General features: G+C 40.9%; 1 protein-coding gene across 1 annotated transcript; it reads right to left on the bottom strand.

The window, feature by feature from the left end:
- Positions 1 to 57281: 57281 nt before the first annotated feature.
- Positions 57282 to 142493, bottom strand: LOC118244864 (bifunctional heparan sulfate N-deacetylase/N-sulfotransferase 4). The gene is made up of 13 exons (XM_035540247.1): positions 141513 to 142493; positions 112586 to 112673; positions 107323 to 107477; positions 97605 to 97790; positions 95715 to 95843; positions 70818 to 71000; positions 68942 to 69038; positions 67417 to 67540; positions 65627 to 65801; positions 64281 to 64451; positions 62008 to 62117; positions 57661 to 57763; positions 57282 to 57401 (listed from the first exon to the last, which is right to left on the bottom strand). The coding sequence occupies exons 1-13, from the start codon at positions 142491 to 142493 to the stop codon at positions 57282 to 57284; spliced, it is 2622 nt and encodes an 873-aa protein (XP_035396140.1).
- Positions 142494 to 144179: the final 1686 nt, after the last annotated feature.

Here is a 144179-nt window from a genome sequence, read left to right as displayed (position 1 = left end):
TGCACAGTTTTGGCAGTCAGTTGTCCTGTGCAATCTCACTGGTATCTTTAAACTTGATGATTTTCACACAGATGCCCAGGTGCTGAGAGCCATCTCTTCCGTAACAGTTTGATGTCATTGTTAACTCATTATAACGAGCATTCATGTAGTGTCTTCAACTCCCTGTAAGATTTGTCTGATTCTGTCCTGCCATCTATTAGGTCTGTGAATTAACTTCCACTTTCACTTTTGCGATGTACCTCAAATTTGGTTCCTAGCCTTTTGCTCTTGCCTTGGGTCCCTCTTATTTTTACAGGACATACGGCCAACATTCAGCAGTCCAAAGGTCTTGTCCAAAAGTCCAAAAGTAAGTCCTTGTTTCCAGTACTACCCCATCTCACCATATGCCAGAAACAGCTAAAAAAAATCTTTCAAAGCTCTGCCTTCTATGGGGCATGGCTCTAGGGTAGATTTGGAGACCTTTCCTTGATAACACTGCTTGATAGGGAAAAAGAAATAATTTTGGATGTTGGTTTATAGGAGTGGTTTTTTTTTTAGTTTGATTTCTTTTTTTTTAGTTTGAACTTAGTTTGAACTGTAGAGCATCTGGCTTGATTATGTCGCTCCTTATAGTTTTACTAGAATGTTACTGGAACAATTTTAAATGTCAAGTCATCTACTAGAGAAGCAAACCATTCCAAAGGGAATGTCCCAACTACACAGTAGTCGCAGTACTGCCAGTTTTCTGGAGATGCATACTTCCTGCCACCTTTCTTCTTCCTTTTTCTTTCATGCATGGGAGAGAAAATGTAATCAAAATTCAGTATAAATTAAGACGGTCTTAACAAAAAAATCGCCATACAGACCTTTTTATTCCAGCCAGATTTGACTCTCCAGTTCAACTTGATGCAAATGGGGAGAAAAGATCCTCTGACATAGGAGTGCTTTCCTTTGCTTCTGTCTTCATAGCTAGAGGAACACCACACATACTTTAGTTGTATATTTTGCTGTGTTTTGCGATCCCGCACAGAAAATCCCTGGTTGATATGGTTGTCTATTTCAGAGTGCTCAGTTTAGTACAACTCCAAGCCATAAATCCATCCTCTAGCAAGCAGAGACAGAGCTGGAGGAAAGGAGAAGGCCTCTAGTTAACAAATCCAAATGATTTGTTGTTGCTCATTTTTAAACTTGCCTGGAAGTTCAAGGGCTTCTGTCAGTTGAAGATATAAATACATATTTTCATTATGATCAAACTCAGTTCTTTTTTGGAGGTCCATCTTTCCCAAAGGCTGTTGGTATTTTGCTGAGCAGGTTCACAGCCTCAATTCCAGTGAGGAGGGGGTGGGCTGGTGGGGGAAGTAGGCTCGTTGGGGTTAAAATGGCGACGGCCAGAAAGTGCGGCCTGGTTCGGAAAGGGCAATTTCAACACTGACAGAACTGACTTGTGGAAGTCCTGAGGGCAAGTTGATGTGGAGAGCCCAAGTGGCAAAGTCATTCCTCCCAGGCCGTGTCTGACACAGCTCTGCTGGGCCTGACCTTGCATCCCCGCCTCCCAGAGGACTGATGTTCCTCACGGGAGGAGCTGGACTGCAGCCCTCAGATGAGGGAGGCGGTCGGGCTGGAGCTGGGAAGCTCTGAGCTACTCGGCGTCCTGCTGCTTTCCTAGCAGCTGTCGAAGGGCTGCGCTCCTCAGCCTTGGGTGAGCTCTCCCTACCAACAGCGATGACACGGGGATGGAGAGGGAGTTACTCTAGTGTGCTTCTTCTCGGAGGCAGTGAAAACAATTTGTCTCATTTTGCTTGTGACAGGTAATTGCATACTGAGTCACAAAACCAGATTTTATCAAAAGTTTAGATAATTCATTGTCTGGGTTCCATGGAAATAAATACTTTACTACGTTCCTGCATGTTTAAAAATCATCTAGGACAAGCTAATGCTCAAAATCTTAATATCTATGTTTCTATTGTGTTCCAAATTATTATTATTATTATTATCATCATCATCATCATCATCATCTTACTACCTCTCATAAAACTGGGAAATTGCTTGGGCAGACTGTGAGATAATGTAGCTAAATAGATAGGTACAGCTATTTTCCTCCTTTTTGAGAAATATTTCACCATGGAAAGCAGAGGGGTGAAGCTGAGATTAGGAAAGCAGGTGTGTGAGTATGAACTGTCAGTTCTTTAGAAACCAGGGAGGATTCCTTATCTCACTTTTTCTTGTGCAGTGTTGCTCTGATTGGGCTGTGTAATAATTAACCTGGGAGAGATATAAGCAGTGTTTTATGCCTTTATCTGTACTGGTGTTACAAGAAAATGCACAATTGCATCAATTGTTCAAAACTAGAAATGGCAAAGGTCATATAGGAACTGCTGATCCAGCTTAGTAATTTGGGCACAAAGGTGAAGTATGAGAAAGGAAACTTTGAACCAGGGGCTAGTTCGAAATAAGCCGCAAGCAGCGAATAAAAGAAGCTTCAGCACTCATACATCTTAATGTATGTATCAGCCCTGTGCTCAGGGGTAAACAAGCACAAGTAAACTGATGATAAGTTTCTCTGAGCCCTTGGTTTTGGGCCACTTTAAACAGATAAAATGGACAAAAGACAGTTCAGGGAATGAACAAATAAAGAGAGGGATGGAAATCATTCAGCCTGAGGAAAAATAAAAGGTAGAAAAAAAAAGCTTAGTACCTGATCTGTATTGCACCAGCATGAAGCTGCAGTAACCACTGCGTCAACAAAACTGTAACGTTATAAACCTGAGGTATTAAAATAATGGTACAGGAAGGCAAAATTGAACTCACCCGTGTACCTTTCCCAATGACAAAGAACCCAGTAAAATTTAAGAGCCGCACATTTAAAAATGATTCAAGAAATTAAAATGCTGCATTGCATAATATGCAATTAATTTAAGCTACTGCCGTGTTGCCTTTTAACACAGCTTTAGCAAGAGCCATCGATGTTGTAGGCAACATGTCCGGTAATAACACTTAGAATCTTGCTTAGGTTAAAAGGTGGCAGACATCCCTCTCTGTTCAAGACATAAGAAAAGCAATAGCTAGGTAAAATTGGGAAGCAACTTTCCCTTTTGTTCCTACAAAGCTTTGTCCTTTTTCCTGGTGGCTCAGATATCGCTTACTTAGAAGACAAATCACTAGCTTTGGTCTTCAAAGTCTCAGTGACAGGCTGGATCTGCAGTGGTGGTGCATCAGGCTTTAAAGATCATTAATCAGACTTGTTTTGGCAAGTTTGGGCTAAATATTAAGCCATTATAAAGTGAGGAAAGAGGTGATAGATCTCCACTTTAGATGATCAGATGCTTTTATAGAGCTCCCCTCCCCCGCCCCCCCCTTTTTTTTTCCCTCTGTTATCTGTACTTCTCATAGGACCACTAAACTTCTATGGACATTTTCAAAATTCATTGTGCAAAGATTTACTGAATTCCTCTGAGAGCTTCATAGGAAGAAAATGTTTTCCTCATTCAAAACACAAACAAGTTGTTTACTTCTTGAAGCTAAATATCAGATATGTGATAATCTCAGATACAGGCTTTGAATAAATTCTCTTCTTTGACTCCTGTGAGATTTAGAGCAAGAAGATTTTGAACTCCAGCAGATGCCCACCAAGAAAACTCTTTATAAAGAAAACAAATGCATAGAAAACATGGAGCTCTACAGGGAATTAAAACATTTGCCTATATTTATGAGGTTCTTCTCTGATGTGTCCTGTTTTTCTAGTCTCAATGTTGTCTTTATGCCCGTCTTTCTACATGCTTCTGTATCTTCCCTTTATGCTGCAACAATTTTTCTAACTAGATTTTTTGTGTGTATAATTTTTGTGTATATTAAGCATTGATCTACCACTTTACCAAGGCCTCTTGGCATTTCACAGTCCTCCTGGCACTGTTTTCCTGGGTAACACTCCTGGTGGCGAAGTAACTATGCCAGAAGCTGTCCCAGCAGCCCCACCCTAACTCTGTGTGTACAGAAAGCTTATCTAGATCCTACGTACTGCTTGCATCGTTTCTGGGCTTGGTTGGCTTTCCAGTCAAGGGGGGCTGTTGCTCTGGGGACAAGCTCAGATCTAAGACTGTAAGTTTGGTTGTTTGGTTTCACCGCAGATAACGCCTTTCAATGCTATGAGCCTAGCCTGTAAGTGTCCTGGTGGAAGAAAAGTTTATTCTGCCCTTACTTTCTGCTGCTTTTAGCTCTGTAGCTTCTGTCTGATGATACAGAAGAAGGCATGATGTTGGGTCTTTTGGTGACACTGAAGATAACAAGTCTGTCTATTATCAGAGAAGACATGCATTAAAATTCTGCATTACTTTACTGGAAAAAAGCTAATGTATTGATTTTTTTTAAAAAGACAAAATCATACAGAATTTGTAATGTGATTGATCACAGGCAACAGCAAAGACAGCAACTTTTTGTTTCTTGGAGCACATCACTCAGGTGCAAGAGCTTTTTATGTTCTTTTTAAAGGAATCCTTGCCACCAGCCATGAACTACAGAGCATGCTGTCTCTCTTTTTTTTTTTTTTTTGGTGGAGCTGCACCATAAGTAAAACCAGTGAAAAGATTCAGGTTAAAAATAACCCTGCAGAAACAAAACCTAGGTCATTTCCCTGTTTGTTTCCTTTTTCAGAACAGTCTTACAAAATGTGTATTAGTATAACAGATGGAGCAGTGAAGAATGCAATGTGTAAGGTATGGCATGTAATGAAGGACCATATGATGATGCTTTTGCCAAAAAGGCAAATGAATCCACACCTGTGCATGGCACTTAGGTTCCTGAAAGACTCATCAGCTTCCTTATTTTTTTTCTTTGATTTCTATAAGAAAAGAACGTAGTTAGTGGGTATTAAGGGAAGAGCACCTCAAGCCAACAACAGGAAACATTTTAGCCTATTCATGGGATTGCTGTAAGATGTTTTTAAGTTCATGAATAAAAAAAGCTTTTAGTTAAGAAGGCTAAAGTAATATTATAAGACAACTCTTTAAGTCATAAACAAGTTGTCCTCAATGATCAGTGAGGATCTTTTAAAGAGGTGAGGCTTGCCTTTACCTGGAGAAGTTCTAGGAACAATTCTGGCAAAAGAATTAAAAGGTTTCAGGAGTCAAAAATGTTGCCCCTCCTGCCTTATATCTAGCTTCGTTAGGCATATGGATACCTGCTCTCTGTATTTCTGCAGCTTTCTTTAGGACAGGTTATTCCCAGTCCTGTGACCAACTTCTTTGCCACCAGCTTCATTCATAATTACCCAATCCTCAGATTCTTGGCTTTCAGGGTCCTGACAAAATTTGGAGAGTCTCTGTTAAACAGTTTATGTACCTGGAGACACAGAGCCAGGCCAGACAGGAGTTTCACAGGAGAGGCAAAGCACCATGCCCAGCTGGTTTGAGAAGAGGAGGTTCTCCAGGACCTTCAGCTGAGGCTTATTGTAACCATTCACTTGCAACAGCTGGGGAGGCAAGAGGGAACCTGCTAAAGATGGGGGTCTGCCAGGCTTGCTAAGTGCTGGGAAGGATGCTTAACTATTAGTAACATGATCAACATGACAGTGATACTCAACAGAATGAGAGGTGACATTAAATAAATATAGTCTTATTACAAAACAAAAAAAAAGTAAAAGGAGATAAAAGAATGGTTTTGCAGAGTCTCTTGAGATTTCACTTGCAAAGGAAAAGGTACTAAAGAAGGGAAAGTTGGGGTTGGGATCCATCTTTTTCTTCCTTGGGTGGTGGGATGGAGGCAGCTATTCTGCATTTTATTGCAGTTGATATGGAGCAGTTCATCTGTGATGGATGGGGACTTGATGCCAGAAGAGTTACATTTCTTGCTATGGGTGATGTCAGGTGCTGATGGGTAGCTCTGGGATGGTCTTGGGGCAGGTCCATGGGAGAGGCCAAGTCTCTTCTTCCTCTGATGTCTGCCAGGTTACTTTGGGTGGGGAAGGGTCCCACCAACAGTTGCTGGCCTCCAGCAAGTATCTTCTCAGATCACAGCAAAGGAGTCAGGGCAATGTTGTCTCCTCTTGTGGGCGTATTCTGGCAGAGCTGTCAGCCACCCCACTGGTGACCTCTGGGCAACTTCAGGGCAAGGAGCAGCTGCTTAGCTATGACTGGTGCTGCCTTCCTTTCATCATAGCGCCCAGACAGGTCACGGTGGCCAGACGTCAATGTCTTGTGAGTGAGTAGGTCAAGTATGCACTTGTTTTTCTCAAAATGTTGATCAACCTTCCCCATGTCCCCATGGCTTCTTGCTTTTTTTTTTTTTTTTTTTTTTTTTTTAATTAGCAAAAAAGGAAGAGCAGACAACCCAGGGCTGTGTTGGTAACATCAGCTGTAGCTGCTGGAAACCAGCTGCAGGGAAACACTCTAATTGCACAGCACTGGTCTTGGCCAGCAGCCCCTTTGTAGAAATACTGCACCCTGCACCTTCATCAGCCTGGAGACATGAGGGCTCATGTAGGAGATGGACCCAAGAGTGTTACTCGAGGAGAAAGCATGATCCACCTGGATTCTGGCTATAGTTCACCCTTTCCACCTTTGCCTATCAGGAAACTTACTTGGGTGAACATAGCCTATACAACCTGCTGTCCTGGAAAGTATTTTGAAGGGGCTTCATAGCTGGGACAGAGAAATGGTGTTGGGGGGCAGCTGAGGCTCCCTAGCAGGCATGTCCCCTCAGGGATGAAAGGAAAGACAAAGTTACTGCTGTATCTTCTGGAGAGAAACCTGTCTTCTTTGGGCATGTACCCAAACTTCTTCACCAGGTCTTTTCACAAGGACAGCTTCTGGGCAGTCCTGCTCTACTGGGTGTGGGAGGAAAGGGCTAAGCTGGTGGGTAATTTTGACACTTTCAGTTGTGTAATATAAGCCAACACATGTCCAGCTGTGGGCACACCTTGGTATAAGTGCAATGCTGCTGTTGCTGTAAGAGAACAGAAATAACTCTCAGGGGGAAGAGCAAGCATGTGACCTTTTCCTTCTCCTTTCTTTCCTTTCTTCTTTCCTCCCCCTCTTCCATCTTATGGTGTGAGGAGCATGTCTGTGATGGCTAACGGGAGTTCAGGTTTAGGGCTGTCCCACCATGGCAGTGAGTGCCTTTGTCTGCCTCATGCTTCTGTGATGTCCTTCCAGCCCTTCTTCAGATACCTGTCTTCCCAAAAAAGCACACATTGTGACCCTTCTCTGGCCAAGCTATCTCAGGATGCAATCTTCAGCAGCATGAAAAATTTTTCACATTCCACTCCAGGTCAGAAGGGGTTATTTCTACCATACACCAGTTGATCTTGGGTACTTTTATGTTCTGTGCAGGGGGTCCTCATGGATCCCCCTCTCTCAGCCATATCACTCACTTTTGCTTTTAGCTATGATCTAAATATTGCCAAGGGTGTTCCTGACTGCCATTTTTGAGCTATTTATTGAGTTTTAGACCTGCATTATTCTGTGCAACATCTTTGTTTTTGCATGTGCCTACAACATATCAGCTTGCTGTCCCACCCTTATTAAAACATGATCTTTCTATGCAATACCTTGCATGATGCACCATTTCTGGGAATTATCAACTCACTAATTTTGTTATGTTATTGTCCAATGTGCTAACAACACCCCTGCACTGCTCTGTTTTTTCCCCAGAGTTGTTAGCAGCCACCTAGTCAAGGGTGACGTTGGAGGAGGCAGATGCGCTGTGCCATGCAGCGGCCCTTGGGAACCAGGTGCATGGTGAGGACGGTCTGGGTGCTGAGACTGCAGTGCTGCATGTGCTTAGATGGAGAGGAGTTGGAGGGTTTGGTCTAGCTCTGCCAAAAACCCAGAGCTGCTGGGAGGAGACACCCCTTTTCTTCTGATTGTTGGGAGCATTGGAGAAATCGCTGTATGGGAGTGGGGAATAACAGAGCTGTAAGTGTGGACAGCATGTGAGTGTAACCGGAGGCTACCCTGCTGGTCAGGTCAAGTTAAAAGGAAAATATCATTGTTCAGGCTGACAGGCTTCAGGAGGGTAGTTTTTTATGTCAGCAATGTCATTTCCTAAGCTTTTAACCCTCTGACCATAAACTATCAATTTAAATAATATGCTAGACCAAGTTACATGAATCACCATGATTCTGATTAAATGAAGACAAAGTTGTAGGTCCATCTTCAGTTTACAGTGAAGATATGTATGTGAATATACAGGTCTTTTAAGCTTCCCATATCTGTGTGGTTTGCAGTACAATCCATTTTCAAGCTGGGATTGCTTGAACAAGATTGCTTGGATCTGCAAGAACATTTTGTCCAGTCCCTACCCAATGCAGGGCCACAAACAGGTATGTCACGTGTTGCGCTAGAGAGATCATTATCAAGTTAGAGATACCAGTCACGCAAAGTGAACTGGTGTACTGCTTATTTAATTTGTGTGTGTTTCCAGTTAAATGGAAAACCCCCACAAAACAAAACAGAAGTACTTTCCTTCTTCTCCGTAGTAATTCTCACAGGCGTAGTCTAAAACTTTGCTCCAGTGCCAAGTAGAGTCTGGGGTCCAATTCAGCCCTATTCAGTTTAGCTGAACACAGATATGACTACAAATACTGGAGCATTGCTGCCCTCTCCCTCTCCTTGCTGCCTTTATTTGTGTTTTCTTCCTCATACTTGGCTTCACTGTGGTCTCTATAAGAAATCTGGAGAAACAGCAGCCTCCCAGAAAAGTCCCTGCTAACTGGAAGTTCACCTCTACCTCCCCAGCACCAATGTTGTGAAATACGTATGTTGAAAAAAAAAACAAAACACACAGAGAGGTTACACGGGTGGGAAAAGGGGAAAAGGGTGCTGCCTTTTTGTTAGGTTGTGCAATGAGGTGTTGAATAATGAGTGCATCTTTTGTGCTGCTTGGGTTTTGTGGTTAGATTGCCACAGCTTGCACTTGGCTCTTTGCTTAACAAACTTCAGATGAGATCAGTAGCCAAGCAAGTACTCAGCAAATATCCAGCTCCGCAAGAAGGATATTAGCAGCAATGCACGAGATATAATCTTTGGCTTTGCTGGAATTACACGAGGAAGGAGCTGTCAGGAAATGAGCCCTGAAATCCCCAGCAACCAGCGGTGGACTGGGCCACGTGGTCCAGGGGCAGTTGCTGGGGAGTTATGGTATCTGAGGTATTTATGGCAGGTGAGGTTACTGAGGTCTCAAGAAAGCTTTTCTATAAAGATGAGATGGGCCGTAATATAGTCACTATTAAAGCTGAAGAGGCCTGACCTCCATCTGGGTCAAGGTTGCATTGCTTCATGCAGCCGTATATGTCACCTGCGTGCCGTTTGCTCTTTGCTCCATGTGTTGACAAAACCCTTGCTCCAGGGGCGGCCATGACCCTCTGTCCCTTTGCCCGCCCTCCTCCCACTGATGTCCTGCCCACACAGACTGCTTGGGAAAAACCAACCCCGAAAGGAGCGATATGAGGCTCCTCAGCACAATTTCTCTGTTACCCGTGTGGAGTGTAGGCATTTTTCAGACAGCCACATCCCAAAGGCAGTGATCATGGGGCCTGGTTGCAAGGCCTGTGCCCGGCCCTCTGCTCCCGGCCTCTCTCTCCGGAGCCTCAGCTCCTCTCTCCCGGCCTTGGCTCTCCGGAGCTGCCATGGCTGGGAACTTGCAAGAAACAGCAGAAGCGAATTTGTTGACACTGAAGTTGTTTATGAGGAAGTATCAATCTCAGGAAAGGAGAGGCTAGCTCCTGGGATGGAACAAAGCTGGCCCAGCCTAACCGCGGCACAAAGGCGAGGAGGAGCTGTGGTTCTGCAGCGGTGCAGCACAAAAGGGCTTGGGGAGGTGTTTTAGTCGAAGAATGATGTTGAGGCAAAAATAGAGGGATAGAAGTTAGCCAGGAGAATGCTTAAATTGCTAATTTTCTAATTTTAGTGTGCAGGTGCAGGACAGGATTCTAGTTGCGGTTAGGAGAGGGGAATGCTTCTTGGTTTCACCCTGGAGCAGGATGGCCATGGGGAGCCCTGGGGCCCCTCTCCTTCCCCTCTCTATTTCTGGGCATTTCTGGGGCTGGAAATAAATTAGAAACAAAGCTTTTGGTGTCGAAACAGTCCCCATATGTATTTCCTAGTGGAACTTTTGCTTCTCTCTGTTACTTCTTTCAAACGATTGCAATCTTTTTTTCTTGAATTGCCAGTTTATGGCTTTTTTTCTTCTTCTTTTCTTTCTCTCCCTTTTTTTTTTTTTGTTGTTGTTTTTTTCACTACCGTGTGCGGCCGTGGCCGGGGCTGCGCTGCCATCTGGCGTCGCCGCCGCGGGAGGGCGCAGGGAAGGAAGGGGCCGGCCCCTCTGCTGCCCCCCCGGCTGCACAAGGCTGGAAAACGCACCGGAACGAAATGCAATAGAAAAATAGCATAATCGATCAATAAATAATTTAAAAGTTAAATGCAAAAAATAAAAACAAAAATGCACACTTTAATTAAATAAAATGAATAAAAAATTAAAAAAATAATAATGATGTGGAGCAAAACTACATTGCTAGCATCTCCCCAAAGGCTGGAATTTCCTCATTTGCAGGAATTTTTTATTAGATGTAATTATATATCCTTTACTATATATTATTATTAGATAGTTCAGCTGGGATTTGAGCACTGCTGCAGTAAGCTATCCCTATCCCTATTGCTATCGCTATCCCTGTCCCTACAGTTTACATAGCCCTTTGCCAATGTTCTGCTCTCTTCTTGCTCACCCCCTGCCCCCCAAGCTGGAGCCCCCCACTGCAGAGCAGTGCACTGCAGGTTTTAGGGGTCCCAGTGTGGGATGTGTGTGTACGGACGGCCCTGCTTTGGTTTTGCTGCTGGCAGATGAGATGTCCTTGTGGTCAGCGTATGGGGAGTGCTTCGTTCTGCTTACTTGGGGCCAGTAATGTTTTCTGTAGAGCTGATATGCTTGTAAAATAAATATAAAATTCAGTATAGATCATACAAATGAACAACTGCAATTATTAAAGTGGAGCTCTCTGTGTTCATTGTGTCCGTGTATTATCACCTTTCTGCCAATGGACCGCTGTGGTACAGGGGATTAGTTTTCTCACTAATTTCACATAGTGAAATTAACTGGGTTTTACAAGTCTCAGAGTGCAGAATTAGGCCTTTGCTCTCAGATGCAAAAATCATCACAGCTAATATGCCTGACTTTGGAGTTGAAGGCTGGTGAAAGACAAGGATAATATTTATTTGTAGCAGAATATGCAATAATCCTCTTTTCCAAGAGATTGTAAACCTTGCAGGCTCCAGCTGTGGTTTTCAGGTCTTGCTGTTTTCTGGGATGGTGCCACGTCTCCAAAGAGCAAAGGAGCCTTTTCTCTTGTGAGAAATCCTCACCGAGACTTGCTCCTGAGTAATCACAGCTCAGGGTGAACTTCCAGGCCAGAGGGATGAATCACAACCATCCTTCTGAAGCATAAACTTACAGTATCACTCCCATTTCCAGTCTGCTTCATCCAAAATAATCGGCTGGCATCAGCGTGCAGCCCCTTGTGGCAGACACCATTGACCTGAGATGTACCTGATCTTGTTGTGGCTTCTGACGAGTGAAGCGGCTGCTGACGTGCAAGTTTGAGGTCTAAACAACTCTGACTCCAGTCCTGCAAAAATAAAAAGAAAACATTTCTCTCTCCTCCAGCCCCACCCAGGCTTTCCCTCCCAGTGCACTGGGGATACGCTCACAGATGCCGTTTTGCTAAAGGCCGGATAATACCGAGTGCTGTCTGAAACCGAATACAAGGCAGCAATTCAGGGGGTTGTTTCTGTTGATGCCATAAAGCACAAAAGCACAATTCAAGTGGAGCAGCCAAAGCTCAGGGATGAAATTGCAGCCCTTGTATTGTGCTGAGGATGGGGCCTTGTTTTGCTAATCTACTACAGCTCTGCAGGGCTTTCAATTTTAAATATGAAGAAAAGAAGATCTGGATATAAATGCAGTCACGAATGGGGTTACTCATGACAAAGAAATGTGCTACAGAAACTTAGCCAGGCAGAGATTTCTTTTGCACAGGGGAGTCACTCCATGCACACATGCACAAATGCAAGTTCTCAGTTTCTGTCAGCCTTAGGAAGAACACCTAGGTGTGGTGCTGCGTCCTTTGAGGGTCGGTGTTAAGGTACCAAAGGTTGCATCTTTCCCCTTAATTGTGCTGGATCCTCACTCTCAAAGGTGCATGTTTTTAAGCTGTATTGCCACCTTCATCTTTTTGTGTGTGTGTTGAGGAATTCCTCAGCTTCCTAGCTGAGAAATGAGCACATTTTCTCTAAGTATTTTCCCTTGCTGTCGGATGCAAAAATAAATTGTATCGAGTACATTGTAAAATCACGTGCTAAGCACCGAAGGACAGTTGCTGTTTCAAGACTTTAGTGTATTTCTTCCCTATGCCCTTACTCAGGAAAGATGCAAATGAGCTGTGGAGTGAAAGTCAATGTATATTGCAAATAATATTTTGCTCCTGATAAATTAATACACTGACCTCCTCAAGGTGCTTTTGAAGGTTGTTCAGAGCATCGGTGGCATTGTTGAATTGCTTTTCTGTGACATTCATCATCAACCCAAAAGGATTTTGCAATAGTTTAAAACAGGGAAAAAAAAGTGAGCAATACTTCAAAGGCTCAAGAGAAAATATGTTTGGCCGGATCTTGCTCATTATAAAGTACCTGGGAATGTTTTATTTCTGAGAGATGCCCTCCTCAAGCTCTGTTATTTTATACCAGGGGAAAACCTCTGCCATAGTCTAGTGAGTCTAGTGTAAAGCCAGATTAAGCTGGTGCTAATGGGGGGCAGAGTTTGTGCTGTCTCTGCGGGCTGCATTCTAGGCGAAGCAAGGTGGCTGCTGCTGCAGGCGGCTGGCTGGTGCTGCTGCTGCAGGATTTGGCTGAACCAGAGCTGGGGCTGCTACGTTTGGGGGCTTTGTCAGTTTTGGGCAGCAGTCTATGCTCCACGCCTGGATCTCAACAGCCAGGATTTAGAGAGATCCTCTTTCTGAGGCAAAATGCAGAGAAGCTGCCATGATTAATCATTCTTCTGAGATTTCAGATGCATTTAAATCCACAAAGTGGGGGGAAGATACTGCAGGTTTTATAGCTTAAACAGCACCTCAGGTCTTTTATCAGCAGAAATGAATCAGACCATCAGAGGAGCGAAGGGTTTTAATTCCAAGTTCTTATTTTGATTTAACCCATATACAAACCATCCTGCCATATCGGTGCAGTTTATTGTGAGACGATTCATGTGGCAGATGAGTTTCCCCCCAGGACATGTTTCCTCCTCATTTTATTTGCAGTCGCATGCCTTTGTTCTAGCAATGCTTTTTGTTTCAAACTTCATTAATACAGTGAGATGTTTACCCATATCAGACTGTGCTACGTGACTACTTACGAAGGGAAAATTATTGCAAAGAAGATTAAAACACATCCTAGGGACAGCCTGAAGTTCCAGGGGCTAGTTTCTAACTCAAAAAAAACCCACACAGCATATTGGAAAAGCAACAGTGCGATGCAAAGACACAAGTTGCAAACATGGAGGTCCATCGCTGTGTTTGGGAGAGGATGTAAAGCTTTGAAAAAATGCAGGGCCTAATTCTCCTGCCACGGCATTGTCCTGCTGACCTCGGCAGAGATGGTCCTGAATGACAAAAGTGAAATCCTGACCCTTCTGAAGCAAAGTCAATCTTCAGAAGGGCGTAGGTGTGTATCTGTGTGTATTAAGTCTTGGCTACTAAACTTTTGCTACCTGCAATGAATCTATGTGGGGCCAGGCAATTGGTGACTTTTTTTTTTTAAAACTTTTAATAAATCTTGTATTGTCAGTTGGCATTTTAATAGGCTTCAGGCTGAAAGCTTAGTCTGTAAAAGTGCGTGTCAAGTGCTTGATGGGTATAAATTGCAATACAAGAGAGGCCTGTGAGGCTGGAGGATGCAGGAGGGAGACATTTCTATCTTCCATACTGAGGAACTGGACTGTGAAATTAAGCATATGGTTTTGCAGCCTTGTTATTTTGCCTTTCATTTCTTGGAGTTCCATTGCTGTGTTTTATGAAGACACCCAAATAGATAAGAAATCCTCTGTGACAAAGACAAAAAGCCAACAAACAAACAAAAAAGCTATAGGAAGGAGGTTAAAGAGCACAGAAGTCTGGTATTGCTTTAGAAAAGCCCTCGAGAAATACAGATGTTATCCAAATGACATATAGAGTACTGCATCTTTTTCATCTGCAGGAAGGATAAATGTATGAAATATGCTGTTCTTAAATACAAGGCAGAAAATGTCCCTCAACACGTCAAATCTCATAGCTCAGTGTAATCCTACATGTGCGATGTTAGATTGAATTGTGCCCCATTTTCTCAAGTTGTTCTGATAGATTGGTTTTAAGATTTGCTCCTTGTCTTGCTGTGGAGCATTTTATCTCCTTTCTTGGCCTTAGTCTTTTGCTGTTGCATGATATAAGGTCTGACAAAACTTTCCACATGGGAAAAGAGGTGGGTTCACTGCTCTTTGTGAGTGGTGGAGAAGCTGGAAATGCAGCAGTGTATTGCTTTTTACCTGTACGTGGGGTACCCCCCGGGGTGAACCATGGGGATCAGACAAGGAATGATGGGCTGAACTTGCAGCAGGAAAGATTCCAGCTAGGAAAGGTGCATAACGTCAAGGAACTGCAGGGGCTTGCAGGGCTCTGGTGTCAGTAATAGACTATTCAAGGCACCTTTCTGCAATGCTGTAGGTGCAATTCACCTTGGTTTGGGGCAAAAAGATGGACTGGGAGACTTCTTGCAATCTTTTCAAGCTCTCTTTTTCTCCATTTCTGTGATGATGAGAGGAGGGACTCCACCCTCCTCAGTTTTCTGCTAGAGGCAGTTGCTTATCCCAGTCTCAAACATTACCGAGTCTTTTGCCTGTAATGTGCTGCATGTCTGTAGCTTGCCTCTGTACAGGTGAGTTTCAAGTCTTTTCATTATTATCTTACTATATTAATGAGAAAACAATCTATTTTTTTTTCTATTTATTCTACAAGCAAACAAAACAAAAACAATCCTGCTCCACGTTGCTCATGACCTATAGTTTGGTTAACAGATAAATCAATACCCAAAGTTTTCAATGAAGGAAGGCAAGGGGAGAGCCTTTACAGAATGAAAGTGGACAGAGATAAATAGGGTAGATCACAGTTTGGAGAAGTTAAGTCACATATATTAAAATAATGTAATTCTGCTGTTTTCTGGCTCTTGGTATACATAGAAAGCTAAACCTTGTCAAGCTAGGCCTGGCAACATTTCTGCCCAGCCCCGTCTAGTGATAGCAATCAGTAGCAGAAAACTGGGGAAAGCAAACAGGAAACAAGGCTGTTATGGTCAGTGCTTCTTCTGCCAGCTCCCAGCAGTCGGTGCTTTAACAGCTTCCTAGGCACGCAGTCGCACATGGACCAGGGCGATTACTGCCACCTGGTGGCCCCTGCTTACAAGGGCTTCCGGCACTTGTAGTCATTTTGTGTCCATTTTCTTGTTCTCTGCCCCGCCCCCCCCCCCTTTTTTTTTTTTAAGCTTTCTGCAAGGGCTCCCCGTCTGTTTGGGTGATGCTTGGAAAGAGCCACATGCATGGCAGTGGGGACACCCGTGTGGATGTGGGAGGACAGAAACCATCCCAGGGGGAACACCTCAAGCTTGTCCACGCACTATCTGTTCCTGCCAGGGTTGTATTGTACCTTCCCTGATGCTTCAGCCGAGCAAAATTTGCTTTCCCTGTGTAGGAAAATGTGACTTGCACAGGCTTTGAACTTTGGTCTAGTATTAACATTGCATCAAAGTAAATGAGGTGTATAATAAATAATGATGCATGGAGGGTTTTCCGGCCATTACTCTAAGCGAGGAAAATAGTCTGCCTTACACTGCCTGGCCAAAACCTTGATGGCTTAAATAATTTTACTGGCTGAAGGCTTTGAAAAAATATTTTGTCAAATTCCTGATTACAACAAAGAAGTAAATAGACTGCACTTCTCCATTACAGGAGTAATTTCAATCACTCTTCTCTTACAAAAGAAGAAGTCAGAAAGACAGTTGATGTATAATTAAATACAAATGTGAACCAGAGATTTCATGTTTCTCATGAAATGGGACCTTGTAGTGTTCACAGCAGAAGCTCAGGAGGGAATAAGAAAGCTTTGACACGGAAGATGTTTTTGGTAATATCCCCATGTACAAGGTGTTCTGCCACATCTTGGAGATGAACCAAATAGATTATAAAGAAAAGGTTCATTTACTCTGGATGGATGGCACTTTCTAAAATAAAATGTCATTGGATAGATTTTATCTGACACAGAAGCTACCTTGTAGCCAAGGTCTTCACGATGGATGAATCTGGAGCTCCGAGCCCCAGCAATTTGGCAGGTCTCCCAAGATGACCACAATTTTGCACATTGCAGCTATTTTCTTTGTGCTTTTGCATGTCCTGCAGCTGCTGGGTGAGCACCTCCAGGGGTCTGGTGATCTCATGGTCCATTTGGGGCAGTCTGCTGCAGGAGATGTGTTCTTGCAGACATAGTCTAGAAAGAGGTACTTCAGGCTCTGTGGGAGTTTGGGTGGTGTTTTGCTTGGAGCCTCTAACACGTGACTTGTGGCACCGCAGACCCACAGGTCACAGCCCTTTGCTGCACCTTGGCCAGGAGAAGATGTTTGTACAACCATGGCTGTGGGTCTAAACGTGCAGCCTGAGGGCTGGTAGCAGTGGCAGTGACATTTCTTCAGGCCCACTGCCACCTTTTATGTCCGTTCTTAGGAGAGCAGGGACATTGGGGCTCACTGGCTGCCGGCCACCCCTGCCCAGGTACCCAGCTCTGCCTGTCCAGCTGAAGGACATCAGCAAGGGCCCAAAGCTCAAAATTGTGTGTGCAGGTCAGTGGAGGACTCGGCCAATAAAGGGCTGGTGGGGATTGCCTTTATGAGCGAGGACAGATAAAAATGTGGGGAGGTGCATGTTCCTCTCCCTTGCCGTCTCCTCCTTCATGTCATACTCCTGGCACCACCATCTAAGGATGATAGAGCTCAAGGTCAGTTAGAAAACAGTCTATAAATGTGTACACCAATCTACCATAGGTGTCTGTGAGCTTAAAACCTTAAATGAAGTCACTCAGCCACCCAAAGCAGGGGATATTGACCCCCTGAATACTCCAGCACATGAGCAGTCCCCACAGCCTTACTGGGAATATCTACATGCCTTGTGCCTTGGCTCACATTTGTGTTTCTTCTTCTTAGAATAGGACCTCAATGCTGGTTCTTGTAGGATCGAGCCCCAATTCAAGGAAGCTCTGCCACTTCACCTAGCAGAGTATGTTTAAATGGTGGAGCAATAAGAAAATCCCCAGCATGTTTTCCCTTGTGAGGGTCAGCAGGGTTGTGTTAGCTTTAATCCAGGTTTTGGTGGTGGATTTTGGACAAGAGGCAATTGGATGGCATTTATAGCAACTTTTTTGCTTTCGGACAGTAATAAAACTAATATTTTTTTTTCATTTTATTTTATTATAAAGACCAAACGGTGAGAGATGAGATGGAGGGGAGGGAGTAGAGTATAATGGTGAAGAATAAACTTGAGCAAGGTGGGGGCTAGGAGGGAAGGGTTGGGCACAAAGCAAAACCTCCAAGTTTGTTTAAGACTAAGATTTATGTGAGTTTTTAGTTCTTTTCTTAAAAAACAAACATGCAAAAAAATGAAACATTGGTCACTGCTGGGATTTAAACTGTGGAGTATCTGATTGACAGTAGGGAGTGACATCTGGTGAGTGAGTTTTGTCAGTGGCTTTATTTACAGAGAAATTAAATGCACAAAAACATGAATCAAAATTCATATATGTAAACGAGGACACACGTACTAAGTGCATTGACCCGCTCCTCATGGTTCATTTCCCAGCCTGCCACTGTCTGCCGGAGTGCCACTGCATGCATCCTGCTCTCTTGAATCATTGCCTGCAAAATGGAGACGTTTCTGATATGGATAATAAACCCATATGGAAGATCTGGGGATTTGCTGTCAGACAAAAGGAGGGCAATGCCAATACTGGGTAGTGAAGGCTGTACTTTTCATCTGATTCTTGATTCTCCAGAGACAGCTGACAGAACGGTGATAGAAAGACGACTGTCTTTGTTATTGCAAAGGGCTACCGCCACACAGCATGCCAGGTAAATGAAAAATGCAAAACGAACAAGAGATACAGTCTGCAGGACATTTCCTACTGTTTTCACTTTATAGCATGTTTAGTTGTCAAGGGCCCCACAGGTGGTATAATGAAGCCCTGTCAAATTATTCTTCTATAGTGAACTGGGGACATGTAAGCAAGACTGCCCTAATTGCAGAAATCACTTCACATGGCAGAAGCCTGGCAAATACCTGCAGAAGTGCTCAGAACTGCTCTAGGCATACCAAGCACCAAAATGCTATCGTGTTTCCTCGGATAAATCCCTAACGAGAGCTTAGAGTGAGCAAGTATTCCTGTCCTTACACGTGTTATGCTCCTTAACCAGAAGTCTTCCATCTGAACTAGCTGAAGACACTCGCAACCAGCTCACAATCCAAGCTCTTGACATCCTTCTTGGAGCTAACAAAAGAGAACATATGCTTCTGAAGAGCAAGTGTTAGGTTTTTCACTTGCGTGTTTTTGAGATAAATGGGAACAGGGGGGTGAACCTGTGAAATCACCAGCTGGGGGATGCTGTCTCACTTGAACTGAGCACGTGGGACACGCTCTGACCAGACCTGGGGCTGAGACCCCAGCAGAAGAGGGCAAATGGCTGCCTCCAGCTCTTAAGAAAGATACATTTATTTATTTATTTATTTATTTAAGTGTGGCTGCCCGAATAGAAAAAAGCCACTTTTTTTTTTTTTTCTATTGGACAGCCAAATCACTATTTGCACAAATAAATATTTACAGAAATTAATTTACGGATAATTACAGAACACATACTAGTTGCAAAATAACAAGTATAAATATTTGCAAAATTAATTCCTGTTGGTGCCCAGTACAGCAGATGCAAAAATTTCAGTTAAAATGATTCTACATTGCTCATTAGATATATAAAGAACACATTCAAATCCAGTGATAATAAGAGCTTAACTTAGGTTTCTTTTTTTTTTCCCTTTACTTTGCTTGTGTGCCATAAGGATTAAATCGGAATCAATCTTTGTATTTGAATGCAATCGTAAAGAAGCATATGACTGAGTAGGCTTATATCTGCACTGCAGAAAATATGTTTAAAACCACATATTTTGAAAAATATTCTAACTTTGGTGAAAAGAATGGATAACCTTTTTATTCATTGTCTGAAGCACATTATCATGACAGAGGGCTTTATGATAAAACACATGGGTAACTATTCAGTATTTAAATTTTCTTTTTAAACATGAAGTTATATTAGTTTGTCTTGTTGAATCTAGAAAATCCCACAGGCAGGGAGGAGTGGTTGTGCTGTGCAAGCTGCGAGGCCCAGCAGAATTTGTGGTATCTGCAGAAAACTCAGTCAATGGACAATAGATGTGCTCGGAGAAACAAATCTGCTTGTCATCAGGTAACTCATGGGAATTAGGAAACGAAAACCTTTTGCAGATTAGTCACACGGGGAAAAAAAACCAACAAAATAATATAAAGAAATCTTTTGCCAAAAAACTGATTCACCCTGTTGTGGCATAGAGAGGTGTTTGCCACCAGAGGCCTGAATGTGGGTTACAGAGAGTTCAGCCTAGCGCAGCCATCGAGGGACAACCTCTGGCTTCACGAAGGGCAATCTGCAGAGCCATGGAGAAGGAAGGCCCCTGTGCTTCCTGCTGCCCTGCCCTGCTGGACATATGAGCAGGATGGTGGGCTCAGCTCTCTCCAGCATTGAATTTCTTCCCAAAATGCAGTGCAATGGAAAACAGATATCATATGGGGTTTGCTTTCCTATTCTCTGTAGACTGCCATGTTTCTATGAGCAGGAGCTGGCTGGGCACCTCCTTAACGTTATGGCTTTGAAGCTATCATCTTGTTTTCTACTGTTGCTGGACTCTTGCTCTGAAGATGTTCCGTGGTGGCTGAACCATGGCTGATCAGACACCAGGGAAGATTTGGGGACCCTTGTTAGGTTTAAACTGTGTTTTTCTATGCTACTGAAATCTCAGTGGATTTCTTCTTTGGGGTTATTTTATCAGTCTGTGGAAAACGCATGGATATAATTTCTTTAGAGTTTCTGGGAAATTATCATCTGTATAGATTTAATACCCTAACAGTTAGAAGAAGAATAAAAAGAAGGAAAAAAAATGATATGCATCACCTAAATATAGGAGGATTTCCTATTATGCTTCATAGGCAGGGCATGTACTGTAGAATTAACCCATTTCAGATATTAATCCCCTGAAAAAAAATAACAGATAATTCTCCTGGGTGGCTATGAAAAACAATAAAGGGGAACAAGCCTCACACTCTGTCTTGCTACATGGCCCAGATTCTGCTTGTCAGATGTATTCTCATCCCCACACAGTCCCAAGTACTTCTTCCTCCTCTGGAGTGGGACCTCTGCTCCCATGGACGCCAGAGAAGCCCTGTCCTTCAGAGATGATGGGACTGAAATTGCCTCTGTACTAATGGCCAACGAGAGCACTGTTTGCACTACTTGGGGGACTCTCCTGCTTTGTTCGTGAAATCCTGAGGATGACTGGGAATTGGCATGGCTGTGGGTTTTGTTCCCCTTACTGCTGGCCCACAAGGATTTCCTCTGTAACCATAGCGAGGGAACAAAGCATGTTAAATCTGTGGGCCTGTAATTCTGAGCACCTGTTGCTGCTCTCCTTGGGATTGCATGGCTCTGTAAAGCCTTTGGTTAGCCTGTGAATAGCCTCAGTTTAGTTTTGGTTGATCCCTTACTATGAATCACTCTAACAATGATGGAAAACAAAAGCTAGGGGAACAAAGGAGGCAAAGGACTACATGCTTCTCCTTGAGAAGAATTTAAAAATGTATCTTAAATTAATGGAGGAGTGCCAACAAGGATTGACACCTCATCTGATCATGCAGCCTGCACTGATACTATTTATGTGCCTCCGTATGAGACCATTTTCTGCTGGGAGAGTAATTTTACCAGTGCAGCCACTGAAGCCCCTTACATAAAATGATAAATACTTTCATATCTCTCATGCACTTACCTCTGTTGCAGAAGTCTTCATTTCACAACACATACTGTAAAGGGGAGAAAACATGGCTTTGTCTTTACCTGATGACTGAAGCTTTTGAGTTTGGGTCCCTCACTGCTATTTATTTCCACATCCTCCTGGAGGGGCTGTTCTGTCTGTAGAAGGAAAATACTCAATGTGTTTCGAGTAATCTTCAAATTAGAGGCCGAGTGGGAAATGTTCCCACAAGTGTTCCTTGGAATTCATAAAAGCTGGACATCAAAAATTATGAAGTTATTTGAGGTTTTAGGCTCTGCAGCTAGAACAACACAAGATAAATCAGAGAAAACAACATAATGTCTTCCAAGTGTTTGGATCCAAAGCTTTTGCAATTCTATGTGTATCTGTATACCAGAGACCATATCTACTTCCCTTTCATTCATATGCAGATTTCTCTTGCAGTATGCTGAGAAGCTCACACATCTGATAGTTAACGGGTAAACATTTACAGAACAAAGTAATATAGTTCCCAAAATAATTTAAAAATTGGCCTAGCTGCAAATTACATTGAATGATGATCATCTGTGACCCCAACAGGATGCAATTAGCATACGCCAAAGTCAGCAGAGCAGTGAGTGAAGGCGCAAGAAGTGCTGGGGATGGGGAGGAAGCTGGTCCCTGCAGGAGGAGGTGGAGGAGGTGGAGGAGGTGGAGGAGGTTTGTCAGCAGCAGCCATCTGAAAGCCAGCTCCCTCTCTCCCAGTGTCTGCTGGGCTCTGGGGTGTGAGCACAGGTCTGGGGTTTTTTTTGCAATCCTGTAGCTGGTGTTCCTGTTAATGGCCACGAATTGCTTTGGCTGCTGCAGCAGATCCTGCGCATTAACCAAAGCATGTGGGAGCGGGTGCAGCTCAGCCTCTCCCTCAGTGCCACCAATCTGGGATTGTCAAGTGGCTTTCCAACCAGTTTCATTAAAGGGTGGTGTTTGCTTCTTCCTGCGTGTGCTGGAGCACCAGCGTGCCCGGGGCTGGCTGTGGCACCAAGTGCCTAGTTTGGATGGCACCGTGTGGTGTTTGCCATGCAGGCAGTGGCTGTTTGACAAGCAGGATGCAACGACCTAAATAAGAAACAAAGCATTTCTCTGTGGAAGTGATGATAATAGGCCTGTTTACCACAAGCCAAGGTAACTAGGTTTATTCATGGAACAGTGTGCCCATCTCTCTTAAGATCTACCCACCCGGGCAGCTGTGCTGCATAGATCTGAGAGTCTTCTCCTTTAACTTCAAATAGCAATGGCCAGCTTTTGCCCATCACAAAATAAAGTATGTTTGCTCCTCTTGATTAGTTCAGGCTTTTGGTTTAGTTAGATTCAGACCTGCATAAATTTCCCTTACTGGAATGTTACTATGAAATGTATAGGGTACTCTTCAGTGGGTGGCTCTGTTGGTAGAGACTTTGGCTAAAATAAGCTTTCAGTAATTTAAATCAGGATTCTGAAATCCCTAAAATTAAGGAAACTCGGTTAGGAATTAAGAAACCTCTCTCTCTCTCTTTTTTTTATTTTTTTTTTAGGGAGTGTTTTATGAGGTGGCAGAATATTTATGAATATAGCTGCTGCTAAGCCGTTCTCCCAGGGAATGGCAAAGGCAGATGGTGTTTGGATCAGGATCGAAGCAGGGAGCCCCAGGGCTGTGTGGACGGTTCTGTTTCGGCTGTAAATCTCCCAGTGCTTGTCTTCATCCTATCACTCCTATAATTCACGTGTACTGCTAAACTGTCAGCACATTTCTTCTTGTTAATAATAAGTCTAAGAAGGGTTTTATTTTTCATTTTTAAGAGTGGAAGATTGCAGATGACGCTAAAAAAACAGGTCATGACATTTTCCTCAGAGGACACCAGACATTGTAATTTTGTATTACACAAATATATAAAGGAAGAAAGAGAATTAATTACAAGGAAAATAACAGTGCAAAACACATAACTTTTTTTTTTTCTTTTTTTTTTTTTCAGAAAGTCATCTTTATTTTCCATGAGAGCATGATTCAGGTAGACATTTAACCATCTGCCCAAAATTTAAGGTCAGGAATATTCCACTGTCACATATTCTCTTGCTTTAAGCTACTCATGCCCTTAAAAACCTAAGTTTTGCAAAATGGAGATAAAACTTATATGGCTGACTGTGCATAGAAAAAAGATTGATTTGAAAATGTATGGCCAAAGTCAAACTACTCGTGCTTAAGGCCCACTGACCTCAAAAGAAAGTGTGACTCTCTAAAACTGTGGGCAGCAGGGTTCTTCCTAGAAGTCATCGTCGACAGAAGAGGATGGGCCCTGCAAATGTAAGGAGTACTAAATACCTGGGTATCTTGCAACCCCCCAGTTTCCTCTCCAAATTAAAGGCAAAATTCTGCTCACAAAACCTGTTTTCCAAATGAACTCTTTACTGGAGGGCTATCTTTTTTCTTTTAAAAGAGTAATGCATGTTCAATGCTGCAAATGCATGTTCAGTCCCTGCTATTTTCTTTCCACAAGGTGTCTGGACGAGGACTCAGTGGCAGAGGACAATCAGCTCACTGCACCTGCAGGCTGCTGCAGGGGACGGGGGAGATATGGTATCTCCCCAGCACACTCGTGTGTGCACTGTAGGCACCCTTGCCACAGACAAGGATTGATACCGGGAATTGCGAAGGATGTGAAACTCATAATTCAACCACAGGGGAAAGGCAAAAAAAAAAGAAACAACAGAGTTCTTCTTTGCTCATGGCAATTTTGTTGACCACTTACTAAGTTACATCCATTGTATGATATGAAAGGACTCCTCCTTTTATCTCGACAGCCATCAGGATCGAAACAGTATTAAAACTCCGTTGACAAGTGCCACAAAGGTGACTTTGTTTCCAGAGCCCCTCTTAAATTTTGGCTCGATCAGTGAGCAAATAAACCCCATGAAGTTCTCACTGAGCAATTTTAGGAAGAGGAGGAGTGTTGTAAATGCTCATTTTAGTTTTGGCCAACTCTGCTGGAAGACAAAAGAGGTGCTTTAATAGCAGATTATGTGTTTATGTTAAGCCCGCAGAAGCCAGACGCTGAGGCGGAGCGGGTGATGTTCTGATGACAGCTTCATACAGATGACTCACAGATTCGGTCTGTTTAACCAGCGCTGCTGAAAGCCACTGTTATTTATGCTTCTTTGGACAAACAACATCAAACTTCTTACCAGGGTGAGACTCGGGGCCATGTCAGGCTCTGTCCCACCGCACCTGGGTGCATGCAGGCTGTCTGAGGCCGGACACCAAGAAACAGGCAGTCCAGAGACAAGGCACCATCCACCCCCTCCCTAGCCCTGATGGCAAAAGGCACTGCAGTATCACTAAGAAATGCAGTCTTCATGGATATTTTTGGGTAAGCACTGCAGGGTTTCAGGAGGCTGTGTGTAGGGGTCCTCTTTCCTCTCCTTTCATTCACGGATCCCCAGCCAGCCTGGGGAGGGAAGGGGAAATGGGCTTACCCCCGGAGCCTGGGGGGCTCACCCCACCACAGAGACTGCAGCACAGCAGAGCTGTAGAGCAGGAATTTATTTCTCCCCAGGCTGCTCTCCTTGCCACACAGGCAGTAGCTCAGTCCTGCTGAGGAGGAAGCCAGAGAGGGGTGCTGAAGGTCCATCCTTGCCCTTCCCCAGTGCAGAGCAGAGGAGCCTGCGGGGGTGCAAACACAGCAAACCAAAGCAGACAGCCTGGCACCAATATTGCAGATATTGGAAATGGCATCTGATCATTTTGATATTGCAGAGGATACCATACATCTAAAAATCCCATCGTAGGGGTGAGTAAACAGAGCAGAAGGAGGATCACCACAGCCTGACTCTGACTGCATAAACACCCTCTATATGGCTTTATAGAGTCATTGTACAGTTTATCGCATTTATTGGCTCAGTACAAGACATTTTATAATGACACTAGTAGGTGGCCCTACAAGAGCAAAGTCTCCTATCTGGCAGCATACAATTAATATGTAAAAAATAAAGTCAGGCTCTCTCTTTGACAGCTTATGAGTATACAGGCATCACAATGTTACACGCTTTATGACAGCTTTGATCTTAAGGAATGAAAAAAAAAGAGTCTATATTCAAGAATTTAATATGAAGTATTTAGAGATCATAAACTCCCAGGGTGAGATTTTCTGCTGCTGTGCTCCTTGCACAGAATCCACAAGAAGCAGGTCTCGGTCTCTGCTTGCCCAGTGTTTCCAACCTGTGGGTTAAATGACCACCCCAAAACCAGGTCCCGATTCTGATTTCAGCTTAGTCAGTGTAAATGCAAAGCAGCTTCTACAAAATCAGTACAGGCACGCCAGGGGAAGACCAGGACGACCAAGCTCTGCGGCTTTATGCAACGTGGCAGGAAGAGTAGGCCAGGCTTCATGAGTGGGCTCATCAGTATGCTCCTCGTGGCAATGATCTCAACACCAGCAGATTTCCCAGTTCAGTGCCTTCCTGAACTGCCTTTGGAAACTTCCCAAGAGAAGCCCCAGAGTGACCCTGTGCAATCATTTTGCCAGAGAAAATGGTCTGTTAGTCGCCCGTTCTTATAGCGCTGGTCACAGGCCAGGTATCAGGGCCTGCACACGCGGGAGGCTGGTGTGAGTCAGCAGATGTGAGCTTGTATTTGTGCCTTACCGGTGAATGTCCATTTTTTTTCCTTTATGACACTAACCCTTACCTCCTTTGAGCAGTAATTTGGATGAAGATTTGGAGCAGGTGTGGACTGTCCTGTCTCTCCTACCCTTGACTGTTTACTACCTGGCCTCTCCCCCCTGAGAGCTGAGGTTTTTGGTGATAGCTTTTGGTGCTGGTGGTTGAGGATGTGTGCACCTGAGAGCCTCTCACACATACAGAGGGGAGAGAGAGGCTGTGATCAGCTCCTCACTATGTCTCTCTTGCTACAAACCCACACTACAGGTTAGTGTCTCAGCATGTCCCATTATACGTGTATACGTCCCCAAAATTTCCAAGCTCGGGAGGTTTGGATACTGACCTGTGAATGATTTACAGGAGAGCAAAGAAGAGGGCTTGCACATTTGGGAAACCTTGTTTGGCAAACACAGACCACTCCCATGCTGCTGGTAATCCTGGCAAAACCAGAGGCAGAAGTGAGCTACAAGAATCTCTTTCAGATTGCAGCTCCTATCCACAACAACTCCCTGAATTTCATATAGAGAATTTTTCCAGCCACTTTGAAGCCATATATCCATTTTCCAGGTGAGAAAGCTGCCACACAGGCAACTTACAGAAGTTGTGAAGCATCACTTGGTGGCGGAGACAAGCAAGAAGACCGTGCTGCTTCCCTTCCTCCTGGCCATGACAGTCAGGTGCCAGTTTGCACAGAGACATGGGGAAAGGCAGCAGTTAAACAAATGAGCCTGATGCAAAGGGTGTTTTAATAGCTGGGTTTTGGTATGGCCAGGTGTGGTACTCCAAATTAACCCAAGCACAAGTGTGGTAACTCAATATTAGATCGAGTGGAGATGCTCTATTGTACTGATTTGGCTTGCCGGAAATGACTGGGAATTTTCTGATAGAAAGCTGTAGAAAATGAGCACATTGGGCTCATGATGTGCAATTCCCTGTGCAAACGTTTCTAGATCAGAGCCATCTTTTGCCCTCGTAAGCTCTCTGAGTTATATATTTACTTATTAACCGCAAACCACCAGTAAAACAAAGCAAGATTTTGTTGCTCTATTTGTGGACAGATAATGAGTACATAGATACACTTGTAGTCCTCAGGATGTGTATTAAGAGTCATTAACTATCTAAGTTCACCAATTTAATGCCATATCATCCAGGAAGAGGCTTTTGTTAAATAAGTTTCAAGATTTTACGGCCTTCCAACTAGTGGAATTTTTTTAAAGGGCATAAAAGAGAGAGCTATCTTCTCCAGCATTGCCCTGGAGAATTGACCTTCCTACAAAGAGAGCTGTGTTTCAGCAGGAAATGTTTGGGCACGTTTTTCCTGCCCTTCAAATTGATTTCGCTGAGCACATCCCCGCAGTCTCAAAGCAAGAACAGATTGTTGCTATTAACCTCATGATGAAACTTGATATTAACGTGTGTATAAGTAGTACATAAATGATTAACAAATGTTAGAAGCCTGCAGTGGCTATGGAGCCTGGAGTGCATGCATACCGCAGCATATATTCCCAGGATCGGTTTTGGCTGGCCAGCCTGATATATGGACCAGACGCTGTGTTGTTCTGGTTTTGTTATCACCACTTGTCCCTGCAATTGGGAACTGAGCAAGCTGCTGTGAGCACTTACCAGCAGCCAGAGCAGGAGAAGTTGGGCTGTGGGAGCCCAAGCAATACCTGAGGATGCTGCTGTTCAGCCTTGGGGACAACAGCAGTGCCAATTGCTTTAGAAAGGCCAGTTTTAAAAAACCTGTTGTTATTACTTGGTGCCCTTTTCCTGTGTTTAGCATGGAGTGGCTGTCTTGGGTAGTCATGGGGCCCCTGGTCCCGATATTTATTGTGAAACTGTCCTCAGTGTGGTTTCAGTGATTTTTTTTTTTTAACTCCGCATGCATTTCCTGGCCCAGAGGAACTGGATTTATCAAGGCCTGTGCTTCATCATCCAGTACACACTAGTTTGTGGGTTTGCACCTGCTTGCAATTTATCAAAGTCTCTTTTAAATGAATCGGAAGGTGTGAAAGGCAGAAGCTGTTTAGCACCTTCTGGATAATCGGAGGTGTGTCAGGCACCTAATAATAATGTATGCTCCACATTTCTCAGCGCCATTTGCAATGCAAACTACCAGTGTGAGGGCAATTTTCCAGAATGATTTGAAAATGTATGAATTCATTCAGTGCTTTTGTCAGCCAGAGCAGCTAGAGCAACAGCTGGACACGAATTGGGTATGAGGAGTAATGGCACTGCCGCCCCATCTTCTTGTCTTTGCCCAAATCCAGGTTGGCACTGTTTACGTTTGCTCATCTGCAGGACTATTTTTGCACTGGGAGCTTCCTGCTGGACGTGCCACAAAATGCTGTGCTGTTTACAGTCAGAGGAAAGGTGGAAATACTCCATACTTATAAATCTTGCAAAACCAGAAGTTTCCAAAACTCTAGTTTTCAGTGCACTAAGCATTCAAACTATATGTGATGTGTGTTTATTCTGCATAGATGCACTGCATGTTAAAAAATAACGGAAGTTAGCAAGTCCAGCATGAGAACTGGAGAAGTTTGGCATCAAGAGTGATTGAGCAATTGTGGGTGGTTTCCTGACATGTATATGCGGTTGTAGGATTTCGTTGCATGGGTTGTGACCTGACAACTTCAGTGCTCTGAAGGAGCAGGGGCCCGTAAGTGGGTGGCTGTGTGCATTTGCTGCCAGCGGAGTCATTTCCCCAGCAGCTTCCCTGTGGTGTGTGTACTCGAACACACGACACGGCACCATGCTACCTGAAGTATCACAACAGTATGCGAGTTCCCTCACAAGTAATTCTGCCTTTATACACTAACAACTTCTGTTTGACAAGGGCTATTATTATTCGTTGTGAATGGGTAAGAAATCAAGAGTCGAAATGGGTTGATTCATTTTGAATATCAAGCAGGCATTTCATTTTTCAGGCATTTTGTTTTGTGCAGCTCTCTCTGTAGCGCACAACAGGGCTGCGGGGTGGTTGAGCTGTAGAAGCACAGGCTCTGGGCAGAGCTCAGGAGTAGGACATGGGGCTAGGAGTGGAAACGGGGAGTGGACAGACCTTGAATGAGAAGGGCAGCTTTAAGCAAGGTGCCCTGGCTCTCATGCTGGCGGAGGGACAGCACTGAAGTGCCACAGCAGGGACGTCAGCCCTTTCATTTAACTAAGGGGTCGATATGTGCAAAGGCTATTAATAGTTTTGGTGTTAGGATGACTACAGCATTTATTTCAAATATCCCTCCTCCCATCTGCAAAGGAGTTTTGGAAAAACACCTGTCGTAGAAAGTTTCTGTGCTAATGTGAGAGCCCAGCAAGATTGCAAGCAATTTTCTAAAGAGAAGTGCCGGCTCTACGTGCCAGTCCACTGGCTCCAGCAGTAAAAAAGAATATAACTAAGGCTATGGCTATGCTAGCTGGATTAGGAAGGATATCTTCTCAGTAATAATGATGAAGGCAATGCGCATTTCTGCTGTGATTATACCCTCCCAGTAAAGCTGCTATTCACATTGTCACGAGTGACAAAAGGTTTTACTTCCAAAGCACCGCATACTTCATTTTGTAAAGGCTCATTTTGCAAAGGCTCTTCTAGAAGCTATATTTTTTCATTCATTTACTTTGGTTTTGGGTTTTGTGACTCCAGATTCAAAGGTATGCCCCTTGGTATCTCAAATCTGCAATTAGAAATGTTGGGATAGTAAGACACATTTATTTCATATTGAAAGTATCGTGTGACTTCAAGTTCAGGTTCACAATCTGCTTTAAAGATGTAAAGTGGTGCGTTAATCTAAGTTTTATACTCACACACATGTACATGCAAAAAAGTTTGTTATGGACTTACCTTACAGAGAGATGTTTTATATGGGTTGAGTTTTTTTTTTCTCCTGAAGTGTAACAAAGCTTATGCAAACAGGGAAAACAAACTTTGCTGATATTTATAGTGAAACTGCAAAGTGACACCACCAGCTTTTAAAGAAAGCTAGTGGATAAATTCCACATGGAAAATAAATTGTTAGCACCCCAGAAAGTGACAGTGCTATGTTTACTATGTTGATCTCTTTTTTTATTAAGGATTGAATACCCAAATGAGGGTATTAGCTTTGTCTCAGCATTCAGATTCCTCTAATGCACAGGTTATGCTGAGAATATTCTTTCTTCTCCTCTCTATCTGCTGAAAGTGATGCATATGTGATATTTAAAATTAATAAGGCTGGAAATTTCAAATACCAGACAAGACACATGCAAACATTGTGACCGGGGCTTCTTTCACAGCCATGAAAACAATGCCATGGCTTTATATTTGCTGTGTACTTTATTGTGTTTTAAAATAACAAGCAAAATGATTAACATTGCTGCAGTTCATGTTTTCTTGTGTCAGTTCCAGACCCTGAAGTAAAGGCTTAACCCAAGTCGAGTGTCTGGAAGTTGATCCCAAGGTGATTGGAAGTGCTAGAAGGTTTTACTGGTGTAACTGGTGGATGCTGGATGATGCTGTGGGAGCAGCCAGCGGAGCTGCTGGTGGCATGCTGCTCTGCGGGGTGAGCAGGGAGCTCAGGACGTGGAGCTGGCTGCTCAGCTTATAGGAGCTCAGACCATACGGAGGTGATTCCTCCTCCCGGCTAGGCTAGAGGTATGGCAATGGGCTGCCACCCAGCCCGATGGGAGTAGCTGGCAGCCTCCAAGGGGGTTTCCAGGTCTCTGCTGCACACAGGGATAGATCAGTCATCAGAAAGATGAGTGGAAAAAACCTTTAAATACAGAGAAACAGCACTGTGTATTCAAGGAGGATTCCGAGAAATTCAAGGAGATAAGAACAGACAGGAAAACATTTGGAAAACAAGCACGCATCCCTACTATATATCACTGCAGTGCTCGGTGCACGTGGAAAAAGCATTTGATCAAATGCTGTCAAAGTCAACTTTAGGTACTATGATCATCCCCTGCCATGCACCAAAGCCTTATTTGAACCCATGTGCTTATTTGAACCTCAAATAGTGGTTTTTCTGCTGGCAGCACCTGGAACAAGGTGGGATCGATGTGAAGGGGGATGCTGCAGGAGCTAGCAGCCGCAGGAAGCAGAAAGCTGCGAACTGCTCAGTGCTTTGTGCCTATGTTTTCCTGTAAAACATACAGGGATGCATTATGCACCCATCATACTGAAAGGGCTGGGCATTTGTCTGGCTGTCGGTGGCACCCGTGCTTCCTTCCAGCAGAGCCTCAGTCCATCTCCATCACTGACTTGAGGCCACCGAGCCATGGCCTTAAACAAATGAAAATAACCATGTGATAGCAAGTGTTAACTACAAGGCAGATCAGGTGTTGCCCACTCTTCTTAAGCTTGAAGTTACACCCTCACTCCACCCTTCCCCGTGGTGCTTGGTATGAGTGCTGCAAATATATGATAGATTTTAGGAATCCAATTCTGTCATTAATAGTGTTGTTTGCCCTGGGCACTGGGACTGTGACCTGGCTACTTCAGGCCCTGTAAAACACACATCAGAGAGTTCCTCTCCCCAGAAATTCTAGATAGATGTTCTGGGGGGAAAGAGGAGCAAAACACCAAGGGACTCACTCGGCCACCCAGGACATTGGTGGTGGGGCTGGTTTTCTTTCCCTCTTTGCATCCCCTGTTCACTGGAACGGACTGCCTCTACAGGCTGCTGTGCTCTCTTTGACCTGATGTCTGGAGATAAACCCTTTGCAGCTTTAATTCAATGTCCTGGCTGGATATCAGCCCTGAATCACATTAAGAACGGCTACGAACAACATCGCTGCTGAGGGATGTCACAGGGGTGTTGGTGAAAAACATTGGGAGTGCCCGGACCAGTGATAACACGTGTATGAAGGAGATAGCATGGAGCCGTACTCTTGAAACTTAAAGCTGGTGTCCATGGGTTGTCCCATCAGTTTGTCCTCAGCATGAGTGGCTGGAAATCAAGTTTAGAAAGATTTAGAAATGATGGTGAGGGAAAGATTGGAGAAAATGAATTGATTTTGTCAGGGAAGGAGCAAAGTGCAGGGAGAGAGAAAAAAGCTGGAAGGGATAGTGCTATGCAAAAGACTGTAATAAAATTGAAACAAAATCAGCTGTTTTCCACAGATGCTGGACAGTAGTAAGGAATCATGAGCTCAGTCCATTGAGAAACTGGAGCTGGTGGAGCAGGGGCTAGCAGGCCAGGTCAGAGCCATGGGGCAATAAGGGCAATAAGGCAGGGAACAGACCATCCAGGGATGCTGCTAAGCATCCCTGCAGGAGGCTTAAAAGAGTTGGACTGGACCGATCTCTGCTAGTATAAACCCATGTGGTCCTGCTGCTGCTCCTCTGATCACCTGTGAGGAGGCTCAGTGACATTTTAGTACTTTTTTCTGTTCTGCACTGCATATTGCTCCCATATTAAGCTATTTGTAATATCCGTATTATTGTTTTCCATTGCGTTGCTCTAAATGTGAGTGGTGTTGTCCATCACACCCCTGTATTGCTGAAAACCCACGCTAGGTAATTCTGGATATGTTAATATGTAAGAGCTGGAATGAAATTTTTACTAGGAGTCCCATAAAAACCAGGAAATTCAATGAATACAATAAATGCTGCACTCAATAAATCCAGTAAGCTCCACTGTGATATTTCTACCCATAAATGCCACACTGAATAGGTATTTGGAGCTCTGCTGAATTATACATCACTGGTTAGGTGTCCTGCACAGAGCTGCTCTCTGATGTGGCACCTTGTTGGCATGGCTTTGTGTTTCTACATGGACTGGACCTAAATCCTGTGCCACTCTCCTGTGGCACTTTGGAAAATGTTCTGTATTCTTTATGAAAATGAATAACACAGACTGACCTGTAATTGCTTCAGTGTATTGAGTTACTTTGCTGGGTTTTAATGTTAAATTAGTTACACTTCCCAGATCTTCATACAGTCTACAGCTGTAGGGAAGTGGCTTTCAGGGAGAACGTGGAGGAGGCTTTGGAGGCTGGAGGAACCTGTAGCACAAGTCTGTGAACCACCACCTCTCACACATGGAGCCTGCCCATGACAAGCTTTTAGGTCATAAACTGTGCACATAACTGCTCTGCCCTGCTCCCTTCTAATATAGATTAATAATATATAATATAGATTATATATATAGATTAAAAATAATATAATATATTATTATATAACATATAATAATATAATATAATATATTATTAATATAGATTTTAAAAAAAATGTATAGAAATGCCGTGCTCTGAGATCCCCTGTGTACTTCTTCCCACCTCTCACAGGTGAACACAGCTTAAAAAAAACAATAAACTTAAACAATAAACAATAAACTAACTTTCTCCTATAACAAGGAGAAAGTTAGCTGACTATAGCACCTGAAAGCTTTTATTATCCTGTGACACCACCCTGATGGTTCATTCCCTGGGGTGGAAGGGGGAGAGCATGTTGTCTTCACCAGGGCTGGTTGCTGTATGCAATAGAAAGGTAAATGCTATGTTATTTTTTGTATATATAATATGGAGAGTGGGGGGGGGGGGAATACAGTTTTTATTTGAAAGAGATGGCTGTTTCTGAAGGTTGCTGTGGCTAGTTTAGGAAGGTCAAGTGCTATATAGAATTAGGAGGCTGGAGCTCTGTTTCAAGGGTGTTTATAGTGGAAACTGAGGCAGGCGCGCCAGTGGAAGGTGTAGCAAGGATTGAACAACAACAAAGAGGCTCAATTATCAAGAGGATTAGCTTCATGTGGATTTAGGAGCTATACTGCTAAGTGTGAGGCTAGTGTGAACCCATGTGCATGTGAACATGGCTCCTGGTGTGCTCGGGTAGTCTCAAAAACTGCTGGAGGCCTTCGTGAGGTAAAATCTGCTGCTAGAGGATAAAGTTGTCACTAGTACGCCTAAGCAGTGAAGGGGGGAGGGGAAGGAAAATGCATTTGAACCTTAATAAATTAAACGAGGAAAGAAGCCATAGTTCTTGCCTACTGTGAGAATATTTAAGCTCTTAAAGATGGAGAGAGTAGAGCAAAGGCCAAGGCCAGTTTGTATGTGATACGATGACCGCCTTGTTAGCAAGCTGAACCAGCTTTTGAAGGCCTAAGTCCAGGAAGGTGGAATTAAATAAGATTCCTCTTTTCTGAGTATTTTTGGCTTCTGTTTTTCATAAACCACTGAAAGGCAAATAGATCCATCTACTCTTCTGATGCTGTTTTCATGCTCTTTTGTGTAATGGTACATAGCTACAGGTGAATTCCTGCTGGTTTTCCATCTCTAACAGGAAAGGGCCTGCCTGGTGAAGGATCAGCTTTGAAATACCTTGATGGCCAGAGTGGTGCTTTCCTTTCTGACCACATCTATGCGTCCGTACCACGAGCAGCTGTGTGAAGCCATGGGACTGTCTCCAGGGGTATTTTAATGGGGAGACTAATGGATTTATTTTAGTGGAAGACACTTCTGCCACCATGTTACCCCCAGCAGCTGTTCTGGTCTATTGCAACAAAGCTGTAACTGCTGTGGTGTGCTGCAGGCATCCTCTGAAATGATTAAGACTTGGCTAACTGAATTGTCATCCCATAGATTTGAAAAGGAGCAAAGCTTTTTGGTTGGCTTTACATTCGAACTAGCATCACTTGTATCATATGGGTAGATATTTATCATTAAGACACCCAGAGGAAGAAGATGACATCCGCTTCCAGTTGCCTCTGGCTAGGGAAGCTTTTATATACATGTTGGCTGAAGGCGGAGTGGGATACAACATGTACAGAAAGCTTGCAAGCCCTTGGAAAACAGCAGCAGATGCTTCCCATAAATAATGGGGGTAAACAGTGTGCTTGGGCAGCAGCGCGGGCATGTAGTGAAATCTTCTGAGCAAAACACTCAGTAAAAGCAATACTTCATGATGAACATAACAGCATGGATTTTTTTTTCTTGCACTAGGTGCTTGCATGCTGCGCTGTTTTTGTGGTAGAGTCTTCTCCAGCACAGACCAGTGCACCCATTTCCAAGGGCTCTGATGTATGCTTCATCTTACACATATTTTGAAGGAAAAATATCCAGTTAACATCTATATATTCACAGTTGAACCAAGTACTTCAGTGCAAAACCGTCAGTATTATTTTGTGGGGAGAAGAGATTTTTTTTCCTACAGTCAGAATATATCTCACCCTCCAAACAAAGCTAGAGAAAGCTGACTGGATATCAAACAGATTTTTCTAAAACGAGCCATACTATTTATTCCCAAGCTGTGTCTTCCATAAATACAAAATCTCTGTATCAAAGGTGCTTCCAACCCAAGTACCACGCCTTTGACATAAATAAGGGACAGGCACCTAGATATAACTCTTCCAAAACAGTTTTATAGCTAGTTAATCAATACGTCGCAACAGACGTATTGCCTTTTATTTTCTGTTTATACACCACCCTGGATCCTTGTATATAGTCTTGATGCCAGCACAAGGATACATGAGCTTAGAGATCAATACAAAACACTTCTTCAGGTATATTGATCGCCAGCTGCTAAGGATGACGATAAATTCCTGCAGATTACCTTTCTGTTGGGGAGCCTGTTAAACCCTCAACCCGTAACTGAGCTGTGACAGGCTGGTTGTGCCCGTGGTGGCACCACCCAGGGACACGGACGCATGCCATTCACATTCAGGCAGCGTGAAACCAAAAGCAGGGTTTTCACATGCCCCCAAAAGCTCACCCCTTCTGCCTGCCAAAAAAAATCAGCAACAGCTTTGAGGCTGCAAGTTTTTGGTGTGAGCCTTCGGGATGTGAAGGGTGACGCTGCTGGGCAGCTCCCGGGATGCTTGGCTGGCCTCTGGACACACGGTGCTGGTGCCTCCGGCTGCTCTCAGCTCCATCAGGAGCACGTGGGAGACATGGGAGAGGAAGAAATGCCCTGTTTCTCTTTTCTATTCCTCTGGGAAAAGGTGGCAGGAGCTTGGGGATGTTGGTTGGGTTTTGTTTAGAGAGGCAGGGAGTCTAATGTGCCCTATTTTACTTTTGTCCTCTCTTCTCTCTTGGGAGGAGAGAAATCAAGAATGACAGCTAAAAGGGAAAGAATGCCAAAAGAGGAAAAACATCTTGAAAAGATGACTTCTGATTTTATTTTTATTCTTTTTTTGACTAATCTCATCAATATTTGCTTCAGTATTGAAATATTGGGGAAAAAAGAATAAACAAATTTAATTACCCCCTCATTGCTATGGAAAATGGGAGCTGTGTACCACAGATTTCTGTAGTGCTGCTATCTAACCTTATTTCTGCAAACACTAGACCTCTATTTGGAAGAATTTTTCCCACTCAAGATGCAGGGGCTCTAAGAGCACTGGCTTGCCGGATGTGCTCTGCATATTGCAGAAGTAGGCGAGCAGTGAGGCCACCTGCTCAAGGACACTTGTCTCCAGTTTATCTCCTGAATTACACTGCAGAAGCTTGAATTGTTTCCATCAGCAAGTGTCTCTTGCATTTTGGAGAAGATCTGTGATGAGTAAAGGAGGTGCCAGGGCACAAATGAAAGAAGTGGAATATTTTGAGCTTGATAACCTTTAACAAAACATATTCATTATGGTTCATTTTGTCAAGGGGGCAAGGTGGACACTGAAGTGTTGCATTGCTCTGCACAAACAAGACCTCCTTGAGTCTCAGTGTCACTCGTAGCTGAGCCACATGCCAGTTGCTTCCCCTTGCTGTTGAGTGAGATGTCCAAAGAGGAAAGCAGTCATCAGAGCAAAGTGCGAGCACAGCATCAAGTCCTTCACCTCTGCATTTTTAGAGAAGGAAAAGAAAATGAGTGGGCTTGCTAAGGCACATCTATAAAACAAAGCTTGTTCTTGCTCCCTTGCTTGTCCAGGAAGAATTCCCATATGATCTTTAAAGATTCAGAGCATGCCATAGCATCTTTTTATAAAACAAACTACAGTTGCCTCCTTTTTCTGCTGTTCCAGTGCATATGTTGGAAACTGAGTGAAAACAGTGCAGTGATGCTTGTGCATATACAGCTCATGATTTGATTGTTTTGTTAACATTTTCTTAGCTGTTTCATTAAACTGAATGAGGTTATTTTTTTATTCTTGTGTAAATAATTGCTTCTGGAGAAGAAAGAAAACTTTGTTTCATCATTTGAATTACCTGCACTACCCAGGGTTCATGAGCCGGCTGGTTTTGTGCACCCTCCAATTAACAAGCCAAGTCTTAGAAACCAGGTGCTCTTTGGAAAAGAGGCCATCTCTCTTTGATGTGCTTTTTGGTCTTTGCTTGTCAAAAAGGAATTCATGTCCGGTGATCGTAGCTCTGCAGCAATAAAGATAGTAAATCAGGTTAGCCTGGAGGTGAAGCGTGGAGAAGCAGGTGACGTGCCTGGCAAGGCATTACAAAGGGAAGAGCTGAAGCTTTGTGCCCTGGTTCCTGGTTCTCTGTAAAATATTGCCTGTCACTGAGAAGTTCCCAATGGACATGTGTATGGCTACATGGCTTTTCGCTGAGCTGCATCTGCTAAAGTTTTTGCCCCTATGGTGAAAATTAGGCTCAGAAAAAATAACCGTGTCTATGATGGGTTAGTGAACTTCAGGGCATCATCCTGTGGCAAAGGGAGATCTGAGCCAGTGTGTGCTTCTGGCTGGAGTCAGCCACATTCATCATCTAAGGAAGCAACAGCACACGCAGTGCCTTCCAAAGGTGTAGCAGCAATGTCCTTATGCTTCACTTCATGCTCCTGCAATCCTGGCTGGGCTTGTGGCGAGCACTCAGCCAGAGCATCCCTGCCCTCGCACCTCCACCTTGAGGCAAGATCTGCGGACAGAGCTGCTCTCATGCCCCTGTCGTATCCCTGGTGTCTCAGCACCATAAATGTTTGTTAATGATTAGACTTATGACTTGAAGAAGAAGAAAAAAATAGCCTTGCCTAGCTAAGAGGCTGAGAATTCTCACCAAAAGGGTGGCATGTGGCTAGAAAATGCAAAGGCATTGGTGAAAGCAAAATGATGTTTGCTAGTGGGAAAAAAAAAGGGGGGGGGGGTGTGTTCTACGTTTCCATAGGGTGAATAGCTGCTGCCAGTAGTGTTTTCTGTGAGTGTCTAACAACAAACCTGTCTGTTGAGTGTGTGGTTTTCTGATACTTGGTGAAATTGCCTTATTTTGTTTTTCTACATGTGTACACTGGAAACTGTAAAGTGTTACGAGGGGTCCAGAAACCTGCACTGTTGCTGATGAGGCTGAATGCATCGCTTCGTCTGGCAGAGTTGAACTGTGGGATTAAAAGGAAAAGCTGGAACCAGCCAGGGGTAAGGAAGTGCTCTGTACCAGGCTTGAGACCTGTTCTGTGCAGCCTGCCTGGAGATAGTGTGTTTTTCTCCTTTCTGCTTTTAAAATATGCATTATTTTCTTCTCTCATAAATGTGACAGTCTTATATTGAGTGATGTTGGTGTCTGGCTCTGAAGTAAATGGCTATATGTGTGGTGAGGGAGGGAGATGTGTAGGATACAGAGGGTGTCCCTGGGTAGAGGGCTCAGCTGCCTCAGGGACATCACCTCCCCTTCTTTATATCCTAAATGCAACATAAAAAGGGTGGTTGTTTTTTTCCTCACAGTATGTGAGGGAGGATGAATCACCACAGACACTCAGGCTGGCTAGCTGGGGACAGCAAGCTCTGTGCCATGTCCCAGGCGCTTGGCAATCGGCCCCATCGGCATACCTGGACTCCGCAGGCAAGCATCCAATTAATCACAGTCTAATCACAGAGGGACAAGAGTTTCGCTGCTCAAATAACAGTGAGGCGATGCTGTGCTGGTGGTGTAAATTATGCAATCCAATCTTGGGAAGGCTGCAGGAAAGGCAGTCTATCAAAATGCCATTATGCGGTGTGCACAACTCGCTGCTGGTGTCTGGGCAGGCAGGTAGCTGCGGACTCTTTAACGATGAATTTAATGATAGACTCCTGAAGAATTACTGTTGATTACTCTTCTCATATTCATTTCAACCCTTCTCCCTGTGGACACGGAGACGGGCACATGGTGACCGCATGTCAAATTGCCCTCTCTAGCCCTGTGTACAACAGCTCTGAGCACCAGCTGGGGATGGTCGGGTGTGGCTCTGAAGCAAAAAAGTCTGTGTATTGAGGGGCCTGATCTTCCTGCAGGAGGCAGGGGGGCCTGTGGGCAGCAAGGGGTACTGGGGCCACCTGAGGGGTGTGGAGGTGACCGTCCCTTTGGGGCCTGGGCGGGAAGTGGGAAGGCTGGTGCCCTGACAGGGACGCTGCTGAGACACTCCACTGCTGCCATAAGATGGCCGCTTCTGCTCTCCACCATGAGCAGGGGAGAGGCTGTTGGGCCGAAAAAAAAAAAAAAAAAAAAAGTGGTGGAGCTCAGGCACAAAACGTACCTGCAAGTTCATGAATGTAGAATTTCCTATTGTTTTATGCCCGAAATTCTCACCTTTGCAGGTGGTCCCTCGATTTGTCTTTGCAGAAGCAAAGCTCTTTGTGGCACTGTCTTGGCCTAGGGCCTCATCTGAGGCTGGTGGAATGAATGCGGTGGGATTTCTGGCTCAGGGGACACTGGGCTGCTTCATGCAGTTTTGGATGCATGATCAAAAAGCACATATATGCACATATGTGTGGTAATGGCATCCACATCATGCCCATGACAGCAGGGGGAATTTGAGCCATCGCACTTTAAATGACAGCATGGCTAAAACTGAAGCTTTGTTTAATTCTGTGGAATGACAAACATTTCCCCCCTTCATTGGAGAATCTTCCTTGCACATCTGAATGAAGAAGCTCTCATTTGCTTTGTGCTCTGTACAAGAGACAGCTTTTGGCAATAAATGAACAGCAGTCTGGCTTCAACCTTTACTTCTTCCCTCACCCCCTGCAAAAAAGGATTTAAAAATGTGTATTGTTTTGTCAGGATGGTTAGATCCCAATAGAACTTGGGTCTGCAGCACAGCCTACTTGAAATAACGTTATCTTGCATCATAGAGGCCTCCCTGAAACTTTATCATCACTGTTCCCAGTGCAAAGTGTTGCTCTTTCATGGCATCTTTGTATTCCCCAATCCAGCCACTTCAGCTACTAAAAATAAATTGTCTGTTATCAGGGAATAAAAGCAGCTGATGTATCATGGGAGCTGTTTCTGCCCGGAAAAGCATAAAGTTAGAAACTACCTTTTTCAAGACATTCATATTTTTGTTATGATCCATTTTGGACCATATATTCATTAATCTCTTTCTAGCAGTAGCCACAATTAAACTTTACAATCAGGGTAGTCTGAGGAAAAAGATCATAACTGTGTTTCTTCAAAGTGTAATAGTAGACAATAAAATGTGAACGTGAGGAAATAATATTTAAATTTAATCCCCCTAGTCCATACAATAACCTTCACCTTATCTCTGTACTATGCAGCGTTAGCTATTCCTTTTTTATTTTGGCTACCTGGTTCTGTTAGCTGATAACTGTATCACAAATCTGTAGGTACGTGAGATGAATTTTTGTGACTGACTGTGAGATGGCTTCATGCATGTCTTATTGAAGACATTCTTACTCTGAGTCTGACCTGTTCTGACTTTCACTGTGATGGTAACAGCAGCCTTCAGGAAGCAGAAAAGGAGACAAAACTTGGAATCCATTGCAGGGGTGGTCAGTAAGATGGGAAGTCAATTGTATTGTAAACCTACAAAATTATGTTGTGCTCTAGCTGGTATTGCACAACATGGTGGTACAGAAACACATGCAAGAACCCGTCTTTTCCGCTGTTTAAATGTGTTTTAAGACTGACTGCAAATCCTATAAGTATTTGTAGGCTGCAGAAGCAGGGTGGGATGGGAGGCTTTGGGATGGGGGTCTGTTAGCACTTGCACACAGAAGTCCTGGAACTCTGGATGCGGGAAGGTAAAGCTGGCCTGAGGAGGTATCATGGCGGGTCTGATCCAGTGTCAGTGAGATACTCTTGACTTAAAGAAAGATCTGAATGAGATCTGGGAGCCTACATTTCACCAAGTACAGTAGGCCAATCAGGGTGATTAGTAACTAGAGATGAATGAATTTAGGCAAAGTTGTGCTCTTTTTCTTCTGTTTTCTAATGCTGGTACATTGAGATTAATATTAAGCCACTAAAGAATATAGATTTAGAAATAATATCATCATCTCATCAGAGCTGTCAGATTTTTATTTTTTTTTCAGTGAGGAACAGGCTTTTGCTGTAATGTTAATTTATGGATTTTTGCTCACTTTGCTTTTTTTTTTTAATGATTTACAAATGAATTTGTAATTGTTTCATTCCTTCTTGAAAAAGCTTTCTTTTTTTTGAAGAAGCTGCAGTGTGTCGGATTAAAGTGCAAATATCTGCTTGAAGACTCTAACAAGTTCTGTGCCACTAAGAGCCTTTTATTTCTGCATTTAATTATGTCTCATTGGATTATAATAATCCTATTCCTCCTTGTTTCTTGAACTCAGTCTTCCATACTTGTCTTGCACTTAATTAAAGGTGCCTCCTTTGCTACTAGGCTGGTAGGGAAATTAAGGATGACACACAAGGGAGCTTTGCATCTGGAGGAATCTTATTTTTAACCTCTCAAACTCAGCACATGCAGGGCTCCTGGCAGGTGAACTTACATTCTAATATTGTGATATCTGCCAAGAGAGTGGTCCCATCTGCATTGCCAGAAGGTTGGAAAAGGTTCCCTGGAGACCTGTGCCAGGTGGTGCCACTGTCCAAAGTAGTTTAAAATCCAGTGCTGTACATCATTTGACCTGTTTTTACTCTGACTTTTGGTTGGAGAACATACCTGAGGGCTCAGAAAATATGGGGGAGTTGACACCAACCAGCAAGACCCAGAGACAGCCAGGGGTGCTTGGATGGCAGAGCTTGCTCCTCCTGGTTATCCCTTCTGGGGAAGCTGATGGTGATGCACTGTTCTTTGCTGGTCATGGTCCCCATTGTGGGGTGGATGGCTGATGGCTCTCCAAACATGGGACCATATCCATCTCCATATGGGCTCATGTTGGCCAAGGAATCAGGGTTTCCTCTGGCAGATCTCCTAACATACAGCACACTGTCATTGAACTAATATCAATCAAGGCAGTCTTGTTTCCTCATTTTCTCCCCATAAACCTCATCTATTTCATATTGCTCAGTATGGAAGTAACAGCCAGCAATGGTATACTGTCCATGGTATATTGTCTATGGGACTAATGAGATACATCTGTCCTGAGGAAACTGGTGGATGTAGTTGCTAAGCCAATATACATCACATGTGTGAAGTTGTGGCAATCCAATGAAGTTCCCACTGACTGGAAGAGAGGAAACATAACCTCCATTTTTAAAAAGGGAAAAAGGAAGATCTAGGGAACTACAGGCCAGTTAGTCTCACCTCAGTGCCTGGCAAGATCACTGAGCAGATCCTCCTGGAAACTATGCAAAGGCACATGGAAGATAAGGAGGCAACTGATGACAGCCAACATGGCTTCACTAAGGGCAGATTGTGCCTGAAAAATTTGGTGGCCTTCTACAATGGGGTTATAGCATTGGTGGATAGGGAAAAAGCAACTGACATCAGCTACCTGGACTCGTGCAAAGCATTTGGCACTGCCCTGCATGATATCCTTGTCTCTAAACTGGAGACACATGGATTTGATGGATGGACCAGTCGGTGGGTGAGGAGTTGGCCATACAGTTGCACTCAGACAGTTGTGGTCAAAGGCTGAATGTCCAAGTGGAGATCCCTAATGAGTGGTGCTCCTCAGGTGCTCCAGTACCTAAAGGGGGCCTACAGGAAAGCTGGGGAGGGTGTCCTTCAGGGAGTGTAGGGATGGGACAAGGAGTAATGGTTTTAAGCTAAAAGAGGGTGGGGTTAGATTAGATAAGGAAGAAATTCCTCACACAGAGGGTGGTGAGGCACTGGAACAGGTTGCCCAGAGAAGCTGTGGATGCCCTGTCCCTGGAAGCATTCAAGGACAGGTTGGACAGGGCTCTGAGCAACCTGGTCTAGTAGAAGGTGTGGAAGGGGTTGAAATTAGATGGTCTTTAAGGTCTCTTCCAACCCAAACCATTCTATGATACAATAATTTGGACACAATCAAACAGCTCAAAAGCTGTCTTCTCAGAGCCCATGTCATGAGGCACAGGTGATTTTCATTTTTCCTTTTTAGTAGTCCATGACCTGCTCCAGAAGTGTCTTTCTCAAATTCCAGTGGTTGAAATTCCCAAATTTGCATGGTTGTATTGTAGGTACCTAAAGGGTAACCAGCTTTTCAAAAGTTTAGGAAGTCTGGAGCTGCTCTCTCACATGCAAAAGGACCATCTTGTTTTTTTGGCTCCCTGTTTTTGTTTTCAGAGAGCAAAAATACATGCATATACACTAGTTTCCATTCTTCCCTTATGTAAAGAAATAATCATAACAAGTCTAAAAAAGTGAAAGGTTATTCTGGAAATCTGCTGTTAAACATTTGTGAGATATTTAGAGGTGAAAAGAAAGAAACTTGAATACTGTGCTAATTTCTAACTAAATCTGGCTAAATTCTAACTAATGTCTTGGCAAAGCTTCCCCGAACTCTCCTTTTTCTTTTAATAGTAGCATTTTATGATTAGTGATGAGTTTATGCTTTTGACCCTCTTTTTGCTGTGGGAGTAGCTTCATTAGCAGAAATGGAAGAAGGAGCAGCACTTGACCCTTTTCTATGAGCTGGGTGCCCAAGAGAGGAGGGCAGATCTGCTCTCCCTGCCCCTCTGCTGGCTGCTGGGCTTTGTGTGAAGCAGGAATGCTGCAGGAATGGGGAGAAGAAAAATCTTTGGACAAGTGGAAGAAATGCTGTGTCCAAACCAGCCTTATGTTACAGAGAGCTCTCCATGCTGGGGTGGAGGAAATCAAAGAATGTTTTGGGTTGGAAAAATGCAGTGTTTTCTATTTCTGATGAATGCAGAATGCCTCAGTGGACAAGAAAATCACCTTTTCAGAAACACTGGCTCAAATTTGTGTATTATGTGAGTCCATTGCAATCCAGTCGAGTTACAGCAGGGAAGAATCTTGCCTGCTGCCTACATAGATTCAATGCTTTATGGACAATATTGTTTATTGTTTTTAAAATAATACTTTGCACAGAAATGCTCTGAAATCCATGGCGTTAAATGAAGACGAGGTTGGTAAAGATACCTCATTTGCATGTCTCGTAAATGCACTGTTTACAGTGGTTTTGTCCACCTGATATTCAATGTGTGTGAACGTATGAGAGAGAGCATGCAGATTTAAGAGAGGTTGTATGCATTTTTATCACAAACCCATACTAAAATGTGTAGACTGCTGTCTTGAGAAAAATGGTAGCTAATACAGCATAGTAAGTAGTTTAGGTCAAGTATTTTCAAGCAATTGTTGTCAGAGCTGTATGCTATAGCATTCTAGGATGCTAATTTCACAATTAAAGTGTGGTTTGTGCATTGTGCACCACTGAGAAATGTTGCAAGGAAACAAAGCAAAGAAAATGTACTTTTTGGCATTGTATATATCTTTGCATTTTGTGTTTGCAGCTGCATTGGGACACAATGCTCTCTGAGATCTGTGTTACTCATTTCTAACTTACTATCTGATAACTTTTAGCTCATGCTGTTGAGAAACTTGGTTTTCCAAGTACATGCAGTTATTTTCAGTTCTAATCACCATATTTTTCAGTTTTATTCTATTCAGCTTTATTCAGCTGAATGGATTTTTCTACGTGGCCTGTGACTCAAGACCCGTGAGTCATCCCAGCTTCTTGGAATCAGCCAACGGATTTTAGGGCATTACACTCCTTATTCCTGAACGTGGTGAATTGGTATTTTGTGATTACCACAGCTTTTTCCTTTGATCCCTGTTTTCTTCTTCCATTCTGCAAATGCAGATCTGACCATGGTCCTCTTCCACCCCAGCTGTATCCACAGCTATATCCAGCAGGCTCCTGCAAGGCATTTTTAACCAGGTCTGACCGCTGCATGGCAGGGATCTGATCATTACACCAGCCATAATATTTGTTCTGGCGGCTAAAGAGAGAGTTTAAACTCTGCCACTCTAATAGGATTATGCTTTTATACTCAGAATGATTCCGGCTTCAGAGAAACATTTCTGAAATCAGATTTGGATTCCCACAGGCTTTGCTTATTTTTGGAAGCTGGTGAGTGATGGTGCGATTCATTGAGCTAATTGAAGAGTGGCATACGTAGCACAGGTTTCACACTAGAAAGGATGAAGCTTGCTGGAGAAAACAAGCTTTGTCTTTCCCAGTGAATCTCCAAAATCAACTGCTGTGAGCTGTTAGCTGGGTCAACACCCCCAGGGCTGTTCTGGCTGCTGCTCCCTCCTTGTGGGGCATTGTATGCTGGTGGTCCCCAGCAGCTCCCATAGCAAGGGAGATCCTGGGTGACATTGGGCCCACCTGGTTTTGCTTCCAGCAGGCTGTCTCGCGTCTGAAATTAGTTCCCTCCTTAAGCACCGCTATTGAATAACAGCGAGTATTTAAAACGGCAATTGCTCCTCTGATCTAGTCCCTGCAAGAGTCCCTCTTAAGGTAGGACATCTAATTTGACTGCCACTAAATTCCCTTTAAAGGCTGGTACTTCCCACTGTCATGAATTGTCTCCTGCTCTCACCTGCTGAAATAATATCTTGCCTCTGCTTTTGTTGAATGAGGCACACTCTTAACCCTCTAATGAAGTTCACAAAGGATAGACTTGCTGTGAGGGTGGACTTGAATATGATTTTGATTTTTTTTTAAATTAATTTGGGAAACACCACACATAACAGGTCTGTAAGTGGGCTTTTACGTAGCAATTGTGGGGGTTCGTTTTAGTGTGAGATTTTTCTGGGATTCAAGACTTTTTTTTCTTTACCATAGACTGAATCTTCTCTACATAAGGGCTTTCTGTTCCAGGATATGTTAGTCATTTCCTTCTCATTATGTTTTTCAAATAGTTCTTGCTATCATTACGGTCTCTTTGTTAACACACCTTAAACTATGATGATTATCATTAGCAATGTGGCAAAGGAAGCGACTAGTTCAAACTGAATCTCCTAGCTTTCTTACTCAGCTGTGAGAAGGTGTTCTGCAGTGCTTGGCCTCTGCAGGTAGGACTGTCTGCTAGGAATTTGGCCACTGTGGGAGAGATTTCTGTAATCCAGACATGCAAAACAGTAGCATTTCCTTGTGTTGTTTATTACACAGAGACAGGATTGGCGTCTGCCCCCGAGTTCAACTTGTCTTTTATTGGTAAAACAAGAAAGCTATAAAGGAATAATTAAGATAACAACAGGTGGCAAATGTAAAAGGCAGCCAAAATGAAGTGGAATTATCTGTGGACAAATGAATAATTTTAATTTGGCTCTAAGTTTGGTAATCAAAAGTGCAAGAGTGCAAAACTGATCGCTGGGAGAAAGCCAGAAAATGGATGTACTCAGGGTTGAGCATTTATGAAAGTGGTTTTATTGCACACTACAGAATTTTATGTCTTCATTGTGTCACTGTTAAGTGTCCAGAATTATTCTTCTTTAATGAGTAAAATAAAAATGTGCTTAATGTGCGAGTGTTATAGGTTGATGGGAAAGACAAGTCTGCAAAGGATATTTCTACTTTAGTACTCAGTATTTGATCAATGTCTTATGGAAGACATGAAAATACAGAGTAAAGAGTGGGCTTTGGGTAAATGCTTCATTCTCCTTAGAGCTTTATTCCTCAGTGTAGTATTTCTGAAGGGGACAAAAATCATTTTTTCATTTAAAAAGGATGAGTAATGACTGAATGGAAATGGCATGGACAGGTCCACATGTGAGGGGGTCTTTGTGGTGTCTAAGACAAATGAAGACCCTTGTGATATGTCCATCCATGGCTGGTGCCGATATCTGTCTTAAATGGATTGCAAATCCTGAGTGCCTTTAGGTGTATCGACAATGTGACTGCAGAGAGAAGGGTGAGAAATTTCACAGCATGTAGTTTTCTGACAACTTCTAATTGCTATAGTTTTCAGACAAGTCAGAAGTGTAACGCCAGTGAGATGTTTGGACAAGTTTTATTAACATAGCCACAGACTCTGAGAGAACACACATTTATATTCCTTGAGGATTTCCCTTTAGAAAATGCTTTTTTTCTTTTTCACAAATCACCAAATATTTTTCAGATGATTTTTCTGATTTACATTTCTGTTCTAGACACGCTTCTTGACTCAACGTTGTTTCAACAGTGACATTGTAGTGGGAGACCAACTGAAATGACTCTTCAACCTCTCTGCATTGGGAGGTCCCAGGGGATCACTGTTGCCATCTGAGCCAGTTCGAGGTGTGAAGATGTTCATTTTGGGGTTCACAGGGTGTAGCATGAGGGTGAGCTCAGCCGCCATCCTTTTCTTCCTGTGCGATGGTGCTTGGCTGCTGCCTACACTTCTCCCATGGGCTCGGCCTGGATGTCATGACTGAGGTTGCAGCCTTGTCTTCGTGGTCAGGCAGAGGCAGTGGTGGCTGTGTTCTCTGTGCCGAGGGCAGCCCTGTGGTGAAATCTCCAAGGGCTGAATGCTTCACAAAAGTAGGATTTTGCGTCTGTTATTGGGGAGGTTCGTTCATTTTGGATGATTTCTCCTGTTGGACAAGTCACCTTGTTGCCTGATTAGTAGTTGGCTCCATTAAGTGGATGTGCAGAGACTTAACAAAAGTTCTTGGGGTTTATGAAAAATATAGAGCCATGCTGGAAAAAAAGATAAAAATCTGCAGCACTACAGAAATGGTGATTTAGGATCTGTGCTAAAAACTACAGCTCCTAGCAGGCTCCCCTGGTCATAAAAATTCTTCGTTATACAGATGTTTTCCTTGCCAAAGCAAAAGCGCTGATGCAAGACGTCATCACAATGAAACGTGCCTGTCAGAATTTTCCGTCTCAGCTTGTCCCATATGTGCATGGGGAAAAAATGCTTCCTGCGAAATGGACTTTAGAAAGACCACTACAACATGGTCTATATTATAGCACTTTCAGTATAGCTTCTGACAGCAGTCTAGGAAAGCTGTGAAATACCTCTTCTTCAGCCAGATCTTCTAACACCAATGGAAAGAAAAGAGGTGGCTTCCTGGCCATGCATCTAACCTTTGGAAATATGAGTTTTAGTGTTATGCAAAGGTGTTGTCCATTCTGAGCATCCCAGCTGCTTCAGATTGCCTCCCTGTATCTCCCTAAGTTGGCAATGTTTTTATCTTCAGGTGTTGGATAGTATCTTTTAAGAAGATTGAAGGGAATTAAATCTCCAGGATCAACTCTCTCTTCCAAGCAGCTGACGAGTTTTAGTGTGTTCAGTGTGGCAGTTACTGGAAATAACTGAAGTCTGCAGAGGATGAACCGGGATACATAAAAATGTTCTTCATGCTTAAGATGACAATTTAAAATTTAACTACAACTCCCAACTTAATGATGGCAGATTTACACATGGTGCCATCCAACTCTGTCTTGCTTTATAACTAGGTGGCTTCCCTGAATTAGGGCTGGGCACCTGAGAAATAGCAAGAGTATGGAAAGCCTCATCATGCTCCTTATGTGTGGTATTTTAGTTAACTAGGATATTTAAAAGTAATTAAAGTGTATATAGTTTATTAAATGAAAGATGTTGCCTACTTGTGAGTTGTGATCTTTTTCCTCTATGAAGGCCAGGAGCATAAGACATTAGCACAGACAGGAACTCAGTTGCTATTGGATTTACAGGTAAAATAGTAGATATTGGTGGTGAGAGGCAGCCCTGAGGAGAGTGGGTAGGGAAGAAAACCGGAGTGGAAGCAGGCTGCAGTACAGCAGGGAAGGCATACTTTTAGGAGGAGAGAGAACAGCAAATAGCTATGACAGAAAACTTTCTCCTTAAATATGATATTCATGAGGCCTGTATATCCACACAGTAAACAAATATAAGCAGACTCTTTCAATACACATTTTTATTTTTCCGTATAAAAAGCCCTTGCTTCAGTTCATGCCAAGTTTTACTGCCAGGTGCAGTATAGAAATCTCTCATAACAGTCGATGTTGTAACTTTGGAGGCTTTCAACCTCCTTCTCAGTCCTGTGAAGCAGATCAGAGGTCCCAGTGCCTCTCAGGAGGGAATCCAAGTTCAGTCCATGGATTTAGATGAGTGGCAAGCAACTGCTCTGGTGACTTTTCATCTGGGTACCGTGAGGGGGGATAACAGACATAGACTGCTGAATATATCCACAGCAGTAACTGTAGAACCTCTAACCCCTGAGTTTGTGGTGTGTGGTTTGAGATGTGCCTCGAGCTACTGGAAGGCGTGGGTTCCCTACCTAGCAGTGAGCAGTAGTGAGTTTGGCTCTGGATCTTGAACTCAACTTCTCTCCGGCTATGTATTGCAGGGGGAATTTCATATCAATAAAATCATGAGGTTACTCCAGCCCTTAGTCAAGATGGGGTAACTGAAAGGTGATTTTTGCTTTTTATTTAAACAGGATTGCTTATGAAATTTTAAGCACTTCACGTTGCAGAACAATTTTTCTTTGCTTACTTGGTGTGATTACACAAAGCTCTGCAGGAACATGTGCTGTAACTACGGTTTCATTAAACAACATTTTCTATTGGTGGGTTTGTTCTCTCCTTCATGAGAACATCAAATTGTCATTGATGTTACTGGGAACTGTGCATCTTTGGACGGCACGCAGATTAATACTGAGATGATTCCCTGGCCTAGGCAAACACAGTGAAACAAAAAATATTAAAGAAAATCTCTATAAATAAATGTCTGTCTCGCAGTAAGTTCTGTAAGAACTCATTTTCTCAGATATCCAGCTTTTTCTTGTAATTCAGATCATACTATGAAGGGAAGTTAAATTACTCAACAGGGAATGTGGCTTACGGATAAGTTCTGCAAGACAGCAGAGCGTACGCCAGAGTTAGAAAAGTAGTAAGTACAAAGTCAATTGAATGGCGTGCAATTATCTCCCAAATTATGGGGTGTGTTTTTGAACCCCCATAGATTTTTTATGGAATTGCAAGTTAGACAGATTAAGGAATCCCACTCCACCCACTGCTGACCTTCCTCTGGCTGAAAATAACCTCTAAAAAAAACCACAAGGATAATTCTAACTACCAGCTCATAAAGCTAGTTGACCTTCTGTGGTGAAAACAGATTTGTATATTAACATGTCACAGTCCTCTTACAGAAGAAATAGGAGTACTATAAAACTAGCCCATGTTTGATTAGACTTAGCTGTATCAGGAAAAATGGCTTTGTAAATGAAAAGTGGAAGTTATGGGTTTATTTAGATATTTTAAATGTGTTTCTTTTTCTCCTTGCTGAACAGCTGCAGCTGACTGAAATGCAAATATCAATCCAGTTTCCCTTGGAAATAGTTAATTCTTCATGAATGGGAACTTGAGTATAAATTACATGTATAATTCATTTCTGTAATTCTATAAATCATTTTCTAACTGGAATTTGGATATTTACATACATGAAAAAGTGGTCTTCCTCTCTTCTCACGACCTGCATACAGAAAGAGTCCCTTCTACAAATGGATGAGATCAGAACTTTATTTAGTGCTTCCAGGCTTCTGTTTGTCTGGGAGGGAATAATCTGATTCCAGAAGCTAGAAGGGAAAATGCAAGGCATAATGAATGTAATAGAAATGGTAAATTCTTATGAAGAACTCCTCTATATAGTAATGTTTTTTTGTTTTGTGTTGGTTGGTTGGTTGTTTTTTGAGGGGGGCTGGGGATGGGGAGAACTCTGCTATCCTTATATTAAATAAGGTTTCTCTTTTAGGTGAAGATTTAAGTGTTGTTCAGGTTTATTGGTGGGTTTCAGTGGTTATTTCCACATGGCTTCCTTTTCCAGCCTGGGAATACAGAGGAAAAATGAAACATGGCCAGGAAAGGACAGGGATCTGTGAGTGACAGGAAAAACTGGCTACATTTGTTCAGTAATCTCTTCATTTAGATGTATAAAGGCATTTGGGATCTAAAGAAGCAGACAGGCAAAATGTCTGTGAGAGCTTTTAAAAGAGCCTAGCTGTCTGACTCAATTGATACCAAATAATTATGATAGAAAGCCAATCACTTCTTGGTTTCTGAGGGCCTAAAAGTCGTTTTTGAAAAGCAGACTTGAAGCCTGAAAATATTTTGAAAATTTTGCCTACCGTGTCTCCCTTGTCTGAAAGCATCAAACAGATCCGGAAAGAAGCCAAAACTGGTATTAAGATGTCTGTAATGTCATTTCTAATTTGCTTAACGGTAAAAGCTCTAGCAAGGCGTAATTTGCTATTCTGTAAGGTTTGCACTAAGAATTCTTGCCTGTGATATGATTAAACCTCATTCTGACATAGATCTGTAAAACAAATGAATATTTTATAATAAAAAGTAGAAGCATTATGATATTTTAAGGGAAAAAAAACCTTCAGTATCTTGTAATTCTGAGTGCACAGTTGGAGACACCTTGGAGGCAATTTACATCAGCTGAAATCAGGCCCTTTTAAGACTCCTCAAGCAAAGCAATGAAGAAGCCCGGTGTGATAATTAGGGGAAGAACTTCCATGGGGTTGTTTTACCTACAGAGCTGAATATCCACACCTCTCATGGAGGGCAGGCCCATAGATGCGTGCTCTGCAGTGTAACAAACGTGTGTGCAGCAGGCTTGCTTGGATTAATGTTGCCTGTCTGGGAGCTGGGGGACAGGAAGGGAGGCAAAGGATGGGGCTAATGACACTGTATGTCCCAAAGGATCTGCCATGCAGAGGACTTGCTGAGGCAGGGGATGCTGAGTCAGTGTGCAATGTGAAATATGCTGCAGAGGTTACCGAAGAGCAGATTTTGGCGCAGAAAACGGGAGACAGGATGTAAGGAAAGAAATGCTCCCTTTGTAATACACCATCAGAAGTGTTTATTCTGCAGAGGTGAGAAGAACCAATAATAAGGTGTATGCACATCAATTATTTAAAACAATTCCAGCAAATACAGACTTTGACCTCCCTCACCACCCCCCAACTAAAAATACTTGGAGTAATCAAAATGTATTTTGATTTTTCTTCAACACCAAGAATTTGTTCAACTGGATTTGCTGTTGTCAGATAAGAGGGGGAAAAAAAAAGGAAAAAAATAAACAGCTTGGGCAAGACAGTGAAGTTTTTCTTCAGCTCTATCAAGAAGATGTCTTTTGTTTTGAAATACTACAGAAGTGATACTAAATCTTACAAAAGTTATCGAGTCATTGGAACACTGAACACTTCAGAATCTGTCATTTGCAAATCCTTGTTTATTTTTGGTAGCTTTTCTAGATAGGACAGTGATGGAGGAGTCAAATCCATAGACAGGTCCACACCTTTGCAGTCACACTAAAGGATGAACTGGAAAAAAAAAAAGAGAAAACAAGGGCAATATAAGAAAAGGTTTTGTGCAGGAAAAGTCCTATCTTTAAAACAAACAAAAACCCTTCAAGCAACAGTTCCTGGCATATTTATGGAGAGATGTGCTAATATAATGATGGACAGGCTAACTTTTAGAGCTAATTTTCATGATCTGATACTGATGAGGACAAGTATAGCAGGGTGACTATGAGATTTTAGCTCTTTCAGAAAGAAAGTAGTGGTGAGAAAGAGAGCTTCATCATTTTAGCTCTTGGACTATAGTTCTAAATTGTGTGTGCAAACATACCTCCTCCTGACAACAGTGGTGAACTTAATCTTACTTAAATACAATAAAATTGGACACTTAACCTCTGCTGATTTATATACCCATGTTGTACCTGTTTTGCACAGCTGTCACATGCTTACACACCTATTATAAACATAAATTTTAAACCCATTATAAACATAATTTGCTACTGATGGAAACTACATGACTAGTTGGGAGTTGATGTGTAAGGTGGCCAAGTTCCGAAAGCAGCACCCCATGCCCTATTTATTCTTGGCGGATGGTTCGGGAGATGAATAATGTTCCACCACCTAACAGGATCTGCCTGTCACATACTCTTCAGATGCGCTGTGCTGGCTCAAAATTTAACGCAAATGAGAAGAAAGAGGAGGAGGGGGAAGGAGGAAGGAAAATATTCAGCCTTTGCCTTTGTATTCAGGGCATGTCCTTGTTGCCTTATTATCACATCAGAGAGCCTGGACCCATCAGTGCTTTCATTACACCACGTTTTCCTCCCCCAAGAATTTATATTGCTGCCATCTTAATTTGTTTGGGGGACGCTTGGCAGTCTGATCCCATATCAGAAAGAAAATTTGTTTTTATTAAAAAACATCTATAAGCAGTTAATCTGGCAACTTTCTTTCTTTTTTTTCCTCTAGACCTTGAGAGGTCAATACATAAAGAGAACCTCGATTACACAGGCTTGTTTTTTTTGAGGGCCGAAGTCCTGTTTTAATCATCAAGCCTGCTGCTGTATGTAGACTCTGACACCTGTGTCGGCTTGTGAAATTTTATATTTCTTGGGGCCAGAGGTGCAGGAGACCAGGGCAGGTGGAGACCCCCGCAGTATGATGAGATTGAAGACAGTGCAGCCCCATGCAGTGCTGGAGGTGGGGACAAAGCACAGCTGATGGCTGCCGACCGGCACACGTGGCAGTAGGCCCGAGAGCCCCAGCCATGGTGCAGCACTGACTGAGATGGAGGGGTGGGAAGAAATTGCCAATCAATAATAGAAATAAAGCTATTGATGGATTTCCAGCAGTGATAAAGCTAGGTGAAACTTGAACCACACGGACTGTGCTTTACAAAACCAGGCCCTGGGGTCAGCAAGGGCCTACTAGAGTTAATGGGAAGACTCCCAGTGGTCTCACAGGGCAGGAGGTCAGGCCTTTAGTGTTGCAACACTACCTCAAATCTACACAGGAATCAGTATTTGCAGGGGAAGGGGAGGTAACTGCAGCTGTAGGCCCTCAGTATGTAAAACCCCTCTTGATTTACAGCCTGCACCATGTGGAAGTATTGTGGAGATGAATCCTGTAGCTTATGAATAGGAAAGAAGCCCCGTCATTATCTTTCACAGCTACAGCCCCCTTGCCGTGAATAAATGTTTCATTTTTATTGCATTTGTTTTGCTGGTCTTTAAGAATCCCAACAATTACATGGTCAGCGATATCAAAAGCATAAAAGAAATCGAGATCATTTATAGCTAGCTCACAAAGGCTCTTCTATAATATGCTGATCTGGAGAAATTCTGTGTTGATGGGTCCTATTACGAGTGGAAGGATTGAAACTTTGAAATACTGTTATTTCATCTTTATATGACACATAATGAAGTCACTTCAAATGTCAGTTTTCAATGGAACATGAGATCTCTGGGTAATGCGATGCCCATTCAAACTTGAAAAGTAACAATGTGGTATAAAAATGTCCAGAGTGTTTTAAGGAACATGATGCTATTACAGAGCTGAGTGTTGGGAAGACTTATTATTTTTTTTTCCAAATGAAAAGCTAAAAACAAGAAAGATTTTTTCCAGATTTTATGGTATTTGCCTCATTTCCTTGAAGAAATCCTGAAACAGTTTTAGCTTTTAATCAAGTAGTTATGAACTCATCTTTTAATTAAGGATGAGCCACTTTTAATGCATTTTAACAGCTAAAATTTTATCAAAGAGTTGATTTAGTTATTTTTGTATAACTGATCCTTACTTATTCAAAGCTCTCATCAAACTAGTTGTCTTTGGCATTATCAGTGCTAAAAGTTAAAAGAGCGCTAAAAGTTAAAAGAGCATGAATTTGCATCAGAGTATGTAACTGACTTTATTAAAAAAAAAAAATACATGTAAGGTTCCTTTTATTTGGCATCTACATTACCCTAGATCATTTTGAAGAGTTCTCCTTACAAAATATAACGTACAAAAAATGTACTTTTTCTAAAAAAAAACCAAAACTTTAACAAGACAAAACAAAATCATATCCTTCTCTCAAACCTCCCAGTCTCTGCCTCTAATGTCCAGCAGCTGTAGCTGTGAGATAAAATGCCATCTCCTTTTCAGGTGGGCCCTACCTCTGAACAAGTTGTCTCCTGACCTTTATTAATCAATAAAGAAGAACAGCCAAGAATAATCTCATTCATTTAAGAAATCTACTTTGAGATGAGAAGAATTGGGTCCTAGAAGTGCTATTTCCCTCCATCACCTATAAAATAAAGTAGATGACTCATTTATATGAGATAAATCTCATTTCAGTATTTAAAAGAAAATATGAGATTGGGTAACATTTGTCTTTCAGGCTTTCCTATAGATTGATGCGTGTCCCTGTGCACGTAGGCATTGGACTGGTGGCATTGGATGTGTCGTGCTCCTGCAGCAGCAGGAGATAACTGACATTGTGCCATTCCCACCCCTGCTGTGAGTCCTCCTGCAGAAAGAGTGAGGGCTGAGATGGGGAGCAGGAGCACAAGGGGCTGCACGGGAACTCAGTGCTAGTTGCACTTCAGCCTCTTCTCTATGCAACCCCATGGGCTGCGTGTGCGGGACCATGGAGGGCAGTGCTAGTGAGAAGAGGGCTGAAAAGGCATGGGAGGAAGAGGGAACTAGGCGTGTACTGATGTGGTGGAGGAAAGTGGTGAAGGCCGGGTGAGAAGAAACACTGTGGTGACATGTGGTGCCAGAGGACACTTGTGGGGAAGTGCCACCACTTTCCAGAGCAGGGTGGGTCCAGGATAACTCCAGGAAGCATTGGAGTTGTCAATCCAAAATGAGCTAGTGTCATGACCTTGGTGGACAGTCTCATGACTTAGGAGTTTGACAGTGCTAAGATAGACATCTACATGTATCAACTGGATTTAAGCCTAAATTAATTTATTAAAATGCCCTTTAATACCATTGTCTGTGACGTGCATTAATTTGTGCTGCCCCAAGGGGTAGCTCTGACTCTGAATTCATGGTGCAGCCTCGATGTCCTGTTCTGTTTCCAGAGCTAAGACATAAGTATCAAATTTGTGGAGACAGAAAGCTCAAAGCCTCTGCAGCACCTGAAATGGCCTGCACCTAGGAACTAAGACAGGGAAGTCTGAAAACTGAAACTTACTCCATTTTGTGGTGCATAAATAACATGTAGCACAGCTTTTGTTTTCTGGACAAAAAGTGTTACAGGGCTAAAATGCCTAAATGATATTTGTTCACCGAGCTTAAATTTCATGGTGAATTTCTGCCCAGCCTTGTCAACCCTGCCCACACGGGTCTGAGAAGAAAATACAGTTCATAATATCATATTTTTGATAACCAACTCTTTCATTTATCTATGGGCACAAAAACTGGATACTTAAAACTAAGTGTATATTTGATCTAGATGCACAATGTGTAGATACACAGGCATGAAAACATATTCACCGTATATGTGTATAAGACACACAGTGGATATGCTTGTGCATTCAACTCCGTTAAAGTCTATAGAAAGAGTCTGTTCTTCAGCAGGCTTTGTAGTTTTTTTCAAAGCCTTAATAAATAGCTTTGGTCATTAAAACTTTTTTTTTTTCTCTCTGTAATGGCTTTCAGACCCTAAATGACTAACCCATTCTCTTCTTTTGAAGGCTTCAGAGCAAAAGCACTGCTTTCCAGTTAGAAACAAAATTGTCAACATTAGGTTATTGTCAGTATGCTGCTCTAATGGCCTGTTCAGCTTTTAAAAGGTTTTGATAGTATTTTAAGGAGTCCCATGGTGTTTTGAAAAGAAAATGTGTACTATGACTTCACATCTCAGAGGTCTGTCACAGCTGCTATAGGAACTGAGTAGGTATGATGAAAAACGCAACTAGGTGGCAAAGTAGTCCTGCCAAGATGAAAGTGAATGGATTTCATTGAGATCTAGGAGGAGAGCCACCTCACCGTGTTGCACCTCAACCACCCACACAACTTCAGTAAATTGGGATACATCTTGTTGTGAAGGGGAAAAAAAGCAACAAAAGAAAGACCACAGACTATCGGCAGTTATTACAGGAATCCCAGGGGAGTAGATTAGGCAAGAACTTAGCCCACCTGATTCTGTGGTGAAAACAATGATAATAGGTTAATATTGCATATATCATAACCATTAGGGACCCTGACCGCAAAGTGCTGAATTTCCGTGTAAAATGATAGGACACCTTGCATGGCTGGGGGAAAAAAACAGAGAAATAAACAGGAGAAAAACACCAACAGATGACCAACCTCACAGTCCAGCGAGATGTTCCCATCCTTTGCTCATGTCCTGACAGACTGCAATTTGTCATATACACTGAAGTCAATCTGTCCTACATACAGTTTCTGGTACTTTCCAGTGAACAGAGGAACTAGACTATGCACGAATCCGGGTCTGGATAAAGAGTAATGCCACGTAGCTCCGTATTATTTCCTGGAAGCTGACAAAAGGGATCGATGCTAGTAACTGTCAGCACGTGCATATAAACAGTTGTCGGGGTTTTTTTATTCTTTTGTTTTTGTTTTTAATAGAAATAGCGTTATTCATGAGGTCCTCTACTGACGATCACAGGTGAGTCGGAGAAGCAAGGGGTTTCACGGTGAAGGAAATTGTCCTTAGCTGGTCCCCTGCCGTTGTGTGCTATCTGACTTTCTGCAGCTCCTGTCTCAGCCAGGAGGGCAGGGGTTGTCCCAGCCTGTGCAGCAGCTTGGACAGTTCCACATTGTGGTCTCGGTAGTAGCTCGACAGGAAAGCTCGGGACTGGGAGGAGTGAAAACAACACAAACAGTCAAACAAGGAAGCCCACCCCACCCCAGGTTTTGCTGCCTGGCAGCTGCACTCTGCTCCAAGACAGAGGCTCTTCTAGGGGGCAGTCTCCTCTCATTCAAAGCTCATTAAAAGCTTCTGGTTTTTAAATATAGCAAGCCAGTGAAATAATAAAAATATTTATATTTTAGGAGTCAAACACAGTGTGCATATTAAAACAGAATCTTAACTTAAATCTCTGCAAAGCCTTTACCTCTTGGTCCATGGGTGGGTATTTTCGACCTTTGCTTTTTCCCAGGCACTTTGTTTTCCCTCCTTCCAATAACTGGCACCAAAAGCCCTTTTGAGGGTCAAACCTATAAAGGATTATATTGCATGAAATATTTTACTACAGAAGAATCTCCCAGCTACAAAACCATCAGAGTTAGTCAACAACTATGGCTGGCCACATCTCTGGATGACGGAAATACTGAGAACAGGGTGGGAAACTGCTTTTCTCTCTTGGGAAAGCTCTGGGAATATAATATTGTCCACAAATTCACCTTAGGAGAGGCTCAAGGCAACAAGTTTTTCACACTGGACTTTACCTATGCTATCTATTTTTTATTCTACTATAACCCAGCATATAGGGTACATGTTTCAAGTGTTGCTCTATAGGACGCCAGTCACGGTCCTAAACCACAGCCTCAAGGACCTTACATGGTTCCTTTCCAGACCGTCACTCACATTTTGTCATCTGGTTTTGATTAGAGATTTTATCTATGACAGACTGCTCTGTGTGTCCAAGCAGGATGCTTAGGTTTTGATCAATTGACACTTGAACAAAGAACCTTTTGTTGGAAAATTACTGGCCAGGCCTTTTCCTGGAAGTATGCGCGCTGTATCCTCAAGAACATTATCACTGTGCTCAAGGAGAGCTCTCCACATGGCCAGCAGAAGCTGATTACATTGGAGGTCAGTACTGTTAATGGGAGAGAGGTTAAAAGGGGCAATCTGATCTATTTGCTGGCTTTGACAGACACAGACTCAATCCTTAAGTATATTTATATAGAAAATAGAGTGTGATTGTTGCAGGACAAAGATACTATGAGAAATATAATATTGAAATGCTTTATGTTGATTTCTGAGTGAAATAAGCAGTGCTTAGGTCTTCTGAAAGAACTGCTGGTTGTTTGTTGATAGCTTAACAGCACCTGAGAAGCTGGTTGTGCCATATCATTAAATCTAGATATCATTTTCATTCCAAAGAAGACATTAAAACATAAACTCTGTCTTAGCAATCTTATCTGAAATATGCAATTTGATTTTGATGTCTAAAATTCAAAGATATAGGAATTTTAGATTAAGGCATTAAAACACATTCACTAAGGAACGAACAACATGCAGTGTTAAGTTTTGAATTTATTGCTGTGGGACTTGCAGCATGCATAAAACATTGAGAAGGTCTGTGTTTCTGCTACTCAGCAGATGTTTGAAAAGGATGAAGTATAATTGGCTGGAACATGGAGTTAATTAGTTACAGACTACCTTTCTGCCCTGGGTCTGTCTGTATGACATGGGTGCACCTGTGATGTGCTGCTCTGCAGAATTGAACTAATTTCTGGAGAAGGGTGAACCTTCTTCACATTTATTTATTTTTTCTTGCCCAGCCTACTATTGCAGGCCTGACCCTTGTTTCCTAAATTGTTTCAGGAGCTGTATCAATTAAAAATAAATAAATCATTGATTAAATGGATATATTGATGATAGTCTCATTTCTACTTTGGCCTTTTCCATCTGCTCATTGCATACTGAAGTAGTTTAGCTGGCTTCCACTGATTTCCCAAGAGGAGAAGTAATGTAGTGTGCCGTGTAAAAGGAAAACTGCTAAACTATGCCCCAAACAATATTTCTGCCTCAGAATGAGCATATTGAACATTATTAAAAGGTGCAAATTCGGAGAGCAGGAGAGAAAGCTTTTCAGGATAAAGGAAAAAACATCCCAGGCTGAATTCAACCCATTGTGTTCAGGTATTTCAAGGTCTCAGGACTCCTGTAAACATAATTGGGCAGAATAGAAGAACGTGAACACTGCTTGCTTGTTTCCCTCTCCTAGCACTTTGTCTGGGTATCCCAGTGTATTCATATCAATGCTGTTATGTGTAAAAGCCTTTCAATATCAGTTGATTTTCCCCTTTGTTTTTTACTATTCGAACGAGAAGTGCAAGTCCTGCTTAGCAGTGTGTGGAAGTCATCTAATTGCTTGTCTCTGCTGCCCCTCTTGCTAACCTGGCATGACGTGCACTTCCCACCTCTGCTCTTTCCATGGTTTGACAAGTGGCTGGTGCTCTGGTCAGCCCCTTCCTTGTGCCTGCGTTAATGTTACTCTCCTGTAAGACGTTCACCTAATTACTCGGGGTGATGAACTTATTGCTCACTAGCATTTGCAGGACTAGGTCCTTAGGCTGCTTTGTGATGACTTCAAAAATCTGTGGTATGCAGTTATTAGACAGTAATGATGAAGAACGATCCCACGCAGTCCTTTTTACTTTGACAGTCCTAGGATAAGCCACTACATTGATTATTGCATTTTTCTCTTCCATCCTAAATCCATACAGATATGGAGGCTTCCACAACACATTTGCATTCTCGATGTCTCTAAACGGTGACTGCATAATTTTATAGATCTGTTTACAATACATTTTTTTCTGTCCAAACACATACGAGAAGCCAAATTTTTCCTGTTATGTGACTCCACTGACTTTAATTTAGTTAAAGAAAGGAAGATATATGGATGTGGGTGTGTATTTTTAAAAGCATAGCAGAAGGCACTGCAGATGTGCAGCAGCAGTTGTTCAAACACCAGTAGTTCAGCTGTGTATTCCTCTTGTATTTCCTCCACTTCAGAAACCAATGACTTAAAAAATAACACTCTGAAATCCAAAATTTCTCCTCTAGAAAAAGACTTCGGCGCAGCAACATTCTTGAGACTCAGACAATAGCAAGCACTCAACTCACAGTTTATACCTGCTATGTAAGTATAACCTGCCCAGTGGAGGAGACATTGAAGACGTAGATGGAGAGGAGGCAATGTGGGGTAGGAGGAGGCTCAGTGGCCTCGTTTTCCAGCAGTTTTCCTAACATCAGCCTACAGGAAGGCGAGGCACAGCCTTTCCTATGTACCACCCCCTGCCATGGCCGTGGGGCACTGCCGTGGGCTGGAGGCTGGGCTGGTGCTCTGTGCTTGTGCACCGGTTGGGAGCAGCCTCCACTGTGGCACGAGGCTCCTCATCCCACTGAGTCCCAGCACCCCCCCCCAGCACAGCTCCTCACAGCTCTGGCCATGATGACAAGATGCTCCTTATACGAAGAGGGTCCGTGCAAAAGCTTCTTACAATTTTCTGCCAGACTAGGAGGGGAGAGATAAATTCAGCCCACTCCTGCCTCTGCAGAGGCTGTCTTCCTGCAGGGAATTGAAATACGTCAAAGAGGGTGCCACACAGACCATTAATCCTCTTTCATGGGGAAAGCCTTATCCTCCTGGTGGCAAGAATGAGAAATATGATCCGGGCTCATCACAGCTGCCTTTGCTAGATCCGAAGCAGAGGCCGTGGGAAGTCAATCAAAAGGCTTTCACTTTGTGCTGGGGACCTTGATTTGGGCTCCTGCAGAGCACTACAGTCTCAGCACTGGCACCCCAGCCCATGAACAATCAGGCTGCTTGCTCGGTCTGAGGGTTTCCAGCTTCACAGGTAAATCTGAGCTTCCCCCCATGCCCCAGGAGCTTTGCTTGTGCCTGGCACTTCCAGGCTATATATCTCCCAGTGCTGGCTTGTAATTGCACCAAACCGTAAGCATACAGACTGAACTTGTCCATGCCACGTGCCTGGCTGCTACCAGGTAAGAAGGCAGCAAAACTGGCCCAACCACTTGTGAAAATAGGATTAGGGAATGGTATATTTGGTCTCCCTTAAAAGCAAACAAACAGAGAAACCGTGCAAGCAAATTAATCCTATCGTACTGAATACTTCTCTCTTAATCTCTGTCGTTAGGCTTCTCCATAAATGTGACAAAAATGTTAAAACTAATCTTTTCACAGCTGGCACTAGGTGGTCTTCTGCTTCTGGAGACTGTCCTAAGGTTCAACAGTGAAATTTGCAAATGCATGCTGAGCTCTTACATGAACAATTCATGTTGATTGAACCCACATTTTAACCAGTGCAGCAGCTAGGAGAGCAGAACAAGGTGCCCATAGAAAACATGTCTTGGGCATCTCTGGTTGAACACCCAAACTTAGCAGATATGTTTTTACATGAACATGGGCCTTATTCTGTGTCTAATACAAACTATTGAGCAGTCATTTGCTCTGTATGTTGTGTGATGTAGAATTTGCATGTGGAAATGCATGCAGTCATGCAATTAAGTTCTGTAGTGTATTATATGCATGCAAGTTAAGGGGAGACTGGATGTGTATTAAACATAACTGTAAACAAAACCCAGGCTTTGCAAAATTGTTTTTCTTGTGTCTTTTGTTTTGTTTGTAATTAATGATCAACTGATCTTGGTAGGAGGGGATGTACACTGTGTTTCCATAGGGCAGATGTTAAAGGAACAGACTCACGTTAGAGCTTCAGAGTAATTGTAATGAGGAGAGACTCCAAGAAACTTCTGCACTTCATCCATCACAGTAGCTGGGTCGCTTCTTAGCTGCTGTCCATCAATAATTAGCAACTGTAGGAACAAATATGCCAGCCATTTAGAAACAGGACTAAGGTTAACTAAATAATGACATTATTTCCCTTTTGTGACCTTACTTGTGACATTAACATTTGATTTTGCACAGCATTAATAACAATCGTATGGGTGAACTTTTTTTAGATTTGCTTTTGTACTTTATTCTGTTCAATGTGTATAGGTGGGCACCCTCTAACTCTGTGTGTGCTGTTGTTCAGATGAAAGAGTTAAATCTCACAAGCCGAACCTGATTCCCAGAGAATTCTGAGTAAAAGAGATAAGGAAGGAATGTAAAAACATTGCAAAGATTTACAGTGTGTCCACAGAAAATCTGGCATGGAATACGAAAATGATAAAAAAACTCATGTATGTCTTCGAATTAAATGCTCAGAAGCTATACAATTAAAGGTTCAAAAGTGATATTGTGGCAATTTAATTCAGAATTACCACCAGCCTGTCAACTGTACAGACTTGCAAAATTGTTAGCAAAGGGCTTTTTTTTTTTTGCTTTTTTTTTTTTTAAATTAAAGATTGATGTGATGTAAAGGTACATTGACCTCCACAAGCAAATGTTAAGAGTTTGTATCAAAAGTCTCCTGGAGTACCAGGCGGCATTGCTAATAACTATTCTGGATGGATGTGTTTTATATTTATCGTGAAGGCTTATTATGAATTATTAAGTTTTTGAGTGCACAGGCCGAGTGAATGCACATTACTGAGTGCCCATTAGTAAGCACCGTGAGTGCACTCTCTGCGCACCTTATTAAGAATGAGTGCATTTTGTTGTGTATCTTGTAAAATTAATCACTACAACTATTAAACATGAGTGGTTACCGGTTTTACAAGAAATATGTCAATGTGCCCCTGCATGTTTAATAAGAGGAATGCATTTGCTCTTCGCTGCTGCAGCAGACTGAGAGAAATCTTCATGAGAGGTTGCAGCAGCCCAGGGTGAGGGCGGATAAGGAGCGCAGGTAGTGGGGCATGGGATGCTAGGCACGCTTTGCATGCTCTGAGTTTCCCAGGACAGCCTGTTCTCCTCGGAGCAACAAGCTGGGACGTGGAGAGGAGATGGGAGGAGATGTGCCCTGTTAGCTCCTGGGGACACCCTTGCTGCAAGCTGTGCTGCTTTGGGCAGTACTCCTTTCCCATTGAGGAAAGAGAAGGATGGCCAGAGATGAAAGAAGAAGGTAAATGACTGAGACTTTCTGCTTGTTACTGGAAATGGGATTGACCTGCTTCTCCTTTTTGTAGTACAGCTGAGACTGTATAAAAGGAAAACTGAGGATTACAAACAGACAGAGCTTGTATTTCTTGTTTTTTTCCTTTTTTTTTCCTCAGTCCCTGAAAAGATAAGCAATGCTCAGTTCTACCTCCATACAGCAAAATCTTGTCCCACATGAAGCAAGCTTTGGGGATACTTGTGCATTGTGCTTATTCACTAAAAACCCTTTTACAAATTTTCTTACAACAGACAGACATATAATCTGTGCAGTGGGGCATATACACAGGTAAAGAGTGCCCCTGCATATGTTTTGTAGTACTAAAGCATTTGTTTTAGGTTTATATCTGGAAACAATTTTTTTTTTTTAGTAATAGGAATATTGTTTAGGCCTCTTTACTCAAAAATTTCATGGAAAACATTATAAAACACAATTTGATAAAACATCTGAAGGAAGATGGGGCAAGAGAAAGAATTTCTGCTCTAACACTGAGAAGGGCTAATCCCCTATCAGAATCAAACAAATGTGAAATTTTCTATGAAAGGGAGTGAGTGGGAGAGGGAATGAAATTTCTTTTTAGAAAAAGCCTTGGCATTTTCTAAATGAATTTGTCAAACCTTCCCACATCATCTCATGCTGCATCCATCTGCTTGTTTCTTGAGACCCAGAAGCCTTGAAAATCCTGGAGGGAAGATCTTAAGCCCCCCAGCAAGCCCATGTGGCCACAGGTCATAGTTTTCCTGTTGCATTTTATCTGTCAGAAGACAGAAAAAATCAACACATTTCTGGTAAATGCTCTGATCTTGACAAATCTGTTCTTCCTAATGGCTAGGAGTTCCAGTGGGAAGTATCCTGTCACCTCTAATGATGAGGCCGTACTCATTTTGGGACACTCTGAGGGCTGATGAGCTTGTTGAAATAACAGGTTGGAAATTACCTGTGAAGCTGGGTAGTGAGTTAGCCATCGTTCGATGTGGACAGCATACCATCCGGGTGTCAGGCACCTCTTCTGGAGAGTCCTTATCTCTGAGGGTGCCCAGTGGCCTGACGTTATGACTTCATAAAAATTGAATTTCAGGGCAGCAGGGTCCTCATGGGATCGCTGATGCTAATGGGAGATATTTAGACACATGTCACAGTGACCCTGAAGATTAAGCCATGATCAAAGAGAAAAAGAACAAATTGCTCTGGTACTTCTAACTCCCATGAAGAGGGAAAACATGTCTCCTAACGGCCTCCTTTCCAATACACCCTGTAACTCTCCTCTCACGTGGCCATGACCAGCCTGTCCTTAGCCCAGAATTCGCAACGTGCCGAGGGATGAAGGCTGCGGCTGCCCCGCTCTGCATCTCCGCCTGCCTCATGCTGGAGCCCCGGGCACGAAGAGAGCTGAGGAGGCAAGCTCTGCCAAAGCAGACGCAATGTTTTTCTGCTCTGCATCTCGCTTTGGCATTCGTAAAGGTGCAAATGAGATATTTAAAAGGGAGCAAATTGCAGTCCTAAGCCATGTTTTATTTCTTGTAGAACTCTTGATAACAATATCAGAAATGGTGTACTTTATGCTTATGGTAAGATTATTCATTTGTGTCCTTTTTAACACAGCTTTTAGTATTTCTGTCATTTGTATAACTCTACACCATATTTTGCATGCTTAAATGACTCTTTAAAAAACAGCATACAGACTTGCTTATGGAGAGGTGTGGACTCAGTAAAAGGCATGAAAGAGCCTCCTAGAGTTTCCTAGGAAAACTGACAGACTTTTTTTTGTTTCCAAGGAGAGAAAAACATAAACAAAAACAAAACAATAACAAACCCTACTCCACAGACACAGCTCATTTTAACTCCTTGGAAACTTTAGAAGGCATTGCATACATTTGTACACTACTGCATGTTGCTTAGCCTGGAAACTGGAGGACTGGATGAGGTACCAGATTCTCAGCATAAAAAGCTCTGATTTTCTAGCTAGGCCATGCTTATTTTCCCCAGTGCATCTCCCTGGGTAAGGAGCATCACTTTTCCTCCACGCAGTGTCAACTGTAATTGAGATTAAACTGTTTGTTTACAGCTAGTGGCAGCTCTGTGCTGAGAAGTTTCATCATTTATGACACCGGTGTCACAGGTGCCAACTGCAAAAGATGGCATTCAGCATCCTTCCACTTCTACACAGTGCAAACGCTTTGCAATAAATCCCGTTCTTTCTCAAGGGCACAAATTCCCACTGATGCTGGGCATCATCCCCTGCTGTTGATTTCACTGTTCGTTTCTTTAAGGCAAGGTCCGTACCTGGTACCAGGAGTACGCCCGATCAGATGGGTCAATGAGGATGGTGATGATCTTGGCCTTGGGAATGAGGGAAGCAGCTCGTTTAGGCGCTTCCTCAGAATGGAAATAGTTGGCACTTTTCTCAAAGAGGAGGTTAGTGGTGATGTTGGAAGGAGTGGGGAAGAAATCCATGTACCTGGGAGGCAAAGAAACTAATTAGAACAAGCAGTGTCATAAATGATCGTCCACATCCCATTTCATTGTAGGTGAAAAGGTGGATTTTCAGCCGTAATTCACAACAAGCAAAATTAAATTTCTCAGCTCACTCCAGAACTGGAATAGGGGGAAGAGAACTTGGCTCTCAGATAGTACTGGTAATAGCTAAAGCCTCCATGAAGTCAGGTAATTAGGTTTTTCCTTTGATGGATGGGATTTTTGCTAATAAGTTCAGTGTCAGAGGGAGATCTCACCAGTTTGGAGTGAGTTCAGTTTTAACTGCAGAAAAAAAATGGGCAAAGCTTCAAAATGTCAACTATTTAATTTTAACATTGTTGGAATATTTCATCTTGGAACTGACAAGTCTTTTCTCTTAGACATTTTCAGGAAGCAAGATTTTAATTTTGTCTTTGAATGGTCTTTTCCACTGAAAATTGATTGGAAGTAAAAATGTATAATATAGGAAGTTCAATCAAAAGTGTGAAGAATTCAAATGAAGCGTAAAATAAAATTGTTTTGGAGGCATTTTTTGGTCCCTTTAGTTTGGCTGAGCACTCTGTGAGCTTCCTGTTTTAGTGTGGCTAGCTGTTTTTGTGTACTTTCTATGGAAGTAAAGTATGTGGGACCTCACCCTGTGCACACAACCCTACTAACCTCTGAGCCTACAGGCCAGTCTCAGCGAAATGTGGCAGAAGGGGTCTCAGCAAAGCCAGCCTCTTCCACTATGTTGTGTGCACAGGGCTGCAGAGGAGAACCCCCATCACCACCATGGAAGAGAGAAGTACCTTGATGGAAGCTTGCACTCTCACAGCGTTTTTGGGGAAGAAAGGCTGGTTCATGAGGCTCCCTGCTGCCCCAGCCACTGCCACACTGGTGGGGCAAGCCCTGCTCTCCCAGCCCTGCTCCTCCTGCTCCTTCTCCTTGTGTAGTACACCATATACTCCATGGTAGCTATCTGCAAGCTCTTTCCTTAAGCAGTATGAAAAATAAATGAGAAGCATTTCTTTCTCCTCCTTTTTCATGACACCTTGAAAAAGATTAATCTGTTTCTACGTAGTGTGATGTTTGTCTTGTATTTCAGTTTTCATACAAAGATGAAGAGTGCCATTCCCTGGGGAAACAAAAGCCTTACAAAATGTTTTTCTTAAGCAAAAATAGTTAAAGCAATGTTTAAAAATTGTAATAGGAGTATCAGCTGAATTTTTTATGGAGGCCTTTTTTTCTCATGAGAAGCTGAACCTTATTTCATGAAAAGCACCGTTTGAAGAAAAGGAGTGTAATTCAGCCCCTTCAAAATTGATGCAGCTATGAAAAGACAGAGATGCTGTTCATTATTAAGACAGACATTGAAACTGAGCTTGCTATTGTATTCATTTGTGGAAAAAAAAAAAGAAAAAGAGAATTTGTGACTGTAATATCTAAGGACTTGATTAAATGTCCCATCATTACAAATTAGTTTCTCATTCTCTCTGATAATGCCAAGCATAACAAATTCATCCAATAATTATGTAGATGTCACACATGCTTCTGTAATTGTTTCATTGTGTTTTAAAGTGCATTAATAATGGACACTTCTTTTTTGTTATTCTTCTTACCAGTCAATACCCTTGTGATAGTTGTTTCCATTGAAGAACTGAACTTCTTCAAAAGTTTTTGGACTAGGGAGATTACTGATGATGGAAGGATGCATCAGAAGAAATAAATAAAGTGCTGTTGTTCCTACAACACAAAGAAATAGCATTAAGAAACAGAAAAAAACACCATTGACTTTTTTTTTTTCATTTAAGAAAGTACTTCTAAATCAATTCACACTGAAATATACAGGACAATTAGAAAGACTACCTTTTTATAAGAAAATTTCCTATTGATGGAAGGCACAAGGTGTTTTTAGAGGGAGTGGGGAGTATGTGCAGATTTCTTCTGTGCTCATTAAATTTTTCCCAGTTCCAGACTCTGAATTCTGCTCTCTGGGGCAGGCATGATACTGCTGGTGCTGACATTGCTTGCATGCTTGCCTATTTATTTATCCAGTGATGGAATTTGGGCTGGTTTGTTTTTAAATCATTTACATGCACAAATATTTCAAAAGTACTAATTGTGGAATTATATTTCTGTTGCTCCCAGAACCACACTTCTATCCTCTGTGTATTTTTCCTGGGTTTCCTGGGGTTGTTGAGGAAGAAAAACTTGTTCAAGTCTTTCAAGTGACATTGTGTATTTTGTCTATATTGTCTATCTGCCAAAAAACCTGCATGTAATAAGTGTGCTTTAAAATTCCAGTAACGATAACTTTTTGTTGTTATTTGTTTGTTAAGAAACAACTGAAAATGTTATATATTGTTAAATGAAATTTCAGGAGAATGTGTCTTTCAAATTGCTCTTCAATGATTTTATGCTACGCAAGCTATCATTGGGCTATGAATCAAGACCTGCTGTCTCTTTGTCACTGTCACAGAATTTCTATATAATCTTGGATTAGTCATTTATTTCCCTGCCTCAACATCCACTTTCTGCAATACGTCAACAACAGTAATAGCTACCTTGGGAGTGGGAATGTGTGGCTTAATTTAAATAATGCCCTGAGACCCCCAGAGGCCTGAAAGGTGGTAAATGTGTTGACTGTCAATTAGGGTCTCAAACGGTGGGGACGTAATTTGTCAAATAACTTAATAACAAACTTAACTTAGGGCACCCTGACAGCATGTTTCTTTATGGTGGAAGTTCGCATTGCTTTCTCCTGTGTTGTCCTGTGGTGGGCTGAATCCAGAAGTGACAGTAGCTGTATATAGCTATCATGTACCAGTGCCGTGGCCTTTCCAGCTTTCGCTCCCCAAGGCTTGTGTCAGCTGGCTTTGAAAGTGCAAAAGTACTCTAATTGAAGCCACCAACCACATGGTGCAATTCTGTGTGTTATTCTCATCTATGGCCGCCCTTTAGCAGTCGGTGTGCAAGGCAGGTGTACACACAGGCTGCTCATCGCCGGGACGGGGCTGCCAGAATTGCTGATTGTCGCATCCTTGGGGGTTCCGGGATTTCAGCACCTTCACTGACAGCAAGAGCCAGCCCTGGAAAGCATTGGAGCAGCAAGCCGGCACGGTCCCAGCTGTCATTACTTCTTACCTGTTTTCTGGGGTCCAATCACAAGAAATTTGGGTAGATGGTCACATGTTTTGTCCCTGGACCAAATATCCCTGTGTCGTTTATCGTCACATGGATTCTGAAGGTGAAAAAAGACATCTGTGTACATCATGCCAGGGATGTCCTAAATGTTTTGTATGCATGTGAGACTTTGTAGGATCTATACCTTATGCAGTAACACCAGTGCCTTACACAAAATAGTAAAATCCCATATTTCCCCATAAGAGTTTATTCCTGCCAAATATTGAGGTCACTGGTAGGGATCCATAGAAGCCACCCATTGTGGCAGGTACTTGAGCGTTCAGGTACTCAGACACCAAGCCCCTCAATATCATCCAGGACTGATCCTTACAGGGGTCCCAGAGAAGTCAGTAAAGCTAAACAGCTTTGCAAATACTGGAAGGGAAGGATCCATGTCAAAATCCACACCCTCTGTGACTACTGCATTTCCTTCTCTCTGTTAGTCCAGCCATCTTCATCAACTTGGAGTCTATAGGCATGTAGGTATGCAGGCATGTGGTCCCTTTGACTAAAATATAATGGTTTTGCATGACTGAGGATTAAGTTCAGTCATAAGTGAAAAAAATAAGAAAATGAAAAAAAAAAGATTAACACTTTGATTTAATCACGTTTTCATTTGACGTTAGAATGGAAACCTCTGTTTGAATACCTTGAAGGCATTACTTTCCAAAGTGACAAAATGGTTTCAGATACATAGTACTTTTAGTGCCAATTTTAATTTACATAAAAACCCAAAAAGAAGGATGAAATAGAAATGTGGGATATTACTGATCTCCTTATCTTTCTACTACCCGTGAATGCAAAATAAAAATGTGTGAACAAAAGACCCCACAGGAAAGGTTAGGACTGACGGTTCTTTAAAGCAGTTAGCGTATGGATCCTGCTTTTGCATGGTATTGCCTGGTAACAGAAGATACAGTTTGCTAGTGAATAAAGTTAGCAAAATATAATGGAGACAATCATTAAGTGATGTGAATTGCTACAGCTCCACTAAACTCAATGGGAATATTATCGATTTATACTTCTTTTGCATCTGGGCCAACAATACTAGGGAAATTTTTTGCTCCTTTGTACCAGTGTAAGCCTGAAATAACTGCATGGATCTCCATGGTGTCACTCTGGATTCAAGCCTGCATAGCTAAAAGCACAGTGCTTTTCATGCACATCATATTCTGAATAAGAGAAGAGCCAGACATATACAACAATGATTAGGAAATTACAGTGCCAAGATTGCAAGCAGCACTGTTGTGCATTTACAACAGAGACAGAAAATGGCCACTGGTGGGCTGTGCAGAAACCCTTCTCCTTTCTTAAAATAGCAGCCTATTCTGCAGCACTGACCGCTCCACCATCCCTTCTCCTTGCTGCTTTAGTGAAGGGGGTCCAGGTGGTGTGAAATCCTTGAAGCAGCAGTGATGCAACACTGGTGACTCCCCATCGATGGGTACAAGGGGTCTGCGTTGTTTGCCCTGGGGTAGCACTTGCTACGAGCTGCCTGTGCTCATCTTGCTGGTAGTGTGCCATGATTAGTTAACACAGCGTGATGCATCAGCAAAGCTACAGAAGGGAGGGGAGTTGAGAAGAGAGGAGAGGAGGAAAGCTTTCTCTCAAGTGTATGGCAGTTAGTTGCTTTTAAACGTGCCTGATTTGGGGCGAGTGGAAGCTAACCCATTTCTAGTCAAAAGAAGTGGTCTTTCAAGAGAATTTAAATAACCTAAACAGGCATACTGGAAGAAATAACACATTTTAATGTGAAGCAGGCTTCTTAATTTAAGTTTTTTTTTCAGGAGAAGATCCTTATTCCAACAAACAGTGCAATCGGAGGCTGTGACGTTACCTGCCAAAGAGGGTCCGTCTGCTCAGGGAAGAGCTCAAAGTACTTGTGTGCCAGCTGGAGTGGGGGCAGTGTCTGCAGTTTCAGGTTTGTCGAGCTCTTCACAAAGCTGGCCAGGTTCGCAAAGGTGTATAGCCCCAGGCGGTCGTTCCCATAATTAGACAAATGGGTCATGAAGATGCTGATCTAGGAGAGAAGAGAAGCCTTTTAGTCATAGGACATCAGGGGATGGCAGCATCTGCCTGGAAGGGCAATCATGGGGCTCTCAGGATCTCAGCCAATCCCTATTTCCCCCACCCCAAAACAATAAAAAAGGAGAAGGTTGAGCTGGTCCTACTTGCTAATCCGTCTGCCAGCTTCAAGCCTAGACTTTGCCATATGTGCACCATGTCTTTAAATTACCCCTTCTCATCTCAGCGGATGGTACTCACTCATGGGCTCTCCACTGACTGGCATTCAGGAGATACATTAGGAGATTCTTTATTCTTCTGGTTTGATTTCTTTTGACAAACCACACAGAAATAGTTTCTTGCATGGCCCTGTTTGCTTCCCTGTGCTATGGGGTGTGGGTTTATGCCACGAGCTCAGATGGGGGGGGGGGGGGGGGGGGGGGTGCAGCACTGTGTTGCTTCCCAGAGCACCAGCCTTCTTCCTCAGATGGGCAGGCAAGGATTAATTCCAGAGCTGCTGTTTACAGGATTAACACAAAAATCTGACTAATATGCTGTCTCCTCCAAATTCAGGGTTGACCAGTTTGTTTAAAATGGAAGATAAAAAAAATCTGAAATATAAAACTTTCAAGCATTTATGGAGGATGATAGCTGAATATCAGTGTCACTGATTTCTCCTCAAAGGCAATAAAACTTCTGTCTTTTTACCAGTCTTATTATGGTTCTCCTTTACATGGAGAACTTTATATCTGCTGCTTTGTAGATCTCATCATTTATTTCTGAGGGATAAAGAGAAGAATTTGTAAGAATAATGTGCAGAAGATATTTCTCAGTATTTTCTTTAGACAAGGTGATCAAACTCAGTTTCAGCACTGCAAAGGTCTGCTTTACCTGTAGGTTGTCATTATTTAGCTTTCTGCAGATGCTGTAAAACAGGGCATTGTTATTTGTCTGTTTTGATCAGTGCACTGGCCTCAGATAGGATGCATAGTGAAAGTGGAATTTAGTTACACTGTTATGGAGATATTACATCATAGTGATAACTAAAGTATATATATATATACATATATTTCCAGCAACAGCTCTGAAGCTGACAATCAATAATATCCAGAAGATCACAGAAAGTAAGTACTAACTAATGTGACTACAGCAATTAAAAAAAAGGCATGTCAGGCAGTGAGCTTCCTAACAACACCATGCTTCAAGGAGTCTTTAATGTGAAGTAAAAAACAAATTATAATGACAATTACAGCAAACTCCAGAATACAGTGGTGAGAAATTTAGGATTTTGCCATTGTACCTCAATGCAGGAATTTTGGGAAAAGTGAAATAAAGCCTTGTGCGTTCAGTGATCACTTTTGGTACTGGCTTTCTGCATTCAGTGATCACTCTTGGTAATGCATCCAGAGTCCATAAGAGTTTCACTTTTCCCAAAGTGTTGTGCAGCTGCTGCAGCTGCGAATTTCATAGGACAGATGAAGAATCTATACAAGTGCAGTGTCTTCACCGTCCTTACACGTGAAGTCCTCCTTCACATGAAGTTTAAACTATCTCCATATAGGATGTATTTATGGATGACTTTTATGGAAATGCCCTTTCATGGAACTCCTGAAGCCTGAGAGCAAAACGTGGCCTGAGCCAGACCCCTAATGATGAGAAGTAACAACGCTGAAAAACAGGTGTTAGCCTGTGAAAGGTCAGATTCCCCTCATGTTCAGGTTTTATGTTCTCGTTTTATATGGCCAGCTCATGTGTACTCTGCAAGACGACAGACATGGCTCCATTTGACTTCAGGTTGGACTTGACTCAGAAGAGGAACATAGGCTCAGTGCTCCATGGCTGAAGACTAGCATGAGAAATAGCCAGCCTGCTAAACCCCTTAGGTTACCTGCATAACCTAGTCAGGATGCAAGTCTGCAGGCAGGGATGGGAGGGTTGCATCTTTTGGAGTTTTTAGGTTCTGAAGCACCTGAATATGAAGAGGTTAGTCATCAGCAGTGAGGACTCCTGTTTCACAAGTAAAGTGCTTGCTTTACAGCTGGATATCTATGGCCAGGTGAGTCTTCTCTTGCATGATCAGGAAGGGGAACTGACAGCACAGCTGAGGGCTGTTGGTAGCGGGTGTGAGCTTATAAAGTGCAGGAGAAGGTTCCAGCCACCTTCCAGGCTGGCAGTGGGGGGTGTTTGGTTGTCAGCAGACTCAGAGTGCTCAGGTCAGTGAACTTTTTGTCTCTGTCTGGAGTGAAGCTGGGAGTAGTTTGAGTAGCGTCTTGTACATGACCTAGGCAGGGTCAAGGGTTTTTAGGCTTTTTTTTTTTTTTTTTTTGAGGTCTGAAGCATAAACTAGGCATGCTGGAGATGCCGAAGTGTATGGGCTGTATTGGCACCCAGGTCTCTGAGTTTGTCCTGGAATTGTGTGTCTCAGCAGGGTGGCAGCTGGGCACCCCAGCAGCTGAACTGCTGGGAGGTGGTAGGCCTCAAAACTAGGGTTGTCCTGCTTAAAATGGCTGCCAAGTGCCCAGGTGCTTCTCAGGAGGGCTGTTACCAGTAATCCATGTGGATGGTCCTCCTGATTGCTAAGAGCTTTCTGAAACAAACCACTGGTACCACCTGAAAGTTAAGCTCACCCTTCACCATGCTGTTCTACTTTTCAGAATAACCACACAACAAAAAGCCACAAGCTTTCCACTTTCACCATCTTGTTCTGCCACCCTGGTGCTTCTTTAAGCATCAGCCCACAATATTTAAAAACATGTCCATTAGTTTGTTAGATTATTTATGAGGCTTTTAGTACTTCTATAAGGTGAAGATGGATGGAGCTTAGGAGAAATTGTCCCTTATGGCCCATCTGCGGCATGTTTGCACTGTGCCTATTTTATTCCACACAAGGTAATTTATTCTTCACTTTTATTCTGTTCTAAGCCTCCTTTGAGCAAAGATTGGCAACTGTACAAGATATTTTTTTTCATCTGCCTTACTTGGTGGATTTCAGTGCTTATGCATTTTACGAGTGAAAAAGTTTAACAAAACTGAACATTAAAATTGTTTTAGACTTTATGCATGTCCATATGTTGTACCCAAGAAACCTATAAACAAGGTAGTTTTCTTCTTTTCTTTGGGTTTCCAGTCTACTGGCCTTTTCTGAATATGTCTCCCCTCCAAGAATGCATGCAAACCCTTTCAGATCTAGAGCCCAGCTCCTAAAAATGTGTTAAGTGCTTCCTACAAACTATTTAGAAATGATGAGAAGGAAAACACTTGTAGGAAATGTCAATAGAGAAGATCATCTTGTCTCTGTTTTCCATTTTTTGTTAAGTACCAAAGCACCTGTCAATGACAACATTATTGTAGCAATTTAATATTATTGCAGCAAATAACATAGGCAGATTTATGTTATAAATAAATCTACTTGCTCTTTTTGCTTATTTACACTTGAATTTGGGCAAGACTTTTTATGTAAAAATGTACTTATTGGGGATAGGTATCAGTTTATTTCAAGAGTTTCATTAGGCTTCTCTCCAGTCCAAAAGACCCAGTTGATCGCTCTTTATAGAGTCAAAGGATCTTAGCTCTCAACTTCTTTTGCTCCTTTGATCTTGTTTAAAGTGAAGAAAGCAAATGTGATGTTTTATACACTGATAAAACTGTATCTAATTCTTTGCCATCTGCCTCCAAATCTTTTGAGAGAAAAGACTTGATGGGTTTTAACTGTTCATGTTTAGAGCTTGGATGGACACAAGTCTGTTTTCCTGCTGATGCTTCAATATATAGCCTAGAAATGTGCTGAGCAAGCATAATGTTGCTGCATGCCTTGGGGCTGGCACTATGATGCACAACACGGCTGCACTGCTTTGCTGTGCTGTTTTGATCAACACAGAAGGGAATCAGCCTAATGGGCAGGAGTGAGGAAACCACTGAAAGCCAATGAATGTCCCTTCCTGTAGCGCTGCAAGCAAAATTGGGGAATAAAAGAGAGAAGACCATGTTTCTATACTTCCCGTGACAAAAAGCAAGATACAACACAGCCTGACAATAACTAGCAGCCAGCACTTTGTCAAGGCGGGGTAGTGCTTTTAGGAGGGAGGCAGGACGCTGCTTGTGCAGCAGTGCAAAGGCAATCAATGGCTTCAGATTCCTGAGGCTACAGAAAGGGCCCTGGCTGCACTGCGTTGCTCTTAGGGTTAAACAAGTATAAACAATGTGTGTTAATAAATGTGCAGAGATGCTGAATACAATCCCTTACTATTAGTATACAGTCTATAGTCAAAGAGATATGTGAAACAGGGTTGGTTGTGAATCACTTTGCTGGTTATGTTGCCTTACCAAGGAGCTAGAACACAGACACTTGGTAGGAGAGCAGCGTTCAGACAATGCTGCAGTTCGTACGGATGCAGTATCTCATTAGCTTTGGCAATTCCCTTCTCCCTCTGTAACTGATCAATAATATTTTGAGGCCTAAAGGGGAGAGAATGCTAAAGGTGTAGGCAGGAAACTTTTTGCTTTTTTCTTTCTGCCATTCACCCTCTGATCCTGATCTCACTTGCTGCTTCTCTCTCATACTCTATAATACATTTTTTCTCAAAATCACTTTGCCTCCTCTTTTGTCAGGCCCTTTTGTTACAGAAACATTCATTTTATTTTCTTAATCCCCCATTTTATTGTATGCAGATAAGAAACATCTACAGCTTTTTAGCTGAAAGCTATGGCTTTCAAAGACTTGTATAGAAAAGGGGAATTTGGAGACTTACATTTTGGTGGTGACAAAACTGAGGCATGAAGGGATGGTGTCATTTGCAGAGAATTAATCAGTGTGCTAATGAAAGATTAGGAAAAGGAAAGCAGATAACCTTTGATTCACCTCCATATCTGCTGGACAGAAAGGCAAGCACTGTCTCCTCTGAAGAAGAGAATTGCTGTTAGGTTCAATTTGAATGGGTAGACTTCTCTGTATAAAGGGATTTTACCCATCTAGTGACAAATACCTGGAGTCAGCATTGTAAAGTCAATGGGATTTCTCTTCTTAAGCCTGTCCCTCATTTAGGGAGATGAGTTAACATGAAATCCTCTCCCCGAAGAGCAACAGATCTTTAAGGGCTGAAGTCATTGGCATGAACTGCCCTATGTATATTTCTGTAAATGTGTTTATGCAAAATATTCGATCTTTAATCCTGCTTTTTGTTGCTCAGCACTGCAACTGTTCAAATCAGTGCAGGACCAGGTGGCCCCATCAGAGTGGCTGGAGCTGGCACAGCATGTGTTGCACCAGTGGCCATAGGATACTGTAGCGGGGTTGGTACCCTGTGTGGGGTGAGCCATTCGGCACTTCCGGGAGCATCTTATTTATACCTATATAAAATGGGAATGAATGGAGAGATGTAGTCCACCAGCTGGAAATTCCAATTTTACTATTGTAACAGCCTTTCTTTCTCCTTGTTTCTTTTGCCTACTCTGTTAACATTTCAAGTAGGTGCACAATTGTCTGTAACTTTTATCTTCTCTACAAGAAAGAGGTGAGAGGACAGCAGTGGTCATAAATTTCTCAGACCAATTGTTCCGGTAATATGCCATTCTGGTAGGTAAATCATATTTTTTTCCATTAGGTTGGATGGACAGAGGGGAAAGGATTTTTTACATCTCTATCTGACAGGATCCAACAGAAGCTACATCCTACATCTGTATATTTACCAGCTTCTCTGCTTGTAAGTCATAATATTTGGTTAGCGTGTTATTAACAAACCTGAACTGTTGTGACCCAAGACAGCTGAGTATGCAAACAGCTCCTCCGGAGCAGAGAAGCTGTCAGCAGCTCCCCAGGCAGCAGGGCTGGGGCGGCTGCTCCGGCAGGGAACAGGCAGCTCCTGTTGTATTTCAAAGCACAGTCAGATGATGACCCATTTTTCTTCCCTTTGAAAGCTTGCCAGGCTAATTAAAAAGACAACACCCCCAAGCAGAGGGTAATTAATGCAGGGTGCAAACTTCTGGGGCTAGTGAAAGGGGGCTGGGGGCTTCATGCACAGCTGGATTTGGCAGGCAAGGCTTTCTATAGTGGCTCACCCAACACCAGCCACTGGTGGGTGATGCCAAGCATCCTTCCCTGCAGCAGGCTTCCCTGGGCCTTCTCCTGCTGCACCAGGGCACTCTGGCAGGGTCAGGTCTAGAAATGTGTAGTGGATAATCCTGGGGCCCCTTGGTGTCTGGCTGATGGGAGGTGCTGGCATGGTATGTTAAAGAAATGAGGATAAGCAAGCAGGGTGGGAGGGGGCTCCTGCTACCTGTAAAAATCTGGTGCTTCCTTATGTATCTATGTAAATGTAAAATAATATCTGGATTTGCTAGTAGGGTAAAAGGCTTGTTTCCAAAATTATTGGAATATCAACCTTTGCTTTATCTACTTGAAGTACCCAGAAACTGCATTCTCTGCTCGGTTAACTCTTTCTCCAGAAGCACAGCCCCATGTACCTATTCAAGAATAATATGGATGTTTATTTCCTTCAGGAACTGCAAAACTCAGCACAGTCTTAACTAAAAGGAGTCACAACTATGTTATAACATACCTGATTAACATGAATAGACTGATTTTTTTTGTTAATTTTAACAGTTGCTTTGTTTAGTAATATGCAGAATGAGAACAGTTGTCAAATAACCCAATAGAAACACTTTGTAAAGCTAATGAAGTCTTACCAATATGCATGCTCACAGTAATATTGTGTTATGTATTTGAATTGCTGGGTAAAATCTTCCAGTTTATATCGCAGGGTATAATGATGATTAGGTCTAGAAATTGTACCTTTTAACTCTCCATTAACAATGTGCTTTTGCTAAGCACTGTGTAGCTAAGTGCCATCTCCTAAAATATCAGAGGAAGGTCTGTTTACTATAGTGTACTTGGACATGGGAATTTGTGTTTCTACAACTGTAGATATGACCTCAGGTATATTGGTAACTGTACAGCTTTGACTACACAATTCTGTCACCTCAGCTTGTGTTCAGACTTGTCTCCAAGCTCCTGGGTTGTGACTCTGTGTTATTGCAATGCCAGAAAAAAATCAGTATCTCATTGGGAAACTACTGCAGAGCTCACATCTTTGTCCTGCTTTCCTGCCAGCAGTTTTTTGGGCAAAGATTGCCTCTCTGTCTCTAGAGGGCACTAGGATGCTAGTCTACTCTAAACCAGCAATTTATATTTGCCTTTTTGGGAGGATCATCCCAGAGAACTGTAGACCACTGTAGAACCTGAAGCGTAGACATAATTTTAAAGAAAATTTGGCAAAAATAAGCTGAACTCTAGTGGGATTTTTAGCCTGGCTGGGTGATCCACATCATGCTACCAGCAGCCAGGTAGCTATGAAAATCCCATTAGCTACATTTTCAGGGGCTTCAATTCCTTTGCGCATGTGACATCAGGAACACAAATATACCGAGTATCAAAGTGAACTGACTTCCTAAAACAGGGCCCTGTTGCTTTTGGATCTTCATCCTCTGTGTGCTTGCATTTGTTTACTACAGGATTTTGTTCACATGCAACTTTGAGTGCAGGAATGTCTGGTGCTTCACTTCAAAGCTGTATCTTTAGGAGACTGAGGGTAAATTCCACCCTCAGCTAGTGTAAATCCCTCCAGCATGACTGAAATGTGCAGCTATGTTATTTGTATAGGAACTGATATTAAATACGGTTGCTTCCTGTGTGTATCCCAGAAGCCTTGTGTTCCATAGCTGACAATATCATTGCTATCTTAGCTAATTAAAAATTATGAAATTATCACAAAGCTTCTGGTTTCTGCTTGCAAATAACGCGCCTGTGTACTAGAAGAGAAATTCCTGGGAAAAGGGCTGTTAGTGCTCCAGCGTCCAGCTGAAGTGTACTCCACCAACCTCCCTGGTACAGTGTAGTGGGAATCAAATACTGGCTGATACCTTCACATTGATATTTGAAACCGTGCCTAGCCATCAATCTCCTGTTTGCAGGGAAAGTCGATGACAAAAGTTATTTATAAATAATGTGCTCTACCTCATCCTATCTCACCTGTTTGAAAAAAAGCAGAAGAAATCTTAGTCCCTTCCTCCAGGTCATGCCCCTGCACTGACCCTTTGCTAGCAAGCCCAGGCACAGAGGCAGGTCTCACACATGTATCCTCCCTCCTCTAAGAGGAACTTGTTTTGCTCTTAGTTTAACAGCCTTTTCTCTTGCTTCTGCACCTCTTAAATGAAATTTAGTGAGAAGGAAGGAGTGAATTCATGTAAAATAAACTAGGGTTATAGTTCAACGTTGCACATGTTGGGAAATGTATGGTGCAAGCATCCCATTATTGTAGAAAGTTGGTAGCATATTTACTGCTCTTCTGTTCCTCTTGCATGAATATTTCCCAGAAAAAATGAATTTTGCTATTCTTTTTTCATTGCGCTTGGAAAATGCTATACAGTTGCTCCAAGAGCAAACTCTCATAATTGGATCTAGATGGCAGCATGTTGTATTTCTGAATGCGTAAATGGCATGTCATGGCTGAGAAATGCAAAACTGTCAAGTGTCCATTTACTAATACCAAGTAGCTCTATGCTAGGCTGACCACAGAAATACCTCGTTCAGTTTCAAGTGTTCAATGTATTTCACATCCTGACAGCCTCCTATTATGAATTGCAGACTTTTCTTGTACCTTATGAGCCAGAGCCCCCTTGACTGATAATGAATCCCAGAATGCTTGGGCCCTTAATGCAGCTGTTTGTGCAGTAGCGCAAAAAGGAAGCTAGAGCTGAGATTTTTGTGTTGACAAAGCACTGATTTTAATAATGACAAATTGTTTCTCTATAATTCAGCAGTATTCATATTCATGACCCTCCTGCTACTAAGTAAAGTCATCTATATGTCTGAAAATCACCTTTTTTACTTTTACTCTTCCCACTCTGCACATCTTTTTATATTCTAGCATTTTTGACAGGATAATCAAATATTTTCCAAATATGATATCTCTAAAGAAAGCAGCAAAAGCAATGTTTGGGAAGAAACATTTTTGACTTTGATTGAAGGGGAAACAAAAATGTTGAATGGCATTACTTCCTATATATATACACTTTACAGTGGTTGTATTCCACCCAAAGTGCTCCCAGTGCTGGGAGGGGAAGCCATTGTTGATCAGTGGTGTTACATGGCTTTGAGAGAACGATACCAATGCTGTAGTGTGTCTCTTATTCTAACATTCTTTACTCAAAAAGAAAAATTGTCTTTTACCTGGGAAAGCTTTCTACTTTTCTATTATTTAGTGGGTATGATTATACATAAATTCTTTATTATTGACAGAAAACTCCTGTGCGTTGTTCCTTTCCCTGTGTGAATAAAGTTGCTATTATTCTTTCTTATTTTTTTTCTAATATCTATCCAAGTCTCACTTCTTAAAGGTTAATCATGACCACATTTCAATATAGCAACAGTTTCCCATGTTATATACATCTTTGATACGCCTGATGCCTCTGGTCCTTGATGAAGAAAACTAGGTGGTTCCACTCCATTAATTAGATTTTTTGTAAGTCCTGTAATTGTCTTTTTACTACTTTTAAGGGTGTACACTCGCAGCCTGGAAAAAAAAAGTTGCTTTTGACTTTATGCTATCAGTGTAAAGCTGCATTAGGGCAGAAAACTTAAATGGATTTTTTATGTCTGTTCATTCAGCACACTTGTATAAGAGATCAGCAGTACATCTAATTGTGGGCAAAGCTCAATGGATTCTGCACAAACACCATGCTATAAGTTGCACCTGTGGGCCCTGTGAGGTCTTTGCAAAATCTAGAGCAATTCAATCCTGTTATTAAAAAACAAAAAACAAACAAACAAAAAAAAACATTTTATGTGAAAGTCATGATATAGGGATTTGTTTTGTTGGTATTTGTGTTCTCATTGAAAATACTTAAACTTTCCCTCTCAGAAAAAAAAAAAAATCTATTCAGTTTAGGCTCAAGAATAAACACAACTTCAAATTACAAAAACAGACCAGATGAAAAAGGATTTGTGTACTATTGTCTCAAGTCAGATCTGTACACAAACTTTCTGAAAGAAAATGAAAGTATCATTAAAGAAGCAGCTCTGAGAAGGCTCACATTGTTTTAGTCTCCAGATTTCAACGATGATCAAAGAGTTTGTATAAGGAGGTAGCTCTCAGTAATGCATTTCCTTGACTTTGTACAGTGCGTGCTCTTTGTTAACTTCTATCAAGCAACTGCATAATGCTGGTTGAGGTTGTCAACCTTCTTAGCTATAATCCTTTGCAGATCAAAATCAGTATAGCTTCAATTATTTTGTGCCAATTAATTTGAATATTCTTTGGCAACAGTTGAGGGTACCAAGCTATATTCTGCTCTGACTGGCTTTATCTACAGCAACTTGTGAAGTTCTCCCTATTACTGCACTGGAGTAATAATAGCTCTTCCTTACTGTTATTGACGATACATATACTGTCCTGATATTACCGCTGTCACAATAGAAGGTCTGGTTTGATTCAGCAGGTGAATGACCACACTGGGCTAGTCCAAGGTCCTCCACAATACCTACATAGTGCTCTTTTAAGCCTTATATTTACCACAACATGGTTAAAAATGCAGAATAATTGTAATTAGTTATGCTATAAGGGAAGGGGAAAGAGGCCATGGGTCAATACTGTTTTTCGTGGGGCAGAGTAGTCTGACATGGGCTGTGGATGGAGGAAAGCCTGGCATATGAAGGTTGACTGTTTCAGCTGATGAAACTGATTGCTCTCAACTGATAGTACCTTGATTAGCCTTCAGAAGCCTCAGCAAAGAGTTGGTTAGGCAGATGGTGGGGGCAGCCCTACCTAACCCTGTGGAATAGGGAGGTAGGGTGGGCAGTCCCTCATCCTGGACTGTGGTCTCCTTGTGTACCTGAAGTCCGTGCTTTTGTTTCCTAACTTGCATAGCCTAGGTGAAAGAACTGCACGTAGCCTTATGTCATAAATTCTGCTCTGCAACATGAAGCAGAGCTATAGAGTACAAGGGACACCCAGGTGAGGTCTATTGAGAGATTAAAACCCACATTAAGTGGTGAGTTTGATATGGATGCATATACTTGGATCAACTTTGAACACTTGTGCATAGCGTGACCCATATATACGGATGATACTGCAGTGCTCAGACTGAAGCCATGAGCATCACCTAGCCCAGGAACCAGCCATTAGGCTTTTTCTTCTAACCTTACTATATTTCCCACTGCTTAGCCTTATTTCTAGAAGAGGGTCAGCTTTGCCCTCTATTTGCATATGGTTGTTCTTAAATGTCTGATACCTAATTAAATAATGACATATTTTAGTAGCTTGTGGATATTACAATCCAAGAGGGATCATGTTTTAGTGCAGATTTAATATCTTTGCAACAAAACTAATTATTTTTCTAGAATTTCCAAAATATCCTAGGGGGCCTCTTACTTGTGTGAGTAGAAAATAGAAAATTTATTCCTGTTTGACTTTTTAATGGAAATAAACTGCTCTTTCATTACTTCAAGGAAATCTAAATGCAACGCTTATGTTTTAAGCAATGTGAAACCTCAGTTATGTAGTTCCCAAAGGATATGATATATAATTGAGCGTGTTTGCTCTACCCATGTAACACCTGCGTGGTTATGATTCCTGGATAAGAAGAGGAGACTCTGCCACTCAGGAATCTGTGTAAATAACTGGATGCCGTTCAGCGAGGGGAGCCAGCAGTGGCCAGGCTGCCAAATAACTAATAAGTGGTAATAAATATTTATGAACATTGCATTTGAGCCAAGCGGTGTGCACAGGCCAATGCACATGCTTGACTCTGATCTCTCCACATATGCACTATGTGTCATCTGGGCATGCTCCTTCAAATTTATCTCATCCGCAATGACCTGGGGTTAAATTTTGTCATCCTGTGCCCTGGAGATGTCCCGACTACTCTGACAGTTTCTAGGGGTGGATGTTTCTAGGCAGAATGAAACTACATCTTGAGTAACTGTGGATATTTTTAATGTTGGCAGATGGACTGCCTTGAGAAAAAAAAAAAAAGGCATGTGCATGGGCACTGCAGGTACGTAATGCATTACCTGTATGTTTGGCACATGGCAGTTTTAGAACCTGAGGAAGGAAGCTCACTATTTCCCAGATCACAATTCAATACAGTGGCAAGAATGCAATTAGCCCTATTAGATACAGCAGGACTTCAGTAAGTTCAGTAGCTTGACCTAGTGACAGTACTTTTTTTTTTTTTAAACTGGATTTTCAGATGTTTTTCTGTTTACCTTTCCAACCAATAAGTTAAAACATAATCCTCTGAGCCAGTTGAACTTTGGGAGGAATATGCTTGTGTATCTGCTAATGGCAAATAACAGCCAAATTTATCACTAATTTGATTAAATGTCCATAAATATGACTGTTTCTCTGACAGTTCTTTTAGTAGATGTTTAAATAAGATTTTCTCCAAATTGTGTTTTGAATGAAGGAATTACTCTATTATCATTAATGAGGCACCCCATAGTCTCCAGGTAGAGGAAAGCAAAAAATCTCTGAGCAAAGAAAATTACTACCCAGGACTCTGCGTAGTGCACGGTTGTGGAGCAACTATAAATCATCCCATTTAAACTGCGGCCTCTTATAAACACTGAGTGTTTTCACCAGGATACTTTCTTTCAAACAGCAAAGAGAGAAATGCCAGGCGTGTTGATATAGATGGGAGATGCAGGAAATTTATCATTTGTTTTTATAACTCTTCTGCTGTCATGTTGCTATTCTTGCAGTTTTATGAAGAGCTGACTGCTGTGTGTTACAGAGTATTCATAAATGATGATTAATTAATCCATTTTGGTGGCCTACTCTGAGCAAACAAACCTCAGAGTTAATTTAATTCTCCACTCCTGGTTTCAGAGGAAAAAAATACAGCATTTTCAGTTCACTAGAGGATATAATATTCTCAAATCAGCCACTTTCCAATTAATTTTGAATGGCAAACACAGCAAGGAAATTTTGTTCTTGTCCATTTACTTCTATTAAGGATTCATTTTCAATAATCAGAGAATTCTGAGTCAGCTCATTCTTACCTTAAAGGTTTGCTCCTGACACTTTAATAAATTATCATATGGTGTGCGCTTGAAGGCAACAGATTCTTTTTCTTTTTGCCCAATAACCCTCGTGTTGACACACAGTCATTTATTACTATTTCTGCCATCACCTAGCTTGCTGGGAAGTAATTCTGATAAAGTAGTACCAAAACGTATGGTGTGGAGTATCAGCTTCCATAGAGAAGGAAAATGTCATGAAAGAAAGAAGAAAAAGAAAGATCATGTGTTATCCTAGAAACATTTTCTTCGCGCTCTGAGTTTTAAGCTAATTAGTTTCTAAATATGCTGCTGAAGGCTTGAGTTTCCATGGGATAATATTTTCCTACACCAGCTCTTTGCAGCTGGTGTGGCAGTGTGGGATGAAGGAAGAAAGAAACACTTATAAAGGGGAAAATAGATTTAAAGGCCTGAGCAAGGTTGAAGTGGATGTAATCATACACCAAGAGTTGGATGATAAAAGTGGCTTAAACTTTTATGTTTGTTTATTATATATCTATTGTGTTATTAGTGCCTACTGGGCTACTAGTTACAGAAGAAAATATCCTTTTGGAGAAGGGGTGACTGTAGGGTAGATACAGGCATTTTTGTAGCTTGCTCTCTTTCAGTACAAATGTATGTTGGTTGTATTGAACCTCAATACAAGCTGTGGCAGGAGGAAAACAGGATATGTTTACGATGCCGAATGTGCATAGGAAACAAGCGTTTTTCTGAATAAAGAAGAGATACTGCCCACTTCCTCAGGCAAAAGTTGCTGACTGCAATTACGCTGCCTGTACAGACAGCTCCAGCTGAGATGCCCATGGGACAGGAACCTCGTGGTCCTCTGTACAAGGACAAGTGTCTGGTCACTCTTGTGCTTCACTCTATCGACCACATACATGTGGTAAAATGGTTCTTTACATTGCCCAAGCAGGACAGTGGGCCTCTATACAAAGAAGAATAGGACCAGCTATTTTTTTTTTAATTTGGTTTGATACAATTGAGACCATTAAAAGAAATTCTGGCATATCTGGTTAATAATAAAGCTCCCTTTTGCTCTGGTAGAATTAACATAACTCTTCTCATGTTGGAGAGGGACACACCTGTCACTATATGCAGTAGCCTGCTAATAATGACTCAGTAAGTATTGACATTTTTGTGGTGGTGGGGATTTTCTTTCTCCTGTTCCTGAAACATGCTGAGGTCCTCTATTCACAGGGCCCTTATTAGAACTGCATTACGAATTACTTTTGGATTGCAGTGCATTTCCTACAAAGCCCAAGGTTATTTTATTTTACTCTTTCTGCAGCTATGCTCAAAGAAACAAAGCAAATAAAAAGAAAAAAATATTAACACTCAAGATGTTTCATAATAACATTCCCAGATCTCTTGTGGAAGGTATGAATGAACCCCTCTCTGCATTTACTTTTAATATTCTGAAACAATAACGTGTGATTCTCATCTGTTTTGTGATGAGAGTAGGAAACAAGAACAAAATGTTCTAAGTATGGTACATGTGGGACATGTAGAATCTAGATCTAACAGACTGGAAATGAACAATAATCCTTTAGTTACGATGAGTTTAAAAATGTAAACGCATTTAAGTGGCCTTCAAAATTAAAAGCATCCCATGACACAAAGAATTTGAACAAAACAAGATCGCACACTGCAAAGAGGCAAAGCTAGAATAATAATATACCTTATCTAGGGTGCGTCTGCAGCTTCTCCTGAGTTGAGTTCAAAGTTACCTTTCAATCACAGGTCTGATTTCACTCTTGACAACCAAATTTTCATGGAAGAAGCTAATCTTCTTGAAAGACTACATTTCATCTCAGAATGAAGCTTCTTAGGGATGTTTGATTGAGATAGGAAGAGAATCTTAAGTGTTAAAACTTTCACATTTTCCTTTTTCTACTACTTTTATTTTTTTCAACCTTAAAAATGGCTTAGTCTGTCAGTTGCAGATATGTCTTATTTGGTTGATTTTTTTTTTTTTTTTAGGACAAAAGCATTTTGTGCAGGGTATACTTGTGTTTCTGGGTACTCTGTGGTGATACAGATATAAATCTAGATTAAAGTGTGTATGTATATACATATGTTAAATGTTTATACATATATATAAATAGGGAATGCAGGAATGGCCTATGCAAATTTTTTATGGTGGAGCTTTGGAAAGGAGATGGCGAAAGACTGAATTAAAATACCTTGCAATAACAAGCAAAAAGAAGAGTTAGCCCAGCCAAGTTCACCTCCGTAATAGGGGAAAAAAGGTGAGGAAGAATAGAAAAAGAGAAGTATCTTGTGGACTAAGACACTGGATATAAGGAACAGTCTGCTCCTTGGTGCAGATTTAACTTTGATTTAACTACCTCTCTCTAAGGGATATCTGACATTCCTGGTTCAGGCTACAGAAAATCTTATTTCATTGCATTCAGCCATGACCAGGCAGAGATAGGAAAGCCTTGAGATGGTGGGGGTCCCATTTTATGTTTTGTTTTCTGCAAGCTTTTCTGCTTCTTGAATGTAGCCATATGTGCAGATGTTGACTCATACTTTTTGAGAAGCTTTGTCCTTGCATACAACAAGATCTGCAACTATTTCTTCTGTTTCAGAGTTAGATTGGTGGTGCCTCTCAGATGGAGATAGTGGCTTTGGACCTGAAACAGGGCTATAACTAAGCAGAAATTAGGAAGGATGCTGCAGTAAAGGGAGTGGCAGTCTTAGGGGTTATCCATCAGATTTTTGAGGTCAACAAATAATGAGAACCAGACTGGCAAGTAAATCCAATTAACTGACCACTCAATTGAGCAAGTGGGTCTTGCTGGGTCTTCTCAAAGCCCGATACACTTATTCTTGCTTTGGTGTTTGACTGAGGTGCCTTTTGTGCTGCTTCTTGCTGGCTTAATAAAAAGCTCTCCGGTTTAAAGAGATTTTTTAGGAGAAATGACTCTCTTGCTCTTGTTTGTAATGGTGATAATATTTAGGGCTGTATTTATTAGCTTATCTTGGCTGTTAAATGTTTATGACTGTTCTTTATTGTCTGTGAAGCAGGGGAGTAAAGGAGATGAACTAGAAAACAGATACTGGAAGACCTTGTGGATACTGCAGTTGTGATATATAGAACAATTTGTAAGAGCGTGCTTTAAATATGTCAGAGCATTTCTCAGGAGACTGAATGAAGGGCAATGGTCAGAGAACACGGACTGAACCCACTTAGTTTTGAGGCTGACATTTGGATGTGGAAAAACCTGCTTAAATTTAAACTCCAATGGAATTCCTTAAACTGTTTTGTGAGAAACCTGCTTTTTGGGGCTGAAAGTATTCTGGTTTGGGAAGTGGATGTTATGAAGTTTTTTAATTACATATTTTCGTGGTTTACATTTTGGAGCAAAGCAGGTTTGCGCTGTTCATGTCGTTTGCTCGCTGCATCTCATACTCTGCGTTTGTTCATGTTAGCAGATGATAGAAATGACTGTAAATGTGCCTTAGAAATGTATCGCTTCAACTAGCACATCACAGATTTCATAGTAAAGCTCTCTTTCCAAACAAGGTACCCTAATGCAGGTTGAATTTAACACCAGTTAACTTGTCTTCTCTCTGTACCAAGGATGTCAGAGAGAGAAGTGCACACACAGTTAACATTTGAAGGGAAGTGATTTAAAAAAAGACAGAAAAGCAGTGTGGTGCAGTGCTGGTAACAAAGGAGGGAGGGGGATTTTACAAGTATATACTGGGAAGGGAGAAACTTATTCTAAGGGGGAATTAAACAGTAAATAATGAGAAGTAGAATAAAAAGAAATGCTGTCTGAAAATGACTGAAATGTTGAACACTCAGAAATAAAATCTCCCTTACATTTTCTTTTCTTTTTTTTTTTTTTTATAATTACATAAAGCAATGAAGCATACATTTAAAAAAAATGCTTTGAAAGCACCTCAAAGCACCGCAAGGTGGTTCTAAGGAACTGGCAAGATTTAGGAAGAGAGAAAAGGAAATGTCACAGTTTGTTCAAAATGGTTTAAAAAATGTCCCTCCCCCCAAAAAAACAACCACTACCACCAAAAAATACACCACAAAACCAATTAACTTTGTTTTTTTCTGTTGAAGCTGTGGAATGCTGTACACCTGCAGTAAACTTAATTTTTTTTCACAAGGGATCAGGTTGCTTCGATGCTGCTCAGAACGTGAGACCAGATAATTTTCTGTCATATTTAAGTAGCTGGTTAGTGTTAGATTCAGATGTTAAAGCCATGGTATTCCTCTCATATAGTGCTTTAAAGAAAACCCAGAATTAGTGGGCTGAAACAAACACTTCCTAATGGTTCTGATGCTCTTTGACTTGGGATGCTGTGCTTGCTTTTTGCCCTTTAACGCTGGCTGCAAATCCTCTGTGTGTCGTGCACCCTCCTGAGGCCTTTGGTTCCCACTGGAAAAGTTTGCAAGAGACAAGGGGAAAGAGACTAGAAATGAGCTGCCAGAGCTTTCATTTCTGGGAAGAAAACTGCCAGTCTGTGCAGGAATGGGCTGGGGTGGGTAACACTTTTGTGACTGAGTAGCAGTGTACTTCTTTGTTTCATGATTTGTCTGCAGTTAATACAGACGTGTGCTGTCACAGCACAGTGAGAATAATTTTAATTCCTAGTACTGAGATGTTTTAATTTTGCTATCAAAATGAGATTAGGTACAAAAGCAGTTTTGTAAAATTTCTGTTTGACCAATTGATGTTTTAATTGCCTCTTTCTTTTTCTTCTCCCTTGCTTATTTCTATTGATTGGGGTGGTTTTGCTGTTTTTTCACTACTGGCATGGAAATGCTGATGCTGCACTCCTGTCCTAATTAAAAGTTTGTGAATAACTGATTTTTGATGTTGCTGTCAAACCACAAAGTAAATAACATTGGAAATAATAACATAACACTGATTGAACTGCTAGCTTTGGTCTGGCAAGGGAGAAAAAATATTCTATTTGAATATTTCATTGCTTTTTTTTGTATGAAATGGTAAAGGGAAACTCCAACAGCCACAGTAATGTCTCATTTTCCATCCCAAACTGTATGTGCGTTTCTTATTTATAAATATATTTGAAGCTCCTTGTTATTGTTCTGAGCCTCCAAATGAACGAAGCCGTTCAGAGAGGAGCAAGATGGAAACCTTTTGAAAGAGTAGCCCTATTTAGGTTTATTTCAAACCCAGTCTGTTCACTTAGACTTTTTCCACTAACTTTAATGAGCCTTGCTTTGAAGTGTTTATGCAAAGAATAAATACCCCAAACTCTAGACTCGAGCAGCCTTCCGCATTAGCTGGGTCCTGGAAAGGTCTGGCTGGGATTCTTGTAACCCTCATTAAAACTCAAAGGAAAGCTGGTTTGATTTCTGTCTGTGTTGGTGGAATTTATCCCTCCTCTGCATACCACTAAATCATCTCTGCCAGACGTGACTCATCTCTAGGATTCATAAATTAGAGAATGAAAATATATCTCTGAGCCACAGAGTATTCAGTAGAAGCCATTTAAAAAAATCCATCAGAAGATCCCTTTGACAATCTCTCAACAAACTATTCTAATGCAATGTCACTTGGGCATTTTCTAATTTAACCATCTATGTAGCATTTCTTTATAAAAGTGCAAACATTTTTGGTATATGAGCTTAATATACGTTTGTTATACATTTGCTGAAATTGCCAGATGGATCTGGAGTAATGGATAGGGTTTCTGTAATTCCCATGCTTGTCAAACTTCAGGAGTGAAATAAAGAGAATGTGCAGTAACCTTCATTGGTGGTGCTTTAATGTTGGGAAAGGGAAGCAGATATAAAGTTCTTTCTTGCCCGTTTCAAGATTTAGTTGCAGGTTCTTTAACTCATACAAAAATTATCTCCCACCATCCCCCTTCCAAAGCCACTTTGTGACATCTCCTATGAAATATATATGGAACATACAGTCAAAGAAGAAATCATGCTGCAATCTACATAGGCTATTGTTCACTATTATAATCAAAGGAGTTGTAATGGAACTCCAACTTAGTTATAAATAAAATCTTCCCATCTGATGCATTATTCCTATTTAGTTAATTTGCTATCCTGCATTTAATTATTTTTGAAATGTGCTCCAGTATTCAAAGTAATTGAAAAAGTATTTAATCAAAACTTGATTATTTAAGTAGTGTTCTTACTTGCACTTGTTAGGGGGAATGAGATTATAAGTGGATGTTATAATAGCCTAAGGAAAGAGATTTCCCTGTGTTATCCTGTCTGTATGGATGTCAATACAAAGAAGACTTTAGGCCAATGGTCCAGCAGCTGAAAAGCAGACAGTCCTCCTGGCAGCTGGTGCTGATGTTGACTTGGTTCTGTTGTGCCTGGGCTGCTATTCATGCTAAACTTCATCCCCTTATCGTGCATCTGTCTCTCTTCAGAATAGCTTATACCACTACTTGTTTGCACACATTCAGGTTTCTGTTTCTTTGCCCCTGACACGGTAAGCTAGGAGGCCAGAAATAGCTGACTTAGTTTGTTTTTAGACAGCTAAATAACTGTAAGCCACTGCAAAAGGTAGTGGTGTGCTCATTTTAATCAAGGCACCGCAATTATTTCTGAAATTTGAAACAGTCTGAAAAAGACTGTCTAAAAGCGAGTGGGGAAAACCTGTAATAATTCTGTTAACTGGAGAGTAAAGTATGGCTTTTCACTTCTGGAAGTCTTGCCTCAGAATGACTGTGGGCATGAAACGAAGTGTTTTCAGCTGTGCTCTTGCCCTCTGTGCTCTTACTCTCAGGTAATATATGTGGTACTGCTTGGTGCAAAGGGGCAGCTGTTGGGTTAGTAAGGTGGAGCAGGGAAGGTGGTGAATCGGTGCTGTGAAGGGAAAGAGGGGTCAAACCATACAGTAGCTGTTTGCTCTTATGTATTGGTGTTATTAGTCTGCTTACAAGCAACAGTTTCACCTGCAGGTCTGTCTAATGAGGCAAAATGAAAGAGGTTTTGTGGCTCTCCAAAAGAGAAGCCAGGAGCAAGGAGGCCTCGTGCGACACCAGGACTCAAAAGTGAACTTGGTAGCAAGGTTATCTGAAAGCACTGAAGCAGTCATTAGGTTTCCAGGATTTTTAATCCTGTTGCCTCTTTGTTATAATTTGCTGTAAATCCATACATCCCTCCTCTTTATTTCAGTGCATGCTTGATACTTTATATTCAAAGATAGGTCATCCAGAAAGAAGCTAGGCCTTAAATAGGAGCTCTCAAAAATTCTGGAAAAAAGTGGCAGATACCTGAGCTTTGACCATGAAGAGAAGTGTGCTCTGTCGCTTTGAGCCCCTACAATAGCTGCTTTGGGAAAATGTCATTGAACTGCACTGGTCAAGTTTAACTTTGTTTAAAAAGTATATAAGCAGTTTTTTATAAGCGGGATTTGTTTGTTTTTATGAGGAAAACTCCTGGAAATTTTGCCCAACTATTGTGTTAGGCTCATCTACAAGAAATAATAATGTAAAAACTGCTGAAGGGAACAGAAGCCAGACAGAAATGCAACAACCACAAGCAAACTTGCTCAGAAACCCTTTTGTAACTTCTAGCCTACTTGATCAAGAAGACATCTCATAAAATAATAAAAGGATTGTCTGCTGTAACTGTAGAAAGGATTCTGTGAAACCAGGTCTTTTTTTTTCTTTTTCCCTCCTGTCCTTTTCAAACTGGGCCAAACTGGGCCACAGAGGTGGACACCTCCACACGGAACTGGGCAGATAACTAGCTGCGTTAAGACTTTTCTAACCCAGGGCCATTCTTGGATTCAAATATGATTTTATGGTGATAATGCTTATTGCTGGTATGTAGCTTTAGTTGTCACGGTAGCCTGGCAATACTATGAGAGTGCACATGCACACATTCACTTCAGAAAGCAGAAAAGGAGTTTTATTGTATCCTCATTCTGCTGAAAAGCTCATTCTTCATGAGGAGGGGTTCCCCTCTCCCCTTTCTGTGTGCCCATAATTCACAACGCTGCCAGTGGCAGTTGCACATGCAGTTGAGACCAGGCCCCAGCGAGCAGGAGACTTGTGGAACCAAGTGGCAGTAGAATTACAGCAGTTACTCTGTTTCTGCAAATCTCCTCCACACCAGGTCTGGGCTGTTGTTTTAAGGGTAAAGAAAATGTTAACCAACATCACTAGTGCAAAAATAAACAATGCTACAGACAATTCCTTTCCTTGCAAAACTTGAAGAAGGGTAACTACAGCAATACGTGAAGCAGCTTACATGGTAGGGGGCAGTGTGTTCTGGTTATGAATTTTATTTTATGGAATGGTTTCTACTCATGAACTAGATTAGGCACATCATTAAATAAAGTAAAAAAAAAAGATTTTGATAAAGCCTTTGCATTTCAAACAGTTGTTTTTTCTATAACCCATTTGGATAGCACACGTTGGTTTACACCATACTGCTCTTGGTAAACCCCACAAATGCATAGTTTGATATCCAAATGTTAAGAAAGCTTATTAATGAGCATAGGTGTGTGAAAAGCTTCTAGGCTATACACTGGGAAGTCTCTCACTGCTACTCCAATATGTACTGTCAGTGGTTTGGAGAACACATCACGTTCAAAGTGTATTTTTTATTCAACTGAGTTTGGAATAGACACTCTTGATCCTTTTCAGAAGGTGCTATAGATTTTATGATACTGATCTGTATTCTTTCTCTCTTACTTTGAATAAAAGCCAGGCCTCCCCATTTGTTCATTTGTGTGCTGTCCAGATATGGTATTAAAAAAAAGATGGGTGCATGAACATAGGTGATTTTTTTCCTACTCACACTAGTAGCTTTCTGAGATAGGACTGGATTTTTTAATTTTTTTATTTATTAAATTTGTTTTTGTACTGTTGTCAGCACATATTTCATAGGGTAGTGTACCAACCTGACTTGAATGATGGTGGGGTTTTGTGGTATATCTTACTTCAGCTCACACATGATTAAATTATATTTCTTCCTGTCTGAAAAAGCATTATATTGGAGCAGATTCATGCTTACCTTAGAGTTGGGGAAGTGCATGTCAGTATTTCACTTGTGTGGCTCAGCTCAGTAAAATATCAGTTTTGATGAGGTAAAGATAGAAAATCATAAAAGTATAGGGGGGAAAATCAAACATTAACAGTATAGATATAAAGCTGTTCTTTTCAAATGTCACCCAATAATATATATTGCACTCTAAAGTTATTGGAACATAGCTTGGTCAAAATAAGCTCACGTACTGAAGAAAATCGAAGAAAACCTTTTTCCCCACCTTTTCTTTGGAAGATAGTCTGTTTAAATCTGTCATGAATGTCACTGATGCATGATTAAATCTGGGATGCTTTGCCTGCCATTGCATACCGCCTTACTAGGAAAAGTCTCATCTCTGCTGCATCACCTCTGAAACTTCACTACCTGTAATAGGCAGAGGGTAGAACTGCTTTTCTCAAGTTTTCTGTGTTTTATGTGCAGTGTAACAAGTGGGGAAATGTGTGTGCCCATGCATCCTGAGGGAACCCTCTAGGGATAGGTTTGGTCCTTTCTGGGTGAAGACCAACTGGGGGAAACCTGACAGGAGGAAGGAGATGATCCAGCACCTGTGAGGTTGGTCATGCTCTGGAGGACCCCAGAATAACAAATTGAGGAGAGCATGATAAAATGGTGGGATAGGCCTATCTGTTTCATCCAGTCCAATAATACTTCATGAAGGCTAAACTGTAGGAAAAATGAGGGGTAGGGTAAATATTTAGTAAAATTCTTAGACTAATTGAACAGTTACTCTTCTCCACAGCCTCAATCAGTTTCTTGAAAGAACATTTAGAAACAATTGCTTTGAAAGATCCAAAGGCTGAAATTTGTAATGAGCAACTGTGAGCTTGTAGCTCCTTGCTTATTTGCTGTCAGCAAAAAAGAAATACCTGAAATTAAGGAAGAGGTGATTTTGTAGAAGTCAGGGTGGCCTGAGCATACTCAAAAACTTGGATGTGGAATTGGCGATTGACTGAGGAAATGGGGATTCTCTGAGCATCCCTGTTCTTGGAGAGAGGAAGCACTTTGCTGCTGAGGGCTCAACTGCCTAAATCTGGGGAAATCTTCAGATAAATGAAAGATGCGCAGGTGATGATCAAAGTATGATAAAGCTCAGGATAAAATCCCAGCAGCATCTCAAGACAGTGATCAGTCAAATTACACTTCAGGAAACTATGGGGAGAAAAGCCAGTCAGAGGTAAATGGAGAGAGGACAAAGAACAGTTTTTTATTCCCCAATTAGCTGTCACATGTATGGTATAGGAAAAATCCTGATATCAATGTCCCATTTCTTTATGACCACTGAATTGCTTTGACTCAGCCAACTTAGCTCCCCAGCCAAAATTTTCACACACAAGCATCTAATTATAGAATACCAAAATCTATATTTAGGTCTCTAAATAAGCGACCTGGATTTGAGAGTTAGTTTCAACTGAAGTTTCTTTAACTCTACAAAGAAGTCAATGAGTACTGCAATTTGAAACCACTGAAAATTAGGCCACCTACCAAGACACAAGACATTTATCTTGTGAGTAGTATACCTTGAGTGGAACAGGAGGAAAGAAGGACAATAACAAAAAATAATTGGTATGGTTTTTGTTCTCATCCTTCATCCTCTCACCTCTAGGCTACTGTCTCAAATGGCACCAGCTGTTGTTTATAGGCAAGGGGACTGAGATGTTTCAAAATACAGCATTTGCAGACATGCAGCTTTCCTCCTTGATCCTTGGTTAGATCACAGTCACACCTGTGTACCTACCTGCATTGTGTTGTTTTACCTGTGTGTGCATGTGTATATTTGTGTGGTATGGTTCAGGCTGTTTTATTGAGAGACAAATTGAGCAATAGCTATGCAAATCATCCTTAAGAAAGCCTGTGGCACTCTTGATCAAACCATATGTGTGTGTATATGTATACTTATATAGACTGTTTGTGCACATATACATTTACATCCGTATGTATTAGGTTATGGTTCATGTATTCTTGACAGAGAAAAAGAAATGCAGCACTGAACAAAACAAATGTTCTTGGGTAACACTGCTCCTGGTGCTGTTCTGCAAGTCTTTTTTGTGACGTTCTTACCTGTATGCACTTGCCTCATTAGTAACGTTCAACCCATTTCATTTTTTTCTGTAACTGTTAGGTGATGAATAGGCATTAGAAGGCTATATACTGCCTGGAGGTATTATTTAGCCACACAAGACCTATTTTTAAGAGTTGGTGGTAAGGGAATGATATCAGCCCTGAGCCCTTGGGTTTCCATCGAGCTCTATTAGGAATGTGCAGAGCCACAGTTGGGGGAGCAGGGAGGAAGAAAGCAGAATAAGGTGACACAGCTTTCTCTACTATCACTGTTTTCTTTCAGTCTCAGTTAGACATGTCAGTGCTCTTTCCTCTCACAATGAGTCAGCTTCAGGGTGGGAAACAGTTTGAAAATGGAACGAATACATTTTCCAGCAACTTGTTGCATGCAGTCAGAAATTTGCAAAAGACAGTTTTTGCTTACTTCCTCTTAAACTGCTTGTTACTTCTGAGTAAATGGTCTTGTTTTTTTTTTTTTATTTCCCAAACAAGGTCAAAGAAAACTAGTGTCCTTCCCTTCCTCCCTCCCTCCTCCTTATTACCCAATGCATCCAAAAACTGCAAAAGAAGGTACCTACTGGATTCAGGAGAATGGTGAGAAAGAGTTCACCTCCTCGGATACTTTTGTCCAGCTCCTGAGGACCCCCAGGATATTCCTTGTAAAAAATAGTATGAGTGAAAAGGCCACAGGTCTGTCGAGGGAGCACCTGAGAACAAAACAACAGCACCATTGTGATATTAATGTATTTCTGCAAATTTACCCCAGCACGTTCACTGTCATCCCTCCAGCAACTCGAACAAAGCTGCAGCCTTTCCCACTCTGTAACCTGGCGTGTTTATGGCCTCTTGTGCACCTTCTATACTCTCACTGTAAGCAAAGGCAGTCCTGCAGATGTGATTTCCAGATCACAGCTGCAAAGCTGCATCACATGCTCTGAGCTTTCATGCAGACTGCTTTAGCCAGCTCATCCAGTAATAATTAAGGGCTTGTTTCCTGGCATTTGGAAGAGGAAGAAAGAGCTAAACCTCTCTTCTTCCCTTAGCAAGGTTAGTTTATTAAAGGATAAATAGTGCTTCCTGGCCATCTTCACTATCGCAGGCAATTAATCTTAAAGTTCTTGACACATTGAACTGAATTTGTTCAAGGCTATGGACCCCAAATGAGCTGTGGCTTTACATTTTCCTCAGTCCAACATTACATATTATACTACATATTGTGTGAAAATGAGTGAAGCCCTGATTCCTGCTTGTGAAACGTGTTCAGGACTGGTGGAGCACTTGCATGAGACTAGCCTGAGGTCGGGTCTCCATCCCATCATCAATCAGGGGGCTGTGTGTCAGAAACCTGCAAGCTATCAGATGTGGGGAAATAAACGGATCTTGGAAAACTAGATGTTTTAGTTACATTATTAGCCAGTTACAATTGAAAGGCTCTGGTGCAGCAAGTAGACAACAAATGTTAAGGCTTACAAATACTGCCTAATATATGCAGAGACACAATTCACCTGGGCAAGGCCTTTTGTTTCCCTGCAGTCACTGTTTTTGATTTTCTTTTCTATTCGGTTAAAGCAACAAAGTCTGCATTCAGCAAACTGTTTTAATAAGTGTAAATGTATTGCTGAATTTGAGTCTATTCCGATCGTAATTGGACTCTGTGCAGTAACTTGTTGTTTTTGATTAAGACATATTTCTTTTGTCAAAATGTTGATCCCCTAAATGAGACTTTATATGCACAGGCAATATCTGCATCAGCTGGGGCTTTTGTTTGGTCCCAGAACCTGGCTTTCAAATATTTCTTAGTTTATGCATATATAATTTTGCAGTTTCCTGTCACCTATTTCAGTCACACAATCAGGTCCATCCTAACGTTTTTCCTCCAAGCCGCTGGCTGGTAGGATGGGTTAAATAATTCTGCACATTTTCCCGCCCTTTGAGCAGGTGAAGTATGCAGATGAGGAGCCCTCTCTCTTCTCACCCCAATGCATGGTGTGGAAGAGTCAGGCACATGTCTGGTCGCTGGTTCTTGGGAGCTTTAGGAGCGCAGCTCCTAAAAGAAACCTTGGCCCCAGAGGAGTGCCATGCTTGCTGGAGGAGGTTACTTCCACCTGTTCATCTTCCCAAGTGGTAGGTTTCTAATCCTTTCATGCATAAAGATGAACCAGACCTTGAAACATAGGTCTTAAGCAGTTTAATGAATTTCAAAATATGCGTTTATACTTCAGTTGATGGTTGGTAGTTGATTGGGCTACAAATACACTTAGTTTCTGAGGATTACATATGCAGTTGCCTGAGTTTGTGTGACTTTTTTAAACTGGCTGCATAACAAATGCACTCTTTTGGCATCTTTACAAGTCCTCGATCACAGAGAATTTTAATGATTGCTGTAAAACTTGAAGCATTTGGTAAAAATAGCATACTTTTGAGTCACTTAAAGTAGTATTGCTATGAAGCATGGAAATGTAGTGTACCATGATGCCATTGTGGATGAAGCCCCGTCTGTACCGTGCAGGCTTCAGGTGTGGATATTCTTCTGTGCTGGTCACTCGGATGTGCCAGACCTTCTTCCAGGCCTCATATAGCTGGATGTGAACTGGGTAGACCCCGGAGTGATGCGGAGCCACTGCGTACCCCATGTCAGTTGGTATGCCATGCTCCTGCAAAACAGCAGAGGGAGGGATATATTTAGGAGCAGAAAAAGAACACGCAATTATTCAAAGTTCTTTTTTTCCCCTGCAGATCTCAGCATCAGAGAAGCTGTTGTCCTTGGACAGCCTTGCATCTATTTGTATGTAGCACACGCTAAAAACGGGGGAGAGATGGAGGGAACTGGAATTACAGTTTGATAACTGCAGAATGATAAATAATCCTTTTGGATTACATTGTGTTACTGTTATATGGAATAGGTTTGCCTATCTGTTGATTACATATTGCGTGCATTTTAAGATGTCCTATTATTTTGGTTCTTTTTAAAGGTAATCCAGGAAGTTGATGCTAGTTATTTAGTAAGTGATCAAATGGCATTAGAGCAGTAAGCAGAAAAACTTGTTGCTGTGGCATTTATTTTTTGTTTCCTGTTACCAGAGTAAGAGCAAAATACCTTGCTGATTCAAAACCAACTAACCAACCAAACAAAAACCAAATATCCCCAATAGCTTCTGAATCTGCTTATATTTTCCCATGGCATTAGGGTAGTAGCAAAAATGCTGGACTGATAGACATCTTTTGTTTCATACATATTTATTCAGTTCAGTTTCTATGAGGAAATATGTGCATTTTCATGGATATAATCTATAGGCTATCTTGAAAGTATATTCTGATGGAACAGTGAGGAGATTATATGCAGGCAGAAGGAATTAAGAAAGTCACTTGAATGTGAGTGTACTTGTGTGCTGGGCATGTGCCTTCACTCACGAATAGCTCCTGCCTTTGTTCTGCTCCTAATCTCTCCCATTCACATGGGCTGTCTGAAAACCCCATCTGATGGGGTCAGTTAACCACCTCTAAAGACTAGGATGTTTTTAAGAGATCAAATTATTTGATCAGGTCATTAACTTTGTTGGTCTGAGTGATGTTCAGAAGTGCACCCAGAATTTTGTCACCAGCCAGGAAGAAAGGCTATGTTCTGCCACTTCTCCATTGCCCCTTCAGACCCACCCTTCAACTTCCAAGCCCTTTTCAGCTCTCCCATGGGATCTCCAGATCTGTAGGCTGTCGCACTGCTGTGGCTCTTGCTGGATCACTTTCTGTGCTCTGGGTGTTTACTGCATCTGTTTTACTCCCAGTACCACACGGTGTGGGACAATGTCCGTGGCCTCAGCTCTCAATGTTGCAAAACTTCCTCTCTTTTGCTATCCTATGGCTCACTAAAATCACTCCCTTCTCCTTCCAGGAGAACAGCTACATCAGCCATTTTATGCTCATATATAACTAATACAGCTGAAAATGGTTAAAAATGAGATAATCTGTTTGTCCTTCCTTTTGCCCATGTTATCTAATAACTTTATCTAATTACTTTAACTCTGGCAGTGGCAGATTCTGCTGGGCATCTTCAAGTACTTTGCAAAGAAAGGCTTTTGGGTCATTGACAAAATTAAATTAACCCTATGAGGAACACTTGTTCATACACCACATAATGCAACCACTTAAAATTATCCATTGCTTATTAGTAAGTATCTTAGGTTACCAGATGATGGGGAGAGGAGGGGCATGTGAAAAGAAACCCAAACTCATTCTTCTGTAATTTACTGAGAGAAAAGTATAATTTCTGCTTATTAATGTTACATACCTGAAAGACATTAGTCAGTTTAAGGGTGAGATGATGAGTAGCTGTACAAGAAGTGTCAACTCCTTTTTTTCTCTTTTCTTTAAACATGTATAAAGGAATAAGTTATATCTAAGGGATTTTGAAAAGTCTGGCTATTTAATAACAGGATGCTTACAGTTGGATATAGTGTACTGACTTGAATCTGCCAACCTTCACCAAAACCTGTTAGGGGGTATACACAAATGTAAAGCAAGACTGTCTTGAGATATAGCTAATGACTACTGCTGTGAATATGTCCAACAGTAGGTGTCTGGATGAATACATGCAAAATCCTATTTATCTACTTACTATTTGCAGCTGGTATTGCTGTAGAAACAGAATGGTGAAATGGTAATTTACCATTCACAAATAAAATAAGGCAGCATATTGTAAGTTCTCAATATAAAAAGCTAATTAGCCTCTGAATAAACCTGGGCACTACTTAGTTCATCACATAAATACTTGTCAGTCACTCAGACACCCAATACAACTTTAAGAAGGAAAAACTAAGGCATAATCAGATTTTCTTTGACCAGTTCCATGTTCGATTTACTTGGGTAAATTAAATATATATCCTCTTTTACTGATTTCTGTTGCTCTGTTTCCTTTTTCTTATTTTGTTATTGAATTTAGTTTAGGATTGAGAACTAATGTGTTAAAAGGGAACATACATTTGACTCCAAGAAGGACTTGATCCAAACTGTCACACAAAATGGGAGATGCCATTAGTGAGTATTTATTTTGTCTATTCTAAGGAACAATTTCCTACAAGATTTCATCAGGTTATTTTTACATTCAAGACCTTGTGCATTTATTTGCATAGTTTGGAAAACTTCTGGACCTTTCTGGCACTGAGAAGAACAGTATCACATTCTTGAGCATGCTTTAGCTGGGACCACAGCCATTATTTTTGTACAGGTTAAATTTGCTTTCCTATTTCTCTTGTGCATTGAGTTCCAACTGTAATTTAAGTGACAGCGTAAGCTGAAGATGCAGTGATGCCTGGATGAGTTCAATATTAAAGGAGAATCACTGTTACAACCTGGGAGATAGGGGAGAATATTATTAAAATAGTTGCTGCAATTTTGGCAAAAATTCCCTCGGGCATCTCTACTTCTTCCCATGTCTTGGTTTGCATCACGGAGTGCTCTGAGAGCACGTGACCTGCCTTGTTTTAAGGTCTAGACCTGACCAGAAGATGCTCTCCAGGAGCACACCTCATGTCCTTTGGACACCAGTGAGGACATGGTGTATGGATTAGATTAATTCCAGCCCAACTCTTCCTCTGATGCCTGCATGTGGCCAGCCCATCCCCAGCAGCAGCTGATTCATGTGGCAGAGCCCAGAGAGCCATCGTCTCATACTCACGCTGATGCACCCAAGCCAGAGCACTGGGAATTGGAAATTCACAGTCCTGCCAGTGCAGCCTGGCTTGTCTGCACACACTTCAAAGTTTCCTTACCCAGAGCCCATTGGCAAGACAGGTACTTCCACAGGTGATCTGAAAGGCTGAAGCAATCTGCCAAGGCTGCTTATCTCTCTCAATTATCATCTCTGTTCAAGCAAGTGAAGACTTTTGACCTTCCTATTTGTACAGAAATAAGCTGTATTCGCCACGTCAGCATGTGCTGCGTGTACTTGTTCTGCATTTGGAAAAGTCTCTGCTGAAGAATGGATGACAGGTGATGCAGAATTAGCACTGCTTTCCAGGGGTAGGTGTAGTTTCAAAATGTAAGTTTGAGTTCCTATAGCCTTTTTTCTGTGAGTAGATGTTGGAAATTTTAATTAAAAAAAAAAAAAAAAAACACACAAAAAAACAGTGCCAGGAAAATTGGCTATTTATATTAGCAGGATGTTTTTTTGAGAAAGAGACACAGTTTTTGATTCTGCCAAATATTACTTTTCCTTGTTGAAGCACAATAAGAACTAAAATTAAACAAAAACAAAAAACGTGCTATAAGACAACTGACATTCATTTTTTTAAAGACCACCATTGATTTGTTTTACAGAAACATCTGGTACTGGACATTACTACTACTCCCATTACATGGGAGAGAATAGAAAAGCCCCCCACACTAACCTTTTAATTCAGTAAATCTTATGTCTACTGTAGATCTTTTCATACAGTAAATGGAACTGCAGGATTCTCTTTGATGTAAAGAATTCTTAGGTGAAAAAGTTAATAGAACCTCAGGCAAGTTTGCTAAAATTTTTGACTTTGTTCAACACTAGATGATGGAATAAATGTAGGACTTCATAAGATGTTATCTTCCAAAGTTAAGATTTACATAAGCTTTGCATATTCCTAGCACTGGGATATATTTCCAATATTGCTGCAGATGGGTGAGATTCTCTGTAAGAGATTATATGTTACTGTGTAGGTTTAAAATACTTAGTTTCTTTTATTTGATAAATGATTTCACTATGTGCTTGTCAGCAATCATAAAAATGTGTGGTATTCTAGCCTTAATGGACACATGATTTCTGTTCTTGTTGTTTATGTTTGTGGATAATTTTTTATTGAATAAACATTTCATCTTTTAATTTCAGTTCAATTCTAAACTGTTAAAATCTTGTTTAAAACCTCTCTAGCTAGACAAAATGATTCACCAAACAAAAGGTGATTATTATCAAGAGACGGGGTTTTAAGTTGTGCAAAGCTAAAATATTTTTCTTAGTTTTATGGAAGGGTATGTCAGGTTTGAGTGACTATAACTATAACAAAACTGTCTGGGGTCAGTGGCCTGCTGGAGCACTAGCTGTGAGAGCGCAGAGCTTGTTTTTATTTTACATGGTGGAGGAGCATGCTGTGGACAAACATATTTTGCCATGGATTACTGTCATAGGATTAGGTCAGTTTAGAATTGTGGATTTATCAAACTGAATCCTGGCTCCTAGTTCTACCCCAGTATTTTTGCAATAAAGTGTGACAAACCTCTTACTAGCTCTGTATGTTGGTACTTGTTTTGCATCTCTGTTGTGTGCTCACTTGGCAAGTGGCTGTAGGGTGCCTGTCGGGTCTAAGCAAAGCGGGATCTCTGCTGTCGCTGTCAGATACAGAACTGGCAGCCACGTGGGAAGGGACAGCACAGCAGTCTGCCAGGTACCACCACAACTCCTGTTCCAAGTCTGCTCCTTGTCTGTGTGTGGTACTAACAAAAGCTGAGAAAGGAGAGGAGCTCTAGTGATTTGTTCCAAAGCATGCTCCTGATATGGATAAAAACACTAATGAAGATCGACAATTCAGGAAGAACCTTAGGCAGAATAAATCTCATCCTGTTTGTACAGGGAAACATTATCCTATATATGCAGAACACTTTCAGAATATTTTTAGAGGCAATCTCTAGTGAGCATTTCTAATTCCTAGTATTAACTACAGATATTAATAATGGGACAAATTAGACTCTTTCATCACATGTAGGAGCTTTGCATTTCATATGTGGTCGTGGGTGTTTTTATTCTTGTTATTTAATTGGTATATTAAAAGCCCATGGTTTCTTTGTGGTTTGGGCAGTTCAAGAGTTTTAGGCTGAGGAAGTGCTAATGTGAATCTGGTTGGTTTAGAAACAGAAAATTGAATCCAAGGAGGGATACTAGAGAGGGTCTAAATGGATTTGTTTGTTTTGTATATGTATCTCTCTGAATTGATTTGTTTGTGTATGTGTATCTCACTTGTTCATATCAGATCATAGCTCCGTTTTTACAGTTGATGATAATTTTTGCTGTATCTCTACCATGCTTTGGGTGTATGTGCTCACAAATGAGCACAGAAGATAATTACTGAGCAAACAAATCAAGGGACAAAATAAAGAGCTACAGGCTTTGCATTAAAAATATTCTACCTTTTCTAAGATAAAGATGCAGAAGAGGGCGAGGAAGAATATCTTGTGATTAAAGGATGGCAGTGAAAATCAGAACTTGATTTGTTTTATTTTCTGAATGTGCTACAAGAGACTTCTGCTTGCACAATTGTTTAGCTCTGTATCAATTGCATAGCCTATAAAAATACAAGAATAATAGTACTTGAGATGCTATCAGTTTGCAAAGCTTAATCCAGGGCTTAATCCATTAGTATCTGTAAAGGATTTTGGGTTCCTCTAATAGAAGAAGAAACAACAACAACAAAACAACAACAAAAATTATGTCAAAACAAACTTATAATCAAAATAAATGTAATTTTCCTTTAGCTGTGGATATACCATCCACATTTACAGAAGTATTAACACATTAGGATAGCAAAGTTCTGGGTAGTTTGCAAATTACTTTACCAGAGTTAAAGCTCTTGTGTTTTGAAGTGTCTAATGGTTTAGGCTTTCTGGTGTAAATCTGCACTGATGGGTAACAGAGATGAAGACAGAAATCTACAGAAAGGGACTTTGCTCTTTGTCTAGAAGAAGTGAGAGAAGAATGAAGGTACGAACATACTGAATTAATAGGGGAGTACGAAGGCTTCAGGCTGCCTTCCTCCCCACACAAGTGAAATGTCCTCTGAAATAGCAGCACCCTGGGAGGTGGCCTGAAAGCCTACCAGGCGTTTGTTTCCTGTCATTATTCCCTGTTCTTATAGCATGTTCTGCTGGTGTTGCATGCTCCTCTGAGGCTGAGGATATTGCGAATGCTTGAGACGAGATGTGGCAGCAAGGGCAGTGGAGATGCAGCTATGGGTGGTGGCAGCTGCAGGACCACTGCTCAGACATGCATGGACAAGGATTTTTTTACAAGGACACTGTTCCAGGTAAGCAAAACTTCCCGTGCTTCCTGTCAGGTGAAGAGCAGTGGGGCAATAGCATTTACAAAAGATCTCAGAAAATGTCTTCCTCTCACCAGCTAGGTGTGGAACAGCAGGAATGGTGTATGTCTCTGTGACACATAACATTCAGAGTGCTTTTATTAGAGGTGGTCTCCTTTAATTAGCATGCAGTTCACAAGTAAGGGAATCCTTTAAAGACTGTTGATTTTATTAAGCCCTAGCTCCACAGAGGTATAACTGAAATCAAGGCAAATCAAGGCAATTGGATACCTAATTGGCAACTAGTTGGATGTATACAAACTGTTTAGATATCTGACTTTCTGCATGTGTTTTGTGATGTACCTGTTTGAGGCAGGCTTCAGTTATAACCCCCCAATTTATAGAGCATCACTTTGAGGAATAGACATATCAGTGTAAAATGGAAAAGAGTGTTTTATCCAGTTGCCAGCTCTAACACCTACATTTCTTGCCTGTATTCAGCAGGCTGTATGTATACTCAAGCTTCTGCAACCTGAAGATTATGCCTAGTGTAAATGCAAGAGCCAGTAAAAATTGTGCTTATGTACATTTGTAGCTCCATATGATAATATCCATGAAATACTATGTTTCAGATAAACTGGCTTGTGTTTGTTAAGCTTACTTTAATCCCCAGCACTCATAGAAGAACATTCCTTTTATAAAATGTTTTCTCCCGGTGAACAACATCTCTCCCGAGCCTCATACTCCCCTGCACGGAGAAACTGCTGACTGTGATGAGATTTGGATCTTAAAGTCCAGGCCCTTAAAGTCCAGGTTTCCAGTCAGTGTGATATGTTTCTTCTAAAATGAAAACGCCAGGAGGAGCTGACAGGTCTTAATGAACAGATTTTTTTGTTGTTGTTCTGTGGTGGTTTTTTGTTTTTTTTTAATGTTAAATCAATCTTGACTGTTCTTTTTCAGGTATAATGATTTGTTCTCCCATCTTGAAGACCCCATTACCTTCTTACTGTGTTTAAAAAATGAACAAATAAATACATCAGCTGAAGAATGAATGTGATCATACTTCCAAGTAATTATTGCAACTTCCCTTGCACAAACTGATAAAGTGTTTTCTCTACTTGCAGCTAAAACAGGAGGTGGGGAGATACAGTCAATAAATAGGAAATGCAAGAGAAAATGGTATGAACATCAAGCTGTGTTCCCCTGAGTATAATGCTAAATAAAGATAATAGAGCACAAATAAGATGTATAACACCAAGCAGACTTTCTGTGTACTGTTCTGAACCCGTAATCTAAATTTGGATCTGTGCTGTGAAGTAAAAGAATAATAAGGAGCTTGCACTGATTTTGGAAGACTTATGGAAGTGCAGCTGTAGAAAAGGGAACTCCTTTCCCAAATAAGACATGAGGATGGGAAAGAAGGGGAGAGTACAAAACTGTTCCAGAGTCATGGCTGGGACCTATGTTATCAGGAAGACAAATTTCTCCCACAGAGTGGACTTCAAAGGAAGCTTTTTGAAAAGAATTGTTCTCATAAGTAAATTGCACAGCTCGTATCGATTCAAGGTTGAGAGGTTGGTACAACCCCTGTCCAAATGTTAGCAGGAAATAAAGCTGTAATAACAGCAGCCGTCCTCTGACATCAGCCCCTTATTTATAGGCACCCTAAGGAGACTCTACCCTTCAGTGATGATAGGGAGATGGGCTTTATCTTTCTGTAGCTGAAATTGCAAACACTGTTTTACAAGCCCTCTTTTCAGACTACACTATAGATTTTACTCCTAAAGGTGGTTTGACCTAAAAGGCATCGCTTTGCCTGAAAATAGTAGAATTTCCCCATAGGTTTAATGATGAACGGACAATGTGTATTTGAGATACAGATTATTTAAAAATTACTCTTGCATTTAAAATCTCAGCTATATTTAGTTCCCTTAGGACTCTTTGCAGCAGCTTGCCCAGGTCACACAAAAAGAATGAACAGGCCATGCCAGGAATGAAAACTGACAGTAACACAGACCTGTGGAAAGGAAAAGTCATCCAAAATACCTCTGTGCTAATACCCTACGAAGAAGGAGATGGGAAGGGGGGAAGTCTGGAGAGAAGAGAAAACAGTTAAGCCATTTTTAATGAATGTGCTTTAAAGGTTGTTAGGAAAATATTTTCATAAACAAGGGAATAAATTTCTTCCAACTGCTTGTTTAGGCATCTGCCTTTGCTTGGTTTCCTGATCCATCTTGGCTTATGTGAGGGATGGGGGTAAGGGGCAGCTTCTGGCTGGCCTTTCTGAGCTGTGAAGGGCTGAGATCTCTGTTCCCTAAGCAGTAGAGAAAACCACACCGTGTTGATCTGCTCTTTTGAGTAGCACTGGTTACTTGGCATTCCTGTGCCTTGTCAAGGACCACAGTGTCTTTTCCAAAGAGAGCATTTACAGACTTTAGCTTTCTTTGTCATGCTGCATAACCCAGTAGAATTACCCTGAATGGACTCTAAATGGTTTCCACATGACCTCTGAGTACAAGCACTCTGACCTCTGGGCAGTGCTAGAACGATGGCTCTTGTAAGTTAACAACACAAACAAGCAAAAATGAAACATCATTATCTATAAACATTAGTAACAGGTTAGCTATGTAAAAAGCGTATTTTCAAACAGATCATCTAAAAAAAGCACTCTGAAATCCAGCAGCTTCACTTATTTACCTCATTAGCTTCAAGATTTCTCACAAACCGTATATAACATTTCACAAAGTTCACTGGAACTTTCTCCCTCACCTCTGAAGATGTTTGCACCAGACTTCAGGAAGCTGATAACCTGTCTATAATCCCCTTCCTAAAGCTCAAAAGGCCACTGGCATCTGCTGAGATTTCACTGCTTCTCTTCCCTATGTTCTTGCAAGGTTGCTTGGCTGATGGGCTGCTTCCTCTCCAGAAAGCCTGTGCCAGAGAAAAAGGCTATGGCAAAATTCAGCCCAAGTTTGAGTCATGGAAGGCTTTTTGGGGCTGGCTTTCCAATCTTGCAGCCTTATTTCTATACCTATGTAAGCATACATACAATATACGCTTAATAAACAATATATGCTAAATAAACATTATAACTATGCTTTCCAAGTTATATATAAAGGTATCCTAGGTGAAACTTCTGGTAACTTTTACTCACTAGTGCAAATTCTTTGTTGAGGATCATCTGCTCCACCAGTGACGACTCGTTGTGGAAAAGATGAGGCTGCATGTGACTCCACATATGGGGAAACCACCAAAACTCATCCACAGATCTCAACAGCAGGTCATCGCCTTCATCTTCCTCTTCAGTCCCTGCAAAAGAAAAAAAGGAATAGAAAAGTAACAGCAGAAAATGCCCATACTATTATTAATATTATTTGTTTTTCCCCTCAAGACAGAAGCTGCTATAGAACCTGATGTCTTTGGCTCTGATTTCTCACCATGCTACGGACAAGATATAGCATATCACAGGAGGAATAAGAAATACTATGTGTGCCAGCAGACTCTCTATTCCTGATGCTCTGATAATTGATAGTAATTCTAACAGGAATTTAATTTTAAGGGCGGATTGTTGTTCTATGTAATACACAAGTTTTTAGTTCAGGCTCCCCATGAAGATGGAGGATTGGATGGACTTGTACCCACCTGCCTTGGTCCTGGTGGGTACTGCACAGCTGTAGCTGGCCAGGATGGCATTGCAGAGTGCTGTGTACCAGAGTCCTGCTAAAACCCAATTTCACTTATAGCTACCCCGTAAACCTCAGCAAACTGAAATCTGATCATTTCTGGTAAAATGTGAAAGAAGTTTGCAATAGTTTCAAATACGATTAGGTAAAAAACAAGTAACTAATTGCAAAAGGGTTCTATACATTGTTTCCTATGGTTCAGTGTTCCATTATTGCCACATTTAATCTCTAAGTAAAAAGAATAAAAATTCCTGTGTTAGTGAAGAGTATCTGCTTCAGGCAGAAGCAAGCATGTGTGGTTATAACAAAGCAAACCTTCCATTTGAGAAATTATACAGTGCTACTTCCACCATCTGCAGCATATGTCTCCAGTGCTTTTTCAAATTGGGAAGGCAAATTTACATTTCACTAACTTCACCCTCAAATTACTGAACGATATTCAGTTTATTGCAGCCTCCTGTCTTGCTCCTTTATCATTTTAATTTAAATACCTTTATTTAGCTCCAAAGAAATAATTGTCAACATCAGTCTACTGAGGCAAACATAGCTTTCTTTTTACAAGCCTTTCAATGTTTGCAAAACTCATTGGAAGAAAATATTCCATAGAAGTCACTGTTTACTTCTGTGGTATGAAGCAGGAACACATAGAGATGTGCATGAACTTCAGCTCTTTCTTTTTCACATCTGCAAATGCATTTTGAAGAACGGTGCTACACAAGGAGAGCATTACTTCTCCCAGTGTCACTGAATCAATTTACTCCCCCCTGTAGCACTCTGCAAGTTCTAAGAATGCATAAAGTTGCTCCCATGGATGGGAGTGCTTCTGGAAAAGAGAAAACAACCTTGTTTTCTAGGTAATTCCTTACTGAGAAGAAAGGACCGATGGCTGTCCTGTCTGTTCCATCATGCAAAACTTCTGTATGGTGCATCTGTTGAATGACTGCTCTCTTGTTTCTTGGGGTATGTGGTTCACTTGCACCCACCCAGGGAAATGTGATCAGAGGGGAGAAACTTAATGTAGGGTTTCAAAACAGGAAGAAGAGAAAAGGGTAAGAGTCTGTGTAGCCATTGAAGAGCACTTTGGTAACCCAAAGCTAGAAAACTGAAGGTAGGGATGAAGAGAAAAAAAAAGTGCATATTTCAAGTATATAAAGAACTATGATCATTTGACATAGGATTTAGGTCAATGGATAATTTAATATCTTATCATTTAAAGTAGAGTTTGGTTCTTGAAATAAATTATTCTAATATCACATTTTTTCCCTACTAATTTATTTGTGAATTTAGATACAATTCATCAAAATTTGCAATTTATGTTTTTCTTTATTATTATTATATTATTATAGCAAAGGTAAAACAAAGTAAAGCATAACACTTTCAAGTTTATACAAACAAAAGCCCCCTGTAATGGCAGAACTGGAACAGAAAGGTTTGAAGTTTAACACTTCATGGAGATTTCACTTTTTGGAGGATAATTTTCTTCACAAGCCTTTAAAAAAATGTTTTTTAATTTTTATAAATTCTTAAGTAGATGTATTTAAAAAATTCAAGGGTTTAATGGAACATTTATTAAGTGCTTATATTGTTTGAATATTTTTTCCCAATCCTTTATTCAAAGTATTGAAAGCAAAACAAGGAATTGTGAAGTTTTAATTTCTTGTATAATCAGTATTCTCTGTGTGACTTCCTGTCTTAATTTTTATATGAAATCTGAAAATTGCAACAGGTCTACAATCAAGGAGGTGAACATATATCTACTTTGAGAGACAGTATGCACTTTGCAGAGGTAGGTAATAATTCAAAGTTTGATTGCACATAATAAATAATACTACATTTTAAAGCTACAACTGTAGCTTAGAGGTCTCTTGAGCTCAAAACTGAAACTAAGTTTGGAGTTGCTATCAATAATCTTAGAAATCTTAAATACAAATAATGCAAATCCTGCGAACATCTTAATTTCTATTGCCACAGCATAAACAAGAGGAAGATGTTTGCTAAAACAGTATAACCAAGAGGTTCTATTCTTTTTTTTTTTTCTTTTTCTTTTTTTGCGATCAGTGTCATGTCTACAGTGCTTAGTTTACCTGTGCTACAGAAGAAAACATTGGTGGCATTAAGATGAGGAGCAGTGACGCTAATGTTTCAGTTGTACCGGTATGAAGGCATACCAACTAGGATTGGTATTTGTAGTACAGATGTCAGCAACATCTTTTGATGAAAATGTATAACTGTTTAATCTGCCAACACATTCCCATGCTCATCTCCCTCCTGTAGTTTTAAAATGATCCAAGGAAAGGAGAGCAAAATCACACATTAAGGAAGTCAATAAGGCACAGCAATCTCAGTGCGCTAATAAAGCATGTTGAATACCTGATACTAAAAGCCTCTCTGGGTAAACAAGCTACATTTACAGTAATTAAAGAATACCTTTACATGTTTTATTTATAATGAGTCAATAAATTGTATATTGCATGGAGAATACTTTGGAATCGTTCCGCTAAGCTGATATGACAAAATGCTGCCACTGACTTGTAAATGAAGTGCTCACTTAAAATCTCAGATGCTTCACTGAGTACAGAGAGCAGCATGTCCCTTAATGGAGGCAATGGCATGCTTCAACTCATTAAGTAGTTTTGTGCTATTTTGGTAAGCCTTGAGATCCTTTGGAGCACACACACACTTGCACATTTGCCTATTTTCTCTCTCTACAGCAGCAGTAAATCTGAAATTGGTCAGTGTTATATCAGCTGGGCAAGCAAACCTGTGGACTGGTAGGAACAGGCTTCACTAAGAAACAGTAATGGCATATGAAAGCCATTGGGACTGACAAAGAAAAAATCTATGGGAAGGTCAGGGGGTTGATTTGGTAGGAAGGCTGCATATTTTGTGCCAGCCACTGCTCAGGATGTTGTAATATTTGTAATAAATTATTTCCTTTCCCACCTCCTCCCTTCCTTGAATTATCTTTCTCCATGGTGGACACTGAAAAGACTGATGCCAGCTTTACTCTGTAGATGGCCACAATAGAGCAGCGTCCTGCTTTCCTGCTTTAGAGTGGCTCAGAGCCTTGGGCTATTTTTGTTTATTTTGCTGTATTACGTGTATGTCCAATTAATCTCCAGAAGGAATAACTATACAAGCAGGTCAAGATGAAGTGAGCAGAATACTGAAGGTCTGTCTCCGAAGTTGCTCTATAATCACAGGTCTGCCACTGGCTTGTTATATGACTCCGGGCAAGTAATTCCATCTCTCTCTACCTCTCATTTTTCTCAGACTCTGCAACCTACATCTTTAGTCTGTAAGGTTTCCTGGGCAGCAGTTGCCTAGCATTATGTGTCTGCATGAGGGGAAAACATCCTGGACTTTCAGTGGTGCCTGAGAGCAACAGTGATACTAATAAATAATTTTGGTTTCCTTCTCTCTACTTATCCTTCAAAAGATTACTCATCTCCCCCTCTCCCAGGGTCTTTTGTACTCTTCTAATTCGTAGTGAAATGGAGACATAAGAGGTGGATGGGCTCACCTGGATCGCATTCAAATACTGGTGAAAAAAGGAGTATTGCTGCACCTACCCTGCAGTGGGAGACATTCACCTGGCTGCCCTATTTTACAGCTACCTTGTGGCCTGTTAGAGCTTGGACTGTGTCATTCTTAGCTTTTAAACTTCTCTCATCTTCTTGCTGCTCCAGTGCCTCCACCTCTCCTTTAAATAAGCTTCTTGGCCTCCCTAGCATCACTCACGCAAGGAGTGTCATTAGATGTGGCTGAATGTGTTGACAGCTGAGAATTTTGGAGTTGGTCTTCAAAGGTGGGAAGGGTACAGTACGAGGCTTGGAAAGGAGAAGGACAGTAGATGTTTCCATTGCAGTGAGTCTGCAAAAAAAATGTCTTTTTTTTTTTTTTTTTGCCTTGGCAGTACTAGGGAGCAATGTGGCTCAGCAACAGCAGAAGGAAGCTTGAGTGGAGCTGCACCAAAGTCCTAGGGAGAAGGTGAAGGGAGAGAGGAGAAAAAAAACCAAAGGGGGGACATTACACTATGGAGAAATGGACCAACAGAGAGAAAGGAGTCATAAATAGGAGATGTAAAACCACCTAATCTTCACAGAGACATGGTGCTTGTGTGCAACTTTTTATTGCGTGCAGTACAAAGGTAGCAGGGTTTCAATATCCATTTAATACAAATTTCTTTTCATCCTGTTTTCCTTTTTCTTGCAATAAGAATGAATTTCTGAATCAAATGATTCTACCTTTGTCATCCCTCCCAATTGCAGACTGCTGAGCTAGATTACCTTTAGTCTTAGCAAAATCATATTTATCCCATTAAAATACTTCTGCCTCTTTAAAGGTTATGAGACGTTTTTTTCAGTGTTTTATATTTCATCATACCTGCCATCGTGGTAAAACCCTAGTATGTCTTCTCTGCTGTCCTTCATTGTGCAGAATTATGGAGATCTTAGCAGCTCCTTTGCTTCCTTTATAACCCTAAGGTTTACTACCACACGTCTTTCAGAAAAGCACCAATGACATCTACATATTCCTAAGAACCTCATCCACAGCCTACCATTGTTCCAGTGGGCAGTGAATGAGACCCTGGATGCTAAAATACTGGAGCACAGATTGCCAACTGCGCCACTGGGTTATTGTTTTATTTAAAAAGGGCATGTTTAAAGCTAGGTTTAAAATCCTGTCACCTATTTATCTGTAGCTACCTGAGAGCATGAAGTTCCTTCTTACCTGTGTGGTAAAATTTTCCTGAAAATCCAAGGTTGAAGGTAAAATTTGCAACCTGAGTGCGCAGTAAATTTTGAGTCTCTAGTAAAGCCTGAAATAAATAAGAAATTAACATGCATTTAGAAAAATGAATATTAATTTTTTGTATGCCTCATTTTAAAAATTGTGTCCAGCTGAGGAGATACAACAAAGAAGATCTTATTAAATGTTTCACATTTTATTTTAGGGTCATTCTTATTTTTTCCCTTCCTTCCTTCCTTCCTTCCTTCCTCCCTAGACTGTTACAGTTAGCCTAAAATTTTCTGCATCAGAGTTTGATGATCTAGCGATGCTAGTAATAGTATCTAAGTACTGAGGTACATGATGGTTTTATAACATGGACAAAGATACTACATGTTATTTGCTATGATCTATGGCAGGACTTGAATCCAGCCAATTGAGAGTCTGCAATATACTAAATCTCTAAGTCACACTTATTTTGGATTATTAATGAGGCTTGATAAAATGTGCTTAAACTACAAAGTAAAATTAGGAATACTGCTTGCCATCCAGATGTGGAGGCATTAGGATTTACTTACCTGCAGAAATATTTTTGATTGTTTCTTAAGACCTAATTCAGGATTAAGTGTGAAACTCCAATTTTAACCTATGGTAGAAGTAACGTCCATTTTTCTCATGTCTGAAATTAAATCCCTGATTATTTTTATTCTCTTCACAAAAAAGATAAGACTAGTCTAAACAAAACAGAGGAAAAGGTCTTCATCACCTACCCAGTTTTTCATGGACATATTTCCAACCAACAGAGAAGAAGATAGTGGTTTAGTCTGCATGAGCTATCTACCTCTATTGTTAGGTTGTCAGCTCTGAACTGCTTCTAAAGATAGTCCTTGCTGCTCAGATGTCTGCTTTGAATCACCAGCCCACATAATCTGGACGTGCTACATATGCAAGATGGATAGTGCATTTATCTCCCTATTGGTCTTGCCAATGTTGAATGGGTTATAAGCTCTATTTTCATCAATTTTCCATGTCTCCATTATGTGGCTCTTGAGATCTTTTCCCATTATCTATTAATAACATTTCTATTGATTGAATGTTCATGTTCTTGCACAGTTCAAAGACAAAGTGAACGCAGTGGTTTACACACAGTCCAAGTCCACCTAATGTTTCCTTTCATTTGAAAAGATTACATTTCATATGTTCATTAGGAATTTCACTTAACATTACAGGAAAATAGCATCATTTTTTTGCTCAACCTACTGGTATAAGGAAAGAAAGAAAGGAAGAAAAAAGAAAAGGAAAGGAAAGGAAAGGAAAGGAAAGGAAAGGAAAGGAAAGGAAAGGAAAGGAAAGGAAAGGAAAGAGAAGGGAAAAGAGAAGGGAAAAGAAAAGAAAGGAAGAAAGAGAAAGAGAAAAAGAAAAAGAAAGAAAGAAAGAAGAAAGAAAGAAAAGAAAGAAAAAAGAAAAAAGAAAGAAAGAAGAAAGAAAGAAAAGAAAGAAAAAAGAAAAAAGAAAGAAAGAAGAAAGAAAGAAAAGAAAGAAAAAAGAAAAAAGAGAAAGAAAGAAGAAAGAAAAGAGAAAAAAGAAAAAAGAAAGAGAGAAAGAGAAAGAAAGAAAAAGAAAGAGAAAAAGAAAAAAGAAAGAAAGAAAAGGAAGGAAAGGAAGGAAAGAAAGGAAGAAAGAAAGAAAAGAACAAACGAGTGACTTGTGACCAAAAGTATAATCAGTCCACTGTAAATGTAAATCAGCGGGTTAAGAGGCTGATCTGCAGATAGGTGGCCTATGCAATGTTAATCCAGACTGGAGCTAAACAAAACAGGTCTGTGGTGGCACAATTTCTCATATTTCCTTTGCACTGCAGCTACGTCAGCATTCGTTGTAGGCCATTAATTTCCTAAAAGTACTGACCACATGCTAATTACAATGTACACTTAGACACCATGCATGTTGGAATACAAGTCTCCTAGAAATCTTCATTTGCTAAGAGTTACCTTCTGTAATGGCATCATTTGGGTGCCAGGCAGCTCAGGAGTGTAATATAAAAGATAGCCAGAAAGTGGCCTTCCTTCCTTCCTTGTTTGTTTGTTTAAATAGAAACATTTGTTGGGTGTTAAGGAAGATGTAAAACAACAGTGGTTATCAGTGATAGCTGCATACATTGGTAAAGGAAAGGATAAAGCAATCTAACGGCGGTAAGTTGTATGCTTGAGCATTGCATGTTAAGATAGTGGTATGGTTTCCAGCTTGTATTGCAAGGTATTTAATAAATTGATTATTTCACTCCTGTGACAATTTCACGTCAGTCTATCTGCATGCTACATAACAACTAAATAGTCACCAAAACATAAAACCTTGGACATTTACACCACTGCTGGTTAAAACATTGAGGAAAATCCCCAGCTGATAAAAACTGGCACTAAACTGACAACATTAAGGTCATAAGCATAGAATCTGAGTCATTATATTTTAGAACATAATTTTCCAAGCTATGTAGAGCATTTTATGTATGCTGAGAAAGACTGATGGGCTAAGCAAAATCAATTCAATTTTCCTTTGAAGAAAGATCACCTTGAGAAATTATTATCACTTAACATATAGTACAAGAAAGTATGTGAAACAAACATCATATCACTTTATTTTTTCTCTCCAATTTCCCTCACACTCACGTCTCAATAAGATCACAAAACTGGAAGATAGGCAGAAGCCTTCCATCCCAGCGAGGTCTCATTAAAAACACAGAGTTAGGATTAAGATGTAAATCCTGTAACCTGCAGTGTGTCAAGAATTTTTCTCTGTCTAAAGGGCAAACCTGTCACTCAGACTGGATTTGCCTTGCTCCTGAAGTCTTGGTTTTATTGCAATTTCCATATACGCATATTAACTTAGATGATATGTGGCTAAACTTCATTTTCATGACCTCACCCCATTTTAATTCTAAGAAGATATTGTCAACTGAGTCCAAACATTTTGTCACTGCTTGCCTGTCTGTAGAGAAGGGGAAATTTCTTCCATATCGTTAATATCAAAACCAGTAACCATTTAGGTAATTAGGGTCTATCATGCCTATTTTAATTAATATATATTTTCAAACAATATTGCTAATTACTGACACACCACTCTCACTGGTAATTTTCTAGAGTAAATAATGAAAACTTTGTCTCCTGCGAGTACAGCCCTTAACAGCACACAGCATAGAAAAGTGCTGTGGCTGGAAAAGAGCAGACAACTTTCTTTCATAAGCCTTCCTGCACATTCATAGGTTGTTTGTTTGTCTGCTTGTTTGCCTGTTTGTTTGTAATGCTGAAGCAAGGATAGCTGTTGCGTGGGCAGGAACGGCGTCTCTGGGGTTCCTGGATGGTGCAGCCTGGAGGATCTGTGTGTCCCTGTCATCCGGTGCTAGAAACCTTTCCGGGACTCGAGATGTAGAGGGTATTTATTGTATTCTAAATGCACTTACAGAAGGGTTTTGCAGGATGTAGAAGGATTATTGAATTTTAACAGCTGGAAATCACACCCAAGACCAGGTGCAAATACAGCTATTCACACTCTGCCTGGGTCCTGCCATGCCACCCCCGGCTCCCCTTGGCAGCTCTCCTTCCCCAGAGGCTCACCCGTCCCCATCCCTGTCCCCTCATGTGGTGATCTTGGGACTCTGACAATTTTTTTGGGGGAAGAAGAGAGATTCATAGAGAGGAATGTGGGAAAAAAAGCATGACAAATCTTATCTTGTAGAGAAGATTTTGCCTGGATATTTCCATTTCCCACAGTATTTAATTCTTATCTGCCAATATACATCTTTTCCTCAGAGTCAGTGGGATTATTCCCTCTGCTCCAAGTACTGGGGTTTAAAAGAGTTGTAAGTAGAGGATGGCTATTTGCTTGTGAAAATGCAATTAGCATTTTGCCATTGAATGCATAGAGTTGCAGTAAATCAATAGCTGTAACTCACCATTGCTGTTTTGTTGAACAGTTAAATTAACCATGGTAAATAATTATCATTTCCCAAGAAAAGAACTACAGAGCATGTTTGCACATGGACAAGCTGGTATGTCTCAGTCCCAGGTTAACCAAATAGCTTTTTTTTTTTCTTCTTAAGTATTGCAAGTTGTTCTTTCAAATACAAAAACTTAATTGCCAGGAATCTCTCAAAACTTGTGGCTTTCATTTTATTAATTGATTCTTTGTTTTGTCAATAAGGCCTCTCTCTGTGACATCTATAAGATACAGTTTCTTCTTTATATTGCATTTACATTCAGCAGTATCTTACATTAATCCATATAATTACCTTTTGTAGATTTGAAGTTGTCGTGTCTTTATTCTTCATAATTGGTATATCTATTAAGCAGAAGTGATATTTTCCTGCTATGTCCTTGTTAATTATAACTCTATCCTTCATTTACATAATAAACTTTTTGGGGCGATTTCTGCAGTAACATTTCATGGCTAATAGGAAGCAATTTGCTTTCCTTTATTAAGTACATTAAAACTTCATGCCCCAGACATCATTGACTGTAAACATTTGATTCTGCTCAAATTTAATGCACCAAGGCATTTTGCTCTGCCATATTAGGTTTATTTATGTGCTATGTTCTGGATTGTTAGCTGCTAATGAGACTTCAGCTCTTATTGCTCTAAGGCCTGAACACTAACCTCATTTTAATGAGTTCATTATTTGCTGCCTTCTGAATGGAAGACAACAAATTTTCCTTTTAATTAAAGGTCAAAACACCTCTGGCTAAGGAAAGTGAAGAGGTTATCAAATCCTTAGAGAAGGTAAAAGAATGACTTTTTCTGATTTTGATGCCAAGCGTGGGCAGGCCAGGCTGAGGTAGAAGGTGTTTCTTGGGGGACCAGAACTCCAAATCTAACTAAGCTAAGTGAAAACAACACTAAAGCATGGTAGCGAGTGTTCCCAAGATATGGTTAAAAAAAAAAAAAAAAAAAAAAAGTCGTCCAAAGTAATTACGGAGGCTTTACTCCTAACCCAAAGATCTGTGGAACAATACTACTGTGAGAACATAAGCCCTTGTTGCATGTATGATGGTTTATAGGGTGCGGAGGACAGATGCCATATTAATCGAGCCAACAAAATCTAATCTCATACTTATGGGAGAAAGTGAGGCAAATGGAGTCAGTGCTGGGGGCTGTTAATAGTGAGACAGATATGTGCTACTTCTGCATATGTGTGTGCATATGCAGGTAAAGGGATAGGTGAACCCCTTCTTGGAAAACACAGGGTGGAAATTTTAGTGAAACCAAATAATGGATTAATTAAAGGAATTAAGATGCAGCCCTTAACCTTTGTCTAGCATTTTATACCCAGTCACCACCCTACAGGTGCACCTCTTGTTTGTGAAGTTGCTCACCCCACAGCTAGTAGTGTTAGGGATATGAAGAGCATTTGTTAAGGAAGAGACTAGTGTCTGTGTGAACAGCTGGTGAAAACCTAAAATTTGTTTTTGGAGGAAAATCCTAACATTTTGTGAAACAGACATTGTTTAGGATGAAACCTAAAATAGTCAAAATGTCCTTATATCATCTCTAAACATATTTTCCACAAAAATGAACCAAAATTCCTTACTTTTGCAGATGTTTCAGGGCCCCTCCCAGAAATTGCTGAAGGTGTCTGAGAACGTCAGGAGAAGCGTAGGATGGGCCCAAGACTTGCATTAGCCCACTGGGTAGTAGGAAGCCCAACATATCATTCAGGGTCCTGGGCATGCAAGTGGCCTTCCAGAGACAGTATAATGAATGTTTTTTTTTTAAACAAGCAAAACTCAAGATCTTAGAAACTGGAGTTCCCACCTCTATGGCAGGGATCTCTGTGGTCAGGGTCCCCATCCTGTGGGGCACTCCACTAACTTGAGCTGTGGAGGAGTCTAATCCCAAATTACTACAAAGTCTTTCCACAATGTGGAGGATGGGTGAAAAAGGATGTATTACTTCCCACAGTTTGGAAGGAGATCAAGTGAAGGAGGGAGAGTTAGGTATTTCTGCTTTTCAATGTATCTATAATTTGTTGTCATCCTGAATTGTTTCATTTCCCCAGAACCATTCTGGGAAGCACTTCTGATGTGGGAGGATGTGCCAGTGGCAGGCATCCCAGGACTACACGGCCAAGGTTGCATTGCCCCATCGCCATCTGAAGGATATGACTGAGAATCTTGTCAAAAATGGGCTAACTTTCCATTACTCAAAGTCATCATTCATTTGGGAATGGAATCTAGTGCTGGGTAGTAGTGCCACTGCTGCATTTTTTTCTCTCTTTCATGTGTGTGGGCATAAGATATATATATGCTGCCTATATATACATTATTATTTATTTGTATATACTGCAGATACAAAATATATGCAAATATTTAAGTGTAGATATTATGTTAGAGTAAATCTTCCTACGTATGTTGTTTATATACACTGCTTAGTAATAGTGTTTTTGTCTGAGACAGATTGCCCAGAGAGGCTGGGGAATTTCTGTCCTTTGAGATACAAAAATCAGGCATGGACAAGACCCTGCATGGACTGATCTGTCTTTCAAGTTACCTCTGCTTTGAGCAGGGGTTTAGAATAAATCATCTCCATAAATCGCTTCCGTCCCAAATTATTTTAAGATTCGATGAAGCTTTCCCCTGTATTTTTCACTTCAAGACAGTTTTCTAAAGGTTCTTTGGTAGATACTTGTTAATACCAAGAAGTCTTTTAATGCATTTATACATTTCTGTTCCTAACATCTGTCTTTAATGCTTTTGCAGTTATACAGCTCTGAGGTTCATTCCCAAGCTGTTCTGTGCAGCAATTTGCTGGTGGTCTGTGGAAAGTTGGAGGACTACAAAGTAGTAGTTTTGCTTTCCAGCTGTAGATGTGTAGAAAAAAAAAAAAGAAAGAAAGAAAGCAAGCAAAGCAGCATTTCTTTCCACTGGAAGCAGATGTTCTCAGGATGGGATGTTTGATTGCCTCTTCCTGCTCTTGTTTCCTCCCTGAAATCTATGCTAAGAAAACATCTGACAGTGCCCGAGGTAGTCTTGGCAATCTTCAAAGCCAATGCAATCTTCATAGCACTACTATGAAATTGTAAATCCCAGTAACCATCATAAGGCTAGTGGAAGTAGCTAGTCACTATTTTTCTGATAGAAAAACTGAATTTAAAAGAGGTGATGAGCAGCCTAACTTCACTGACAGCATCAGTGCAAGAGCAGGATTCTGGGTTCTTCAATTTTATCTTTTTGGTTTGGAGCACAAATTTCTGCTGTAAAGGGGACAATATTAAAACACAACACAGTGATGCATTTATAATCCCAGTAAAGTGTTCATTGATTTTTGTGTGCTGAGGATTTCAGCCCACTTCACAGGTTTTTAACAGAATTTTAATAGAAAATTCATTAATGCTATAGTGTAGAGATTATAAAGAATTTACATTATTGACTTGTCAGATCTTAAAACGAGTATACGGGTTAAAGTTAGTCAAATCCTTACTGGGATTTTAAAATCACTCATACTATTTACCCTGTGCCAAAACTGATTTGAACAGATGTTAACCAGGCCTGGATCAATGGGCAACTCTCAACGCTCACAGACTGTCTTTCCTTTCCTTTCCCATTTCCTCCAAGACTTTCTTTTCTTTTATGACTTTTTTTATATAATGTGACATACAAATTATGTAATTCCAACTACCTGGTGAAGACCACTCACCACTCCTAACAAGGTGAGCCAAGCTTCAGCCATTGCCCTGTGTTAGTGAGATGGGACTTCTTTCTTTTTTATTCATATTTATTTCTGTGAAATACTATGCTAATCTATAGTGCTATATAAATAATTAATAGGAAGGGCTCTGATGATGCTGAACACAGCCAGCTCTGTCTGCAGATCTATTTTTTATTATAGAGCTATTACTTGAGTCTGTTCAGCATTTCCCTTGAGTAGCTGTCTTAGTGTGAGGTCTGGGAGGATATGTGGGTTTATTTGAAGCAAGAAAAAAGTCATATTTTGCACTTATATGTAATATGTTTATTGCAAACAGAAGAATTTATTTTTCCTTTTTGAGTGCAATGCCCAATTTGATCTGCTTCTGCTACTATTTCATTACTCTGTCCCAAAGTCAGAAAACAATCAGGAGTCTAATTGCATTTCATTCAGCACAGAGGACTGCATCTGTTCCAGTAAAGGTTCGGCTAGTTTCAGCTGAATGAGATGAATGGGGTGATATTGCACCAAATTGACCAGCTGCTTGTGGCTATCTGCCTAATAACATTGCTTGAGAATTCAGAAAGCAGCTTTTGGTTAGGTGCTCTAGAAACGATGATGCCATGGAAGTGTCAATTCAAAATGAAGAGCATTAATGAAAAGTGGGGTTTATTTTAACCAGGACCATATTGGTGAGTTAATGCAGTTCCTTCCAGCTCTCCAGCAGGACCTGGTTGAGGAAGATCGAAGGGATTAGGCATGGGGACCAGCTGCAGGTGCTGTAGGAGCAGGGCATGGCTGCAGGCATTACCTATTGCCAGTGATTACTGTCCTGTGTCGGTGTTATCTGCAGAAAAGATTTACAGACCATTTGGGAAATCACTGAGGGTCTCTAACATAAATCATTACTGATGCTGAAGGACTTTTTAGCAATACTAATCAGGTCTGCTGACAAATCTTAGGAGGAGAAAATCCAGCCTGTGCCCAAACCAAGAGTGGGTATTCTCTGTGGTCATAGGGATGGGGCAGCCTCATGGCAATAGCCCTGCTGCAGACAAAGATCCCTCCTTGCAGGTTGCATGCAATAGCCTGTGGCACTTTCAGCTGTGCAGTACAGGGCTTGAGAGCTTATTTCTTATCAGTTCTAATTTTTCAAAAGCTTAAGCAATTTCATCAAAAGAAATCTCTTGGAGGAAGGCCGTTCAGGCTTGGAATCAGGAGAAGGTAATCTGCCAGCTGTAGATGAAGGATTTTTGACTCAGTTTCTAAAACAAACAGCACGATAGGAATGCTTACTTTAATTTAAATAGCTCTCCTAGCCTCTCCCAGGCCACCTGCCCATTAAAAGGAAAACTGTGGTAGGTATTTCTGAACAGCCAGGTACAATTGCCTTGCTAGGGCATGGCCCTTCTGCTGTGTTTGTAATGTGACAGCAATATCAACACTAGCAACATTGCAACTGCTTGTTTATCATTTGAACCAGAATTTAATGGCTGTAGCAATAGCTCTTTTTTTTTTTTTTTTGAAGAAACTGGTGAATCTGTGTGACGTCCATCAACATTACCTCCTCCTGTTGATGCAGGCCACACCGTAAAATACACCAAAATGACTGCTTTCTCCATTATAACTCTTTTTTTAAATCTGTTCAGCTGCAATAGTGTGGTTGTCCCCAAGTAGAGTCAGTAAAGGCAGCCCTTAGATGAGATGCCGTAGTCAGAAGGATAGGCTGAGCGTGCGGCTTTCTCTGCTGGTTCCTTTTCCCTCGGCCATAAGGGTCTGCATGTCTTGTGGATGGATCTACCATCTAGCTTTGATTGACCACAAAAAAAAAAAAATTGAACGGGAAACCATCTCAAAGCTTTAAGGGACAACATCAAAATTAAAATAGTATGTTAATAAAATATTCACGTTCAGTGATCTGTATTGCAGCAAACTGTATCAGTGTCAGTCATTGTGCCGCACATCACTAACAGCAAAACACAGAGATTGTTATTTACAATTTCATCTCAAGTAATGGTTAGGCCATGCCAAAAAAACAAACCAAAACAACAACAACCAAAGTCTCTCCATCTTTGTCACAATACAAATACATAATAATGGGTAAGTAACATTAACAATTACATTTACTTTTAATTCTATGTTAGCTTTCACTTGTTTCTTGGTTGTTCAGAATTGCTTCTTTATTAAAAAACAAAAACAACAACAACACAAAACCCAACCAAAACCAACAACAACAACAAAAACTTGTTGGTGGGCACTTGGTTTTAAAATATTTAAGAGTTGGAATAATGGAGGCCACCTTATTTGTCTTCTTTAATTTATGGATTTGAATGTACTGAGGTTTAATCAGAGTGTTTTTTTGCTCCTTTACTGCCATTGGAAATCATTTTCTGGGGTAACCTTGTCGTAAAAATAAAAATTCCTTCAAATTCTCATCACGGACATTTATCTCTAAATTCTGAACTCCCACCTCCTATCTCAAATTTATACTTTAAATTTACTGCTTAAAACCAAACTGATGTAGATGCTTTGTGGTGGAATTATTATTTTTTAACACACATTCAGTCATAAGAGAGATTGGAACAGAGGTGATATATTCAAAATTCAGGTCTGTCCTTCAATTTTCAGAATGGGTGTGTTTGTGTGATGATGGATATAATCAGTGGCTTCCAAGGGGGTGCCTTCATATGTTTAAATCAAGGCTTCTAAAACTTTCTGTCTGGGAGGGGTAACAAGGAAACCACAGCAGCTACTAATTTTTCTGTTCCTGCTGTCAGTGGTAAAAAATGGCAATGTCCAAAATATCCAAATGTAGAAGGACAGAGCAGAATCATGGCTCTCTTGGGCACCTTTTGTCTGTGACAAGATATTTATAAAATCATATTCTCAGCATGCAGAACTTTTCAATTTCATTGCCTTTCTCATCATTCGTTGCTGTTTTTCCCTATAACCTCTTCTGAAGTAGGTAACTGGAATTTCAAATTGTCCACTTGCTCCTCTGTCCTTTCACATTGCTTCTCGCACCTATACACCAGCTGTGTCCCTCACTTCCTATCTTTTCCCCTTTGCAAGCCTTTCCATTGCCACCCCACTCTCTAAAAATCAGAAACAGACACAGACACAGACACAGATTTCTAGGTTGGAAGAGACCTCAAGATCATCGAGTCCAACCTCCGACCTAACGCTAAGTACTCCACTAAACCATATCGCTAAGCTCTACATCTAAACGTCTTTTAAAGACCTCCAGGGATGGTGACTCCACCACCTCCCTGGGCAGCCCGTTCCAATGCTTAATAACCCTTTCGGTAAAGAAGTACTTCCTAACATCCAACCTAAAACTCCCCTGTCGCAACTTTCGCCCATTCCCCCTCGTCCTGTCACCAGGCACATGGGAGAACAGACCAACCCCCACCTCGCTACAGCCTCCTTTAAGGTAACTGTAGAGAGCGATAAGGTCGCCCCTGAGCCTCCTCTTCTCCAGGCTGAACAAGCCCAGCTCCCTCAGCCGCTCCTCGTAAGACTTGTTCTCCAGACCCCTCACCAGCTTGGTCGCCCTTCTAACCAGGGAGTCTAAATCAATAGGATATTGAAGAGCACCAATTTCAGCACAGAGCAGCTGCCGGGCAGGCACAGCACTTTTGCCAGCAGCTAAAAATGCCCAAGTCCCTGTGGACTCCATAAACACAGAGGTGGTCCCAGAAGCTTTGGAGATAGGTGGGAGCAAGACGAGAGATGGCAGTCATTGTCCCTTCCCAATCTAGCCTTGCCCATCTATTTCACTGTGCTGTTCCTGGGGAGAGGAAGATGGAACCTGAACATGTAGAAGAAGTCATACTTGCTTGTACTGTAAGTAAGACCATATATTTCAGCAAAGTGATAATATTGTTTTCTGGTATTCTTTTTGGACAAAGGAAATAACGCCTTAAAATTGGGAAAGTAGTATCTAAACATTTTGCAATATTTCTTGACAGAGATACAAGTGAAATCCATGTACCACACAGTCTCCTTTGCATTTTCTTCCAATGATCTAGTAAAGCTTCTATTTTAAGGAAACCCATATTAGAGTTAATCATCATGCTAGTTTTATAGGTCCCCTTTTATCTTCAGTTGTTTGGAGTTAAACATCTGGATGCAGCATGTAGAAAATGTAGCTGTGCTAGAACCGGATTCCCTGCAATGGAGTAGGCTCACATAAATCTGTGTTAATGCCACATTTTCTTTATTATCTAACAAAAAGAAGGCTCACTAGGAAATTCCTCTCAACCAGCCTTCCCTGGCAGGGCTGTGGAGACTTCTGTGCTTTCATTGGTCATTCTGAGAAATGCAGTTCACAAAATCTTGACAGGCAAGGATGTGCTTTAAGAATCACAAGGATTAAGTGTTGCTTCTTAATACTTCTGAGATGTTTCCTACTTCTCTAGCAGAGCTTAACTTTTTTGACCCTTCTGCCTTCTTCATGATGCTATCTTGCATTATCAAGGGAGCTCACTTCAGTGTTTGATTGTGTTTCTTAACAGGAACTGGAGGTTTCTGTAAAATGGAAAGGGAATTGCATGGCAAATGTTTTTGCTTTAAACCACAGTCATTTGTTTAACCAGAGGTCAGACTCTTGCTGCCCCCTCCATGTCCTACAGGTTTCAAACTTAGAGTAGAGGGAAATTAAGCCTGTTTTGTCTTTGAAGATGGCTTCAAAACCCCTCCAATCCATAAAATCCTCCAGCTTAACTTTGCTTTATTATCTTTCCCAGTACTTGAAGACAGCACAGTAGGTTGTCCAGCAAAGGAAGCTGAAAGATTCAATGCAAAATGGCAATGCCCATTGTAAGTTTGCTAATCTTCTTTTTTTCCTCTCACATTCTGGTAATGTTATTCTACTCACTTCTCTCAAATGGTTACATCAAAGGGCAATATGTTCTCCAATAAAATCAAGCCAGATCATCAAATGAGGCTGACAAATTTGAAATGAGCCATTTCAGAGGTTCCAGTAGGTTACTTCATCATAAAAGCAAGTAATTTTAGGTAAAATGGAGAACAAATCTCTATAAACTAATAGCCAGAGTAAATGCATCAGGTCATAGATGTATAGTTAAAAAGTATTATCACGCCATTTCCAAAAGGAGAAAAATCGTACCCAGAGCAAAAACTCAAGTACTGCCCTTTTTCAGATCAGACTTGATTGGAGATTTGGAAAAAAGCCTCATTTTATTGAGAAATTCAAGTGGTATCAGGTAATTGTCTCAGAGTATGAAGAATTTTCTTAGCACTTCTAGTGACCCCTGAGGAAGGAATCTTCTGCTAACAGCAAGCCCTTCCCTCTGGCTGCAAAACCAAAGGCAGATCCAGGGACAGCAGACAGGTCCAGGTTTTCGGTGGTTTTTGCAGATGAAGTTGGATACCCAAGCTCCTGGATGAGATCCTACGCCCTGTGATACTTAGGACGTCACACCAAATTATCCCAGCAGCCCCCCTGGCCTTCCCAGTTTAACCTCATGTAGGTGCTTGTGGCAAGCTGGCCCATCCCAAGCTCCCTGAGCTAGGGACAGATCCCGTCTGGCTTACGGGGCTCTGAAGGTGACCCTGAGTAAGGGCAGCGGCTGTTGGTGGGAGGTCTGGCAGGGAATTTCAGCCACCTGAGAGCAGAAGAGGATTTGGATGAATTTCCTAGTGTCTGATGGAGCTCATCCCTTTCTAGGTACTGCTAAATCATTCTTGACAGGGATGATTTATCCCCAGGGCTCCTAAATCTGCTTCTGACAAGCAACCTTTTTTGCTGTTGGAATGCATTGGATTTCCCCAAGCATTGTGCATTTTTGAAATATTTCCTGTTAGAAAGGTATGCTTGTTCTCTGTTTGAGCTCTTCAGCCCTTGCTTTGCTAAATTACACAGGAAGAAAGGTGTGCTATGCCGTAAGTACACAAAGTGAATTATTTAGAAGGAAGAGCAAACATTTCTAGCAAGCATGTTTTAATCAGAGGTTGTTTATTGATGTCTTTTACTATATGTTTTCTTGGCTGTGGGAAGAGGTCTATATTTGAATTGGAAAATAATTTTGAAATTTCTTATTGTTTTCCCCAACTTTTCATTTGCAAGGGAACTTATTCCCATGTTATATATATTCTTCCACAGGTCATAATTTTTGGTGAAAGATTCAGACCATACGCTAGAAGGAGAGTATGTCTTCCAAGCATAATAATGTCTGATGACAATGATAATATAGTGAACATCTCAGTTGCTAGAGTTTGTTATCCTTTCATAAGTCTCACTATATATATATATATATATATTTCTATTTTCACATAAGTGAGAACATCAGCTGTCAGTCTTCATGGTGAATAAGTTTCTAACACTTAGGAACAGTGAAGAAAGCTCACCAGAATATTAAGTACTTGCATAGTAAGTATTATTTCAGAAAACAAAAGATAGACAGAAAGGACAGGGTTTTTGTTTGTTTGTCTTTTGTTTTAAAATATTCCTATTTCAAAGCCATTCTCATGCACTTAGGCGGTAGGATGAAAGTGGCATTACTGAGCCAGTTACCTTTTAAATCTTGTTGCTTTTAATCTTAGTCATTATAGGTAGCACTTTTCTCTCTGAATATTCGCATTGAAAACTGTGTAGCTACTTGCAACGTAAAATATGAATCCATGCAACTTAGGTTTGTTAAACTGAGAAAAATATGTTCAGTAAAGTATATACCTTTTAATTATAGGTGTTAACACTAAATTTCCACTCATTTCTGGAGAGGTTCTATTACTCTCCTAGCTGTGGGGGAGTGCCATAATTTTATTTTATATGGGAATAGCTGCTTAAAAATCATAAATACTGGATTGTTCTGATAGGTTTCATTTGGCTAATGCTCTGCTACCCAAATGGGATTGTTTGACAAAGTGTACTTTCAACTACTGAAACGATTTACAACTGTGAGATGAGAAATAGCTGAAAGATAGGAGGTATTTTTCCATTGTGTAATATCTTCCTTATTCTAAGCTCTTCTATGGGCTCTACACTTCCCCTTCTTTGCCCCCTTTCTCCTCTCCTGGTGCTCAGCATGACAAAGCCTTTGCTTTTTGAGGCCACAGGTCCAGCAAACAGTCAGTGAAATCAGTAAAACCAGACTCTATCTATGTAAGGAGTATTGGCTGTTTTGTCATCAGCTTAATGGCAGAAAAGTATTAGAAGATTGGTTTTAATTTAATTAGAAGGCTGAGACTTTTCTAGCCTTTTTGTGTGCATTAGTGTCTGTATATATCATGGTGAGCTGTAGCTTTTTCACGTTCACAAGCTTGACACTGGCATTGCACAGAATATTGTCCAATACAACAGTAGAGGAAAGAAAGGACAAGTAGCTATGAAAGTACATGATTCAGCCAAAATTTTCCCCCAACACATTTATCCACTTAAATGGTTTCAAGTGATTTTACTCCAGCCTGCTGAGCACTAAAAGGGTGTTCAAACAGCACTGCACTGTCCTCTTGTACCCTTATGTCAACAGATTGACTTTTTATTGACTTTGGAGAATGCCCCCTGCAACATACAGGGGCTTGTTGGCTGTGCCCACTCCCCGCAACGTAAACCATAACAGTAACAGTAAAACAGTAATAAACTCCCCTTTCTAAAGACAGTTTCTTTTTTCCCTATGGCTTAGTGTGCTATAATATCAACTATCAACACACAAGGGAGCAAAAGGGAATTTTCTCTTACCCTTTAGGAAATCTCGGAAGAAGAGAAAAAGGGTAGCTTGCGTGTAGGTAATTTTACAACCTCGACTCAACCAAGATCTCTGGAAATTTCTAAACTTCCCTCCAGCATCTTATTACATTTGTGAAGTCAATGTGTGTATCGTCGACTCAAAATGTTGCCTTATATTAGGTAAACAAATCACAACGTGTCACTAGTCCAAGGCTTTGCCTCTTATTCCTCAGCTTAGAAATGGACCTGCTGCCTGAAGGTGGAGAGTAAAGCCCCTCCAGTCTAACAGACCAGCTCCGTAACAACCTACCTCATGATATTTACAACAGTGATGGGTAGCTTTTATTTCCTGATAATGTACTGGCACCATGTTCCCAGTTAGAAGAGAAATAATAGTGAAAGCATATGGGAAACCTTATTCCCTTTCCTAATAACAAATACAGTGGAATTACACTTTATAATACCACAGACATATTTGTTTATGATACACATAAATCTTGGGCTATGTTACTAGGAAGACACATGCAGAGCTTTTATATTAAAGAATTCACATTCTGTGGCTAAACCTATTTTTGAAAAAAGACATCTGCTTTTATTATTAACCATGTAGAGTATAGCTTCAGTACCACATATGTCTGGAGCTTCATTAAACATCCCAAATTAATAATTGTATAGAGTATTTAATCTATATTAATTATAGATAAATATAGATTAGTTCTTATTGATTCATGCATAGTCCATTCATTTCCAAATATTTGTGATAATTTGTTGACAAATCTACAGTGAAGATTATTACAAAGGAGATCTTCAGTCTCCCCTAGGGATTCTATGCTACAGGAAGCCCTGATCCAGGGTCTGCTTTGATCCTCATCCCTTGAGCCTCTCTCCCATATTCTTCTTTTCTTTACCAGGCTGCTTTTCCCCTGGTAAAACCTGCTCCCCTTATGATCCTACAGCCCCTTTTTCATCTGTGATTCCCGCATTTCTCTCATCCTTGTACATTCACAGCAATAAACCAGGCAGAGGCAGTACGTCTGGCTTGTCTTCTGGATGTAGAGCTATTTGATGCTTGCTTACAGCTAGCGGAGAGGGCGTGAGTGGAGCACTCGGGCACCCTTGGGGTGGCCAGCTGGGACCACCCGGCCCCTCCATGCCCTGGGATCGTGGCCAGAGCTGCTTCTGCACAGAAGAGGTTTGAGGCCAAACTCTCTTGATATTGGAATCAATATCAAAATTTCTGTTAACTAAAATGATCCCAAGCCTAGCTTTATGTCTACACTATTAATGAGCAGGCAAATGTTCAGACCTACAGACCTCTGCAGAGTTTAAAAACCCAGGGAATGGAAAATTATCCTGAGATTTACCCTTCTAAAACAATTGGACCTCAACCAAAAAAGCACTTGTGCTTTCAAGAATCACTGACAGTTTTAAGAGCCAATATTTCAAGAGTTTCAGGGAAGGCAAGCAAATACTGTATGCTGTCAAAAATGTGAATTCAAACATTCTTTATATAACCCATACTTGAAGGTCTGATATTTTGGGGTTGAAAACATATGTCCTTGAAGCCTATGACTTTGATTCAATCTGATTCAATCAGTGCAATTCAACTATAATATTGAGACAACTTTTTAAAATTGCCTAAATGTTGACATTTTGCATTTAATATGTTATATAAAAGAGTAATAATTCTGGCTTTTACATAAAATGAAGAGGCAGTACAAAACTGAAATACCCATCTTCTGGGATATTCTCATATTAAAAAAGTCTCTCAACAGGGTGTGAATTATTTTCATTTTTTAATTTCTGGAAGAACAGCAATTCCAAAGCTACATTTAATTATGATCTTTTGGATTTATTTATTTATTTTTTAAAATATTCTTCAAACTGTCCACTTTCCCTTCAGCCTGCCAGAGCAGATGAGTTTGCAGAATGCTGTTTTGTTTAAATCACATTCCTGTGGAACGTTCTGCATTTAATAATCAATATTTTGCCATGGGAAGCCATTTCACTGGTGAAGTTCAAACAGATCAAGTAACAAGAATAAAAACTTAGTTTTCCTCTGCTTTGCCACTCAACAGTTTCAGAAGGATTTTTCACCCATTTACTCCAAGAATAAATGGGTAATCAAATTGGAAAGAAGGAAAACTAAAATTCTAATCTTTAAACCTAAAATGAGCCAGAGGTGGGTTAATGCCCTTATCACTCGAATTTGGTGACCACAGCAATGCACAGAATATTCTAACCTTTGCTAGTTTGTGATAAATCTTACTGCTAATTAAACCAAAAGAAGATTTTTATATTTTTAAAGGACTTCTGGATTCAGAAGATCCTGTCTCACAAAAATCGCATCAACAAAAAGACTAAAAGTTCCTCTCAACTTCAAGAATTTCAGTTTCTTGATACTGCTTTCCTTCCCAAACTGAACTGGCCAAACACATCCACAGAACAACTCTTGGGTGCTCCTTGGACTTGAACAGCAGACCTGGGTAAGAAAAACTGTAGCTTCTGAAGAAGCAACATCACTCTGTTAAAGAAGCTCCCAGGTGGGAAGGACACCACATTGCCTTGGTTGTCTTTCTGTGCCAACCTTAACTGGAAGGGAAAGAACCCTTTATTGTATGCCATAATAATCAATGATAAACGCTGGAGTGTTAGAACAGAAAACGTTAATCCATGCAGTGTGTTGCAATAATTCAAGTCCTAGTGAACAAAATAACTGTTCAGGAAAATCTGGAGTGTTTTTACTGATATATTGGTTTTGAGAAAATTGTTTCATTTTCTTGTTAATTTTGAAAACGAAGTTCAATTAAAGTTAAAGAAAAAAAAAGTTAAAAATATTTTGTTCTCTTTTCATCCTGGCGTTTCTTGAGAGAAAGTCTTAACCTTTATAAAATATTCTGTATAAAACATTGTAACTATTTAAATTATCACTTGTCATATTTAATATATCCATTATAAGTCTAGACTTTTTGTCCACATGAAATGGCACCTTATAATACCATAATGTAAGGCTATTTAGTGATTTAATAAATCCCCCATGAGACCAAAAAATTCTTTTGTATTTTTTTTTGAATAAATGTATTAATAGCAATGAAAAATCATTTTTATCTAAATGTTGTAGAACTAGTGAGGTTCTTTTACAATGTCATATTCAATAGAAAAAGTAAGAATGTGAAAGAAATATGATTTTAATATCTGACAAGACATTTATACTGTAAGATCATATGCTGATAAATCTCATAAACACTTAGAAACCTTGATTTTAGGACTGCTGTGTATTCTGGCACAGCAAGAAGACTAAATGTATGAAGAACTATTAGTTCATTAGGACAATGTTTCCAGAAGAAAAGGCTGCCACCCCTCTTTGGATGCTGCTGCTGTATGGATAGTAGACCTCAAATAACTTTACTTTTAACTTTACTTTTTTATTTTTAAGTTTTACTTCTTATATGGAAGCAAATCTCTGGAAAAGTATTGCTTCATGCATTTGGGCCAGGAGTTTTATTCATCTCACCGTCTGTATTGCTGCAGTAATTGTGTTTGCTGCTTGCAGAAAATGATTACAGTTGGATACAGAGCTATGCTACATGCATGTGCATCACTTCAGAAGGGTACCGCTGTGCATTTGGAGCGGGTGCTGTAAAAGAGACATGTAGATAGCAGCACTAATAAATGTATGGATAAGACATAAAGGCCAGAAAATGAAAAAGAAGGGTAAGTTAAAACTGATATTGGCATCCTACTACTGAACTGAGAATAGGCTGGCAATAAAGAAGCAGGGGGATTTGATGAAGAACCTTGTTGCTTCTAGCATGTGTGCAGCAGTAAATAAAAACAGGAGCTCTCCAGACCTGGCGAATGAGTAATCTGCCCTGGCAGCAAAACCACATGAAAGAAATGAGAATCTCTCTCTGATGGGATTCAAAGTAGCCATGCAACAAACAGTGATCTCTACAAAGGGAGTCAGAGGTGCCCTGTACATCAAAGTGGGGGTTTGCTTCTGAGACGTGTTAACATCCAGCCCCCAGCAGGTCCTTCCAGGCATGCATGCATCACACAGCAAAGAAACAAAATGATCGTACAAAACTCCTAAGCATGGAGGCTCTGAGGGCTGTGGAAGGGGAAGATTTTTCAGGAACTTCCCAGCACTACAGTGCATTTTCACCAGGTTATGACTTCTTGTGTGCATGGACAAAGTTTCATGAGTACTGCAAATCTGTAGCCCCACATAACATCAGCACTGGCCTGAATCTTGGTAGGAATATTCCCAATTGAAATATGAAAGCAAATGAGGCACATGAAAAAGAGCTTTATATTTAGGGCTGTGAGCACTGGTCTGCACTCTTAGCACAGTCACAGGCAGTGCCAGGTGCCTGTGGCATTGGCCATGGTGATAGAGAATAAGGCAATCTTCTACCTATTTCTGGTACATCCTGCTGTATATCTTGGTAATGACAAAAAAAAAAAAAAAAAAAAAAGGACTAGATTCAGCTGAAACCATACTGTGCACCTGAGCATAGAGATGAATGGATCACCATTCAGTACTGCCGATGTGGTGCAGACAGGCATTAGCCTTATTCAGGAGATGTGCAGCTGAAGAGTAAACCGTCGGCAGCTTCTTACCATCATCCTTTGAAAACCCTAGTGATACTGCATTGCCCCAGGTTCTGATACAAAGAGAGAGACTGAGAGACGAAATTTGATGCCTGAGAGTTGCCACGCCAATGCTTATGGATCAAAAACTGACACTCAGGTCTAGCTAGTCTGCATCTGATGGAAAATCACAACACATCACATAGTGTTTTATCATAGCTCATACTTTCATGCCAAACCCTGAATGCTTTGCAAGACTTTCTCTTCTTTAGCTTGGCCAAACCACATGGACACAGAATATTTGGTGACATAAACATAAAATGCAGGATGAATTTTTCATTACATTTGAGTATTTGTGCATGTGTGTATGCTTATGTTCATTGCAAAAAAAACAAATAAAAACAATAAACTGTCTGTTGCACAGAAATCCCCTTCAGCAGTGAAACAGCTATACCAAATTGTCACTATTTCAAATGTTCAGTGAAATTGCTCATTTTTTGTTTATTTCTAAAGTAGCTACACATGGACCTCATGAAATTTCCTAACTAAAATGGTTTCTTGCAAAGTGAATTTTTCCAGATGAATCGATGTATTTGTATGCAAAGCACTATTCTCCAACAAACTCTGCTGAAAGCAATATATGATTCACTCTAACGATTCCAAGCTATGCATGACTCATGTTGAACAATGGAGCCAGCAGGTCATTTGTTCTCATGTCTCTGTGAAATTATTTGGACTCTGCATATGTCCAGAGGAAAAGGAAACCCTTATGAAAAGTGTCCAGCCCTTTGGAGAAAGCCTCAGCCTTCCCATAGATGCAGCTCACTGAAAGCAGTGCTCGTATCCTAAATTTTGACCACTGGCATTTTTTTTCTGAAAGGAAGCTGAAGATTTAGTTTGAAGGTTATCCTATTATCTGCTATCAGAATCTGCTTATGACTTATCAGTTTTGAAGTTCCACATGCTGGCATGTGATCTATATCTTCAGGAGTTATAATTAAGTGTCCACTTACTAGAATTTAATTTTGGACTTCAGAGGTGCAGCTCTTGCTAGTCTCTTATTCTGCCTTTTGTAATTTGGTATCTTTTATCTAAAAGCACTTACACTCTTCTGTCTGTATGATAAGAGGACAGGTGGAGACTTACAGCATTAGAAGTAAAAGTATTAATTTAAGGGGCCTATGACCACATTCGTAGACCAGAAAAAGATCACAAATTTAATTTGTGTGGGTGTATGCATATGTGCATATAGATATATATATATATATACACATATATACTTACCTAAGAATTTGAAACCAGGCATAGATGAAGAATTGTTTTCATACCATGTTATGATACAGAAGTGGTCAGAAAATGACCAGTTAGTTATTGCTAAATATTTTTAGTTTCAAAGTTCTCATTTTCTCTTTGAGATTTTCTCTATTCTCTCACCTGTTTGTCCATCCTTCCATCCCATCCCTTCACTCTTTTACTGAACATTGTTGTTTTCAAATTATTTGTATAATGCTAATGATACTAAACTGAGCTTTTGCTCTAAATGTCATTTCTTCTGCTCCCATTCGGATGACAAAAACACATTTAAAGTTTAAGTAACACTGCCACTAAAGTAACTGCAATATATATATATGGCATTCATGGTAACATGCTTTTTGCTGCATCAAATGCTTTTAAGGCAATAATTATGACTGCTCTTTAAGTCTGTGTTGGCTAGCCTTTCTTGAAAGGTATTCCATCATTTCTTAGAGTGTTATTTTGCTATACAGGAACAATTGCTAGTGCACCTTTTAAAGTAATATGCATAGTTTTAAAACACAGGTTAATGTAGGTGACTTGAGAGGTTGATATAAAGCAGACGTGCTTTTTGGCTCCTACAAATTCCCTAAATGCTATGAAATGGAGTTAAATGAAATTAAACGAAGCCAAATAAAATATAGATAACCACATACATTTTTAAAATATATTCCAGTACAACACACATCTTATGACTTCAGAATTATTTTGGTGGAGGTATTCAGGAAATCAGTGTAAACCCAGAAAATCAGCAGAAGTGTAGATAAAAAGAGTATGTCACAAGGCAATAATGCTAGACACAGGCTGTGAGCATTAGATATTGCACTAGACCAACAACTCAAAAAACCTCTGCCCTTTCTGTATTTTAAAAGGTATTATTCTGTGTTGGTTGGTTTGTTTGTTGTTTTAAATTCAGAATTGTTTGTCTTTTTGAAGCGTAAGATCTATCTAGGTCTTAGAGTTGATTAAAAGCTGAAAAAATGAAGGATTATTTTTCTCTAGATTTTTAATTTGTTTTCTTTCTTTGTGAAATATTAAATTTTTACTTGAAAAAAAAACAACAGACACCCAGATTTTTAATAATTCTGTGGTCCTTCGACAAATAATATTAAATTGCACTGCAGAAAAACCAGTCTGTTCACTGGGAGAGGAGAACACAAAGTGAGTTTTTTGAAATGTTTAGGAAAATATTTCTTAGACTGCACGATAAAGGTAATGTGTGGGACACATGGAAGGAATGTAATTTTCTAAACTAACAAAATGAACGAACTAGAAAATTAGTCCCCAGAATTTGTCTTCTGGCAAGACTGTATCAAGCACTCAAGGCTTACGATATCATCAGTAGGAAACCTGTAAGACGAGAGAACCCCAAGTCTATTATAATTCAGGTAAGGTGCTCAGACAGACAGACAGTCCTCCAGGCTGCCAAGGAGAAAAATAAATGTTTTGCTGACGGCAAAGGAATTGTGTTTTTTCACTACATCAGTGCTGAAATTGTGAATGAAAGAGCAGGCTTTACTGAAACAAAAAAAAATACAAGAGTTGAAGTCTAAAATGCTTTGTGTGATGTATCTAGACAAGGCACTTCAGCAGTATTCAACACTCAAATTATTGCAGAAAGAACAGGGTGATTCAAGAGACACGAACAAGGAAAATATTGAATGATCCGTCATTTCTCCTGAAGTAGAATAGAGTAGACACTCCCATTTTAAAAAAAGATTGTCTGATTATTACATTTTTCTTATAATGCATTCTCAGCTGCATTTTAAAGTCATTTTTAAAGTCTTTAAAATCATCCCAAACTGGAAACTCCTGAATTTCTGTTCATTATGTTCTTCACTGCCATTTTCAAAAGTGTTTTAAAGTGACATGATGGTAACACTTAGACTATAATGACAAATGCTTGGCTGTCTGCTCTAACTTCCAATGCTCGTACATGCTCTGTTTTCAGTTTCTCCCTGTATTGCCCATTGATGTGGTTACTTTATTGGCATGAGTTTACTATTATAAAAAGGCTACAGGATGACTATTGTATCTCAGTATCAGAAAGGAAGTGATGCTTCGACTTCTGCTGAAAGAAAAAGCAGCAGATAAATTAACAATAATAAAAATAAAAACAATTTGTTTCCAGCTCCTATCTACAACATCAGTTTCAAGTTTTGCTGAAGCACTGGGGATTGATAGCGAGTACATCTGGAATGAAATGGAGGGAGGTTGAGATGTTGGGCTGCCGTAACTTCCATCATCATCTCTCCACTGTTGTGTGTGAGTACCAGAAGGGTGCAGCAGAGGAGGGTATCCAGAGAAACTCTTTAGAAACCTGAGTTAGAAATCCAGGTATATGGTACAATCCTCTCTGCCTTTTTTGTCTGGTCTTAACCACTGCTGGAGAATTTCTATGAAAATTTGGGCATCTGCAAAATTTATGGCATCTGCAATACTAGATGCCATATTCTGCAAAGGGACACAGAACTGTGCTATTGCCCTTTGTTAAGCAGAGCTTCCTTATCCATGTGCCTGGACTGGGGCTTTGCTACCAACCCCAAACGGCATGAGAAGTAAGGGATCCCAGCAGAACTGAAGCAGAAACCAAGCACTGGTTCACAATGGTTTATTAAATTCCTTCCTTCAAAGAGTGTTGAGACCTTGCACGGATGTGCTGCACAGAGTTTTACACGTCCTGTGCCCACCTGCGTCTCTGTACTGAATATTGTTCTGCCATGCCTGGTGATGTGGCCCAGATATTTCTAATTATTCTACCTGAAAGCAATTTGCCTTGCAGAAAGATCAGAAAAAGCATATGCTGGAGAGATTCAGTTACCGAGTGCAGGCTCCTGCTGAGCCAGTACTCTTTAATTTGGAATTATCAGAGAAGATGGGACTCCAACATGAATTCTTGTCTTTAAAATACCAAAATGAGCAAGAAATCACACCCTTTAAGTGTTCAAGGCTTTTTAATGATGATGAAGGTCAAAGACAAACTGCAGACTTGTGGAAGTGAGGAGGTGTCAGAGACTAATGCAATTCTTTTCTCAACTGCAGTGAGTGGACTGAAGGTTAGAGCAGGAGAATGGGGGAGAATGCAGACGGGCTATCCGATGCTGTAAGGAAAAGGAGAGCCCGCAGTCAGTAGTAACACACAGCACATTCCCAAGCATTGCTTCATCATTTTATCATATCTCAGACAGCACAAGAATGATCTTTGTGCAGCAATTAAAGGGAATACAAAAAAGGGAAACGTGGCTTTAGAGAAAGGGGCTTTGTGACACGATGGTGCTGGGACGAGCAACTTCTCTTTGATTACTGACTCCAGCTGGGAGAGTGGGAGAAGAGAGGGAAGCAGGTGGCTCCTGAGAGGGTCCACCTGGAAGAAGGCTATAGAAGGGCGGCTGTTCTGCCTTGCTAGTCCTGGAGTTAGGAGAGGACAGAAAGTAAAAGGCTGAGGATTGCTATTTTTTTGTTGTTTGTTTGTTTGTTTGTTTTGTTTTGAAATGTAGGGATGTTTGCTTGATTGGTTTTTGTTTGTTTTGAGCTAATAATTGCTCCCAGAAAAGAAAGTGTAGTTGTGGAGGGTACTGGAAAAGTCCTGGTCACTGCATTGGGCTCTTCTGGGTGACTAAATACCATGCTAGCTCATACTAGAAAAACAACAAAGGAAATACCTTAGCAAGGTCTTACTGCCTGTTTAAGTATGCTGCTGGTTTGTGCCCAGTTAGAAGAGAACTTTAAGGATAAAAGTTCTGTATTCTCTCTGTTTGAAAGAACCCAGACCCAGCAAAAATGGGTATTTCTAGTTGTTTTTGCTAAATCGCTGATGTCAATGGTCTTGGGCTTGTGTGGCCAGGAACCAGCATAATTTGCATGTATATGAATTCAGTAATGCTTCACGGTAACTGAGGAGTTCTTGATTTTTTTCCTTCTAAAATCAAGCAGAGGGATAATATACTGGCAGGAGGGAAAGGGAGGAATTCATTTGTGGGGGCTCACTAGTCTCAAGATAGATCTTTGCAAAGCTTGGGAAAATAGCTTTTTGTGGCTCTGCTGAGTTCATGTTTAATTACTTAGCTAGATATGACCTTGCACAACTTCTATAATACAAGGGACTAGGAGATCTTTTGTGGTAAACAGAGCCCATAATAACTGTTCTCTAATCTCTGTTTCTCTAGCGGTGCCACCCTTTATAAAACTATATATAACCTTGAAGCACCTAATTGAGGAAAGGCTTTGTGAGGGGATAAAAACATTTGAGTTGCAGGAAGTAATTACACCGGAACAGTGTTACTTGTCTTTTTATTGCTACGTACGAATATTGTTATCGGAAAACTCATTTCTAGTCATGTGTTCTTTGGGCTGGCAGTTATTATACAGCTGGCCACTGGCAGGAAATGCCTAAGAGCTTGAACAGAGATGTTATTTAGTTGTAATTTTAACACAGTTCGGGAAGTGCGCTGCTGTTTGTTTGCGGTTTTCTTGCATGCACCTGGGATTGTGGAATGTATAAAAGCATTCCCAAAGCAACACAAGTGTGTGTGGCACCTCAGAAAAGCCTACGAGAGTCCCATATGACTGCACAAGGTGAATCTATGATAGTTGTAGTGACAAATCCTAAGAAATAAAGGAACTGGAGAAGTAGTGATGTGGCATAATTCAGTGAATTGTACTGTGCTGAGAAGTTGTTTCATTGCAAACATTGTTTCATATGTTTTTTCTCTATTCTGTTCTTAGCATTCTATAAAAACCATTCTGTGTTGGAGATGCTAACAGTTTAAACATGCATTACAGGGGCTGGGATTGAAATGAGTTTTGATGCGCATGATATTAATATCAGCTATGATTTTTGTGCTAAATCTACCTGTAATATGCGGCTCAGAAAAAAAGAGGAAGTGGTTCAAATTTTGCTATGTTCTTGTTGAACAACATACTGAGTCTATACTAATCCTTTAGCTATCAGAGCCATTCATGCCTTTGCCCCTGTGATACACATGCAGGTCAAGCACAACCCGCCCCTATATCCCTTGGTGCCTCCATGTGTCACCTCTCATGCCTTTCGTGGCAGCCTCTAACCTGCTGTGAAAACGCAACCCCCTTTGAGCAGCTGGTCACAGCAGCTGCTTCACAGTGCAGGGCAATACTTTGACATCACTTAAATATCAGCCTCTTAAATGTTGTCTCCCTCTGCTATTTTGCCTTTCAACCAAGGAGGCTGCTCTGCCTTGAGGGGAGAAGCCAGGCCCTCTGGTTCTTAATTGCCTCCTTTCCCAAGTGACTTGAGTGATTGTTCTCTAACTCACTGTAATTATCTTGTACTGTAAACTAACCAAAGTACACTCTGATTTTTTTTTGGTGTTACATTCATTAGCAAGCATCCTGCTTTGAATGTTAATGTATTCTGGGAATGACCAGTCTGTAAGTACAGACTGAAATGCATAGCAAGTACCTGTGAAACACCCTGAGAAACAAATCCTGGTAACTGATTGGAACTGAAAACCATAGTTTTATGTGCAGAATGGACCAATGGATGGTCAAGCTGCAGGATGGCTTTACATGGGAACATCATCTATGACAAACAGACAATCCCCCATCCTGCTTCCCAAAAAGACTGCCTGATGGGAAAGTTGGTTCTGAGTGTGTGCTTGTAGAGTTCTCACCATGGGTGGTGTTTGTTGCATGATTTCTTCTTTGTGATGAAGAGGGGGTCTCACCACACTGCTGCTTTTTTTTATTATTATTATTTTCTTCAGGAAAAGTCTGAAGCTTAGCAGATGCTTTCGCATGTTAAGGTATTCAGTGCTGTGAACTGCCCAGTTTTCAGATGGGAAAATCTGTGCAGCATACAAAATTGATGCCTAATGCTTTTAGCAGCCTGGGTTCTGATGTCCAGATCCTGCTCAAGTTCCTGGATATTTTCTCTTGTATCTCCTATAACGAACAATGGAGCACGGCTCCTCTGCCAAGCACAGGTGGAGAGGTTTGTCTAATGTTGTTGATTGCTGGATAAAAAAGGAAATGTCTTGGGGCTTGGAGATTATTCCAGTCAAAGTTATGATTTGAATTTTCAAGTGACTGTGTGGACGCTTTTATTCTAGTAATAGGGACTCTTTAACCAATGTAGAATAATAGACTTCTGTAGTGGAGCAAACCAGATCAGAAAAAGGCTCTCAAAAATGTGTGTGCAGAAAGCTCCTGCTGAAAAACTTGTTCCACAATTGCCTTTTCCGTTAATTTCCTCTTTTAGACAGTGCCTTTGTCAGAGTGTTTTATCATATATTTCTGCTGAGAGGGCACTTGGTCACAGAGCTTGTGCATAGTGCTCAGATCTCAAGACACCAGGAATATCTAATGCAGACACTTGGAGTGTCTGGGTGCTAGAAACAACCCTGATGAGCTCTCATACACCTGGTTTGGCTAACAGAATTACTTGAACTTTTCTGATGTGCAAAAACGTTTCATCTATATGAGACTATTTCTTTTGTTGGGCATTTCAATATCTCTTAGTGATTCAGATGAATAGGCAGACAAATATAAAACTCATACCAATGGAAATAATAATTAAGAAACAAAATAGAAATTTAGGTTTAAAACCAAAAGGCTTACTTATTGCTCATGAAAGCATTAGGGTATTTACAGCAAAACCCTAGAATAAAAGCTAGAGAATGTAATATTGCATGTTTAGGAGCCTCAGTTAATCTCAGTGTGATTCCCCCACCTGGAAAACTGAAAGAAAGTAACTTTCATGCTATTGACTTCTGTCTATTTACCACTTTAAGTCTGTGTCTTTCTACAGTGCACACACATTTGAGAATTACTCTGAACATATATAATGGAGTCCCTGGATACTGCAGACTATGAAAAGAAGTTTAAAAGCACCTCCAAACAATAGTCTGTGAGCAACCCACCTTATCAGATATTTAGGTCATTTGCTGAGGTGTAGGCCATACTTTCATACTGTCACTAGTAACTTGAAATATTTATCTGCTAAAGAAAACTTCCCTGCTAAAGATTGTAAGTCAAACTGTGGCCAACTTTTCCATTCGTTTTTAAATTCTATTTAACATAGTTATAGGAGAGTTCAAAAAATGAACAAATTTCTATCGTTCGGTTTAATTTTTAGAAATAATTACAGAATACAGAAAATGCCTATAAATTGAATTATATACCATATGTACAAATAGATGCATATGCCTGTATGTTCAAAGGGAAAAAATAAAAATGTGGTGTAAAATGTGGTGTTATCTAACAACTCAGAGTTCTCAGCAGCAAATATGCTCCAAAAACAGAGATCCTTTTATTTTGGTTAAGGAAAAAAAAAAAAAAAAGAGATCTGTTATGTTAGGTATTGGAAGGTTGCTTTTTTTTTTTTTGAATCCAGGTGCTCAGGGCGAAGTCCTTGAGCAGAACTTAGACGAGGAAGAGGCAGCCAATATATTCACTACATATGTTATTGTATGAGGCCACCGCTATGGATTCAACACACTCGAATCCATCTCTGTATGCATGTGGGTAACTAGACCTTTAAAGTAACCTCAGGTTATGGTTTCTGTTTCTGCTGGCTACATTTGTGCACTTTCAGCCTTTAAAAGAAAACGGGACTCCCATGTTTGTCACTCTTTGCCTCTTTTTGAATGCCCCATTGAACATACTTGCATCTGGTATAGTATCCCCCAGCTTTTGCCTTACCTTCACATCATTTACGTTCATCCTCGTCCCCTCCTTCCCAACAAAGATGTCATCTATGTCAACCAGAATGTACCTATCCAAGGACAGCGTGAGCTTCTTCCCTGACAGGAAAGAGATGGCATCAATAAAGATCAGCTTGTGTAACCAGAAGGTCAAGTTGTTTCCAAAAAGAACTCTTTGAATCCCATCATGAAGCCCCAAGTCCTGGATGACGGTTGCATACAGAGCAGCCTTCGGCAATGCCATGGGAGGTGGTCGGGAGGTCTGCAGTTCGGTTAAAAGCACAGGTTGGTAGGTGGAATGGTTGAACTGGAAAACTGTCCAGTCTTCACCAGGCAGTGGGCCTTTCTCAACCCTTGGTGCTTTGGTAATGCGCAGAAGGGGAGACTGAGGGTTTACAACACAGTCTTTGAGGGCTATGTTATTGTAAAGATGTAACGGCAAGCCTTTCAGTTTTGTACTTGGGGAGCTGTTTTCATTGGCTTTATGAAAACCAATTATGCTAACACTGTACTCCACACAGTATTTTTCCAGAAGCTCTCTGTTCCACGAGTCCATGGATACATACTTTAAAATATTCTCATATACAACAATTGTGTATTTTCCTCTTCCATCCTCTGTGAGAGGGGGAATATCCCCCTTGGCAGGCGCGATGACCATGTGGTATTGAAATCTGCTGGACTCAAGGATGGCTATGATATCTTGTCCCAGCTGGGAGTACTGGCTTTCCACAAACAGGAGGACAGTGGGATCAGTTTTAGATGGATCAATTGGCTTAGCTGTTTTCAGCTCAATGGATCTGTATGGTAGAACCTTGAGATCTTCACAGTCTGCTTCTCCAGTGGTTTCTGCAAGGGCCATCTCCTGCTTGTAGCTGGTGTACAAGTAATAGGCGGAAATGATGATACTTGCTAAGCAGAAAGTAGCCAGGAGAATAACAAGTGTTCTGAAACTTCTGTGGAGCCTCACTATTAGATTCATCTTTTGTGGGACTTTCAACTTCTGTTGGACTTGTCGCTTTTTGGTTTTCTCTTCCTAAAGTGCCATAATAATGAGGAGACGCAGAGGTGCTGATTCCCCTCCTGAGATGTTCATGTGACCATTGCAGTACATTTATGAAGCTGTTGGGGCGGTTATGAAGCTGTTGGAGTGGGAAGTCAAAGGATCTGTAAAGCTAAATTGAAAGAGGCTTTCTCAGAATACAGCAGTTGCCAATAATCAGCGAAGATGACTCTCAACATTATCTGCAACAACAAGTTAAAAAAAAGTAAATAAAATCCATAAAGCAATTAAAAATGCATGTTAATAAACAGTGATATCAGTAATATGAGTTGAGAGGGAGGTTTATGAACACTTCAAGTGTTGTGTGCTTTCTTAATGTGTTTTATCTTAATACATCAGAGTTCTCCCATTTTCTTAGGGAGAAAATAAATAAATAAAATAAAGTCTAAACGTAACTTTTTGAGGACAGTGGTATTTTTATTTATGGCCACTTCTTGGCTACAATGCGTTATTGCTATTGTAAGTGGGGTTGACTAATGATTGTAGGACAAAATGAGGACAAAACAATGTTGGTTAAATATTGGTCCAAGTTCTATGTCAAACTCATAATTTTATGGCTAAGTATTTGCAAAGGACTATCAAATTCTGTTTTTGACTGTGAAACTAATCAAGGCAAAGAAAAAGACATGAGAAACCTTTAGAGGACTTCTTTCTCCCCAGTTTCTATTCTGTAACTGGAGTGGCCAGTATTTTACTGCCCATTTAAAGACTGTCAATAATTAAAATTGCATATGGATTTTCCAAGAGAATGAGTAGGTTACTAAAACTGCAGGGTGCAGCAGTGCATGCTCCGTTTTCTGTTCTCCCAGGGATGAATGGAGGATTGTATGGGGCATGAGTAGTGTTGGAGTTGCTGAGCCATGAGGTATTTGTTCTGTGACTGCTGGGTGGGCACATAAACGTGTGCACTGAATCAAGGCAACTCTCACTAAAGGATGGGGGCTTTGGGCTGTCCCTGCTGTACTGTGTGGCTGAAGTATTTTACTGTGTGGCTCAAACTGGACTGCCTGGCCAGCTCAGAAGCACTTGTGTGCTTCTTGGTAGCCCTACCTAAATTCACAAAGAATTCCCAATGCTAACAATGAACCACGCAACTCAGAGGCAATTAAAGCTAACTAAACAAATAGCCCATGCTGCTCTGTGGATTTTAAAAAGAATTAACATCTGTCTGAATTATTTATATTGTTTACCTATTGGAAGAATGTGAGACTGTAAACAATGGATGATTTTTTAACTGTAAGGAGGAAGAAACTTTTTCACAGCATACACTTGTCAGTTGACATCTTGTCTATTAACTTGAATTATAATTTTGAATTTTTATTCTGAAAACTACTCAATCTTTACATGAAAAACTATAAAAAGTTTGCAAGAAAGGTATTGAGGAAACTTGTCTACCAGTTAGAACTCTATGCCAGAGTCATAAAATATAAGGAAACTCTTGGTTGTGTCAGTTCAGGATTTAAAAAATAAAAGCAAAAAGCTTTACTGGTGCTCTAAATGTGTATATATATACTGCTCTCCTAGTATTAGAACTATACTGCTTTGGAGAGTTGATCGAGCAATGAACAATTGCTGAAGTAATTGTGAATTAAGAACTGTTTGTTT

This window comes from Cygnus atratus, chromosome 4, assembly GCF_013377495.2.
Source record: "Cygnus atratus isolate AKBS03 ecotype Queensland, Australia chromosome 4, CAtr_DNAZoo_HiC_assembly, whole genome shotgun sequence".
In the NCBI taxonomy this organism is placed as follows: domain Eukaryota; kingdom Metazoa; phylum Chordata; class Aves; order Anseriformes; family Anatidae; genus Cygnus; species Cygnus atratus.
This window is presented reverse-complemented; position numbering and strand designations above follow the sequence as displayed.

Excerpts from the sequence above, each read along its gene's own strand:
- LOC118244864 (XM_035540247.1), bottom strand. The coding sequence starts at position 142,493 with ATGAATCTAATAGTGAGGCTCCACAGAAGTTTCAGAACACTTGTTATT. Across the intron at positions 71,001-95,714 it reads TCACCATTCTCCTGAATCCA|ATCAGCATCTTCATGACCCA; the intron begins GTAGGTACCTTC and ends CTTCTCTCCTAG. Across the intron at positions 64,452-65,626 it reads GGGCGTACTCCTGGTACCAG|CATCAGCGATCCCATGAGGA; the intron begins GTACGGACCTTG and ends ATCTCCCATTAG.